Below are 144,179 nucleotides of genomic sequence, written 5' to 3'. Positions count from 1 at the left end.
CTTTTTGATGATGTTCACCAACGACTTATTGGATGGTTCAGCCAGACCATTTCCTTGCGGGTAATATGTTGTAGAATGACCCAAAGTAATCTTATACTTGCTACAAAAATCGATCATCTTCTTTGATTTGAATGCGGATGCATTATCTGTGATGATTTTACTAGGACAACCAAAACAAGATAAAATATTTGATTCTAAAATTTTTATGATTACTGTATCCGTGTCTCGTCTGGTCGGAATTGCTTCAATCCACTTGGTAAAGTAGTCAGTTGCTGTTAGGATCCATTTGTGCTACGCCAATGATGTTGGATGGATTTCCTCAATAAAATCACATCCCCGCTGCTGAAATGGTGCATTGACTTCAACCGGTTTCAGAGGAAGAGGCAGCAATTTTCTTTTCCCTTGAAAGACCTGGCATTCATGACAACTCATGATTGTTTTGTAAACATCAGAAAATAGAGTCGGCCAGTAATAGCCTGCTCTCAATACTTTGTTTACTGTTGTCTTCCAGAACAAGTGACCACCATAATCACATAATCACCCTTGTCAAAGTCACTCGTCACCTGCTGGGCTTCATCTTCAATTAAATAGTTCAGTAAAACACCTCCTGGATCCTTCCAATAAAGGGAATTATTCAAAATGCAAAATTTGGCAGCTTTAAGTTTCAGAGATCTACCTTTGTTCTTTGTCATCCCCGGAGGTGGTGAGAGGTGCTGAAGTACATACACTATATCTGAATACCATGGTGACAGAAGGAACATTTCAGACACTTGAATGAGAGAGCCTTCTTCTTCATCTTCTGACATGGCTGCGATAAGATTTATATCTAAAGCATGCAGATTTGATTCTGCCATTAACCTTGCCAGGCCTTGTCCTTTGATCAACTTTGTAGGCTTAATCTCTAGATCGTATTCCAACATTGCTACAATCCATTTTCCCTGCCTTCCTTCTGGATCGGTTTGTATCAGCACATCCTTAACCACTGCATTAGGAACATATGCTATGATGTGTGAGTGCAGAATATACACTCTGAAGTCCTTCAAAGCTTTGACAAGAGCAAGAGCCTATTTTTCAATTATGTTGTACCGCAAAGCAGCATCTCTAATGGTCCTGCTGAAAAATGCAATGGGCTTTTCCAGCTGATCTCTCTTTTGCATTAAAACTGCTGCCATGGTATGCTCAGATGCAAATGAGAATAAAATGAAATCTTGCGTATAATCGGGACTAATCAAAACCAAAGCTGTTGATAAAGCATACTTTACCAGATTAAATGACTTCATAGCATCCTCCATCCATTTTACCACACTATCCTTCTTTAACATATTAGTAATTTCTCTTAAATGCTCAGCTAGATTGGGTACAAATCTACGTAAGAAATTCATCTTACCATTAAAAGCTTGTATCTCTTTTTTGTTCCTGGGAAAATCTATCTACTGAATTGCTTCCACCCGTGAAGGATCAATGTGAATTCCTTCCTTTGAGATAATTTGACCAAGCGGCTTCCCTTCATCCATGGCAAAGAGACTTTTCTTCAGATTGAGTGATATCCCAAATTTCCTACATCTCTAAAACACGATCCTTAAATGGTGAAGATGTTCATCATCAGAGCCTGAGAACATGGTCAAATCATCTAAATATACAACTAGAAATACATCCTTTTCATTGGCAAAAGTGATGTCCATTGCACGCTGAAATGTGGCTCCAGCATTTTTCAAACCAAATGGCATTTTAGCATAATGAAAAGTTCCCCAAGGGGTGGTAAATGCAGTCTTATCTTGGTCATCTTCATGCACTATGATCTGATTATACCCTGAATATCCATCGAGTAGTGACATACGCGATGCTGCAACCACTCTTTGGAGGATATGATCCATATTTGCCAGTGGGTAGTTTTCCTTCAATGATACCTTATTAAGGTTCTGGAAACCAATACAAAATCTAACTTCCCTGGTCTTCTTGCGTACAGGAACAAGTTTTGAAATTCAATCAGAAAATATGATTGGGACAATTATTGATACCAGCTTTGTATAACCTGTTTACCTCTTTTTCAATGGAAGGAAACAACTTGGGATTGATTCCTCTCAGCTTTTGTCTGAACGACTTCTAATTTGGCTTGATGGGAATAGTGTGATAAATTATATCTTTTTCATACACCTTCAGATCTGAATAATCCCAAGCAAACACATCAGAAAATTCTGATAACAATCTAACATATTTAGACTTTACCTTGGGAGACAATGTTTTTGACAATTTCACAACCTTGGGCTTATCTGTTGTTCCAAGATTAACATCCTCAACACTTTTGTCTGTAGGCACCAAGCTTGGCTTTCTAGCCACATCATCTTGATCGAAAAGTTCTTCTAAAGGTATAAGACCCTTAGGAATAATGTTGTCTTTCAGCTGCAATATTTCCATTTGATTCACCTCAATTTCTGGTTCATCGGTATCATAGTCAACATCTATGGAAGCATCCTTATAGTTTCCCTCATTCTGCAAAAAGGTATTGATCTCCTTATCATCCCAAAACACTTGCCAATACCTTAAATTGTCCGGAACAGTAGGGCAGTGTTTGACATGGATCTCAAACTTGTTGTTGGAATTCATTGGAATCTTCAAATTACTTGCAGCAGTGGCAAGTGAATCTACAATAACATTTTGAGCACGAGGTACTGCTGTCAAAGTATAATATGGAAACATTCATAAGATATCTAAAACTGCATTTCTGTAGGCTCTCATCCGCGGGTGTTTAGCTTGATATTCTCCCTTGACTTGCTTGATTATCATCTCCAAATATCCATAGACTGATATCCTTTTTGCATTTAGCATTTTGAGAATTTTCAAACTTGCAATCAACGCTTCATACTCGGAGGAACTTTATTTGGCTGGAAAGCAGGGCTGCGAATCCAAATCCCTATGCCAACACCATCCTTACCCACAACTCCATCAAAATCCATGCTCCAAAGACCTGCCTCTTCTTCTAGATGCTGAAATTTTGTTTCCTTCTCTTTCTTACTTTGACTGATCTCTTCATTTTTCTGCTGTTCACTGTCTTTTTGCTGCTGTCGGTATGTAGACTGCTCAGAAGTACTTGCAATTTTATGTCTTTCTTGATCAAGGGTTGCTCTAAAATTTTCTGAAATCTCTGGAACATCTTCTACTTCAACTAACTAACTATCAACATCATTCAAACCACTATCTGAATATAGTACAAATGACTCTAAATCTATATGTACAACATTAATTGGATGATTAAGCGGTTTCTCCTTGCTTGTAATCATGTATTTCATTTTCTTCTCCCTGTATAGTTTTCTCAATTGGCCAAACACAGGAATGGTAGCATAGGAGAAATCTAGTTGTAAAGTCCCTTTAAGCTTTGCACCCCACGATCTGGACAAAAGCATACCAAACCATGGTGGAATGTGCACAACAACCACATCCATTAGAACATTCTTGGCCGGGATTTGGTCTAAGGATACCACCAAGTCTTTGATAAGACCAATACAACAAACCCTACGAGAGTCAAAAGAGTATAGGTCATGATATTTTTGAGTAATGTCAAGGCCCAGTTTCTCCATAATGGCTTTTGGCATCAGATTATGGGAAGCTCCGGAGTCAAACATGGCATTGTGGAGGACATACTCGAGTAGTCTAAGGTTTATATAAAATGGAGGAACTTCACTATCCTCAGACTAACCTTCTAAGGCAGGGCCAAAAATGAGATTAGGGTGATCATCTTCTACATTGACCATATCAGATAAAGGATCTATATGCAAAATTTTGGACACCTGGTGTTTATAGCTGTTGTTCTTAATAAACTAATTCAAAGGAATTAAAAATTTTAATTTAGCAATCTCATTTTCTAAACTAAAAGTGGAAACTTTATCTACCTCTTTGATTGGAAGGTCCTTCTTTTCGACTCTTTCTTTTGCTGCACTTTGCTAATTGTTCTTCTCGTTTGCAATGCTATTTGCAGATGGTCCTTTGCTGGAAGTTGGATCAGCAGGCTTTTTCCCTTTCTTCTGAATATTTGAGGAGTCATTTTTGGGTGGCACTTCTTTCCTTTTCTGAATTGGACTGACTGGAACATCTCTGTTTCTCAATGAATATTGCTTCTGGTGGGTTGTCAATGCATTCATATATCCTCGCTGATAATCATCTGACTCATCCTCGAAAACTGCCTCATTTGCTAGTATGTAGTCTTCATCCCTTTGGGCATCTGGGACCTCCGAATATTCTTCATATTCTGTGAGAAAAATGAGCAAACCATTAACAGTAAAGAAATGGTTTGCCTCAACCACCAGATCATCATCATCTTCATAGTGTTCTATGGGGCAAGGTAGGTATAGTCTTTTACACTTGAAATTGAGTGAGTTGAGAGGTCTATGGCTGGTGAGGAGCTGAGGAAGGCATGTAAATATCATGTATCCTTCTCAAACAGTAGAAAACATAGAATACTGAATGGCTTCCCAAGGCAGAGCACTATAAACAATGAATTCTACCTATCTATATTGATATCATTCAGCTAGAAGCAATGAATTAGATTGTGGCATACATAAAACATGTGAAAAACTAATAACAGAAGAAGAAACTATGCAAAAGCACCATACCACAAGTATCCCATAAAAATATCTACAACTCTTATTAATTTCCTTGCCAACTGCTTACAAATGATGTACAATATTGTTCAGAGCATCCAAGTGTATCCAACCCTTGCAAATGAGGAAGAAAATACATAATATAGACAACCAAACCACTCATCCTGACCATCAGGGGTCGAATCCATGAGAAGAGGGGCTGTTACAACCATTTCCAAACATGGACCAGGAATATAGACAGTCAAACTACTTGCCTCTATAAGCATGGAAACTGATTCATTAGCCTCAAAACCACCTCTAACTAATGAATCTACCCTCTAACACTATTTTACCATCATAATTACATACCATGTCATTAATTACATCATAAAAACAACCCTGAGGAGAGAGAAAGTGAATCCATAGTGAAAACAGGCGAAATTTTGGATTTCTGGACAAATTGGTCAAAAGCGCAGTGCCGCTTTCCACCTACTTTTGGAGGCCTTCCCCTTAACCAAATTGAGCCCAAGATAGCTCATTGGAAATTTCTTCAAGTATAGTTTCTGGAACAACATGAAGTTTTGAATTTGAAGGTGATTTTCCACGTCAAAACTTGAATCTCCTAAGACTGCTTCTGTGTGTCCAAAATGAGGCAGAAAGGTCATTTTTTGGTAGTTTTTGGACCTTTTGGTGACCCAGATTTGCTTCAAAACTTCTGAAAATTTCTAGGGTGCATGTTCTCATCCTCCTAAATCCAAATATGCAAGCCTTTTGTTCATCTGATGCTCCAGGGAAAAGCACAGTGCCAATGGCGCTACACTTCTAGGCCAGTTTCCTGTGTTGAAAATTTTAAAATTAAAAGAAAAAACAAAAAATATTCAAAACTTGACTAGATTTGGCATGGGACACCACCATTAGCTACTTTTATGGGATAGTGAGGCTTCAGCTAATATTTTCAACTTTTCTTGCTCATTTTTTCTCTTTAAAGCCTTCCTCAACCTAGCTTTAAGCTTCCTAATCCTCATGTTACAGATTTTGTTGCAGGTCATGTAATGGTAGGCCATGTGGCGAAGCATATTCTTATCCCTGTTGGCCTTCTCAATCAGCCCTTCAAGATGTATGTTGAACCTCTCAAGCCATGTTTCCCTATCATTCTCAAACTCTTGCTCAACAGGAGTAAGCCTGACATGAGCCTCTTTAGCCATTTGCCTGTTTTCTTTGACCATTTGCAGCTCCATGAGGACTTGCTTGTCACTCAATTGTTTGTTTTCGTGCTCTAAATATCTGATGATGAACTTAGCTCTCTCTAATTTATATACCAAGGATTGTATTTGAGCTTCCCTCTCTTGAATGATGATGTCCTTGACAATTTCTTCATCCTGAGCTTCCAGGTCAATGATGTCAACACCATGATGAGTAAATTGCTGCTGAGGCTCTTCATGTTCAATGAGAACAAAATCTCTTTCCTCCTCATCATCAATATCCTCTTCATGCACCTTTTCCTTTCCTTTGCCCAACTGCTCAACCTGTACTTGTTTTGTTGATGATGAAGGCAAAGCCCCTTCCACACCTTGAGGAGCAAACATTTGCCTATGGAGTGATGATGAAGGAAAGGCCCCTTCGACACCTTATGGAGCAAGCACTTGCCTAGAAGCTGCAAAAAGTCTCCTTGTGCCTCTTTGATATGTTACATAAACTGGGACCTCAACAGTTTTGGTTTCCTTGGCTTCTTCCCTTGTTTCTCCATGGCTAGAATGCCCACCTTCTTCTTGATGCACTGGTGAAGGGATCTGTGGACCTTTGAACATCTCATGAGCAATGAAGGTGTCCCATGGAATGTTAAGAAGGCTAAGCTGGTGTAAAATCATTATTTTAATCAAAGAGTATGTTGGCATTATGGCACAGGATTGGAGCTATGGCACAGGTGTTGTCCTTGATGAAAACTCTCTCTGGTGACAGATCTCAGTTCACGCTTTCAGAATGAAGAAAAAGACATATACGCAGGTTCACCTAGACAAATTCATGTACACACGTGGGTTAGACGTTACAAAGGCGCGTATGCGTATACACGCACTTTCACGCAAGGAAAAGCACGTACATGTTGGAGAACTTACATTTGGTCCGTGGTATTTAGTCCTTGGTAATTGAACCTATGGTTTTGGGCCATGGTATCTCGTCAGAAGTGTTGATCCCATGTATTGGGTCCATGGTATTGTGAAAGGCCTAAGACTATAAAAGAGGAAGGAGATCATTTGGCAAAGGATCATCTGAATTAATTGAATATCTGATAAAGGGCTAGATCTGGAATATTGGTAATTGGGTTATGGTGCAGATCTGGATCTGAATGAAGGAGGAACCTGAGCGCAAAGAGAAGGATAAGTTCTATTGATGGGTCATAATCTTGAGGCTTGAATAATAGTATCTTTGTATGATTTTGCTTCGTTATATGTGGCGCATGATTGATCTATAAATCTAGGTTAATTAATGTCTAAATATTTGAAAGAGTGAATTACCCTTTATAGATCTGTACGCAGGTTTAGTGAAGCGAAGGCGCGTATACATGTTGGTTCTGTGAGTAAAAACAACGTATACGTAGGTTGGTCCAAACACAGAAGCGTATGCACACAGGTTTCAGGTTATTGAAGTAGCGTATATCTCTTGAGATGTGTTCTAGCAGCTTCTGTTTATTATTGCAGTGTTCTGGGTTCAGAATTTGGTGTGTGGTTACTGTTACTGTGTTTTGGGTACAACTGTCAGAGAAGTGTCTACTTGATTCAGTTCTAATTGGTGAAAAAGAGATTGTTTGATGCATAAATTCTTGATGATTGATTGATGTTCATGGATCCAGTCTGAAAATTTATGAAACGTGGTCCCTGGAAGAAAGAGAAGGTTGTAGCCTTCTGTAGGTCAGCACCTACGTACTAGTATCTTGGCCAGTGCAAGAGATAAGGGGGTTGTAGCTCCCTTCGAGGAGAAGCTGGAGAACGAGAGAGGGTTGTAGCTCTCAGCAGGTTGCAGCCTGTGTACTGGTAAAGGACTGCACCAGTACATAATCATTGTAAAAAGAAGTTTCTAATTAAAAGGAAGATAGAGACGAATTGCAGCAGGTGGTTTTCACCCACATTGGGTTTCCACCTTATATCTTGTGTTCTTGTGTGTGATTGTCTTCTGCTCTGTTTTACTGTTTCTGGTTACTGTTTATTTGATTCTGATACACAGATTAATAATCAACATCTGTAAGATAAAGTAAATTATAAGTTTACATGGTATATGCGGGTTTCCTTCTACATAGTTGCGTATATACACAGTTTTCACTAACTGAAGTAGCGTATATGATCTGGATTTGAAAAAGGGAATATTTGACTTGATAATACTGATTCACCCCCCCTCTCAGTATTATTTCCAACAATTGGTATCAGAGCAGGTCCTTCTAAAGAAGCTTGATCGCTTGAAGGAAGATCCATCATCATGAGCAACTACGAGAGAGAAGCATCTATCAGGCCACCAATTTTTGATGGGACCAACTTTGTCTATTGGAAGGTAAGAGTCACAGCCTATCTACAATCTCTTGGTACAGAAGTCTGGGATATCATAGATACAGGGTATACTTTTCCATCCACAACTCCTACAGATTCGGTTGGTAAGAAGCAATATGAAACAAATGCAAAAGCTGTCAATACTCTATTAGGATGTCTATCTCAATCAGAATTCGTCAAGGTTATGTAGTATAAATCCGCAAAAGAAATATGGGACAAGATTGTTTTGAGCTATGAAGGAGATGAATAGGTAAAATGAGAAAAACTTCAAACCCTCAGAATTCAGTATGAAAATCTCCGAATGCACAATGATGAAAGTGTGGCTAACTATTTTCTTCGTGTAGATGAGATTGTTAATTGTATGAAAAATTTGGGTGAAGAAATAAAAGAGGCTGTTGTGGTTGAAAAAGTTCTAAGATTTTTGTCCCCTAAGTTTGAATCAAAATTTTCTGCAATAGAAGAAAAGGAGAATCTATGGAACCTTACCATGTCACAGCTGCACGGAATTCTAACTACTTACGAAATGAGGAAAGGAGGACCATCAAACAAGAGAGAAACTGCATTCAAGGCATCAGGCAAAGGAGATTACTATGAGTCAGGACATATGTCAGAAGAAGAGGAAGAATCAAATTTTGTCAAGAACCTTCAACGGGGTGCTGGAAGATTCAGAGGTAAGTTACCTTTCAAATTTTTTTCTTGTGGAAGAGTCGGTCACTATGCTGCCAAATTTCCTCATAAAGATAAGCTTGACAAGGGTAAGGAACCTGTTATATGGAACAAGAAACAAAATGTAAATAAGAAAAGCTATTACACTCATGAAGATAGTGATGGACTTTCAAATAGTGATGAAGACGAAAAAGGCTATAATTATAAACTTTTAATGGCTTTTGAAGATGATGATTTTGTGGATGCTATAGATGAAGATCTTTGTGAAGAGATTTCTAGACTCAAAATTTGTTTAGAAGAGAAGAATGTGATCATAGATACTCTACAATTCCAACTTGCTGAAAAGGAAAAACATCATGAAAAGTTAGAATGTGAAATTGTGGGACTGAGAAAAGAGATTGAGAAAACAAAAGCTCTTAATCTTAGATTTTTTAAAGGATCTGACACTTTAGATGAGATTATCAAAGTGCAGCGCTCTCCACTAATCAAGACAGGTCTGGGATATAATGAAGAAACAACTCAAGCGCAGAAACCATCCACCTCCAAGAGTTATCTTGATGCTGCAAGGAGAAGTGAACAAAGACCCAATGGAAATCACCAGGTAAATCAGGGAAAATTTACCTCAAGAATGAACAAAGACTACCAGGTAAATCGGGGGCAATCTACTTTAAGGACAAACAGAAGCTACAACCAGCCACAGGTAAAACCTTCTCAATTTGCCTCAAGAATGGATGTCAATAGGAACTACAATCATTTGGCTGGTAGATTTGATAATCACAGGAGTTTTTTCAATGGCCAATGTTTTTCTTGTCATAAATTTGGTCACAAAGCAGCTCAATGTGTTGCCTATAAGACAATCATGACCAGAGAAGCTCATAAACAGAGGAGTATGACTGGGATCATGAAAAGGACCTACAACAACTTCTCTGCTCTAGAAAATGAAATAGAATGTTCTATTTGTAACAATTTCAGTCATGAAGATTCTGAATGCAGGAGCAGGTTTCGGCAGACAACTCGAAAGGGGCAAGCCTCAAGTGCCAAATCATGGAGAATAAAAGAACCACAACCAGAAAGATGTGGTATAGCCTTATATGCAGAAGAGCAGGAAAATCAATGGTACATCGACAGTGGATGTTCGAAACATATGATAGGTGATAAAGAAAAACTTCAGTCATATAGTGCCTTAGAAAAGGAGAAGAAGGTCTATTTTGGAAATGACACCCCTGCTCTCAGAAAAGGTAAAGGTTCTGTTCAGTTGAAAGAAAGGGTCAAAGCTGGAAATTTCATGTATGTTGATGGCTTAAAGCATAATCTATTAAGTGTCAGTCAGATGTGTGATCAGGGCACTGAGGTAATATTTCGATCAAATGGATGTAGTGTTCGTGATCTTGATACAGGAAAAACAATGATCAAAGGCATAAGAACTCCAAATAATTTATACATATTCAAAGAAGGACAACATCAATGTTATCTAATCAAGAATGATGAACACTGGCTATGGCACAGGAGATTGGGGCATCTTAGCTTCTCACAGATAAGGAAAGCATGCAAATACCAGGAAGTTCGTGGTCTTCCAGACATCAGAATTCCAAACAATACAATATGCAAATCGCGTCAGTTTGGTAAGCAAACCAGAACTAACTTCCTTGAGAAGGAAGGATCAACCAGCAGGCCGCTTGAACTTGTCCATACTGATGTATGTGGTCCTTCTAGGAAAAGTTCCCCTCAAGGAGAAGAATACTTTATATTATTCATTGATGACTATTCCAGGATGTGTTGGATAGGACTTATGAAGCACAAAGACAAAGGCTTTGAAAAGTTCAAATCATTCAAAGCCTTGGTGGAGAACGAATCAGATCACAGAATCAAATGCCTCAGGTCTGATCGAGGAGGAGAATTTACCTCGAATGAATTTTTCAATTTTTGTGAAGAACATGGAATAAGAAGGGAATTCTCTACAGCTAGGACTCCTCAGCAAAATGGAGTAGTGGAAAGAATGAACAGAATGGTTCAACAAATGGCTCGTGAAATGCTTGATGAGTCTGGAACTCCCGCAACCTTCTCGGGTGAAGCCGCATTTTCTGCAGTTGTTATTCTCAACAAAACTAATGTCCGGGTGAATAGCACTCAAACTCCACATGAGCTCTGGTATGGTGAGACTCCTTCGGTAAAATATTTCAAAATTTTTGGAAGCAAATGCTATATCAAAAACATTGATGAGAATCTTGGCAAGTTTGAACCTAGAGCAGATGAAGGCATTCTCCTTGGTTACTCTCCTCACAACAAAGCTTATAAGTGTTACAACAAAAGACTTGGAAGAATTGTTGACAACATTGATGTAGTGGTTGATGAAGAAGGAAACATTCCTAGGCAAGTGAATTCCGAAGATTTCGAAGATGATGAGGACTCTCCTTCAACATCTAATCATACTTATGATGAAGAAGAAGCTCAAGAGGCACCAGAAGAATAGATAAGGATAGAAGATAAGACTCCATCCAGGTACGTTTAGAAGAATCATTCAGAATCTCAAATTTTGGGGCAAAAAGAGGCAGGTATACAAACAAGAAGAACAATTGCAGAAGCCTCAAGCTATTTGGCATTGCTCTCCTCCACTGAACCACAAAATGTAAAAGAAGCATGCAAAGATGAATGTTGGGTCAAGGCAATGGATGAAGAACTTGAGCAGATCAAAAAGAATAACACTTGGGAGTTGGTTCCTAGACCAAAAGATAAGAATGTCATAGGGATAAAATGGATCTTCAAAAACAAATTGAATGAAAATGGGGAAGTGATTAGAAACAAGGCCAGACTTGTTTGTAAAGGGTATGCTCAACAAGAAGGAATAGACTTTGAAGAAACTTTTGCTCCCATTGCTAGACTTGAGGCCATCAGAATGTTCCTTGCTCTCTCTAGCTTTCAGAAGTTCAAAGTATTTCAAATGAACGTGAAATCAGCCTTTCTGAATGGAGACTTAGAAGAAGAAGTGTACACTGAGCGACTAGATGGTTTCATTCTTGGGAATGATCCAAATCTTGTATGCAGACTAAAGAAGGCTCTCTATGGTCTTAAAAAGGCTCCAAGGGCTTGGTATTATTGTCTGGACAAATATCTTCATCAACAAGGTTTCTCAAAAGGATCAGCAGATAGCAATCTTTATATAAAAATTGAAAATAACAAATTGCTAATACTTGTTGTGTATGTTGATGATATCATCTTTGGCAGCAATGAAGAAGCTATGAGTCAAAGCTTTGACTTGGTGATGCAGAAAGAATTCGAAATGTCCTTGCTTGGAGAACTGACATATTTTCTTGGATTACAAATCCAACAAAATGAAGGCGGTATCTTTTTGTCTCAAACCAAGTATCTCTAGCAGATCTTGAAGAAATATGGCATTGAATATGCATAACCAGTATGTACCCCTATGGTTACAGGATGCAGCCTCAGTGCAAATGATGAATCAGCAGTAGTGCATCAACCAACCTATAGATCCATGATTGGAAATCTGCTTTATCTGACAGGTACCCGACCAGACATCATGCATGCAGTGGGAATGGTTGGAAGATTTCAGGAAAATCCAAAGGAAACTCATCTTCAGGCAGTGAAGAGAATTTTCAAGTATTTTCAAGGAACTCAAAACTATGGCTTATGGTATCCTAGAGATACAGATCTCACTCTTCATGCTTATACAGATGCAGATTGGGCTGGAAGCGTGGATGACAGAAAGAGCACAAGTGGTGGTGCATTCTTTATGGGTTCCAGATTAGTATCTTGGTTCAGCAAGAAAGAAAGTTCGATTGATTTATCTACAGCTGAAGCGGAATATGTGGCTGCTACATCTTTCTGCACTCAACTCATTTGGATGATGCAAACCTTGCAGGATTTTCAAATCACTTGTACACCACCTATCTCCATCTTATGTGATAATACAAGTGCAATCAGCATTTCAAAGAATCCTGTCATGCATTCAAAGACTAAGCACATACCGATCAAGTATCATTTTCTCCGGGAACAAGTGTTGGAGAAAAAGGTCAAATTGGAGTATGTTCCCTCTAAGGAACAAGTTGCTTATATTCTCACCAAACCACTGCCCAGGGAAACTTTTGAATACATCAGACAGAAGCTGGGAGTAGTTGATGCATCATCTTGCTGTTAAAACTTGTTTGTTTCAGAGAAAAATGGGTGTACGCGAGTTGCCTGAGGAGGATCCGCGTACATACGCCGAGACAGTTGCGTATATGGAGGCTTGATGGATATCAGTAGGGACAAGCTCTGGTTGAAGATAGTTTGATATGGGTCTGACAGAGTTTATCTTGCACAGGTTCAGGGGGAGTAGATAAACTTCTAATAATGCATTGTTGGCATTATCTTAGAAGCTTTTGGTTCAAGTTCACAGCTGTTGTTGGTTTCAGGTGGAACAAATGCAGAGGGAGAATAGAAGGAAAACATGGTTGCTGATCTGAATAGTGATTGACAGATGCTGCTGATATCAGTTATTGGTGACTTTCATAAGTCTTGCTCTAGATATTTCGTCTCTATGTCATGTATCTCTTTTATGGTGTCAAGGTCATGTAACAACCCATCTTGGTTTCCCCACTATGCTTGGGATGAATGATATAATGTACTTGGTTGTCATATGTAAATTTCTGATGTATCCCTACTTGGTTGGGCGATGGATGTATGTATAGAGTCTTTTGGTGATAGGAAGGTCTTTTATGATGTATAAGTCATGGTTCTTCTTGAAGAACATCTTTTTGCAGATCTTGCCTACAGTCAGGGGGAGCATGGTCAGCACAGCAGAGTAGAGATTTCAACATGTACTTAGGGGGAGCACAACCCTTTGCCCTTGATGTCAAAGGGGGAGAATGACTTTGAGGACCTTGGAGTTGCCATCAAGTCCAAAGGGGAAGATTGTTGGCATTATGGAACAGGTTTGGAGCTATGGCACAGGTGTTGTCCTTGATGGCAACTCTCTCTGGTGACAGATCTCAGTTCAGGCTTTTAGAATGAAGGAAAAGACATATACGCAGGTTCACCTAGACAAAGTCGCGTATACACGCAGGTTAGATGTTACAAAGGCGCGTATGCGCATACATGCACTTTCACGCAAGGAAAAGCGCGTACATGTTGGAGAAATTACTTTTGGTCCATGGTATTTAGTCCTTGGTAATTGAACCTATGGTTTTGGGCCATGGTATCTCGTCAGAAGTGTTGATCCCAAGTATTGGGTCCATGGTATTGTTTTATTATGGTTTTGGACCATGGTATTGTGAAAGGCCTAAGACTATAAAAGAGGAAGGAGATCATTTGGCAAAGGATCATCTAAATTAATTGAATATCTGATAAAGGGCTAGATCTGGAATATTGGTAATTGGGTTATGGTGCAGATCTGGATCTGAATGAAGGAGGAACCTGAGCGCAAAGAGAAGGATAAGTTCTATTGATGGGTCATAATCTTAAGGCTTGAATAATAGTATCTTTGTATGATTTTGATCTGTTATATGTGGCGCATGATTGATCTATAAATCTGGGTTAATTAATGTCTGAATATTTGAAAGAGTGAATTATCCTTTATAGATCTGTACGTAGGTTCAGTGAAGCGAAGGCGTGTATACACGCTAGTTCTGTGAGTAAAAACAACGTATACACAGATTTGTCCAAACACAAAAGCGTATGCACGCAGGTTTCAGGTTATTGAAGTAGTGTATATCTCTTGAGTTGTGTTCTAGCAGCTTCTGTTTATTATTGCAGTGTTCTGGGTTCAGAATTTGGTGTGTGGTTACTGTTACTGTGTTTTGGGTACAGCTATCAGAGAAGTGTCTACTTGATTCAGTTCTAATGGGTGAAAAGGAGATTGTTTGATGCATAAATTCTTGATGATTGATTGATGTTCATGGATCCAATCTGAAAATTTATGAAATGTGGTCCCTGGAAGAAAGAGAAGGTTGTAGCCTTCTGTAGGTCAGCACCTACGTACTAGTATCTTGGCTAGTGCAAGAGCTAAGGGGGTTGTAGCTCCCTTCGAGGAGAAGCTGGAGAATGAGAGAGGGTTGTAGCTCTCAGCAGGTTGCAGCTTGCGTACTGGTAAAGGACTGCACCAGTACAGAATCATTGTAAAAAGAAGTTTCTAATTAAAAGGAAGATAGAGACGAATTGCAGCAAGTGGTTTTCACCCACATTGGGTTTCCACCTTATATCTTGTGTTCTTGTGTGTGATTGTCTTCTCCTCTGTTTTACTGTTTCTGGTTACTGTTTATTTGATTCTGATACACAGATTAATAATCAACATCTGTAAGATAAAGTAAATTATAAGTTTGCATGGTATACGCGGGTTTCCTTCTACGTAGTTGCGTATATACACGGTTTTCACTAACTGAAGTAGCGTATATGATCTGGATTTGAAAAAGGGAATATTTGACTTGATAATACTGATTCAGCCCCCCTCTCAGTATTATTTCCAACAGAGTAATGGTATATGTTGTTCAACTCCTGGGGGTATGATTTCCTCTGTACAATATGTGCCATTTTCTCAATTTTTCTAAACATGAAGTAAGGGAGATTCAACATCTTTACTCTAGTGAAACGCATGAGGAGTCTAATATGATAGGCATACAACCGAAAGAACCTACCTTCACAAGTGAAGTACTTGATAATAATCCTCATCCAAGGCACATACCTGTTTTCCAAAAACTTAACGGGAAATAACTTCTTCACTTGATTTTTGTATTTAGCCTTGGTATAAGGCTCATAGTAATCCTCATCAAGATCATGACCCTTGTACCATTTTTCACCCACATTAGGAATTCGAGTGGCCTTTGAAATGACAGCTAATGAAACTGTGAAGGTTACTCCGGCAAGTGTCACCTCCTTGTTATGAAAATGAGTCACAAATAATCTGGCCAACTCATGGTGAAACTGTACTCTCTCCACCATCTCACAAAATTCAAAACATGCCAAGTGTTTAAAACAAGAAACTGCAAGTGGGTAGGCCTATAACTCTGTCAAACTAGTGGGCTCCTCTTTGATGATTTTTCCTCCTTTATGAGGCTTCCTTTGTTGTATGTTTCTTTCCCTGGAGCTGTCAATGAATGTCTCTTCCTCATACTCATAATCATTGTCTCTTTCCATTGATTTCCTTTGGTTTTGAACAATGTGGTTGTATATGGATAATTGTGGATAATGGTGTGGAAATAGGGTGGAGGGAGTGTGAAAATGTGTGTGTGAATAGGGTTTAGGGATGTGAGTAGGATTTAGGGAGATGAGTAGGGTTTAGGGAAATTGTATGAGGGAATGGGATTTAGGGAAAAATATATGTGGGAATGGGATTTTAGGGAGAGAGTGAGTGGAGTGTAATAGGATAGAGGGAATGAGGGTTTGATATCAATAATGAGTGACAGCAATAAGAGAGCTAGGGTTTACAACAACAATTAGGGTTTTAATTTAAAGGAGGAAAGACCAAGCAAATTCTCATGAAAGCACCCTAAAAAACAATAAAATGACAGTACTTACCTTCAAGAGGAAATCTGGAGGTGATTTGGTAAGTTTGGAGGAAGTTTGGGGCGATTTGAGGCTCTGCTGGGCAAAGTGCAGTGCCACCTTGAAATGCACTGGGAAATGCTGCTAGAAGCGCAGCGCCACCTTGAAAGTGCAGCGCCTTCCTCAGAAGCACAGCGCCGGCCAGAATCTTGAAAAAACGTAGCAACTTCAATGTATTTGCTCAATGACACTTGAAACTTGACCTTTGATCTCCTTATGGCACTTTGATCTTCAACAATAACACAATGGGATGAAAAATAGGAGGATGGCTTTATACAGCTTCACCTTTTTATTTTTGTTTATGAAAACCCACTTTTATAATGTCTGGTTGTCTTTTACAAAGCTCTGTTTTTCATGTTTGTTTCTTTTTACATGGCAAGTGGGCTGATGCTCAGAATCAGTTGACTTTGCAGTGGTAGGTACTTGGCAGCATCACAACCTTTAGGAGGAGCTTTAGAACAAATATTACATATAGAAACAATAAAATTACATCACGATGAAAAATAAAAACATAATACTCTGTTTTCACCTCAAAACAAGTTTTGAGGTGAGAACTACATTCAACTTATCAACTGATAAATTATGATTTTAACCATGATTATTGACCTCCTCATGTGCTTGCTGACCCTTATTAACATATAATCACTGAAATTTGACCATGGAGGAAACCCTAAGACCTAATGAGACCAAAACCCTATGTAATTGATGAAATGGACTGAAAATGAGCATGAATCATGACTAAAAATTATGAAAGAAGATCAACAAGTACATATCATGAGGGAAAAACTAAAGTAAACCCTACCATCAGTAGATCCATGACCTAATGGAATGACTCAGTAGTATGGGACTCCTACCATGAGATGCAAAAGAGTAAATTTTGATCACTGATGGCAGTGTGAAGACACTAACACTAACAAGGTCTAATTGGGACTTCATACCGAGGTGATCCCCTTTATACTCCAACATCCATCAACGTTTTTGACACTAGAAGGAGGGCAGCCAGTTGTATATGGTTGAAATTCCCCTCACACTAATTCATCAACCATCTATTCAAGGTAGTAACTCAAACTCCCTCTCACCTACATGCGACTATGCGATTAGTTACTCCTCACCTCCTAGTGTTGAACACGAGACTCCATATCAACACCTTCGCTATCTCCATCCCATCACTTGCCAATTTGCAAAAGTGATCAGACTGATCCCAGATAGAAAACATCTTCCACGCGTAGTGAGGAAGTGAAAGCCACTCCCACAGGAGTTGTTGTATCATCGGTGGAAGAAGAAACCCTTGCCACACTTGAAGGTCTAGGAGAAGCTATCGAAGACAGAAAGGAACCTCCGATCCTCGGCAAGGTGAACAAGACACTCTTGAGATCTTGGGATCAGACTTTGATGTAGGAGGCAGAGGGTAAGGCAGAAGAGGAGGTGGAGGTAGAGACAAACCAATAGACTCAAAGTTGGAACCATCATACTCCGAAGGAGAGGAAGAGGATGAAGAAGAAGAAGAGATGGCTGACCCAAATCATGAATGGATGACTCAGGGACCATTGGCTCTCCTGGTCATTCTGCACAAGATCCCGAGGAGAGCAGAATGAATGAACATCAAGTTCGACCCTGACAACATGGTAAAGGCAGAAGACCACTTAGACAACTTCTACCTATAGCTGTAGATCCTTGAGGTACATTATGATGACGTAGCATGTAGATTGTTCCCATGTACCTTGGTTGGTCGTGCAGCTTCTTGGTATCACAACCTTCCACCGAACTCTATACACAACTGGGTTGCATTCAAATGCATGTTCCTTGAGAAGTTCGTTGATGACAAGACCCCAGCCATGCTACTCAAAGAGTTGGGAAGCCTCAAGATGGAGGGAAAAGAGAAAGTGAAATATTTCAATTAGAGGTTTACATGTATATTGAACAAGTTCGCAGCAAACACTAAACCTCATGACTCCATCACCACTGATTACTACACGTCTGCACTGCCAACCAACATCGTGCAGTTCATCAAGCAAGCTGTGAAACCAACACTATTGGAAAATTGTGAAGAGGCTATCATTGTTGAGAAAGACCTACGTGTAGTTGGAGTCATCAAGGATGATGAATCAGTGAAGGACTCCAAGGATGTGAGCAGGAAGTCCCAAGCAACGACGAGCAAGGGTAGAGACAAGGAAGCAACTGACATTGAGACCCTCACTCGTCTTGTCAAGAGATTGTCCACTAAAACGTCCAAACTCAAACAATGTAGAACGAACACATTTGCAAGCAGTCAGCTGCCTAGGCAGAGACAGGAAAGCATCTCATCAAGCACCAGCCAGTTCGTTTCAAAAACTATGCAGAAGCCTATGTTCCAGCTCAAATAGTGCCCAGATTTGAAATTTTGTTCTTTCCACAAAGAACATCATCCTGAGAACTCTTGTTCGGGATCGAAGTGAGTCACAAATGCATTTTATATTCATACACTCGATGCAGGAAGAAATATACAGGAGAAACCAAAAGACACAGACAATGTCGAAGAGGTTGCACCTGATGAGCCATCAAGCTCTGAGCATGTGGTGAACGTGTATCAGTGCTTGCAAACGATGTCAGAGACGAACATCAAGAAGCAGCCACGAAAAAAAACTGACCATTACAATCTTAGGAGTAAAGAGGCTCCCCCCACACTTTGGGAGATGGAAGAAAAGGTCAGACTACTGATAAGGAGGACCTATCCACTGGTCAGCCCAAAGCAGAAAACAAAAAGCAAGTCTGGGAAGACAGCGGTGGATAAATGCATGTCCATGAGCAGCAAGCTGTAAAACACTTCACGAGATAACATGAACACTCATTTTACCCTGAACACCTCGGTGAGTCTACCACCCTGTTGTAGCGGCTACAACCACCCTCCAAAATTTTGCCTTAGCCTGTTTTGGAGCCTCCCTACAAACCTTCATAGCAGCTTGCCTTACTTCATCAAGTCCTCAAGTTTCAGTGCCTTTCTTGCTCAAAGGCAGCCTATCGATCACAGTTTGATATTTTCCCTTCACAAGCTGCTCTCCCAGACTTGGTCCAGCTACAGGCTAAGAAGATTCCAAGTGAAATTTGTGCATTTCTGGAGGGAAACTAGACATTCCCTCCATGAATTATGCAATTCCCTCTAATAGCCTGATGGGCTCCAGGATTACACAATCCTGCCGGCCAACCCTCCTAGTAGGATTTGTGCATTTTTTCCCATCAACAAGAAATTTAGGCCTAGATTTGCACAAAAATGGGCAGCAGTCAGCTGTTGGACCCAGAAATTGTGCAATCCCCTTGGGCAGTCAGCCTAGCTTACAGTTAGAAATGCACATTTTTCTCCAGCAGTAGAGCAGTCACTTGCATGTGTAGCTAAGTTACCGGTTCCCTCTCGAATTGAGTAAAATAGACTTGCATGCATAGGTTGGTTCTCCCAAGGCAGCATGCAAAGGCATCCCTTATTTCAAGGATCCATGTTTAGCAGTTAGAAGTTACATGCAAGGAACAATTCAGAAACCTCCCTCCAAGTTCGTGGCATGCGCATCACAACCTCAATGTTATCAAAACTCATCAACTAGACACTACAGAGCTCATCCCTCACATCAACCTTGTAGGTCCGACATACCACATCACATCTAGGAGTAGTCGGCACATTTAGTTCAACTGATTTAGGGTAAGCTCGCTTCCCATGCCTTGCGTTGCATTTCTGTCGCTTTTTTGTATTCACTTGTGTGAGTGTTGTTTTCTTGATTTATTTGAGCGCCTACTATCATTTGATATATTCTAGCTTTTCCTAGCTCTATTTCAACTTTTGTTGCTATCTCACTATTGTAGCAATCATGAAACTGTTTTGCACGGATGTTCACCCAAGTAGTGAATGGCCTCACCCACATGCATGTTGATCTGTTTGCTCAATCGTCTATTCATGTTTTGCATGACCTGTTTATCACTTCTACTATCACTTAGTGTCGCCATGCATTTCATTCGACTTACTTGCTTTGAGTTTCCTGTCGGAGAGTCGGGCCAACCTTGGCCTTGTCTGTGCCTTCACATAGGCTATATTGCGCAATATGGAGAAGGAAGGCTCACCTTCCTCTCTAGATTTGTGCATTTTGGCCCAGCACTAGCCTCCTAGACTGAATTGTGCATTTTTGAAGGTCAGTGGCTGCTTGGCTCAAAAATTTGCACAAATCTACCCTTGGGCCAGTTGTCCTTCCCAACTGAGATTGCTCATTACATAATCCTAGTAGCCAACTTCTCGACTGGACTATGCATTGCACAGTTCCAAAAGCCAGTGAGTCTCTCAATAGCCCGGACTATGCCTTGTGTAGTCTTGGTAGTGGGTCTCCCCACCTCTTGGCCGAAATTGTGCAACCTTCATGATCATTCACCCAGGGATGTTGAAAGTCAATTCTAATGTTCATTTTGGTTTTTGACTGACAGATTTCTTGCTATGAGTGTTGCCATGTCTCTAGGTATGACAGGTGTTCATCTACCTCTCAAAAGTACAGGTACAATAGTTTGCAAGAGAGCAGAAACAAAGACACCATTCAGACCACGCTTAGGGATGCAGTCTATCAAGTGTCCATTGGCTTACCTACTCACAGAGACATCAAGTTGTGCGTGGACAAGGACATCAAGCAGCATCATCACAACGAGCAACATCATGAACAATAGCTGAAGGAATCATATCGAATGGAGTGAACGCAGCAAATGAAGCGAACACAAGAGGAATGTTGTTAACAACATAGAGGCGGAGAAAAGTTGCAAGATTAAGAAAATCCACTAATAATGAAGAAACTTTGGATACTAAGGCTATGAACTGACGACGCGACATGAAGATTGCGTGAAGGCAGAATATGGAACAAAGAAGGAGTTGCATGTGCTGAAGTAGCAACTCAAGAAGAACATAAAGCTGCACAGATAGTCCAATGAGTTGCAATAGGAACATGAACAACATTGGGTGCAACATGCACTCATGAATGAAACCACACCAGTACAAGTTAAGGATCCATCCACACATAGCAAACATGGTGAGCAGTGTTGTCGAAAGCATGCAAAGGATCCAACAGCATGCATGTCATTGAGCACATGCATGCAATCCAACCCATTCAACACACTCACCAAGGCAAAGACAAGAAGCAAGTCCAACTGGGGCTGAACATGAAATTCGGCAAGTTGATGCACATGACCACCAACACACACTTGAAGATCAACACAGACACTATGCATCAGTGTTTTTCCGGTTCAACCATACCCAAGAAGACCATGTGCATGTTAACAGACGAGTTGGATGAAGGGGTTGAACCAATGCACCGGTTGCAACGGAGGCAAGAGTTCGCTTCAGCAAGATGTCACCATGAGGTGCATTCACATCATCACAGACGACCAAACTTGGCATCAGCTCACCAAATTCACCATCAGAAGCATGTCAAAGAGTTTGTCTCACCATAGTGGGCCGAGTGCCAATGATGTCTTGCAAGGCTTGCTCGAGCCGTGTTGTCTCACATGAGCACATGTGCATTGTAATGTTGAGTCATGTCAAGTGTAAGTCGAGTGTCAATAATTGGATGTAACAGTCATAGAGTAGGTGAAGAGTCATCATGGTAGTTGAATGGTCACAAAGGGGAACGTCAAGGGTCACCCCACCCTTTGCTATAAATAGTCCCTCATAACTCATTGTATAGGCTTTTGGTCAGCCAAGCTTCTACTAAGACTATCTTGAAGAAGGCTTGGACAGTATTGTAATACGCCTTGGCTTCTCCTCTGCACAGAGCTAGTACATCTCTTTGGAGGAGCAGGCGGATGTGGCTGTAACATTCTACTGATAGGGCTAGAATTTTTACATGGTGTATTGTATGATTATGACTTACACTTCTTTATATAATAAAAGCCAACACATTTTCATGCATATGTTGTTATTGTAGTTGGACTGCTTCGGTTTCCTTAATGATATATTTTGTTTAACTTACGTACTTTTGTATGAACTAATTCACATGAAATTATATGAATCTTGTTGTTAATGTGTTTCATATGTTGTTAATGTTTTCACCGTCCGTGTCGACTACTCTATCAGACACCAGATAGACCTTTCTTTGAACCTTGTTATATCAACTGTCACACTCATCTCAGATTGATCCATGAGTGTTGTTCGTGTTATCTTACCTTGTATATTGGGACTATCGCATCCGTGTCAACTGCTCTGCCGGAAGCTATGCATGTCCTTTGTGTTGTGTGTTCCTAGCCGAGTTGGGACTGATCCCTTTCAACCTATAACTCACCTTCACCTTCCTCTTCCTTTGAAGTGTGGGGACCTCTCATACTCATTCCTTGACTCACTACAACAGTCACACCCTTGCTACTGATAGAGTTATCTTACTTGCCTCTGTGAGACATCTCGGTCAAGGCATTACCTTACAACCCACTTCTGGGACTCGTACACCAAACGGTCTAAGGTATAATTAGGACTTCTTACCAGGGAGATCCACTTGACATGTTGGCGGGTCCAGTACCATCAAAATTTCGGGCACTAGAAGAAGGGCCTGATGACAAGTAGTGTCATCTCATCCAGTTTTGAACCTTTGCATATCTTTCATGGAATATTGCATTCTTCTTCCCCCAAGGTGTCTTTCGAATTGTGAAGATGTCTCCATCTTGGGGAAGCTTTTCAATCTCTTGTCCACTCACACGTATGATGGTGAAGGCAAAGTGGCCTGGCTTAAGCACTTACATAACTTCCTTTCCATGATTTATGAGGAAGATGAGTTTATTGACGAACAGGTCGGTCTGCTGCTTGCATTCACACTTTGTGAATCCCCATTTCGTTGGGTGCTAAGCGTACCGAATGACACCGTGCACTCATGTGAGCACTTATGTGATCTTATTGAAGACACGTTCCACCATTTTGATCCAGACCATCTTGACCGGAAACTGTTATAGCAATGGAGGGCTCCGCTTAAATCCGTTATTGATTTTTGGCAGTGCTTCCGTGACTTACAGTTTCAAGCTCCGAAGAGCCATATGAATTTTACTTATCTTTAGGACTGGTTCGAGTATTGCCTTAAGAAATTTTCCCATCCCAAGAGAAAGCTTGATGTCAAGCCTCGCTCAACCTTCTTCGTTGATGGAGCTGCGCAATCCCATGTGGGAGAAGGCACTATCTCAATGGACTATCTGCCTCCCTCTCATTCAATAGTTCCACCATTTCCCAATGATGGTGAGGATCATGTTCACACATTTGTTCGTCATTCACACCCTCCCAACATCACTCCACTTAATTTTCATGCAGATTTGGTTCTTAGTCCTTCAAGTGCCCATATGCATTCTTTTCTTCGACCTCCATCTTCGCACCTAGGTGTTCCTCCGGATGATGTTGTCTTGTGGTCATCCATTCCGGACTCTTCACTTGTTGTGAATGAGGAACAACCCACTGATAGAGTTGGTGTTGCACAACCAATATGTGTTGTCATTCATGAAGAGTATGAGTGGGATCTTGAACATCAACACTCGACGAAGGATGACTCCCTCCCGTTTGAGCCCCCTCCGTTCCATCCTAGCTTCTTTGGTGAACCTGCCATCCATGATTTTGTATGTGTGTCTTCATCTACGGATGCACCCATTTTTGATCACTCGCAGGACTCACTGGATGCTAGTCCATCATTCGACAACCAAGAGGATAAGTTATTCATTAAAGATCCACTTGATCCTTCATTTGTCTTTTTTAGAAACACATAGGATGAGTGCATTTTCTTTTCATCTACCCTTCTATTTGATTCATCTGATCATGAGGATGCCAAAGAATTCATTGATTTTTCTGATCATGGCAGTCGTGATTCATTTGCTTCCATTTCTTATCACGATCATGAATCTATCGTAGTTTACCTTCAAAGCCACCGGTTTATGATGATCTACTTGATGATGAAGTTGAGACACCCAAGACTGTCGAGGCACTTTAGTCCGAGTTGATGGTTATGTTAGGTCCTCGCTCTCTTGGGGTTAGTATCACTTCTGATCATGAAACTGTTCAATCACCCAAGGCTCATCATCACTCTTCTGTATGCATTGAAGATCCATCTCACACACAGATCACACTTCCTCCACTCAAAATGTACAATCCCATTGCTCATGCATTGGAGGAGTCTTACATTGAAAGAACTTGTGCACGATGCAAGTTATCTTTGTTTCTTTCATTTTCTTGCTTGTCTCAATCAAGAATGTGCTTTTGCTTCAAAGTTGCACGTAGTGTCACACAACACCATGATAAGTCCACGGACTATCCGTCATGCACATGCACTCACTTATGTCCCGTGGGCACTTTGAAACACAAAGTGTGGTTGTCTTCACTGTCATATGTTTCTTGTATGTCGGTCTGCACAACTGGGTTACTTGCAGACCAAGCCTTCACCCACATGGGTCTACCAATGCACCGATCGCTGCATTGGAAGTATCACTTCACGTGATTAGGCCTATGCACTGTTAGTGTAGGAGTAGGAGTAGTGTTTGCTTTCATTTGTTTTCTTGCATGCTTGTTTACTTTCATGCTTTGCTTGCTTGTTTGTGTGCTTTCTTGTTTGCTTACTTGTTTTTCTTTCACTTTTACTTATGCTCTTGCTTTTCTTTGTTGTTTGTTTCGTTCGTTTGTAGGTTAGTTTGCATGAAACCATGTGTGACTCATGAAACGAGATGGGTAAATTACAAGAGGGTTTGTACAGATATCGTTACTTGGTTATCTGTCATCTTGCGTCTGTATGATGAGCTTGTTACTCTTAGTCCATGATACGTCGAAGGAAAATACTACTATTTCAAGTGAACCTTGGTGTAAACACAACACTTGCACGCTAACTAGTGTCACCTTCTCTAGTCAATTGTTTTTGGGTTAACCCTTGTCAGCTCATTCAAGTAGAATAAGGTGAAGGGGAAAACATTAACATGCACGTAAAAGATATAATAAACTACTTCTCTATTGGAACAACCTCCTCTGCTCTCAATAAGTCGAGATCCCTCTTCCACCTCTGAAATGAATAAGTGCTATGCACAGTAGAAATGAAAAAAATGAAAAGTCAAAAAATTCAAAATGAAAAATGAATAAGGAGAAAGAAGAGGAAGGCTTCCTACGCAGGGAGGTGATGCAAGTAACTCCACCGGGGTACTAACTAGGCTTGCTGGTAGCGGAGCCATGCTTGTGTTCCTATGTGACTCCACCGGGGTACTGTCCAAGCCTGCTGGCAGTGGAGCAACACCAGAGATGAAACTAAGACTTTGATGACTATACTGCTTGTGCACCTATATACCCCTCAACCCTAATCAAAACAACTGTGTTGCCTTGGCTTGTAATGTGTGTCAATTAACCAAGAGTCTAGCAGATGCTACATCTTACATAAAGCTAGTGTGAAGCCAAGATGAGATAAGGACTGAATAATACTTCTGGAGGTCTTAGACTTGCTTTTCACGAACAAGGTCTACGCAGAGAGCTAGAGTTCTACCAGTGTGTCGCCAAGTGTTGTAGCGGCTACAACCACCCTCCAAAATTTTCCTTAGCCTATTTTGGAGCCTCCCTACCAACCTTCACAACAACTTTCCTTGCTTTGTCAAGTCCTAAAGCTTCAGTGTCTTTCTTGCTCAAAGGCAGCTTGTCGATCACAGTTTGATCTTTTCCCTTCAAAGGTTGCTCACCCAAACTTGGTCTAGCTGCAAGTTGAGTAGCTTCCTAGTGAAATTTGTGCTTTTATGGAGGGAAACCAGCTATTCCCTCCAATAATTGTGCAATTCCCTCTGACAGCCCGCCCGGCTCTAGGATTGCGCAATCTGCCAACCAACCCTCCCAACAGGATTTGCACAAACTTTACCATCAACAGGAAGTTTAGCCCTGGATTTGCGCAAATCTGAGCAGCAGTCAGTTTCTGGGCCCAAAAATTACGCAATCCCCTTAGGAAGTCAACCTAGATTATAGTCAGAAATGTGCATTTTTCTCCAGCAGTCGAGCAATCGCTTGCATGTGTAGCTGAGTTGACCAGTTCCCTCTGGGACTTAGCAAAACAGACTTGCATGCATAGACTACTTCTCCCAAGGTAGCATGCAAAGACATCCCTTGTTTCAGGGATCTATGTTTAGTAGTTGGAGGTTATATGAAAGGAACAATTCAGAAACTTCCCTCCAAGTGTCGCTTCCCCTAGATTTGTGGCATGCACGTCACAACCTTGATGTTATCAAAACTCATCAATCAGACACTACAAAGCTCATTCCTCACATCAACCTTGTATCTCGGACATCCCACATCACATCTAGGAGAAGCTGGCACATTCAACTCAACTGTTTTGGGGTAAGCTCGCTTCCCATGCCTTGTGTTGCATTTCTGTCACTTTTTCGTATTCGCTTGTGTGAGTGTTGTTTGCTTGATTTCTTTGAGCGCCTATTTTTGTTTGCATATATTCTAGCTTGTCCTAGCTCTCTTTCAATTTTCATTGCTATCTCACTGTTGTCGCATGCATGAATCTTTTTGCATGGATGTTCACCCAATCGGAGACGACCTCACCCACATGCATGTTGATCTGTTTTCTCAATCCTCCATTCATGTTTTGCATGCACTATTTTTCACTTCTGCTATCACTTAGTGTCATCATGCATTTCATTCAACTTACTTGCTTTGAGTTTCCCATCGGCGAGTTGGGCCAACCTTGGCCCAGTCTGTGCCTTCACCAAGGCTGCATTGTGCAATATGGAGAAGGAAGGCTCACCTTCCTCTCCATATTTGTGCATTCTATCCCAACACTAGTCTCCTGGATTGAATTGCACATTTCTGGAGGTCAGTGGCTGCTTGGCTCAAAAATTTGCATAAATTTGCCCCTCGACCAGTAGTCCTTCCCAGATGGGATTGCTCATTACAAAATCCCAGCAGCCAACTGCCCGACTGAACTTTGCATTGCACAGTTCCAGTAGTCAGTGGGTCTCTGAGCAACTTGTACTATGACTTGTGCAGTCTTGGCAGTTTGTCTCCAGACCTACCAGTTGAATTGCGCAACCTTCATGATCATTCACCCAGGTATGTTGCAAGTCAATTCTCATGTTCATTTTGGTTTTGGACTGACAGATTGCTTGCTATCAGTGTTGCCATGTCTCCAGGTATCACAAGTGTTCATCTACCTCTTAGCAGTATAGGTACAATGGTTTCCAAGAGAGTAGAGATGAAGACACTGTTCAGAGCATACTTGGGGATGCAGTCAATCAAGTGTCCATGGGCTTACCTACTCATGAAGAAATCAAGTTTTTCGTGGACAAGGACATCAAGAAGCAGCATCATGAAAAACAACTGAAGGCAGCATACCGAATGCAGAAAATGTAGCAAATGAAGTGAACGCAAGAGGAAGGTTGTTAACAACATAGAGGTGGAGCAAAGTTGCAAGATCAAGCAGATCCACTGATAATGAAAGCAACTTTGGAGACTCAGGCTATGAAGTGGCAATGTGACATGAAGATCGCGCGAAGGAAGAATATGGAACAAAGAAAGAGTTTCATGTGCTGAAGCAGCAACTCATGAAGAACATGAAGCTGCACAGACAGTCCAATGAGTTGCAGTAGGAATAGGAACAACAGTGGGCGCAACATGCACTCACGGATGAAACTGTGCCATTACAAGTTAAGGATCCATCCCAGCAGCTCACACAGAGAAAACATGGTGAGCATAGTTGTTGATAACATGCAAAGGATCCAACAGCATGTATGTCGTTGAGTGCACGTATGCAATCCAACCCATTCAACACACTCACCAAGGTGAAGACAAGAAGCAAGTCCAACTGCAGATGCACATGCACTTTGGCAAATTGATGCGCATCACCACCAATACACACTTGAAGATTAGCACGGACATTATGCATCAGTGTGTTGTCGGTTCAACCATACCCAAGAAGACCATGTGCATGTTAGTAAACGAGTTGGATGAAGGGGCCGAACCAATGCACCGGTTGCAATGGAGGCGAGAGTTTGCTTCAGCGAGATGTCACCATGAGGTGCATGCACATCATCATGGATGACCAAGCTTTTCATCAGCTCACCAGCTTCACCATCACAAGCATGTCAAAGAGTTGGCCTCACCACAGTGGATTGAGTTTCAGTGATGTCTTGCAAGGCTTGCTCGAGCCATGTTGTCTCACATGAGCACATGTGCATTTTAATATTGAGTCATGTCAAGTGTAAGTCGAGTGTCAATAGTTGGATGTAACAGTCACAGAGTAAGTGAAGAGTCATGAGGGTAGTTGAACAGTCACAAAGGGGAATGTCAAGGGTCACCCCACCCTTTCCTATAAATAGTCCCTCATAACTCATTGTATAGGCTTTTGGTCAGCCAAGCTTCTACTAAGACTATCTTGAAGAAGGCTTGGACAGTATTGTAACGCGCCTTGGCTTCTCCTCTGCACAGAGCTAGTACATCTCTTTGGAGGAGTAGGCGGATGTGGCTGTAACGTTTTACTGATAGGGCTAGAAGGTTTACATGGTGTATTATATGATTGTGACTTACACTTCTTTATATAATAAAAGCCAACACATTTTCATGCATATGTTGTTATTGTAGTTGGACTACTCCAGTTGCCTTAATGATATATGTTATTTAACTTACGTACTTGTGTATGAACTGATTCACATGAAATTATATGAATCTTGTTATTAATGTGTTTCATATGTTGTTAATGTTGTCACTATCTATGTCGACTGCTCTGCCGAACACTAGACATACCTTTCTCTGAGCCTTGTTATATCAACCTTCACACTCATCTCGAACTGATCTATGAGTGTTGTTTGTGTTACCTTACCGTGTATGTTGGGACTGTCGCATTCGTGTCGACTGCTCTGCCGGACGTTGTGCATGTCCTTTGTGTTGTGTGATCCTAGCCGAGTTGGGACTGATCCCTTTCAACCTGGAACTCACCTTCACCTTCCTCTCCCTTTTAAGTGTGGGAACCTCTCATACTCATTCCTTGACTCATTGCATCAATCACACCCTTGTTAGTGACATAGTTATCTTACTTGCCTCTGTGCAACATCGCGGTCAAGGCATTACCTTACAACCCACTGTTGGGACTCCTACACCAAACGGTATGCGGTTTAATTGGGACTTCTTACCGTGGAGATCCCCTTTACATGTTGGCACTTCCAACACCGCCAACACACCTGTAGATTACAACATTGTTGATGACATGAATAAAACTCGGGCAAACATCAGTTTGTTCAAGTTGGCTAAGATTCAGAGTCAGCGAGATATCCTGCTGGGTGCATTGGGACAAACAGTGACAGACAACGTATCCTCTACTAGCAAGGGAGAAAGGACACCTCCTAGATCACTTTCAACTATGCTCAATACACTCCGGATGGAAGAAGCAAACTCAGGTTTCCCTCCATTCCTGCTATCTTTTGAAATTTTCAACTGCAATGTTCACAACTGTTTGGTTGATTCTAGTGCGGCAACCAACATCATGCCGCTCTCCATTGCTAAAAGGATCAATGCACGATGGAGCAAGACATCCGCATGAATCATCCAACTTGATCAAACATCAGTACCAGCCATTGGTGAATTACGAGATGTGATCATTCGATTATCTCATGATGGTCGAGTCCACCAATGCATCAACATAGTGGTTGTGGACATCTCGGAAGAATATGGTCTATTACTCAATAGAGAATGGTCCAACAAGTTAGATGGATATTTTTCTACAGACTAGTCTCACATGTGGCTTCTGTATAAGGGAAAGTGAAACCAAATTTGGGTAGAATCTGAGAGGTACATGAAGCATAATGTCACTCCCATCAATGGCGAGAATGAATTGTTGGCTTTTGCAGAACTCATGTTCAACAAATGCCTCCTTGAGACAACATTGGGGTGTTATCCTGCACGGCCAGCACCAACCCCACTAGATGCACAGTTGGGACTCCTTCCTTGCCCAACTGATGGTAATGAAACTTGTACAACACATTGTACCAATAGTAGCAATAGTAGTAGCAACAGTAGTAGCAACAATACTAGCAAATCAAGTGGTCCATGTACAGATGAGTTGTGGACTATGTACTTTGATAGATCAAAGACACAGGATGGCTCAGGAGCCGAGTGTGTTCTAATCGACCCTCGCAACATGAATCATCTAGTATCATGTCACTTGGAGTTCGAGTGCATGAACAATGTAGCAGAATATGAAGCACTCATGTTGGGCTTGCAAAAAGCCATCAGCCTCAACATGGTCATGCTCAAAGTGGTAGGTGATTCAGAGATAGTGGTATGGCATGTATGTAACACCATTCATTATTTATCACCGCATCTCAAAAGTTACCAAAAAGAGGTATGGTGACTAATCTCAAACTTCCAAGCATTTAATATCATTGTTGTACCATTTACGCGTAATGGAGCTGCCAATGCATTGGAAAATGCAGCCTCGAGAATGTCACCAATTAGGGATAGATTTAATATTGAAATTTTGTACAAACCATCTATCCCGGACAACATAAATAAATTATGCATGTTTAATGATGATCAACAAATACTACATTTCATGGCCAACACTGACGTCTTCAAAGATGTAGCGATAGACAATGATGAGCACAAGCGCTCTCTGCAAGAAGAAGATGGTAACATGAAGGCCACATTATCACAAAAGGTGTGGCATCATTCCAAAAGCTATATGACTTGCAAGAATGGTTCCAGGGGGCAAGGAACAACAAGACCCACAATTCCACCATGAGGCACAAACTGATAAACTTGGGAATAGAACAGGATCCGAAGTTTGTCAATCTTGGTACATTTTGTACATAGCAAGAGCGACAAGCCTTTATCCACTTGTTCAAATAGTACCAAGATGTGTTCATGTGGATGTATGATCACCTGAAAACTTATGACACGTCGATCATCCAACATATCATCCCAATTAAAGAAGGAGTCAAGCCATATCAACAGGAGTTGAGGAAAGTACATCCATCGCTTGAACCCCTCATACAGAAAGAGCTTACTAAGTTGTTGGTTGCACGGATCATATACAAATTTCGACATTCCACATGGGTCTCCAACCTTGTTCCTGTACGAAAGAAGTCCGGGGAAATTCGCTTGTGTGTCGATTTCCAGAACATAAACCGTGCCTCAGACAAAGACAACTACCCCATGCCGTCTATGGACCATATTTTGCAAACAGTATCTAGGCTGCAGATGTTCTCTCCCCTTGATGGTTTCTCAGGATATAATCAGGTTCTGGTAGTAGAACCTGACAAACTCAAAACTACTTTCCATACCAAGTGGGGTACATTCTCTTATAGACAAATGTTGTTTGGGCTTGTAAACGCAGGCGCAACATTTTAGCATGCTATGGACATTACATTTCGAGGACTCATTAGACAAAGCATGGTGGTATACCTCGATGATGTGACTTTGTTCTTAAGAAGACAAGAATACCACATACACCATCTTAAGAAAAAATTTGAGCGATGCCAGAGATATGGGATTTCCTTGAATCCCAAAAAGAGTGTATTCACCATGTCAGAGGGGAACCTCCTCAGACACATTGTTGCGAAGAGTGGGATCAAGGTGGATCCAGACTAAGTCCAAGCCATCACACAGATTCCTCACCCAGTCCACAAGAAAGCCATGCAATCCTTCTTGGGCAAGATAAACTTCCTTCGGAAGTTCATCTCAGATTATGCACAGATAGTTAAGCCCATGCAGGACATGATCAAGAAAGATGTAGTGTACAACTGGGGTAAGAAAGAAAAGTATGCATTCACCCAGATCAAGCAGGCCATTGCAGAAGCACCTACACTCTACAACCCATATTTCAAGAAATATTTCTTGCTATACACCTTCACTTCCAATAACTCACTAGCTGTAGTACTCACTTAGAAAGACCAAGCTAATGATGAACGTCCCATCTCTTTCATGAGTGCAAGCATGCAGTGACCAGAGCTCAACTACACCACCATTGACAAGCAAGCTTATGCAGTTTACAAGGTGGTGAAACACTTTAGGCCCTACTTGCTAAAGAACCACTACATAGTCTTCGTCCCCCACCTAGCAGTCCGCACATTGCTAGTACAACAAGAGTTGGGAGAACGATGTGCGAACTAGATGACAGGCTTGCAAGAATATGATCTTGAAATCAAGCCAGTGCAAATGATCAAAGGACATGGGCTCTACAGACTTGCAGCTGAAGCAGTGCATGCTCCAGAGAATGAAGAAGAGCATGCCGGTTGGGAGTAGGAGATTGAGATGTATGACATAAGGTGAGAAACACCCACAGAAGACGGAACCTCTTGGTACGCAGATGTATGCCAGTACCTTGAGCATGACACCATACCCTCTCACTTTTATATCAGACAGAAGAGGGAATTATGCCTAAAAACCTTAGCATATCAGTCGGTGCACGAAGTGCTTTACAGAAAGCACAGTAATGGATTTTTGCTCAGGTGCTTGGAGGCACATGAATCAGAGAAGGTACTTCAAGATTTTCATGATGGACCCGCCTGGGGTCACTGTGGAAAATACCACTACACACAAGGTTATGTGAGCCATTTTTACTAGCCCACATTATTCAAGGATGCACATGCCTATGCCCACAAGTGCTCGGTCTGTTAGCGATGCACCAGAAAAACACGAAGATCATCAGCCCCACTGCACCCTGTTGCAGTGACTGAACCATTCCAACAGTGGGGCCTAGCCATCGTTGGGGAAATTTTCCCTCATTCATCAAAACAACAATGCTATATCCTAACAACAACTGACTACTTTACGCGGTGGATAGAAGCAATTCCGCTCAAACAAGTGAACGACCAGGAGGTCATCAGCTTCCTCCAGCTTAATATCATCTCATGCTTCGGCGTTCCAGTATCACTTATTTTTTATAATGAAACTTATTTTTTTTCTTTGAAACTCTATGACTTTGCATTACAGAGTGGTATTGTGCTAAAGCATTCATTGAATTACTACCCACAAGGAAACAGTCTAGTAGAGTCCACGAATAAAAACCTCATCTATATAATCAAGAAGACTGTTTCCTTTGAGCAATGGAACTGGCATACTGCCTTGACGAATGCACTATGGGCTGACCGTGTAACACCTAATCCCTCTCTGAATACCTCACCGTACTTCCTAGTTTATGGTAAAGAAGCCATCCTCCCGCCAAATATCTACTTGCCTGCACTTCAACTTTCCCAGGAATCCTAAGGCAAGCCTTGCCAACTAGTTCAACGTAGGATGGATTCTCTCCATAAGCTTCAGGAAGAAAGGATGAAAGAAAAAGAAAAATTCACACTCCACCAAAACCATATCAAGAGATGGTTTGATAAGAAGTCTGCAGGGAAAGCTAGCTTCGATGTGGGTGACTTAGTTCTGAAATGGGATAAGCCCCATGAAGATAAAGGCAAACATATGAAGTTCTAGACCCTATGGATTGGCCCATACATAGTCCATGAGAAGCTTAGCCCACACACGTATTGTTTGTGACCATTTGACGGGAGGATTCACAACATTCCTATCAATGGCCAAGATCTCAAGCATTATTTTTAGTAGGTCGGGTCGCGCCCGTGCCATGTACATAGTCTGCTTGCTGCTTGTTATTTTCATCTTGTTTGCTTTACTTATTGTCTTTTCTTTTCCTTGTTTGATTCTTCTTACTATTTTTGTTCACGTTTGTTTTGTTTGCTTGATATATTACTATTTTTGTTTCCGGAAATAAGTGCTGCCAACTACTACGTTATGGCTTTTGAATAGAGTATGTGGCTGAAATTTGAGGAAACTCGTGACATTACAACACTTGGCCAGTCTTGTGTCCACCTTCTCTGTGCTTGGTTGTAACCTTCAACATGAAGTCCTGACAAAAAATACAAACCATCTGCAAGGGAAGTTTCGGTCCAACCATGAACCTGTGTCCACACTGGGAAGCAACATGCCTGTACTCAGCCTTCTGCTTTGTGTGTTCAAGCTCATCCAACTAGTAGAAACGAGGAAGGGGAAAATATAAATGAGAAAACCTATGTCAGAGGTCTTACATGCTTCTCTGAGGGAACAACCTCTTCTGCTCTCAATAAGTCGGGATCCCTCTTCTGCCCCAAAAATAAATAATTGCCTATGCACAGTCCTCAAGAAAAATACAAACGTGAAAGAAGAGAAAGACTTCCTGTGCAGAGAGGTGAAGCATGCAACTCCATAGAGGTATTGACCAGGCTCAATGGCAAGGGAGAAATGTGTGTGTTCTTTCATGACTCTATTGGGGTACTGTCCAGGCCTGCTGGTAGCGGAGCAACACCAGAGATGAAAACTTATACTCTGAAAATATTCAACTCGCGAGTTAAACTACCCTTTTGGGATTCGAAACACTAAGATCTAAGTTGAAATTTTGATTATGTTTGACTAAGTTGGCAAAGGTGAAACATGTATGTCCATGGGGTAAGTGGGGAAACTGAAGCAACCCACATAGTGATTCAATACTCCCCGAAAGAACAAGGCCCTGTGCTAGCAATGAACCGAAATAGAGAATCTAGATTTCTACCAGTGTGTCGCCAAGTGTTGTAGCGGCTACAACCACACTCCAAAATTTTGGCCTGCACAATTTTGGAGCCTCGCTTGAGATTTTCACTTGATGACTGCACACACTCGGGTTCACTCCGTGAGCTTGTGTGAGTCTTTGCATCCAGCTTTGCTTGTTCATTTCATTCAAGTTTCTGCATTCTGGTGTCTAAGTCATGCTTGTGACCATGTTCTGGTTATGATCAAAATCTTCACTTCGTATGTGCTTGTTGTGTTCACTATGAAATCATCTGTCACACTCACACACGAAGTCACATTCACTATCACAAAAGCATCATCTCGATAAATGAAAAGTCAATCACGAGTGTCGTGCTTGTCACTTGCACCGTCGGTCAGTCATGTTGAACATGTGTGTTTGGATGGTTTGGGTCGTTTCGTCGTCGAGTCATGTGAATGTGTGTATGTATGATCAACTATGTATCTTTTGATTGTTCACACACTTAGTCATTTTTACTGAAGATCTAACGACCAAACTCCCCTCTGACAGCCGGACCATCACCCTGCCATCGACTCGATCAAATTTCAACTAGAACAATGCAGAATCACCAAGCTAGTTTTTTCATGCTGCGTTGCCCGCAAGCAATTCAATCAATTCTCATGTTGGCCATCGAGACAGCTGGACCTGGCAGTCACCCCCAGACTGACTCCACTCAAAAATTGCACAGAGGCCACTAACCTTACTCGCTCAGCTGACTGAGGAAATTGCGTAGACAGGCTGGACAAAAACAAAGTGCCTGTCCCTGTCTCCCTCATAAAATTGTGCATTTTTCCCAGTCAGTCATCCCGACAGTCGATTGACTATTCATCTCAGAAATTGCGCAGTGTTCGTGAGTAGGATTTCTGCTGCCCATTAGTCATCTCAGCTCAGAAATTGCACAAATATGATCAGTAGGATGGCCTCCCAGCCCTAGTGCAGTTTCCCTTGCCAGCAACCCCTAGCAGCAGACTGCTAGTTCCCTCCAGGAATTGAGCAGTTTTTGCTGCCAGTGACTCCAACAACCAACTAGCAGTTCCCTATGGGAATTGCACAGTTTTGGCTTCTAGTGACCGTAGCAACCAACTGTCAGTTCCCTTTTGAAATTACATAGTTTTGGCTGCTAGTCTCCCAGGAAGTTCCCCCAAAAAACTATGCAATCCGTTCCTGCTGACCCTCCTCACAGCCCGGCCTGTTCCTCCAAAAAATTGTGTAATTTTGGCCTTCCAACCCCTGCTTCCTGCTCATTCCAGAAACTCAGCAGATCCTGCCTACCTTGCCTTCCTGTAGCCCAAACTGTCCCTCCCAAAATTTGCGATTTTGTTTCCCATCCACGCCAAACCTCCCAGACAATCACTGTTGACTCAAATTTCTCATCTCCATCACTCAGTGACTCTTGCACAATTTTCATCAGCAGTGCCCCAAGCCATGCAAGCAAGGAACAACATGCTAAAGCTTCATCAAGCCAATCAAGGACCATTGAAGACTCTGTGAACTTCGCCATGTTGAGATGAAGTTGTGATACACCATGAAGACACCCATCACCCAACAGCACTGAAGCTCGACATGCACTTCAACAATAATACGAATGTACCAGCACTGTCATGTCGAGTCATGTCATGAGTCATGTCGCCCACATCTCTACTATGGGCTATGTTGTCAATTAATGTGATGTAACATGGAAGTCCAAGAGACCCACTTGTTGAACAAAGAATCATGTAAGTCAAAAAGTCCTGGAAGTCAAACGATCATGAGGGTAGTCGAACAACCATAAGGGTTAGTTCCACCCTTGGCTATGAATACCCCCTCATTTGTACATGCAAGGTGATTTTTTCACCTCAGCTCCTCCCACATAGCCAAGAGAGTCTGTAATATTTTATTTGAGGAGTAAGTAGTGGCTCCAACTCCCCGCACTCGGGGTTAGTGACGTATGGTGTAACGATGTGTCTTGGAACTTTTTCTTAATTCATAAGCCTGCTAACAGGCCAACATTTTTTCACACATGTATTGTATCTGTAGTAAGACTAATCTTTAACACTTGTAATGCATGTTGCTTTAACCTGTCTACATCTCAACTATTTCACTTGTTGTAATGCATAATATATTAATGGAAATGTGTTGTATATGTTGCTAATGTTGTCTCTCCCTTGTAGACTACTCTCCCAGAAATCAGACAAACCTTTTACATGAAACTTGTTGTAACAACTGTTGCACTTGTTCAGACTAATCCATTGAGTGTTGTACATCTTATCTTACCTTGTATGTTGTGATTGTCGGATCCGTGTGGACTGCTCCTCCAGAAGCTTTGCGTGTCCTATTGTGTTGTGTGTTCCTAGTTGAGTTGGGACTGCATCCCATCCAACTTGGGACTCGCTTTCACTCTCTCTCCCTTTACAGTGAAAGAACCATTGACACGAGTATAGTGGCACTCACCATGCATGTGAACCTCACTTCTCGAAGGAAAAGCATACCACTCTCCTGTACTAACAAGCAAGAGTTGAGGCAAATCCTTAAGACAATGGCAACCAAGCCATCATATCGGATGGGACTCCCACACCAAATGGTGTGAGGTCTAGTTGGGACTTCATACCGCGGTGATCCCTTGAATGTTGGCAGGTCTAGCACTGTCAAAAAACCCCCTAGCTCTTGTACTGGCCGATATTTTTACCAGTACGTAGGCGCTGACCTACATAAGGTTACTTCATTCACTCGTTCTCCAGTTGCTACTGGAAGGGAGCTGCAACCCCTAGATCTAATCACCATCCACTACTAGCAGGAAGCTTCGACTTCCTCACTGAAGGCTCCAACCCTCAGTATCCTCCAGGGACCACGTTTCATAAATTTTCAGACTAGATACTCCTGGTACACAACAACACAATATGAATGCCATGTTTCATCAAATTTTCATACTAGACCCATCAATAACATTGAAGATCAAAATCAATCACCACTGCAATACATCCAAAAAATACATCTGCATCAACCAATCACTAAAACCCAATCATTAATTAACAATGTAAACTTTGAAACGGGAACTCTGGCCAAAAAACCCGAAAGAACATAAAAAACAGTGCTAAAAATGAAAAGTGTGTATACTGGAACAATGATTTTATTTTTTAGGGGTGAATTTTGAACATGTTTTAAAAATGGCAGTGACTACGAAATTTTCATGCAAAATATAGCTTCAAAACGAAAGTGATGATACTGGAACAATGATTTTTTTTTTTTTTTTTTTCAGGTCAATTTTCAAACTTTTAAAAAAATGCTAGTAAAACCAAATTTTTATGTGCCAAGCAAAGTTATTTATGAGGAAAAAAAACACATTAATGTTTCTGGTAGAATATCATTTTTCTTTCCTAAGTATAAATTCAACATGTTTTCAACCATAACATGCTAGATACAAAAGAAATTGAGATTTTTTCAACTATAAAATTAAAATACCATGGCATTATGAACAAATTACATCACTAAATGAATTCAAAAGTCATTATTTGTATATTGAATAAAACATACATTATATCTCTAATTTAATATTGCATTGTAGATATTTTAAACAATAAAAATTATCATAATTAAGACATATAATCCAACAACATAAAAATGCCTCATAACTTCTCATTTAACACCATATGGAAATCATTAATTTTATTTCAAGATACGATGCATACAATAGTTATATAAAATCTCTTAAACAATTATTCAAAATCACTCATATTTTCTTGCACACCATCAGAATTCACATCTTCAGATGAGTGACTGGATGCTGACAAAGATGTTCCATATTCTTTTCTTTCATCAACTAGTGCCCCATCTGAGTCCACATGCATGCCCAACATTTCAGGTTTGAAAATTCTTCTAGATCTACGACTAGTTTTAGCAGACTCCCATCTCAACACTATTCCTTCTGGTAACAACCTTTTCAGAATCTCTATCGTCTTGAAGCAAAGTGTTCCCCTCTTTGTTAAATTGAAGTCATGAACAAGTATGTCAACATCCTCCAATTTTAATATGTCTGTGTGGCGGCGATTTATATTTGTACCCTTTCTTTTTCTCTTTCCGCCATTTTTTTTGTCAGCTACCATCTTTGGCTTATACACACCATTGAATGGGTGTGTATTTGTGGCATACCAATGTACTTCAACACTTGTAACATACTCATTTTCTGTACAGACCTTTATAACTTTAGCAACCCAAAATGGATAGCCATTGGGATCTCCATCTGCTAGCACTGCAATCATGCAACCCTCCTTAATATCCTGTACTGAACCCCTGTAAAGGTCTTCCATCGCTTCACGTTGTGCACGAGATCTTTTGGAACCAATATACATCTCCGTTTCCTCTGCCTGTGAAGAATTAATAATACCTTGAGATTGTTGCTGTTCAACAATGTTTATTTCCTCATGTTCATTCGACACATTTAATGGCCAAATAAATAGATTTTTTAAAGGTATATATTCGTTTGTTGTTGTTGAAATGATATCACTTTGACTATTGAAAAATGACTCCCACCAAACTGAATCAACAATGTCAAAGTACTCATATGTATATCTAATACAGTTTTTTATTTCTTCCAAGCAATCAGAATAATTTATATCTCTATTTTATCTGTGTGCATTTTGAACTTCACCAACTGATTGTAATAACAATATCTTTGATGCAAATATTGGATGATCTGGAATGAACTTCAAAAATTGCAAACCTGATGATGGTGCCCATTCTGCAGTAGTTGAATACTTCTTGCCCCATATTAGTGTTTTCCCATCAATTTTTTTGATATGAAATTGATGTTGGAAGCTAATGTCATTAAGTTGTTCAATGCATTTCCCCTCACTATATGATCCCAGAATAAACCTTCGCATGTCAACAGTTTCTTCCAACACATCAAAAGTAGGCTCTGGAATGTATGATTTCTTAGTACATTCAATTAGTGATGGCAAGCTCCCAACTTCCTTCTTCCTCAATGTGACTGAAAAATGACTGAACATCTGATCAATATGGTCATGAGTGTGCCCAACAAGAAGGAAACCAACCTTTACCTTTTGAAAAATTCTCAATTCAACAAGCATGTTTAGATATCCAAAAACAACCTGATTTTCATTTTCATGGCAAGTGTTGTCCAATTGTAGATACAAAACTTCAGGAAGATTACCAGACCAATGAGAAATCACATCATGAATTATGGTTATGGTCAGATTTGCATCATTATGAATATTTGGAGCCGTGAAGTACACCCTTGGCAACATTTTCCCATTGAAGACCATACAATCGACCAAGTGAAACTGAATAAAATTTTCCTCCTGTAAATTTTTGGGTGTGCGAACAAAATGTAGTAAAAGTGTTTTCTTCTAGTCCATACCATCAATTATCAAACCCAAATATTTATTCGGATTATCATAACACTTCTTTCGATGCTTGTATAACTTCTTCCTTTCATTTGTTTGTTGTTTGCGATGCTCCTGAAGTTCTTTGACAATTAAATCTACACAACATAAAAGAAATTCATTAAGAAATATGTTTTCATAGTTTATGACTATACAACTTTAAAAGTTAAGGTTATGAATGCTTACCTCTTTCTGACCCTTCTCATTTGTCCCTTTTTGATTTAAGAGAAGCACATGTACCGCAAATCCCCATCCTTGTCTTCTTAGGAATACGGACATTGTTGAATTCTTTCTTCCATACCTTCAAAAAATATTGATATGTAATAAACCGGCCATGTCCCTCAACACCTTCTGCATATTATTTGTATAAGTTGTAGATTTCTCATTTTGAAATTATCTGGAATATGTATTGTCTCTCTATTTGGCATACACTCTCCATGCTTTGAAAAGAAATCTTTCATCCATGACACTGCAGTGTTTGATAATGGCCCAAACTGTCTTTTATGACGTACTTCTGAATAAAATGTGGGATCCTTTTCCAAATTTTCTTGAATTCTCGGGAGAGGAAAATTCCCAATCGAATGAAACATTTTGAAAGCTTTTCTAAAGATAAATAAAGTCCTAATATGATAATCATAACCTGGCAATGTAGATTGCATGCACCGAACTAAATATGAATTTTACATGCTTTTATTCGTTGACAAATATCTCTTCCTGCTTTCTAATGCAAATTTTAAATCCATATGTTTCAAGAAATATTTTTGGCAACATTCACTTGAAATGAGAGCGTTGATAGAACTTCTTCTTGTCTCATATTCTGCTCTACCCCTCGTATAACTAGAACGGCTTGCATTGATACAAAAAGGTCTGCTCCTACTCCTCAATACAATATTTCTTGGCAACATCTCCATCATTGGATCATCATTTGTATAAGGATTTTCATCATCATTAAGAGGAATGTTATCCACAGTATGATCAGCTCTGCTTTTCAAATATTGAACTGGAGGATATTCTTCATCGTCCCCTTCTTCAGTGCTACTGTCATAGTCCTTAGAATTCAGACTGAATGGAAAATTTGACACGATGTTTAATGGATATTCTTCCTCATGTGCATTGTTAGTGCTACTCTCATAGTCCATAGAATTAGGACTACGTCGAAAATGTGACTGTTTACTTATTGAAGATGATACATCCTGTGCTTTGTCACTACTACCTTTATACTCATTAGAATTAGGACTAAGTGCATTATCCCGTCCTTCATCACTACTACTCTCATAGTCCTTAGAATTAGGACTAAGAGGACACTGTGACACTCCATTCTTTTGAAATTCATCATCACGTTCTTCATGACTGTTGCTCTCATAGTCCTTAGAATTAGGACTAAGTGGACACCATGACACTCCAATCTTTTGAAATTCATCATCTCGCTCTTCATCACGACAGCTCTCATAGTCCTTAGAATTAGGACTAACTGGACACCGTGACACTCCATACTTTTGAAATTCATCATCATGCTCTTCATCACTACTGCTCTCATAGTCCTTAGAATTAGGACTAAGTGGACACTTTGACACTTCATTCTTTTGAAATTTGTTATCACGCTCTTCATCACTGCTACTCTCATAGTCCTTAGAATTAGGACTAAGTGGACACCGTGACACTCCATTCTTTTGAAATTCGCCATCATGCTCTTCAAAACTGTTGCTCTCATAGTCCTCAGAATTAGGACTAAGTGGACACTGTGATACTCCATTCTTTTAAACTTCACCATCATGCTCTTCATCACTGTTTCTCTCATAGTCCTTAGAATTAGGACTAAGTGGACACCATGACAATCCATTCTTTTGAAATTTGTCATCAAGCTCATCATCACTGCTGCTTTCATAGTCCTTAGAATTATGACTAAGTGGAATCTGTGACTCTTTATTTATTTGAAATTCTCCATCCCCTCTTTCATCAGTGCTGCTCTCATAGTCCTTAGAATCAGGACTAAGTGGAAGAATTGACTTTCTATTCATAGTGGAAGAATTCCCACTATATTCATCAATATGAATAGAGTTGTTACGCGATGAAGATGTTGATGGTGTATAAATCGAAACTTCACTATCAGAACAATCCATCCCTTTCAAATAGAAGATGTTGAATGATACAAATGGAGAGTCTCCTAAAGATATTATATAGTTTAGAGAATGAAATTTTCCTTCCAAAACGTTTTGCGAAAATATTTCCCTCCAAAAATTTTCACGAAAATATTTCCCTCCAAAAAGTTTGTTAGATTTATTTACCTTCATTATTCTATTCTACAATTTATTGAAAAATGTACACTAAATCTTTTTATGAAATGAATCATTAAAATTAAAATTGTAAACTACAACTTCTACATTAATTATTTTAATAGTTAAAGTATATAATATTTACTAAACAATTGAATATTTTTATTTTTATTTTTATAATATATTCTAAAACAAATTAATCCCACATTCAACCCGTTGTAAAACAATTCTACAATATTTACTTTATAATATTTTAAAACAAATTATCCCACATTAATCGTATGGTAAAACATCTCCGTAATTTCACTTATATACTAAATTTCATTATCACTATTACTCACATCACATCTAGGTTTTCTGAAGTTCGTTGAAAGACTTGTGAATTTGTGGAGTAGCTACATTGCTATCAACAACATATTCAATGAATAATTATCGCAATTGAAAGGTAAGTTAATTTTTTTTCCTTGAAATTTTTTATATTAAATTAGTTTAAAGAAGAAGATTTTTTTTTTTTTTTTTTTGTTAAATTAATAATTTTTCTGAGCCAAAATAACGATTACGTCTGTCGTGAGCATGGTGGGCTTGAACAAACTCAATTGCCCAACAACTGTGGGCGAGTCACCGTGGTGTTGCGAGGTGGGCGGGGTGTGAGGGCGCAGGTGGGGTGGTAGGGGGTGTGGGGGTGGGTGGGGCTGCGACAGCCACCCCGGTGGCTTGCCCACCCATCGCGAGGGTTGTGCGATTTTGAGAATCGCCCAACCCCCACGGCGGACATGCTAGCCGCTGGGGTGGGCGTCGCAACCCCACCCGTCCCCATAGCCCCTACTCGACCCCCCCCCCCGCCCCCACAATCGCCCAACCCCCGCGGTAAGTGGGTGGGCCGCCAGGGTGGGCGTCACAGCCCCACCCGTCCCCACACCCCCTTACCCCCCCCCCCCCCCCCCCCACACAATCGCCCAACCCCCGCGGCGGGCGGGCAGGCCATCGGGGTGGGCGTCGCAGCGCCACCCGTCCCCACACCTCGTACACCACCGCCCCCCTTCCCCCCCCACACCCTCACCCCCTCCACCCACACCCCGCGCCCTTGCCCCCCTACTGCCTCCCCCACATTCTGCCCCCTCAACGCCACCCTCATCCCCTACCACCAGCCCCCAGAGCCCTCACCCCAACATTCCCACATGACCCCCGAACCCCCCCATCCCCACTCTAACCTGCCCCCCTTCCACCCCCACACGCCCACGCCACCCCTCCCCCCTCACAACCACCTGCCTCTCCCCCCTCACCCACGCCCACTCGCCGCCCCCACCCACCCATCCGACCCTGCCCACCCTTCCCCCCGCCCTCCATGGCCTCCTCCCCGCCCACGGCCTCCACCTCTCTGCCCACGCTTCCACCCGCCCTCCCCACCTGCCCCCTCACCCGCACGCCTACCCCCTTACCCACCCTCCCCACCCATGCCCGCCCCCTCACTCGCATGCCCTATCCACCCCCTCACCCGCCCCCTCACATGCCCTCGCCGCCCATGCCCTCCCCCTCGCCTGCACGCCCTCCCCACCCCATCACATGCCCTCCCCTTCCACGCTCGCCCCTGCCCAGCCCCACTCCACACTTGCTTCCCACACCCGCCCCCTCACCCGCCCTCCCTGCCCACGCCCGCCCCCTCACCCACCCTCCCTGCCCATGGCCTCCCTGTCCACCTGCCCACACTTCCACCGGCCCACGCCCGCCCCCTCACCCGCACGCCCTCCGCGCCCACGCCCGTCCTCCCCGCCGACGCGCACCCCCTCACCCACCTTCACCCACCCTCCTTTCCCACGCCCGCCTCCTCACCCGCCCGCCCTCACACCTCGCACGCCCCACCCGCCCTCGCCCACCTTGCGCGCCCCACCCACCTCTGCCACCCTGCACACCCTACCCGCCCCACCCAGCCCATGCCCTGCCCTCCCCACTTGCCCTTGCCCACACCAACCCAACCCCCTCACCTGCCCCCTCACCCGCCCTCTCGGCAGGCGCCACCCCGGCAGCGCGCCTACCCGCCCACCTGGTGGCTGGGCGATTCCGGGGTGGCGCTGGCCCAGGCCGCGACACCCCGGTGGCCTGCCCACCCGCCCGCCTGGTGGGTGGACGATTCCCATCCGCCCGCCCGACCTCCCTATCCCCGCCTGCCCACCTACCCAACCCTTCCCCGACCTCCCCCACCTCACCCTGCCTCCCCCTCTCCACCCGCCTCCCCCTCCCCGCCCTCCTTGCCCGCCTACCCACCCCACCTGCCCGGCCTCGCTCTCCCTGCCCGCCCACGCCCGCTCCCCCCACCTTCCCTCACTCGCCCGCCCGCCCACGCCCGCGCGGCTTGCCCTGTCTGCCCACCCTCACCCGCCCTCGCCCGCCCGACCCACCCTCACCCGATCCACCCACCTGCCCACCCTCACCGGACCCACTCCGCCCACCCACATGCCCTCACCCGGCCCACCCCACCCACCCACCTTCCCTCGCCGGCCCGACCCGCCGCACCCTCACCCGCTCGACCCGCCCCCACCCCCTCACCCACCCAGCCCACCCTCCCGCCCACCCACCCATGCGTCCTCGCCCGCCCAACTCGCCTCGCCCTCGGCCACTCACCCACGCCCGCCCGCCCTCACCCGGCCCGCCCCGCCCACCCATCCACCCTCGCCTGCCCGACGCGCCCCGCCGTCGCCCACCCACCCACGCCTGCTTGCCCACCTCGTTCTCACCCACCTGCGCCCGCCCTCGCCCGCCCAACCCACCCATCCTCCCCCCCCTTCCCTTGCCCGCCCCACCCGCCCCGCCCTCGCCCACCCTCGCCCGGCTTGCCTCGCTCACCACCCTCGCCTGGCCCACCTTGCCTTTGCCACCCCTGCCCTCGCCCACCTCGCCCGGCCTTGCCCGCCCACCTCGCCCGACCTGACCCACCCTCGCCCACCCATCCATGCCCGCCCGCCCTCACCCGGCCCGCCTCGCCCACCCACCCGCCCTCACCTGTCCTCACCCGCTCGCCCACCCACCCGTGCCCACCTGGCCCACCCATCCCCACCCAGGCCGCCCTCACCCGCCCCACCCTCGCCCACCCTCGCCCGCCCCAGCCCGTCCACCTGCTCCACTCGCCCAGCCCGCCCCACCCGCCCTCACCCCGCCTGTACTCCCCCCCCCCCCTCCACACACTCGCTCCCACCCACCCCCACACACCGCCTGCTCGCCCACACCCGCGCACCCCGACTGCCGACACCCGCTCGACCCGCCCTCTCGCCCTCACCCACCTGGCCCGCCCTCTCACCCTCACCCACCCGGCCCACCCGCCCACCCCCGCCGATCCCGCCCGCCCTCACCCGTCTGGCTACCCACCCTGCCTCGCCGTCCCTCACCCGACCTCGCACCCTCCCACCCACCCGCCCGGCACCGACCTGCCCGCCCGTCCGTCAGGGGCGGCTAGGCAATTCTGATTATACAAATAAAAAATTTATGATATATTTTTGTTGTTAATTTAAATTAATATGCTTTTGTTATTTACTGACTTATGTGCTTCTATTTTTTAGGAAAATGGCATCAAAGAAGATTTCTGTGAATATTTTTGGACCATAGACTCTTAAAGGTGCATCTTCAAGAAACATTGGTGAATGAACTCCACCTGAACTCATGGCTACAAATCTTTCAAGTGCCTCAAGTGATAAGAAGATGATTTCAGACTGGAAGAATTCAAAAGAGGTGAAATTTCCATCAAGAATCTGGTATGTGAAAGAAAGAGAAAGCAAAAATGTGAATATATATCTATATATTGATATACCAAATGATAATGGAATTTTTGAGGTGATGGGAAGAGTCATAGATATGTGTTCGGTACCAGACACTGAAGTTGTTTACATACTTACAAAAGCTCTCAAGTCACATGAAAGGATTAAATACCGACTATCATATTCATTGTATGACACGAGAGAGGTATCTACAAAGTTGTGTAAACAAATCGTAAGTGAGATGAGACAAAACATCGTAAGTATTGTTATTTATATTTGTATTTTGCGTTCTTGAAAGTGTCTCGCTATATTTTTTTAACTTCGTTTTTATTGACATGTGATATTTTGTTTGGCAGAATTTTGTTGAAATTTGTTCAATTAGGTTGGGAGGCATTCATTTCATAGAGCATGATATCATGAAAGTTGTCAACAGTTTTTACTCAGTGTCAGAAGAAGATATGGAAAACAAGCAAAATGTAGTAATTGATGATGTTAAAAAACTACATCCAAAGAATAAAAAAAAAAGGCCTCTGGTGGATAAATCTAGCAAGGGTAAACAAGTTACTTTTGAGGACGATGAAGTTGAAACTGACAGTGAAGGATATGTTGCCATTACTGAAGATGACATTAGAACTAAGAAGAGTCGTAAAAGACCAAAAGTAACAATGCCCAAGAATAAATTTGTTGAGAATGTTATGACGAAGAAAAGTAAAGTTGAAGATTTTGAAGTAGTGATTACCAGCAGTCAAGAACCTAGTGAAACTTCAAAAGAAGGCAGAGAAATCATTACACCAGGAGCTGATTTAGAGGATGGCATTATCAAAACAAAACAAAATTCCATTCGACAGAATTTGACAAAGAGAAACTTAATTGATGGTGGTTGTACATTTCAGCTTAATGTCAGAAAAACCTATAAGGCAAGTGAAGGATAATGTCAATATCAAGTCAGAAAGCCACATCATCTGCATGTTCACAACTTGAAGAAATTGATGAGGTACAATCCATATGCTCATGTGTTTGGTTATGTGCTTCTTGTTGATCCACTTCAAGTTCCCAACAAAGAAGCATTTGATAAGTCAAAATGTTTTGAATATAATTATTATGTGCTTGGGGGGAACCATTCTGTAGAAGCTTAAAGACAATTGATGGAGGAATATCCTAATAACCCATGTTTTGAAACAATGAAATGTATCATTTATACTGGTTTATTAGATACAGAAGCAAAGTTAGTGGCATGGGATCATAATTCAGATAATGAATATAGGATGTCTATGACTTTCATCCAAAGGGTTAGATTTATTCATAGTGAATTTCAAGAAAAATGTGGTGGGGATAGGATAAATGTTACCGTAGATTTCTGAAAGGAATGTTGTATGGAAATAGGCTATCAAATTGAAGAGAAAACCAATTCAAAAGGTGGAAAAGGCAAAAAAAATAGTGATTTATTCAGAGGGGTTGATAACATTTTCCAATTGGCATTTAGAACTGGAGATGTTTGGAAGTTGATTGATGAGAGTTTTAGCATGTGGGAAGACATTGGCATTAAAAACCAGAGGGTCAAAAAGTCTAAGCCATGGATATGTAGCAACAATAAATCAACTGTTGAAATGAAGCAACTTCCAGACGATATGACTATCACACCTTCGAGGGCGATGCAAGGAGTGAAAGATGAAAAAATTGTGAAAACAATATTATTTCGTGTGAGGTCAGGGTAATTATCATTGGAAGAAATGTCTGAAGAATTTCAAAAGTAAGTTTGTTGAATTATTTTTATTTATTTCTAGATTATAATTATCTTTTAAATAAAACATGTTGTTCTTGGTAGTATTTGTTATACATATCATTATATTAACTTTTTGTTACTTTATCTATGCAGTCATAAAGTTTACATGACAACTCAAGAACAAATGGTTAGATTGTTGAATGAAGATAGTTGGGATGATGTTGTACGCAACTATCCAGATTCAAGTTCTACATCAACATTAAAAGCGTTTTATCTTGCATTTAAAAATGTATCTTGATTTATACATTCATTTTTATTCATCTGTGTACTATTTTTAATTTATAACTTACACATATATTTGTTTATTTTATAAAAGATGAGGAAGGATGATAATGGAGCACCAGATAGTTTCAAAACCTTTATTGAAAAAATAAAGATCGAAAGACTGATGAAGCAAAATATTAAGAATGTTGAACTTGATCCAACTCTTAATCATTTCATTTGGAATGGGCTAGACACTATTCAATATCAAGTAATACGAGGCGACTGTGAAGACATTGCTAAACTCATACCTAAAAGGGATTATGCCCTAGTTATTGCAGATATTCCCCATGGTTTCAATATTCCAAAAATGGACTATGATAGTGACCCTTATACTTATCAAGCTCTTAGTAAAGTGGTTGCAGGATTTTGGAAGTTACGTCATCACCATTATGGAGATTTGTGACATTTCATTTAGACACACAATTGGCAATGATATTGTCAAGCTTCAAAGGGAAAACAAATTCAAGGATGCAACTTACATGGTAAGACGTTTAAAACGTATATTTGATTAATGTTGAAAAATTCATTTATGTACAAGTTAATTGAACTTTTACTTTTTCATGTTACAGGCAAAAGTCAAATCTTCTTAACAATGAAGATCAACAATTTATAAATGATTGTCAGTTCGTTCATATTGATAGTTGGGCAAAAGATGATAGCCATATGTCTATGATTTTTAATCAGGTAGACAGAAAGAGTCATAGCCAAATACTGACTTATGATGTTGTTGTGAGAAAATTAACATATGAAGACAAAGAAGCAAAAGGAGAGATAATTAACATTTATCAAAAACCACAATTATTGATTAACTATCTTATAAACATATGTTCAAATGAAGGAGATTGGGTTTTGGGTTTATTTTCTGGCTCAGGTAAGTTTTATTATATGGAATTGAATTTCAATATGTCATTGTACTAATTTACTTCATTATTTCTTTTGTGCTTGATAATTAGGTACAACACTAGCATGATGCCTTCAAAAAGAAAGAAATTGCATTGCAATTGAAAAAGATCCATTACAGTGCAATTTCATTCAGCAAAAAATTAATGCTCTTCAATTTCTTCCAGATGCAATGCAAGAAATTGGGTTGAAGAAAGGGGACTTTAGTGAATCACGTGTGGAAAAAAAGGCAAAGGAATCCCAACCACCATTACATGGAATGTTTGGAAAGACATACATTGGGAGATTCGCAGACATCAAAGATCCATTAGAAGAGGAAAATGAGCAAAAGGAAGCAGAAAATATTGTGGAAGAAGACAATGATGAAACTCTAGAGGACGAAGAGTTTGGATTACGTAACATTGTTGATTAAATTTAAGTTATGCTTCGAAATCAAGCTTTGCAATGTTTTGACTTTGACATTTTATGAGAAGAATAAACACTCAATTAAGGTTGTTATGCGTTCAATATTTGTAATATGTGATTTTCGCATTGATTTTTAAGTTAATCATTATTTAAAAAAAAATTGATTATTATTAATTTTTTGACATGAAATTCATAAAAAAAAACTATTATTTAACAATTTTTAGTTAAAATTTTCGTATAAAAATTATGATTTTGACATGTCAATTCTAGCAAAAAATTATCAAAACGTGTAGATTTTTAGTTATATTTATGTTAAAAATGGTTATTTTTATGTCCATTGTTAAAAAATATTTTTTTTTAGAAACAATTATTTCATGTGGATTGAAAAATTAGTTAAGGATGTATAAATATGTAGAATATCGAAAATTCAAAATATCGACCTTCTAATTTAAAAATGCAAAACAATAAAAACCTCACTACAAAAAAATTAAAATTAAAATAAAAAACAAGAAAATATGAAGAAAATGACCACTTCAAAAATTATCAAATTTACAAAATAATTATTTACATTTCATACATTAGAAAATTTAAAGTAAAAAAATAGGTCTTTTAAAAAAAGGTCTAATGCAGAATACCCAATTTTTAAAATCAGCATGAAAATCACTACCATTCTAAAATATAATGTACATAAAAAAAATTAAAGTACCAAAAACTATGCTCTAAAAAAAACATGTGTGTTCTGCATCACCCCTTTTCAAAATTAGGTCACTTTTTGCTATCTCTACAAAACGGGTAACAGTATCAGTTCCCGTTACAAAAGTTTACATTGTTAATATTTGATATAACTGAAACCGAATCATCAACCTTTGAATCAACCACATCTAAATCAATCAATCACTGAAAACTCAATCAACCGACACTTAATAAAAAATTCAACCAATACATTGGAACAGATAGATCACTATAACTAGTACACAGGTTTGAACCCAGAACACTGCATCAACAACCAGAACCAACTACAACCTCAAAAATCATATGTTAGAATGCATATGCTACTTCAATGAAGCCAACCTGCATGTATACGCTACTTCCTTTAGCCCAACCTGCATATACCTCTAAAGATATTGGATCATAAACCTCTGAACCACAAATTGTCCTAATCAGTGACATTCTGAAGATCTACTGTCAAATTACATAGTTCTAAATAGATAGCAAAAAAGATCAAACTTATCACTTAATCAATCAATCAATTAGACTCAATCTCCTTATACATGTAGTTCTACTTTCATATCTAATGAAGACATCATTGACAGACAACAGTAAAATAGCAGTTCTGATCAGATAGACCAGTCATCTCTTAACATCAAGCTTTTCTTTTGTATATACTACTTGGAAGAACCGAACCAGCGTGTATACGTACTGTCACCAAGGCGAACCAACATATATATTTGCAAATACTTACTTATAACTTCACAGCTATTCCAGACTTCAGACATACCCATATCATAACATATAAAGGATAAAACATGCGTTAACATTCAGATCTAGCCTATCCATTATCAAATCACATAATGATAATTTATTATGATCTTGATCCATCATTAGATCTCATCCATCATCAAGCACTCAGGTGCGTACTTAGTCCAGATCAAGAAAAACATCAGAAACCCATAACATGCATAATTTATTTTTATCTAACACTTCATAAGATATTCATTACTTGTGCACTTAGCCCTTTGATCTTCTCCTCCTTATATAGTTTTATCCTTTCTCAGTACCTCAGACCAAAACAATACTTAGAACCTGTGGTTTTCTTGGACGGGATCAAATAACAGTTACTCCGCTCAATATTGTGGGCTAATACCATGGTATTTACCCTTGGTATTCTTTAATCTTGAATTTCCTTGATTTTCCAACCCATACGCACTTTTTCTCTTGTGAAAGTGTGTGCATACGTATATGCTCTTTTTGTACAGTGAAACCGCTTGTATATGCCCTTTTTGTACAGTGAACCTGCGTATACAACTTAACATACCTGAAAACATTCTTTTTCCTCAATTTCTTGATTCTGATCTGTCATCCTTTGTCCTATAATCCTATTCTTCTGTGCCATTACTTTGTTACCTCTGAATAGACTTGTTATAATGTGATTTGTTAGTGTACATCACTTCTAAACTTGTTCCTTTGAATTGCCCTGCATTTTGTCACATCTGTAAACACAACTGCCATGCATTCTGTCACATCCTGTTTATACTTTTATCAATTAGTTCATTCATCAAATATCAAGGACAACACACACTAACAATCTCCCTATATCAAACCTTTGACCATTATTCTCTTCCATCATTCTGTCACCTCTGACCTGTAGATTCATCTCTATTCCATCATTCTGCTATCACAAAACCTAACCCTGACAAGCCGCTGATTAGGTAGACCTTGAGTAACTGTTTCAAACCAACTTTTGGCTGAGGCTTAACCTCCTCAACTTGAGAGGGCTCTCTCACTAGGTTAAAGATTTTGATAATGGATTAGATGGCTAACTCTATGAAACAAATGAAGAAGTGTAAATGGTTGAAACATAGTCAATAAACATCCATTGGGCTTATGGAGTCAGAAAATGCTTAGTATGACAACAACATCAGCTAAACATGGAGGTCAGGGCATCAGAAGTTCAATGTATCAGTTAACACATAGAAACATGTAGGAAACATAGTCTACAAATGCATGAAGGAAGTTAGAGCATTTCCAATGAGTTCTAAGTATCATACATTCATGCTAGTGCAAATAAGGAAGTGAGGAAAAACACAAAACAAGCCACCATTGAACTCTTTCTGAATCCTGAGAAGTAAAGCCAAAGTCTATATTCATAAAAACATAATCTTCTACAATGACACAATATGACTGTTTTCTCTAAAAAATTCCAACTCCTGGTGCATTACAACTCTTGTCATATATAGAGTTTCCTTACAAGCTTGAATTCCTTCCTCCAGTAAGAGGGGAATTTGAATTTATCTAGACCTGACACCTATTGAACTTTAAACAAACTATTAATTACAACTGACTGTAAACTAATAGTCTTAGAGACCTAATTTGACTAGGAGTGTAACTCCTTATCTATGCTGGCAACAACCTTAGCTATGAAAAAAAACTCATTCTTTGACATCTATCCCTCTTCATTTTTGGCTTGAGTGATGAATTTAAACTTCATGCTGGCCTTTGATTGCTTGTCCTTTAACTATCCCCGGATAATAGGAAAATTGCCCCTCTTTTTTCTACTTTTGTCTCCAAAGTGGTTCCTCGAATTCTGCTAACCATCTTATCCTTTTAATAACATATGATGCCTTAAATTAGACCAAAGGTCTTACTCATATACTCGTGCTAAGACAAAACCCTTTAGATGTTGTTTGAAGCATGACAACCATCTGAGCTACGAAATCACTGTTGTTTTCATAGCACAGAGTTTGGAGTTATTAGATGCTTCTCATTCTTTGAATTTTCCTTTGCCTAGTATTCAAACTTCTAAGGTGGCCCTTTTGTATCTTTTGCAGCAACATTCTTTCATAATGGTTCCCCCCTTTCATTTCAAAATTGATTCAAAAAACAAAACTGGCAGCTTTAGCAGTTTCGTAGCACGCTACGAAACTGCTGTGCATTATATGTCATTTTTAGCAGTTTCGTAGCACACTATGAAACTCCTGTGTGATTCAAGAACATAGTTTTTGTCATTTTTTGGGATTTTTTGATGGCTTATCCACATGCTATGAGCCAGATAATCTGACATTGTCTATCCAAAATAACCTTCAATCTTCAAAAAGTAAACTTCACATCAAAATTGTCCCAAAATTGCTTCACTTACTGTCTGCTTCATTTATGTTGAGGTTGTTCTTCTAGTTCATTCAATTGAATATTCAAATCTTCGATCTGTCTTTTCATCATTTGGATTCCAGTTCTCAATTTTTCATTGACCCTTCTGATATATCTTGCCTCTTTTATTGCAGGGACCATCCAAGTGAAATATTGAGCATGACAGCTAATTACTTCAGGTATTGAAACCGTTTTATCTTCCCACAGAGCCTCCATTATGTTGAAATTGGCTTCCTTAACTGCATGTTTCCTTGCTTTTTTTCTAAGTTTGGCAATCTCAATATTGGCAAGCTTCAATTTCTTTTTTACCTCTTCAAAACCACATTCCTCCTGCTGAGTGATAACTGCCTTACCTTTGTCATCTTTGTGCAGTTGTGATGATGTTTCTGATGGAACCACAGGTTCTTCATGTAATTCTGCTACCTCCCCTGTCTCACTTGCTTCTGGCTGTGCCTCTTGTATCCTTCTTGAATGCCTTGTCACAGGTCTTCTCGGCTTGAACACAAACTCTGAGACCTGGTCATCAAATTGAAGCTTTTTGGAAGATTTAACTCTTTTGGTTTTGTTCTTGCTGGCTTCAAGTAGCTCTGTTTGGACAGGAGGAGTGTCTTCTATGTCGATGGCCTGGAGGAGATAGTTAAAACTTCCCTTTGAAGCTGGGCTTTCATCAGAAATCACAGTCTTCCCCTTTTCCTTGGCTAATTGACTTCTTGTTACTCTTCTTTGGATAGTTTTATCAACAGACTGCTCTTGTACCACCTCATTGATCTGAACCTTCTTCCTCTGTGACTGTTGAGGGGTGTCTTGAACTGCTAGTGGTGTCATAGGCTCCTTCACCTACTTTTTGGCTTTCAATTTCACAAATCTTCTTGATCTTGTTTCCTCCTGATGACTTACTGCTGGTGCAGAAATCTCCTTAGCCTTAGGGCTAAGTCCTATTTTAGTTTTAAAGCTTGTCATAAACAAGAAAGCAGACCATTCTCTTCCAATCTTCTGAAGCTCATGTAAAACAATCAACTTGATCAACCCATGATGGAATAAGGAGGTTTCACAAGCTTCTTTCTTCAATTGAACCTTATCATACATTTTTCCTAAGCTACGAAACAGATAAAAAGGTAAATCAAGAGATATCTTTCCAGTGAAATGTAAGAGGAGCTTAAAATGGTAAGAGTACACCTTATGGTATCTCCCCTCACAGGTAAAATATCTTTGGATGCATGTTAGCAGGTTGGCATATGAATCCTTTACATAGCTTCTGGGCACTGATTTGGTTAAGTCTGAGCCTAAGAATTCTGGCTTCAAAAATTTTTGGCAGGGTTCCATTTCGAATTTAAAGTTCTTGAACCATTTTTCCTAACCTCTTGGTATCTCGGTGACTGCAAATATGACCTTAGGATAAATTGGAATTTCTAGCACTCCAACTCTTGAATTCAAACCAACGAAATTGAGAGCAAAATCTTTGGTTACTTGAACATGACCACCTTGAAGTTTTTCGCAGAATCTCCAATAGCCCACCTATTTGAATGCATGTTCAACCTCTCTGCTTCTCATGAGCACATCTAAACCTTCAAGCTCAGCTCTAAGACACCGACTTGATCTGTGATTTTTCCTTTCTTCAGACATGTCTATGAAATCCCTGCAAGAAGACTTGAAGATAAACCTACACTGTATTGGTTTGAACACTGCCTCGCTTGAATTTGAAACTGAGAACTGCCTCGCTTGAGCTTTCAAAAAGTTCTGATGAGTGCCATCCTTAAGCTTGCCAATTATCTTCTTATGCATGAAAGGAACATGGGAAAAACCATGACTAACTCACCTCACCTTACTTTTTTGGAAATTTGAAAGAATGCATATAAGACATCTAATGAATCTAATGATGGGAATGAATGGCTACATGTGATAGGCATGGTTCAAGGACTGACATATGGTGATGAAACATTAATGGATTTTGATGGAAAAGATAGTTATACAAGATCTGGCATGAATCCCCCAATTCGTAGCACAGCCAGTGAAAATTTTGGATTTTGCACTACGAAATCTCCTAGTTACGAATCCCTGTTTTCATAGCGCACATAGTGTATTTTTATGAGTTTGCGCTACGAAAACTCCTAGTTGATTTCGTAGCACATGCCAACTTTAAAATAGTCTTAACACATGACACCTATGAACCAATGTGGGACTAATGATAGTTAAAACAAGATTGTTGACCTTATTTAACAATGGGAACAAGACTCTATCCTATGTTTTAGACTCCCTAAACAAAACAATAGAAATGACTTAACCAAGACTGAATTACAACTTTTAAACCATACAAGTTTTCCATTTTTTCTTTTTATAGTGATAACACATTCTATCACCTCTAATGTGTCTTGTAGATTCATCTAGTTGCCATATACTTGTTCTGCTACAAGTGGTTTTCCATCAAGTACAACACATGCATCATAATGCCAACATTATTCTGCACTGACTAGTTAGTTTAATGGTTGATCACTGAAGTGTGATTGACTACACACCTCACTATTGGACCTTCCACTAGTTCTCTAGTAGTTAGAACTAGTTTAACTCACAATAATTGAAGTTAAATGAAACACATTGCCCGAAATTAGCAATCAATCATACTGAACTGAACTCAAGTGTCTCCAACTCGAATAAATGAGTTAAATGAGTGAAAAGTTCCATGTCACCTCAGTTAACTACCTCCAAGTATTCTGCTGAAATTGAAATTCAAATTTTAATCTAGTTTGACCAAGGCAAAGTCAAAACTAGATTTTCTTGCTGCATTTTCAACTCTCCCTCTCAGCAAGAAATGGATTAGCTGATACCCCAATCCTGCCTCTATGGAACTCAAATTTGCCTCTTGACAAAGCCTTTGTCAAAATATATGCATCTTGTTCCTTTGTAGAAATGTATTCTAACAACATAATATGCCTTTGCACACAATCTCGTAGATGATGATACCGAACGTCGATATGATTGGATTGAACATGAAATACAAGATTCTTGGAGAGTTTGATACAACTCTGATTATCACAATAAATAACAGTAGGATCCATCATCTGACCAAACAACCTAACAAGAATCTTTCTCATCCAGATCACCTCACATGTTGCTTGACTTGCACCCATGTACTCTGCTTCTGCTAAGCTGAGTGCCACAGATATCTGCTTCCTGCTATACCATGAAATCATTGTTGACCCAACACTGAAAATTCCTCCTGATGTGCTCTTCATGTCTGATGGACTCCCCAGCCAATATAATTATGTGAAGCTTTGTAGCTTCACTCGCTTTTTTCGTTTGTACTAAAGACCAAACTGAGTAGTGCCTCTGAGGCCTTTCAACACATGTTTTTCTTCCTTCCAATACGATTTGGTCGGCTTAACCATTGCTTGACTAAGTTGGTTAACTGCATCACACATGTTTGGTCATGTGTTCACCAAATACATAAGTGAACTCAAAAGCTACCTATAAATGGTATCCTCAACTTCCTAACATGAAGTGGCATCCTCTTTCCTCCACCTGCCTGATAGTAACGTATCCATGGGTTGTCTACTCTCCATGTACTAATTATCTCGTTGGCATACTTTCCTTGAGAGAAAAATAGTTCCCCATCTCCTTGCCATACTTCCAAACTAAGGAAATAATGCATGAGTCCCATGTCCTTCATCTCTAATTCTCTTGCAGGATTCTCTTTGCAAGAACTAATCAAATTTTCATCACCGGTTAAAATTAAATCATCGACATATAATACTTATAATCAATAATTTACCTTCAACAACAATATGATAAAGGTTTGCATCCACTTCACTTTTGGTGAAGCCCAACCCAGTGAGATAGTTGTTGATCCTGGTATACCAAGCACGGGGTCCTTGTTTCAATCCATACAATGCCCATTTGAGTCTGCACATGCGACTCTTTGTCAAAGGTCTAAGAACCTTCAGGTTATTCAATGTACACCTCCTCCTCAATAACTCTATTGAGGAATGTTACACGTCATTTTGTTGCATTAGGAAACTAACCATCAAAATTTGATCTCCCACCATCCATCCAAGTGTCAAGAAACACTTCCTTGCAATTCAACAACTTATATACCTTGAATAAAGTGGAATTTCTAGATCTCATGGTACAAAACCCTTCTTTTGAGCATTTGCGTAGTTTTTCTGAACAAAAACCGCACATGTGCAGTTTCTTCCACTATAAACTACGCAAAATTGCTCTCTGTTTCTGAACAAAATCTAAGTAGATCAATCAATAAAAAGTAAAAATAAAAAGTGAGATCTAGAAGCATTGTTGGGTGTATCATTCCCAACAAAAAGCATCGAACTCATGTTTATTCGATCCTAACCTCATTTTTTATGGAACTAATTCCCATTCTTCAAGGATCCCTGATCCCTCTTTTAGTGGATCTCATCCTTGGACTAAGGATGTCAAACTGCTTCCTTTTGGCCTATTAATCAAGCCATAGGTGGGGGAATTCATGGAGGTTGCTAAGAGTAATTTTATGCTGGAGTACTCAGGTTGGAGAGTTTTATCATTATTGGAGAGGATTGAGATCAATGGGAGGAGCTTCCCAACATCAAGGCACATGTTTTTAGCTCCTTTATGTTTCTGAAATTAATACAAACAAGCATTTCTTCTCACCTCATTGTTTAATGGATTAATTGATGAATTTCATGGATGGTTCATGTTATTATATTTTTCCATTGGAATGATGTTATTTATATTTTTCAATCAGAATGATGTTTGTTACTAGTCTCCTTGATCACTAGTTTGAATTATTGAATCATTTATGATGCATATGCCATTGATCCTTTGTTGTTTCCATGTGTGCAGTTTTAGATTCAAGCATGGAGGAGTTGCACTGAAGCACAAAGGAGGATCTTCATCAAGCATGTCGTAACAAGGTATGAATTTCCATTTCTCACTTTGTTAGCTTATGATTCAAGAAACGATCGATTCATGGAAGGAATTATCTTGATTGTTTGTTTGTTTCTATTTTCCTTTTAGGATATAGGGAGATCGCTCTTGTCAGCAAGAGGGATTAATCCACCTAACAAATTGCTGACTCCATTAGGGAACGTCCTGTTCTCTTCCATCTCCTTGTTTTTTATTCTCAAACCTTTTTGATAGCTTTATCTGAGTCTTGACAAGTTAATGATCTTTCATATTTTGTGATTTGTATGGATACTTTTTTTTTTTTTCTATAAGTTTCTTGGCCTGCGTGATTTCTGTTTAGAAACAGAGTGTAGATCTGTGCCAATTACCTTTAGCAACAGTGTGCATGTGCACTGTACTATACTGTCTACCGCGCATACTCTGAGAATTTTTGAAAAAATATATTTTCTCACACTAAAATCTTTTTTTGTTTTTTAAGGTTTCATTACATTTGTCTATGCCTCCAGTCAGTCTTTGTGTGTTTGATTGGATGTTGTGAAGGAGTTTTCTTGAGATTTTTTCATTTTCAAGGATTGAAATGTAGGGTTTCTCAACAATTTGTTATGAAACCAGCTCACAAAAAGATAGAAAAGATAGATAAACACCTTATAAATAAGCCTCTTCGAGGGGGAAACCTCCTTTACATTACACAAATGAACAATTCTTGGATGATACAAATGACAAGGCCTCCTTTCTATATATAGGAGTCTAAGGGGTCATAATATAATTAGAGTTGACATAACAATAATAATGTAAGGACACAATAATAACAATGGTGGGCTTCTATAGGGCAAAATAATGACAATATGGGGACTACATGGGCACGAAAATATAATAAGGGGGTTGTACTAATAACAATAAGGGGTTAAACTAGTAGTATAGGGACCTAACAAGCTCCTCTTCTTCAAAAAGTATTGTCCTCAACGCTTAAGTAGTTCTTGATGCTTTTGTATAAAATTCTTGTCCTCCCATGTGGAATCTTCAGTGGGTAAGTTCTTCCACTTGATGAGATGCTATGAAATTGATTGATTTCGTAGCTGTCAGGTTCTTGTTTCAGTGAATGCTCCAGGCTCCAATATGATTTTTCCTTCGTCGTCAAGTTTTGGCAATATTGTTTGAACTGGGATCTTCTGCAACTTTTGAATGAGTGGCCACACTTATTCGTCCTTCTTCCATTCATCCCTTGCTTCATTTATCCAATCTGGTTAAATAATAGAAATAGCACAAAACAATGCTTCCACATCCTCATCCTTTCTTGAGACTACATCTGCAACAACATTTTTGTTCCATTTTTTGTAGATGATTTCAAAGTGATAACCCAACATATTTGTGACCCATTTTTTCTATTCTTCTAAAAATAATCTTTGTTCTAAAAAGTATTTAAGACTATCATGATCCATTTTTACCTTGAAGTGTCTTCCCATTAGGTAAGGTCGCCATTTATTAAGTGCATGTAGTATTTCCAACATTTCCTTCTCATAAATAGCTTGCTTGAGATGTAACCATAAAAATGCCCAATATACTACATCAAAAATTCTTTCACTGTGATGTTGATATGCCCGTTCTTTCATCCGATTCTGCATCAAAGTGGCGTTATCCTTTAAAAGTTGCAAAGCTTGTTGTTGATGCTCGATGTGATCTTTCACTGCTTGAATCTTTCTCTTCTTGATATGTCCTTGTATGTTGAGAGTTTGAGGAGTCATAATTTCTTCCAATGCATTACAAGATATGGTTCGATTCATTTCTTGATGCTCGATGTGATCTTTCACTTCTTGAACATTTTTCTTCTTGATATGTCCTTCTATCTTGATAGTTTGAGGAGTGGTAATTCTAGCCAATGCCTTACAACATATGGTCAGATTCATTTCTTCTTTCTCTATGTGATCTTTCACTTCTTGGACCTTTTTCTTCTTGATATGTCCTTCTATCTTGTGAGTTTGATGGGTGGTAATTCTTGTCAATCCTTTACAAGATATGGTCGGATTCATTTCTTCTTTCTCTTGGGTTAGTTCTTAGTGTGTATCCTCTTCTTTTGATGTTTATTTATCCTTTTCTTCCTCCTCTTCATAATCTATGTACAATAATTTCTTCTCAACACACTTATGACCTTTAGTGTATTTGCTATCACAACTCTAACAAAACCCTTTTTCTATTTTTTCTTCCAATTGTTGTCGTGTAAACCTTGTAGGTTGTGGAAGGCTAGGAGAAAAAACACTTCCATAATTATAGTCATAAGTGGTGTGTTAGGTCCCTATATGTTGAAAATAGCAACAAGAAATGCTAAATATAGAAGTGCTAAAAATAGCACTGCTATAAATAGCATTTCGGGATACATTCCAATTTTAGTTAGTCCCTGAACTAAAATTGAGAATTAAAATTTGAATTTGATTTTAGCAGCCGTTTGTAAAATAATTAATTAATTCATCTTGAGTTTATTAGTTGGAGAAATCAAACATGAAGTCTATGTGAAGACATGCAACAGTTTCCCCTTTGATTGAGGAAGTTATCCCTTGATTAAGGAGATCAGGATGAGTTGTACTTTGAGTTGTAATTAGTTAGCCTAGTTAACTGAGTTAAGTCTAGTTAGATTAGTTCCAACAGTTTTTGGAACTGTTTGTGAGTTCAGTTAGTTAATGCATGCATGCATGTAACTACTACACTTCAGATAACTGAATATTCTCTCATAAATGACTCATGCATGCCAGTTCAGTTAGATACCCAGTTATGATCAGATGATAGGATAGTTTACTATTAGTTGCAAGAATATTCCATTGAGGATATCTCTTGCATGTAGAAGGAATTCATTCCTTGGAGATTATGCAGTTACTTCTGAGTTTGGTGAGTTGTGTGAGAGGTCAATTCACACAGGTGGCAGCCAGAGGACCTAGGAGAAATTGCGCAAGGAAATAGGAGGCGTGGAGGAATGAGGGAAGGCATATGTTGTGTCTATTCAGTCTATGAGTTGCGTTGAGGGATTGTACTGAGAGATGGATAGCTTGTGAGCTAAAGCTTTGTGTAATCCAGACATATTTCCACTTATATGATAATATAGAGATCAAGATTTTTAGCTGAGTCTTTCCCTAGATTATTCTTCTATGTTCATGTGTGATTGATTTCTCATTCTCTGTTATATGTGTTCTATTTTATCTTGCTCAAAATCGATTAAGCTTCCGCAAGTTTGTTTGTACAAGTAGATAAAGTATTTTGCTTTAGTATATTGCATTATCTCATGATCTATAGTGGTAAATTCTACATGGTATCAGAGCAAAGGTGATCAAAGCAAAGAACAGTATACAAAGAAGGGAGAAGTTAGAAGTTTGAAGTTCCCGATTATAGAAATTGAATTCTTATTACATCTAAAATTTCACCAATGGCATTCAATGGTTTGAGGCTCGAGTATGCCCTCGATGGCAGTTCGAATTATATAGCCTGGAAGGATCGCACGGAAGCAGTATTAGAGGAAAATAGTTTGAAGGACTTCATTGATCAAGAAGTCCATGTCTAGTCAATTTAACATCTTAAATTGCTCTACATAAATTATCAATCCGGGTATCGTAAACTGATGAAGTGTGGTGCACCATATGTGCTTAGTTAACCTTTTTCTTACTTCGTTGTTTTATAGATTTTATTTTGTTTTGGGGTTTTGTTTTTGTTGGTTTCCTAAAGTGTCTAATGCAAATGGAAATCCTATTCTAAGGTCTTAAGAATACTTTTAAAGGACAAGTATGGATAGAGATTTCAAGACAAGGCCTATGTCCCTAATGGTAACTTCCAAAACTTAGCACTTCAAAAGATCTTAAAACATGTTATTGATGGAATTAGTACTTAAACAAAAGTGTAAATATGCAGCTACTTCAATCAAAATAGAATGCAACAACCAATCAATGAGCTAGTGACTATGAAACCCAGTATCCTTGCTGCTGTATAAAAAGAAAACTGAACTTAAAGCAATTCAAAAACTGTAAGCAAAGTAAACTAAATCATATTACATCAACCCATATTTTGACCCCTCACCTTTCGACTCGCTCTGGCTATAGGAGGCAATCATAAACAAATTGAGTAATCTGATATCTAAATTGCATAAAATGAAACTAAGATCAAACTACGCATTCATACTTCAATCCCTCACCATTCGACTCGCTCTGGCTATAGGAGGTAACCGAAAATGACATGAGTAATCTAATCACTAACTTGCAAAAAAGTAAACTAAATCATATTACATCAAATAATATTCTGATTCCTCACTATTTGAGTCGCCTGGCTATTGGAAGGTAATCATAAACAAATGGAGTAATATGATATCTAAATTGCATGAAACGAAATTGCATAAAATGAAACTAAATCATACTACATCAAATAATATTCTGATTCCTCACTATTTGAGTCGCTTGGCTATAGGAAGGTAATCATAAACAAATGGAGTAATATGATATCTAAATTTGCATGAAAGTAAATGAGCAAAACAAAACTGAAAAAAATAACAATGCTGGAATTAGAACTCAGAAAATAAATCAGCAGAAGGACAAGATGATTCCATCATGTCATTAGTCATTAAAAAGCTATGTGCATTACTAATATACAATAAATCGGTTGAACACACTTGCATGAATTAAAATTGCATGAACGAAAAATCTAATCTATCAAACTTGAAAGCAATCAAATGACATAATGAAATGAAAGAAAAATTTACAAAATGAAATCTACTCTACCTTACATTCTAATATGCTCCATGACATCTACTTCACATCTCCTTCCATGTTGAGAACATCAAAGCTTTATTCAAATTCTTCAAAATTACAAAGTACAACAATGTTCTCCAAAGCTTTCAAAAGCCATCAAGGAAGAACTACAAACTCCAAGCTAAAGAACTCACAAGCTAAAAGACTTAAGAACTCCAAACTCTAAGCTAACAAATGAAGGAGAAAGATCTCCTATTTATACAAAAAGATGGTCCATCTCATTAATGAGAGTCCATGAATATATCCCTCTACCTCTAGAGTCCTAATCAAAATAGGAACTGATAAGACACATGTCTTCTTAGAGTTATAATACAATTAGGATATGTGACACATATCCTCATGATCCCATGATTCTTTCCACTCAAATTCGAATTTGGCCTTAGAGTGCCACATAAGGGTCTTCTAGAAGCCTCCTTTCAACCTACACATGTCAACAATCTCAACCCATTTGCTAGATATAAGCATATGCACATTATTTTCTAATTTTTAACCACAAATTCACTTAGAAGGCTTAGAATTAATAAAGATTGGAAAAACATAAATGTGGTCCAATGATAATGAAAGTGGGATGAATGTGGTGACATAGTAGTGAAATGCAGCTGAAATGGAGGTGATATAATGGACATAATAGTGAAAGTGTAATGGAAATGAATGACATTTTCAAGACTCAACAGTCCCCAAGCCAACAGCTTCTAATGCCCAAGAATTGGTGGAACGGAAGAAATGTGTGGCTAGAGCAAGGAGGATTCTTCTGAAGGGAGTTCGAGACCACATAGTATCAAGTCTCCATGGGAAGGAGACACTGTTTTCAATGTGGAAAACATTGAAGGATCTATATCAGAAGAGCAGTGATCAGAGGAAGCTGGCGCTGAAAGACAAGCTTTGGAAAATCAAGTGTGAAAAGGGTGACACGATCTCTACATATCTAAACAAGCTCACCACCTGTAGGGATGAGCTTGGAAGTGTAGGGATCATGACAACCAATGATTACATGGTGAGTCTTGCTCTCCTCGGTCTTCCTAAGAGTTGGCATAGCTACCAAGACTCGGTAAATGGAAGAGAGAAACTGCCAGATTGGGAACGACTTTGGTCGGATCTGATGCAGGAGGAGATAAGAAGAAGCACCAGAGATGGATCTTCATCAAAGGAAGATGATGAAGAAAATATAACCTTACTGGGTAAGGTGAGGAAAGGGAAAGGGAAGGTGTCCCATTCCAAATCCAGTTCTTCCCATGGTGGGAAGAAGATTGACAAATTGAAAGTGAGATTCTTTCATTGTCATGAGGTGGGCCATTATGCTATGAATTGTCCACAAAATAAATCCAAGAAGGGATCCTCGAAGGGATCATATGGTGAGCCACTGGCCTGACAGTTCGAATTGGATTTCACCCTCATCGCATGTATGGTTTCATCGATGGTGGGGTGTTTTTGGTACCTGGACAATGGAGCTTCACTCCACATGATCGGCGATAAGAATCTTTTTAGTGCCTTGGAGGAGAAGGACCTCCAGATGTGCATTGAGATAAGCAATGATGGAAAGTACTGTGTTTCAGGTGAAGGCACAGTTGTGTTTCAAAGGGAGCATGGAGCTCCTCTCACCCTAACTGATGTAAACTATGTGCCTGGTTTGAAGAAGAATCTTGTGTCTGTCACTCTGCTGGAAGACAAAGGCTATGATGTAGTCTTTAGTAAAGGAAAGGCATTCCTGAGGCATATCGACACTGGATAGACCAAGAGGATTGGGATTCGAGTTAATAATATCTACAAGCTGGAGGTAGACAACTATGCTGCATTGAGTTCCAAAGCAGAGTTAGAGCAGAGCCAAGATATTGGCGAGCTATGGCATAAAAGATTGGGCCACTTGCACCATGGAGCCTTGAAGATCATGCAACAGATTTATACCATACTTCCCAAGGGAAAACTAGAGCAAATGGATAGATGCAAAGGTTGTACCTTGGGTAAGTATGTGAAATATTCCTTTCAGGATCGAGACAATATAGCTAGAGCAATCTTGGAGCGAGTTCATACAGATGTGTGTGGACCATTCTCTACAACGTCCACCGCTAAACAAAGGTACTATGCTATTTTTATTGATGATTTTTCTCATAGATGTTGGATCTAATTTATGCAGAAGAAGGATCAAACCTTCTCAAGGTTTTGCAAGTTCAAAGCCTTGGCACAGAAAGAATCTGGAAAAAAAATAAAGGCCTTGCGAAGCGACAATGGTGGAGAGTATGTCTCGCAACATTTTAAGGACTTCTGCATAGTAGAAGGAATTAAACGGGAGTTGACGACACCCCACAACCCACAGAAGAATGGGGTGACCAAAAGGAAGAATAGATCGATTGTGGGAGCAGCTCAAGCAATGTTGCATGACCAAAGCCTACCACTTCATTTGTGGGCTAAGGCACGCAATACAATAATATACTTGCAGAACAGAAGCCCGCATTGTATACTGGGAATGAAGACACCAATTGAGGCTTTTTTTGGGAAGAGACTAGATGTGAGTCACTTCAAGATATTTGGATCATCGGTTTATTGCCATGTGACCAAAGATGCCCAGAAGAAGCTAGATCCAACAGCTAAGTTGGGGATACTTGTGCGGTACACTGATACACCCCAAAACTATCGAGTGTTCTTGCCTACTAGTCAGAGGACAATGGTACGCAGAGATATGAAGTTAGACAAGCAGAAAGCCATGCGAGTATCACTTGAGAGGGAGCTCAAGTTGCATGCAAAGGAGGAACTTTTAGTTCCTAAGGAGGAGGAGCCTCAAACTGATGTGAAGTAGCCGCATGCAGAGGAGGAACTTTTAGTTCCTAAGGACGAGGAGCCTCAGACTGATGTGGAGAAATCGCATGCAAAGGATCCAAGAGTGGAGACATCCAATCATGCTGAGTCTTCCAGAGATGGGCGGAAACGTTCAAGGGAAGCTGACAGGTTGATGCTGGATGCGAGAGAGAATGTGGGACAACGATCTTCTCAGCGCAGACAGAGGAGGTCACCCGAGTGGTACATGGTTGGGGAGTGTGTAGAGACCGAACTTTCTTCTTTCGAGGAACCAGTGCAACAGCCAGTCTGGGTTGATGCTATGGTGGAGGAGTACGACTCCATCATTCAGAACTATGTTTGGGATGTTTTCCCAAGACCTAAGGACAAGTCAGTGGTGTGTTCCCGATGGCTTTACAAGGTAAAGAAAACAGCTGATGGCAGTGTTGAGAAACATAAGGCAAGGTTTGTTTCTCGTGGTTTCTCACAGGTCGAGGGGATCGACTACGATGAGATTTTTGCTCCTGTAGCAAGGTACTCATCTATCAGATCGATGTTGGCACTATCAGCTTAGATGGGTTAGAAGATCCATCAGATGGATGTGAAGACTGTGTTCCTCAATGGGAAGATTGAGGAAGAGGTGTACATTGAGCAGCTGGAAGGTTTTGAGACCTTCGATCATGAGTCGCATGTGTGCCGACTCAAGAGGGCTTTGTACGGGCTGAAGCAAGCACCTCGTGCTTGGTACACCAGGATCGACAGCTATTTCACCAGGTTGGGCTTCACCAAGAGTGAAGCAGATGCGAACCTTTACCACATCATGGTAGAAGGTAAGCCATTGATCATTGTTCTTTATGTTGATGATCTGATATTAACAGGTGATGATTAGTTGATCAAGTCTTGCAAGGAGGACCTTGCAAGAGAGTTCGAGATGAAAGACATGGGTTTTATGCACTACTTTCTAGGCATGGAAGTGTGGCAAAAGGATGGGGAAGTGTTTGTGTCTCAAGGAAAGTATGCGAATGAGAAACTTAGGCGATTCCACACGGAGAAGTGCAAGCCCATGCAGACTCCTCTCGCTGGTAACTAGAGGAAGGAGGATGCTACTTCAGGTGAGGTAGTAGCTGCTACTGTTTATCGGCAGCTTGTGGGTTCATTGATGTATCTAGTGAACACACAACCAGATTTGTTCTTTACGGTGAACCAGCTGAGTCAAGCTATGGTTCAGCCTACCAAGATGTTTTGGAAGGTAGAGAATCATGTGCTCAGATACCTCAGAAGCACATCCCAGTATGAATTGTGGTACAGACGGACAGACGTAGTGAAGCTTCAGGGCTTCACAGATGCAGATTGGGCAAGGAGTCCATCAAACCGGAAGAGCACTTCAGGAGGAATTTTCAATCTTGGTTTAGCTGCAGCTTCTTGGTATAGTAGGAAATAGAGGTCAGTTGCACTTAGCTCAGCAGAGGTTGAATACATGGCTGCCAGTCAGGCAGCATGTGAGGCCATTTGGATATAGAAAATTCTAGTTGGATTGTTTGGTCAGAGGATGGATCCAACTATGATATATTGCGATAATTAGAGTTGTATCAAATTCTCTGAGAATCTAGTATTTCATGATAGTTCCAAGCACTTGATATTCGGTATCATCATCTTCGAGACTGTGTGGTGAAGAGGATCATGTTGTTGCTGTATGTTTCGACCGAGGAACAGGATGTAGATATTTTGACTAAGGCATTGTTAAAATGCTTGTTCAAGTTCCACAGAGACAGGATTGGGGTGGCTGATTATCCCTTTCTTGTTGAGAGGGAGTGTTGAAAATAGCAACAATAAATGCTAAATATAGAAGTGATAAAAATAGCACTACTATAAATAGAATTTCGGGATACATTCCAATTTTAGTTAGTCCCTGAACCAAAATTGAGAATTAAAATTTGAATTTGATTTTAGCAGTTGTTTGTAAAATAATTAATTAATTCATCTTGAGTTAATTAGTTGGAGAAAATCAAACATGAAGTCTATGTGAAGACATGCAATAGTTTCCCCTTTGATTGAGGAAGTTATCCCTTTATTAAGGAGATTAGGATGAGTTGTACTTTGAGTTGTAATTAGTTATCTCAGTTACCTAAGTTAAGTCTAGTTACATTAGTTCCAACAGTTTGTGGAACTAATTGTGAGTTTAGTTAGTTAATGCATGCATGCATGTAACTGCTACACTTCAGATAACTAAATATTCTCTCATAAATAACTCATGTATGTCAGCTTAGTCAGAGACCCAGTTGAGATCAGATGATGGGACAGTGTACTACCAGTTGCAAGAATATTCCATTGAGGATATCTCTTGCATGCAGAAGGAATTCATTCCTTGGAGATTGCGCAATTACCTCTGAGTTTGGTGAGTTGTGTGAGAGGTCAATTCACACAGGTGGCAACCAGAGGACCCAAGAGAAACCGCGCAAGGAAATAGGAGGCTTGGAGGACGAAGGGAAGGCATATGTTGTGTCTATTCAGTCTATGAGATGCATTGAGGGATTATACTGAGAGATGGATAGCTTGTGAGCTAAAGCTTTGTGTAATTTGGACATATTTCCACTTATATGATTTTACAGAGATCGGGGTTTTTAGCTGAGGCTTTCCCCAGAGTATTCTTCTGTGTTCATGTGTGATTGATTTTTCATTCTCTGTTATATGTGTTCTATTTTATCTTGCTCAAAATCAATTAAGCTTCTACAAGTTTGTTTGTAGAAGTACATCAAGTATTTTTCTTTAGTATATTGCATTATCTGGTGAGCTACAGTGGGAAATTCTACACTATACTACTAGTGTAACCCCTTATTGTTATTAGTACAACCCCCTTATTATATTGTTGTGCCTATGTAGTCCCCATAGTGTTATTATTGTGCCCCATAGAAGCCCACTATTGTTATTATTGTGCCTTTACATTATTATTGTTATGTCGGCTCTGACTATATTATGACCCCTTAGACTCCTATATATAGAAAGGAGGTCTTGTCATTTGTATCATCCAAGAATTGTTCATTTGTGTAATGTAAGGGAGGTTACACCATTGAAGAGGCTATATTCTAAGGTGTTTATCTCTCTTTTCTATCTTTTTGTGACTTGGTTTCATAACATTTGGTATCAGAGTTTTGGATTCTACAGTTTCGCTGCTCCAAATAGGTCATCATGGAATTTTCGCTATAAATTTTTTTCTGCGACATTTCAGAAGCGAAAAAAAAAAAACCCATTTGAGATGAAATCACTCTAAACCTTGGGTCTAAATTTAAGATCTTGTAGCGCTATATTTTCGGAGATATGATATGAGGAAGTTACGGTTTTGCAAGCTCCATAATTTCATCTAAGAAAGGTCATTGTGGAGTTTTCACTATAATGGTTTCGATACAAAGTTTCTAAAGCTAAAACAAAAACCCATTTGAGAAGAAATTGGTCTGAACCTCGGGCCCGAATTTCAGATCTTGGATTGCTATATTTTTGGATATATGATCTGAGGAAGTTAGGGTTTTTGTAGACTCCTGAATTACATCCTAAACAGGCGATCGTGGGAAAATCGTAATAACTTTCTCTCTGAGCATCAAATTGAAATTGCATAAGAAGTTACAGAAAGAGGATGGACAATATTTTGTTTGGGTATAAGTTTTAGAACCTAAGGTTGAAACAGTGACACATGGCACATCATACAAGTTCACTCTACTGAACTAGTCTATAATTAGGTCATCGCGAGAGATTGGGAATAAATCTTTCTTCGGGAATCCAATTGCGATAAAACTTGTGGATTTAGAAAGAGGATTTAGAGGGCTATTACAGGACGAAGGTTTAGAGCTTAAAGATCTGAAATTACCAAGTTACATTCGTTTCAAGATTGAGCTCCTAAAATCAAGAAAAAGCGAGATGAGGAAGTTCGATGGAAAGGATCTAGTAATTGGGTACTACAGATGGAGAAATATTTTGTTCTACATGGTGTACCACTGTTACAAAAGGTACGTATCGCATCTAATTATTTAGAACCGAATCAATTTTTATGGTATAAAGGGCTTTGTTCTCGTAAACCACTTGTCACGTGGTCAATTTTCATAGAGGAAATGATAGCACATTATGAGGATACCAAGAAAAACACCTTCTTTAGCCAATTGATAAATCTCAAACAAAATGTTTCAATGGAAGAGCACATTGAGGACTTTCAAAAATTGAATATAAGGATAAATGATATTCTAGAGAAGAAAAAGATAAATAATTTTATCTATGCCATGGAAGCTAATATCAATGGTATGAAAGCATATTGGAAGAGAGGCATGGAAGATTTGAAGAAAGACATGGAAGGTTTGAAGGAAGGTGGGACAAAGCTGCTACAACAAAGGCCTCTTAATGATTAAAAGGATCAAGAAACATCAAAAGAAGAGGATATACATCGGGAACCAACCCTAGAGAAAGAACAAATGAATCCAACCAAATCTTGTATTGCAATGGCAGGAATTACCACTCCTCAAACTCTCGGGAGAGAAGATGTATCAAGATGAAGAAGGTTCAAGCAGTGAAATATGAGGAAGAAAAGTATCAAGAAACATCAAAAGGAAAGGATACTCATCAGGAACTAGCCCTAGAGAAAGAAGAAATGAATCCGGCCATATCTTGTAATGCATTGGTCAGAATTACCACTCAAACTATAAAGATAGAAGGACATATCAAGAAGAAAAAGGTGATAGTGTTGATTGATTCGGGTAGTACCCATAGTTCTATTCATTGTAAGATAGTCAAGGAATTGAATTGCTTCCTATATCCAGCACCAGAGTGCCATGTGATGGTTGTAAGTGGAGGAACCATAAATTTCTATGGAAAGTTCCATAATGTCGAGCTATCCATGGGAGAATATGTATTGAATAGCCCAATGCTTTCCATTCCAATGGGTGGTACTGATGTTGTACTAGGAGTCCAATGGCTACAATCCTTGGGTACAATAGCTTTTAATTTTCAAGAACTTTTCATAAAATTTTCTTCGGAAGGAAAGGAAGTTGAATTAAGGGGTATCACAGGGAAACCAGGAAAGATAATCAGCTCTAACAGAATGAAAAAGCTTCTAAAGAAAGAACAACGAAGCGTAATTGCACAATTATGTTCACTGATGGTTCCCACATCGAAATCATCTATTTCTCCATATCTCCAAAAAGCCTTGGACAATCATTCCAAGGTATTTGAGACTCCCAAAGGTCTCCCACGTATTCGTGATCATGATCATGCTATTCATTTGATTTGAGGAAGCGTTACTCCAAACATCAGGCCTTATAGATATCCATATTACCAAAGGAGTGAAATTGAACATATGGTTGCAGAAATGGTAGAGGTTGGTATAATTATCCAACCAAATTTGATAAACAAAGCAATAGATGAATGGAAGAATGGCGAAGCAGGGTGGGAACTCATTCAAAAGTTGAAAAAGATCCCAGCTCCAACAATATTTCCATAACTTGACAAGGAAGGAAAAATCATATTAGAACTCGAAGCATTCACATAACCAAGAAGTCGACAACTACGAAATCGATAAATTTCAGAGTATCTCATCAAGTGGAAGAACTTACCCGCTAAGGATTCCACATGGAAGGATGAGAATTTTATACAAAAGCATCAAGAAGTACTCAAGCATTGAGGACAACACTTGTTGAAGGAGAGGGGCATGTTAGGTCCCTATACTACTAGTGTAACCCATTATTGTTATTAGTACAACCCCCTTATTATATTGTTGTGCCCATGTAGTCCACATATTGTTATTATTGTGCCCCATAGAAGCCCACTATTGTTATAATTGTACCCTTACATTACTATTGTTATGTCGACTCTGATTATGTTATGAACCCTTAGACTCCTATATCTAGAAAGGAGGTCTTGTCATTTGTATCATCCAAGAATTGTTCATTTGTGTAACGTAAAGGAGGTCTCCCCCTTGAAGAGGTTGAATTCTAAGGAGTTTATCTCTCTTTTTTATCTTTTTGTGAGCTGGTTTCATAGCATGGTGGGATTCCTTGTTTCCATAATTTCGCCTTCAATTTTTCTTGTGAACCTGAATGCCTTCTCCAGTGAATCAAGTTCCCAAAGACAAACCTCATGTTGAATTTTATCCTTTAAAGCCCCTATGAAGACATCAATCATTTGCTTCTATGGAATATCATTTACCCTTATATTCAATTTCTGAAAGTCCTCAATGTGCTCAGCCATCGAACCCTTTTGTTCGAGATTTATCAATTGGCTAAAGAAGGTGTCACTCTTTGTATCCTCATAATGTGCTATCATTTCTTCCATGAAAATTTACCAAGTGACAAGTTCTTTACGAGAACAAATGCCTTTATACCATAAAAATTGATTTGGCTATAAATATAAAGATGCAATATGTACCTTTTGTAACAGTTGAACCTCATGTAGATCAAAATATTGCTCCACCTGTAGTATCCAATTTACCGTATCCTTGCCATCAAACTTCCTCATATTGCCTTTTCTTTATTTTAGGAACTTCATTTTTAAACGACTGTAACTCAGTAATTTCAGATCCCAAGTTCTAAAATTGTCTCCTACAGTAGCCCTTGGAGTCCTCTTTCTAACCCCACAAGCCTGATCAGAATTTGATTCTCCATGAAAGAGTTATGCCCAATCTCCTAAGATTATCTGATTATATAATGTTTCAGTAGAGTGAAAATGTACGACATGCCATGTGTCACTGTTTCGACCTTCGGATCCAAAAAATATACACAGAAAACTACAATCTGTCTTATTTCTGTAACTACTTATGAAATTTCAATTTGTTGCTCAGAGAGAAAGTTATGACGATTTTCCCAATGTCACCTATTTAGAATGTAATTCGGGAGTCTGCCAAAACCCTAACTTCCTCAGATTATATCTCCACAAATATAGCAAGAAAATATATGAGATTCGTACCTGAGCTTCAGAATGCTTTCACCTCAAATGGGTTTTAATTTCAGAGTCTCAACATTTGTTGAAAAAATATTATAGCGAAAATTCCACGATGACCTGTTTGAGATGAAATTCTGGAGCTTGCAAAAACCCTAACTTCCTCGGATCATATCTCTGAAAGTATAGTGAGACAATATCTGAAATTTGGACCGTAGGTTCAGACCAATCGCTTCTCAAATGGGTTTTGTTTTTAGCATATGAAACGTTGTAGAGAAAAAGTTATAGCAAAAATTCCACTATGACCTATTTGGAGAAGCGAAACCCTAGAATCCAAAGCTCTGATACCAAATGTTATGAAACCAGCTCACAAAAAGATAGAAAATATAGGTAAATGCCTTAGAAATAAGCCTCTTCGAGGGGGAAACCTCCTTTACATTACACAAATGAACAATTCTTGGATGATACAAATGACAAGACCTCCTTTCTATATATAAAAGTCCAAGGGGTCATAATATAATCATAGCCGACAAAACAATAATAATGTAAGGGAACAATAATAACAATAATGGGCTTCTATGGGGCACAATAATAACAATATGGGACTACATGGGCACAACAATATAATAAGGGGGTTGTACTAATAACAATAAGGGGTTACACTAGCAGTATAGGGACCTAACATAATTAATGTTTTGATGAGATGTGCTTCTTGTGCTGCATTGAAAATATGAGCCATTTTTATTCCAGTACTGGGGTTTAATCAGAATTACACTTTGAGTGCTGATTTCATAACATTCTTTCAAGCATTTTCATTTTAAGGATTTCATTGGGTGTTTTGAATTTGAATTCCTTTGGTCATTGCTCAAGGATTTGTCTCAGTCTCTTAACAATTTTTGCATGTTTTTGCTTTCATTTTTGCAAAAACAATTCCCCTCAGTCGTTGGGGGGGGATGAAACGTATATGAATGTTAATTGCCTTTGAGTGTCTCTAATTTTTATCTTTGTAATTTTCACCCTTTTTCCTTTACTTACACTTTATTGGTTCTTTAGTTGGATTAGTGAAGGGAAATAGTCTTGTTGTTCTTTCGCTGATTTGGAGTCATCTCGAGTTTGTTTTGAAGAATTCCCTTGAATAGATTACATTTGCATGGTTAGAATTCTCATTTCATGAAAGAAAATTATGCATAGATTACATTTGCATAGTGTTCATGAGAATTATGCATATATTACATTTGCATATTTTCTAGGAAAATTGTGCATAGATTACATTGTGTGGTTTGCAACTTAGAGATTTGAATTACATTGAAAAAATAAAAGTGGTATATTTTGGAGTTAATATTTTAAAGAAGAACCTCTTTACTTACTCTAGCTAGAATTCATCGAAATGAAGAGATTACAAATTTTGTATTTGATGCATTAGAGTTTTGAGTCAAGTCATAATACCATCAGTTTCACGTCCATTTACCCTTTAAGTATATAACAGCTTAATAACAAAAAGTTAATAAAATTCATCTAGAGTTTTTATTATTTTTAGGGCTCTTTCCACCTATAGTAGATTAAGTTGTAGGGATTTGGAATACGGAAGGAAGTAAACTTTCCAAATCTACAGACAAACAATAGAATCTTGAGTTAGGGAGAGAAATCCAGTTATTTCAATTTTGCTCTAGGAATCTCTTCTTATACATAAGTAAAGCACGAGATCATGTCGAATCTGGTGAAGTGATCGTACCCACTTCATTAGCCAAGATATATTGATTTTCACATATTACAATGGTACCGAAAGGTACTTGGGGTCACTTGAATGTAAACCTCCAATTAATCATGTGGAGGAGCCTTCAAGGGGATTGATCTTGTTACTCTACCCTTGCGTGTATGTTCGATATAAGACTCTCCCCCAAGTAAAAGTGTTGTAGTTGGTAAACATAGTTACCATAATCCTAGGGCTCTACCTAAGGTGATGACAGAGGGAAGGTCTTGTTGTACTTGGAATAGACATTGACTAGACTCACTTGGACTTTTTGGATGGTAATCTTTACTCGAGATGGCCTAAGTGATGTTACTTGCACGAGACTATTTCATTAAGCAGATTGTCATTGTAACTTGTTCCAAATGCTCATATCTATAAAAAAAATCACTTTGATCTTTGCGATGTTGGATTTGATCACCAACTAGTAATTATTGATATCTATGAAAGGTGACTTTGTATGGTTTGAATCCCTAGATTTTTTAGCATGTGTTACCTTGCTTGTTTTTATTTTTTACAAGACCTTAGGTGTGGATTGTGATTTTTTAATTCTTAATATTAGAAAATATACTTATTTGGATTGAATCTAATGGAAATAATGCCAGAAACTACCGCTAAAGACCTCCCTTTTAACGAGAATCCTAATCCTTTTCCTGATTTTGCAAATGTTAGTCCTCCTTATATGGCTACGTTGTCACTTTCGAGATTCATGATAGGTTTACCTGTATGATTGTTCTCAACTTCTTTAATTCCAAATACTCCAATTTTACCAGCTCAACCGAGTTCACCATCTCAACATCACCAACCTACTGTTGACCCGTTACCTCCTTCATCCAACATGTCCTCCTCCATTTCTTCTTCTTTGATTGGTAAAAGCCTTGATGCTAGTAACCAAATGACTAAGAAGAAGAAGAAAGGGAAGAAGAAGAAGAAGAATCAAGATAAGAAATAAGTGAACCAACCAACCATGGTTGTAAGTATTAGTAATGTTGAGGCAACTTGTACATTACATCGTACGCCAAAATACCCTTACAAGCTTTGTAAGGGTGACCACTTCCTTATCAATTATCCTAGTATTCCTAAGGTTTTGGAAGTATGGTCAAATAATTCTCATCAACTTATTGTTGATCCATCAACCAATGATTCTCAGATTCCAGGGAGAAAGATTAAGGTTGACTTTCCTTGTATTTTATGCAAAGGGACTCATCATAGTCACCTTTGCCCTCACATGGATGAAGCCTTGGAATTGTTGGAAAAACTTATTGTTTCATAGAAATAACTTCCAACTAATTACCATGAACTTTCTCCCCATATACCATCAGTTGACGAAGTGATTGATCTAAATCCAAGTACAACCAATCCCACTCTTCCAATGGAGGGTGAAACATGTATCACTCAAGTTCATGGACTATTTTTTGATCAAGTGGTCGAATTGATTCCATCTTCAGTTGATCCCACTCTCCCTTTAAAGAGTCAACTTCATAACGCTTAGGTTATTAATGTTATCTCATATTCTTCTACACATGGGGTCATTTCATCTATTTCTTTTGAACCCCACCCAAGTAATAAGGTTATTTCTTTTGTTTGGAGTAGACTGACAGAACCTCACCTTCCCTATTCCACCCCTTTCCAAATCATTGTGAAGGCTTATGGTATGTGCGTCGCATAAATGTAGATGAATGTGCTTCTATTAGTATTTTATCCTCAACTGCTTGGTAAGCTTTTGGATCCCCTCAGCTTGTGCTTGTTACTTAGAATCTTTTATCTTTTAACAAAACCGTTAGTGAACCTTTAGGGATCCCTCCTAAGTTACCTATTGCCTTGGAAGATAAGATTGTTTGTATCGATCTTATAGTATTCGATGGTCTATTAGATTTCAATTTTCTCCTTGGGTGAGACTATGTCTATGCCATGAAAGTTGTCATATCGACACTCTTTCACGTGATGTCCTTCCCTCACAATGGAAACATTGTGATAGTTGATCATCTTTCATACGTTGATCTTGCTTCGACTACCAGTCATACGACACCCCTAAATGTTCCCTATATGGAAGTGGTACCTACCCCATCACAGGTTAATTATGTGGCAATCTGTCCCATGTTTTTAGTTACTGATGCAAGAGAGCCTCTCACTCTCTGGTCGACTTCTTTTGGCTTAGATCCAATAGTTAAAATGGTCAAAACATCAATGGGGGAATCTGAATATGATTTTCGTATCCCTATTGATCTGCTTGACATGTGTTCCTTCCAGAGAACTATTCTTCTATCTGATGAAGTCCTTTTGGAAGCCATGGTCAAGGGAGTCCCTTTTCATGTGTTTCTTCCATATGGAAGCCATGAACAAGACTCTTATGATGATGGTTCTTTTACTGTGTAAACCTCATTATAAAATGAAACAGGTCATATGAGGATGGTTCTCTTACTATGTCAACCTCATTAAAAAATGAAATAGCTCTCATGAGGATAGTTATTTTGTTGGGTTGTGTTATATTCTTTCCATGACTAGCCCATGTAGTTAACCGGGGGGTTAGAAGGGGGTCAGAGCCCCCCCTTCGTTGCGACGATTGCATAGTGGGGGGGGGATCACAGGGGGTTTGAGGGGTGCAGGTAACCCCCCTCTATGGGGTCCGGGGCAATGCCCTAGAAAATTTTGTTTTTGGACCCTATATTAGGTTGGGCGGACCTACCTATGGTTTTGTGCATGATTTTTCACACATGGTTTTGGACGCGATGGTTTTCGGTCCATGGTTTTGGACGCAATGATTTTCAGTCCATGGTTTTGGACGCGATGCTTTTCAGTCCATGGTATTGGATGATTCGTCATGTATAAATATGTATTGTAGCATTGAAAGGAGCATAATGAAAAATCAAGTTGGTAGTCCCGGTTTTGGGATCCAGGGGAAAATCTCTGTGTATATGTGTTTTATGTGTTATGCTCTCGCATTGTTTATTTTCTGTGTTTTAGAATTCGTATGCAGGTAATTTCTTTATGGGGTTAAACCCCACATTTGGTATCGGAGTTGTTTTGGATTCAAGGGGACACCTTTGTTGCTGAGGGGTTTCACTCAGGCCTGTGGTAGACCCTGTTCAATGGGAGATCTGCGGGATCGATTCTGGTGGTGAAAGAAGATGGCGAGCAGTGGAAAGATAGAGATCAAGAAATTTAATGGTCAGAGTTTTGAGTTATGGAAACTCAAGATGGATTATCTATTGGTGGATAAAGATCAGTGGATCGCGGTAGATCCAGGTACTAAACCAACGGGAGTGTCCGATGAAGAATGGAAGAAGTTGCATCAGAAGGCAAAGAGCACAATATGATTGTGTGTCCTAGATTTAGTATTGTTGAATGTATCAGGGGAAGCTACAATGAATGCTTTGTGGGACAAGTTAGGGACTTTTTACCAATCTAAGTCTCTCGTGAATAAAATGTTCCTACGGAAAAATTTGTATAAACTAAGGATGAAAGATGGAGACTCGGTGACAGAACATATGAAAGCATTTAATACTGTGGTAAGTCAGTTATTATCTGTTGATATTAAGATAAGTGCATTCGTGGGATAGTCTGTTTATTGCAATAGGTAGCAATGCAATTGCCTTGTAGTTTGATGAAATAGTCTCATCCTTGCTGATGGAGGAGATGAGATGGAAAAATATGGAGAGCTAGAATGGTGATGCCTTGTATTTACAAGGACGGTCCTAGAACAGAAACAAAAATAAGTCATTAAGTGGGAGATCTAAATCTAGAGGTAGATCTAAATCTCCAGGAAAACCTGTAAAGGTAGTGTGCTGGAAATGTGGAAAGGAAGGGCACTACAAAAGGGACTTATATCTACAGCTCCTAACAAAGGAAAGGGATCTGATGATGCTCCTTCTGCAGAGCAAAAACCACCTCAGATGAAGGTGGGGATGTGTACTTGGCTTCTTCAAGTACACATGTAGATCATGAGGCATGGTTTATTGACTCAGGTGCATCATTTCACTTCACTGCCCATAGAGAGTGGTTCTGCGATTATGAGAAATATGATGGTGGTGATGTCTTCTTGGGGGATGATAGGAAGGCTAGAATCGTTCGTCGCAGAAAAGTAAAGTTGAAGTTGCAAGGTGGAAGGGTTAGAACACTTCTGGGTGTTCTGCATATTCCTACATTGGCAAGAAATCTGATTTCTGTAAGCAAGCTGGATGATGCAGGTGTAAAAACAGTGTTCGAGAAGGATACCTGCAAAATGGTTTGGGGAGCACTGGTATTGATGCATGTAGTTCGGATTGGAACTCTGTACAAGTTGTAAGGTAGCACTGTTGTTGATGGGTGCAACAGTTTTGTGGTTCCTGAAAGTGGAGCAGAAAATCTAGTGGTCTCTGGAGAGAAGGCCATGTTGTGGCATCAAAGGCTTGGACATATTGGAGAGAAGGGCCTTCAAATACTTCATGGTAAAGGTATGGTAGAAGGTATGAGTAATAGGTCTCTGTATTTTGATTTTTGTGAAAATTGTGTATATGGGAAGCAAAATCGGGTGAGTTTCCCCTCTGGTGGTAAGAGGGTGAAATAGATATTAGAGCTTATGCACAATGATGTGTTTGGACCTGTGAAGGTTCCATCACAGGGTAAGTCTATGTACTATGTATCATTTATAGATGACTTCTCAAGGAATACATGGATATGTTTCCTTAAGAAGAAATCTGAAGTCTTTGACAGGTTTAAAGAATTTAAGGCTCTAGTGGAAAACCAGATAGAGGAGAAGATAAAGGTGCTGAGGTCAGATAACAGTGGAGAGTTTTGCAGTAAGGAATTTGAAGAATTCTGTAAGAAGTGTGGTATAGCACGGTAGAAGACTATTCGATATAAACCTCAGCAAAATGGAGTTGCAGAAAGAATTAACAGACGTTGATGGAAAGGGTAAGAAGCATGCTTAGTGGTGCTGGGTTAGGACAAGAATTCTGGGCAGAGGCAGTGGAGATTGCATGTTACCTGGTCAACAGATCACCTTCATCAACATTGGAGGATAAGACTCCACAAGAGGTATGGACTAGTAAGAGACCCTCTCTTTCAGATTTGAGGGTATTTGGATGTGATGCATATGTACGTGTTCGAAAGGAGAAATGAACCAAGTTGGATAGTAAATCTGAAAAGTGCATCTTTATTAGGTATAAGGATTGTTTAAAGGGTTATAAGCTTTGGAACCCAGTAACAAGGAAGTTTGTGTATAGCTGAGATGTGGTGTTCAGAGAGGTAAAAGATGTTATTAAACATGAAGTCCAACCAAAGAAACCTGAGAAGATAGAGTTTGAGCTTAAGGAGGAAGAATCAGACTCTACAACAAAGGAGGAATCAGAAGATGAAGAGCCACAAAATCCAGGTGTGATAAGGTCAGTTCGAGAAAGAAGGCAGCCGGAAAGGTATAGTCCATCTTCTTTCTGTTCAAATTTTGCTTTAACTATTACTAAAGATGATCCTAGAACTGTGAAGGAAGCAATAGATTTAGAGGATGGCAAACTCTAGAAAGAGGCCATGGTTGATGAAATGGCATCTTTGCACAAAAATGAGGCTTAGTATCTGGTGGAGTTGTCGGCTGGAAGGAAACCCATTAGCAGCAAATGGGTGTTCAAGAAGAAGACAAATGCAGAAGGAAAGGTGGAGAAATACAAAGCTCGGTTCATAGCAAAAGGTTATTCCCAGGTGCCGGGAATTGATTTTGGTGATATTTTTTCTCTTGTTGCCAAGGTAACTTCTATTAGATTACTTTTATCTGTTGTTGCTGCTTTTGATTTTGGGGTAGAATAGATGGATGTGAAGAAAAAATTTCTTCACAGGGATTTGGAAGAGGAGATCTACATGAAGAAACCTGAAGGCTTTGCGGTGAAGGGTAAGAAAGAACTGGTATGCAAGTTAAAGAAGTCTTTGTATGGATTAAAACAATCACCAAGGATGTGGTATCAGAAATTTGATACATTTATACAGGGACTTGGCATCACCAGAAGCAAAGCAGATCACTGTGTGTATTTTAAATTAATTGGTGACCCTGTTATTTATCTGGTCTTGTATGTAGTTGATATGTTTCTGGTTGGAAATGACACATAAATTATCTAGGATTTGAGGACCCAATTGTCCTCCAAATTCGACATGAAAGATCTTGGTGCTGCAAACTATATTTTGGGCATGGAAATTAAAAGAGATCGGGCAAAGAGGAAGCTCTGGTTAAACTAGAGGAAGTATGTTGAGAAAATATTGCAGGGGTTTAATATGCAGGATAGTACACGGGTGAAGATTCCTATTCCTGTAGGTGTAAAGTTATCTACTGAACAGTGTCCCAAGACACAACAAGAGGAAGAGGACATGTCTCGTGTTCCATATGCAAGTGTAGTTAGTAGCTTGATCTATGCAATGGTCTGTACTAGACCAAACATTGCACATGCAGTGGGAGTATTAAGAAGGTTTATGTCAAAACCAGGGAAGGAGCACTAGACAGTAGTGAAGCAGGTTTTCAGGTATTTGTGTGGCATTAGTGATTATGGTTTGTGCTACCAAGGAAGACCAGGATTGGACAGAGTGTTGGATATTCGTGCCTTTGTTGATGCAGGTTGGCCTAGAGATCTGGATTAGAGAAGATCTATAAGTGGGTATGTGTTTAACCTATTTGGAGGTGAAGTCAGTTGGATGAGTAAGAAACAATCTGTAGTGGCACTATCAACTACAAAGGCTGAATCCATGGAAACTACTCATGCAAGCAAGGAAGCAGTTTGGTTGTAGAGATTGTGTTCAAGTATGGGTTTAGTACAGGGAGCTATAAGGATAAAATGTGATAGCCAAAGTGCCATTTTCTTGGCAAAGAACCTGTTGAAGCCCCGAAAATTGGGTCTACAACAAGGGGGATACCCACCCGGTCGAGACCTTGGTTAGCAGCTCCTTTTCTGTTTGGTATAGTTGGTCCAACTGGGGATATGGGACCAGTTTCCCAATTTATGTGTGTGTGTGTGATGGACTGATATTTCTCTTTCTAACAGTTTCTAAATGGAATACTTCTACTCTAATTCTAATCTAATAATATAAAAATGTATTCTAATAAGCAGAAATATCTAAGTCTACACTAACCCAGGGTGTAACATTTCTTTTATGCGATCTAAAATGATTTCAAATAACAACTGGTAATAAAGATCATTCAACTATTATGAGAAAAGAATTCAATAAGGATGAATCACTTCGTATAAAAAGTTAGACGAAACAGTTGTGAGAAACATATCACATAATAAGCTACTCATACATCAAGCATAAATAAATAGCTATCACCGTACAAAAGTGCCAAATGATAACTTAGGCATTCATCATCAATATATAAATAACTGAACATGAAAATCACTTTAACACAAGGGCGGAAATAGTTAAGAGATAGAAATACCATTTATAACTAGTCCTACTCATGAGCTTCAAGCGATAACGATTTATCTCTTCTTGATCCAACATCCACTAAGAGTACAAAAGTGCAACATCAGTAACAGATATCAAATGCAAACATCAGTAAATCTTGTTCCATTCATTCATCAAAACCTCCTCAGAGGGTACAAAAGTGCGTGTTCCGGGGATGATTTTTTGACAAATTTCAGGACCCTTCTCTAAATGCATGAGAAGGGTTTAAATACTACTAACTAAATATAAAAATAAATTATTACAAAAACGTAGGATGCGGTTTAAATGACCGTCCTTATTTCAGGAAAATAGAACAAAATTAAAACTAAAATTAAATCTAAAATTAAAACTACTTCTGTATCTGGTCCTTGAAATCGCACACATGTAGCATCTGTTTGAGAAGAGTCGGCTAGCTGACTTCCGATTTTAGCTGAGCTGAGAAAACAGAATCGACAAGAGCTGGTGCCATCGTTTCGACCAAATTAATGATACACTTAAGAGTCATCCACTGGCTATGTGGCTTTACCAAGTATGCCCGGTAATAATCCCAGTTCAACTTGGTTAACCCTTGGATTGCTTGTGTCTTTTCTTGGGCCTTCTGCTTCCAATCTATTTGTAATTGCTGTACGTTAGGTAAATATCCTGGAGTGGTTTCTGCGATCAAATTTTCCCTGTGAAAAATTTTCATTTACACAATCAATAATATTGTTTGCTGTCGTGGCTTGCAGGCAACTGAGCAATGAGAAGCTTTCCTTTTCGAGAAATTTTTTTCAGTGATGTGCGATTAGCGCTAATCGCGCATCGGAAACTGCCTCCGTTTCTTTATCTAGGTTTCCATGATGCATTTTTCGCCTTTTATGTGGTATAAAGTTCAAATTTTGCAAAAATAATGATCTCGTAAGCTGTTGACCCTGAGTCTTAAACTGTCTGTTTCTGATATCCACGCTCTCCGGTATCCACTTAGCCATATCCGTGTATGGGAGAATTTTGGGTCTTGCTGCTATCCAGTGTAAGAATGAGCAGGCTAGCTCTGTGATGGATGCCTCAAAGAACTATTTGAGCCCACAGTAGCAACAACTTCCATTACTCTAGGATTCTCCTCTTCAAGCAGATTATACATGCCTTCCCACGTAGCAATTCCTGCGTCTCTGTTACAGGCTGTGTCTATATACAAGGGTGCCATTTATTTTTCTTCAGAGCTCAGAGCTTTGCTTTTCTTTCCCATTTTATCCTGCGTATTGCTTTGTATCATTCTCTGTTCTCCGTTCTTGCAATTCACAAGTGCAGTGAAAATAATGACAAGGAAGGGTGATGGGAAAGTTTTAAATGCCGAAGACACATCAAACATACCACCTTACGTGAGATGATTTTTCGATAAGCACGAACCATATTCCATTAATAACTGGAAACTAACTCATTTATTAGCATTAAAGTGCATAACCGGGTGTCATTTTATGGAAAATACTTTTCTTGAATAACGAGCCCGAAAGATCTGTAATGAAGCGATTTTGCGATTTTCTTTTCAATATCGCAGATCGCAATATCACGAAATCACAACGTCGCAGAATCGTAACATCGCAGAGTTGATTGCTCGTAACATCGCATTATCATATTGTCATTGTATCGTGAAATCACAATATCGCAATATCACAGATCGCAGGAACGTGATATATGGCAATCTTTGTTATTCTGTTTTCTGCGAAATGCGATTTGCGATCGGCGTCATCGCATATCGGCAAATTAAAGTGTTTCAATGTAAGTTGTGCTTGATGTATGCAATGCGATATTTTATTATTATCGCATATCGCGATCTCGCAATGTTGGAATTTGGTTTGTAAGGTGTTACCCTGTCATCTTTTTGCAATGCGATATTTCCTAAGGAAAGATTTTGTTTTACGTTATCATAAAACTTAGATTTTTAGATTTTTCAAGGGGGTCTTCCTAAGCTTATGATGGTAAGTTTTATTTGAAAATGAAATTTAAGCACTACTTTGATTTTTTAAATTTTTAACTAAGGGTCCCCACTTATTTAGTATTTAGGAATAACACTAAATAAGAAGGGGGGTTGTTGCTGGTCACAACAATTGGCGATTCACTTGGAAGAACCAGTTATCTCTGCTGCTCTTTTGAATTTTCAAAACTTCCAAAGTAGAAAAATTTCCAGAAAATTAAACTTTACTATAGAAAGACTAAGTACATTATGCTTTTGCCTATCAATGATATTTTGTTTCTTCTTTTTCCCAACTTTGATTATTTACTTCCTAAAGCCAGTCCTTGTATCTAAATCAGTCATTACTTGGTTTATAAAGATAAAAGAAAAGTCTCCTCTGTAAATTAGTTTTAAATATGCTCTTTTGTCGTAGGTAGAGCCTCTGCTTCCAGCAAGCGTTTATAGCTTCGACAAGGTTACCTATTATCCAGCAATGATCCTGTATCCTACTTAGAGAAATTTACAACTTTTCAAAGAAAAATCCATTTCCACACCTTTTGCTTTCATTTTCTTTTTATTTTTAAAGAGCAATGTCTTGGTTTGGTAGCCAATTCATGACACAGTCATTCACTGATTTATAACTTTGCTGAACAAGCTGGCTCGTGATGAGACCCCTTGTCTTTTGATTTTAACAATCTTGAGTCATTGCCCTGTTGTGGTATGCAGTATTTGGCAAAGTCAGCAAGTTATAACATCTATGATCATGATAAGTCGGCTCATGATGAGACCTATTACTCTTTAAGTTAAAGTGTATCTTTGGTTCATTCTCTGAATATTGTAGTTTCCTAGGTGGGGAGGAAGTCATTGTTTCCTTAAGATAGCTCTGGACGACAATGATAGAGTTTTTTGGAAAGAGCCTTTCTACAGAGAATCTTCATTTTTTTATTGAAACCTTTCATTGACTGAAATAAAACAATTTCTAACTAAAAGTGTTTTTTGTCAAAGTTTATACAGTTGAAACTAATATCATTCCTAAGCGTATAGTCTTTAACTGTATCTCTCAATAGTAATGATTAATTTTTCAGAAAGAATTCTATTTATACAAGTGAAAAACAAAACCTAGAAGAGAATTTGTGTCTTTTTCGTGAATCTCAAATGTAACCATATACAACCAGTTTTATTATGGAAAGAAAAACAACTACTGTACAAGAATAGAAGAATGATCTTCTATGGAAAATGTTTCTTAAGAATCTGACCATTAATAGGTAAATAATCTCTTCTCCCTGTTAAATCTTGTAACATGAAGGTAGACAGACCTATGACTTCTATGATTTGAAAAGGACCAAGCCACATTCTTTGAAATTTTGTATGTTTTCCCTTTTCTTCATGAGCCTTGTCCCATTTTAGAACTAGATCTCCCATCTGAAAATCTTTTCTGGATATCATATTGGAATCAAAAGAGGCTTTCACCAATGCTTGATGATGAGCGTGAGTAATCTTAGCCCATTCTCGTTGTTCTTCTAGCTTAATTAATTCCAGCTGCCTTAGTTGTAGGGAAGAAGTTGGTGCTTCATCAATATATTGAACCAAGGCTAAAGAGGGAATTGCCAGATGTTTTGGAAGAACTACTTCTTTCCCATAAAATAAATTAAAGGGAGAAGTGTCGATAGAGGCTTTCTGCGTTATTCGATCTTCCCATAAAGCATATATTAAAGACTTATGCAAATTTTTATGATTTTGGTCAATGGTTCACTTAATGATTCTGATTAAGTTCTTATTTGTAGATTCAGCTAACCCATTCCCTTGTGGGTAATAATTGGCCGAGTATTTAAGCTTGAAACCCCTTTTGAGTGCAAATTCAGTCATTGCATTACCAGAAAAATATGATGCATTATCAAACATTAAAGTGGAAGTCAATCCAAACCTGGTTATTATGAACTGATCTATGAATTCCGATGAGCCCCAATTTTGGTACAATCTGGGCTCATTTTGGCCTATTCTACTTGCTCAAACCATTCATTCTTTACTGTTTATGCATGCATTTCTTAGTTTATTCATGTTGTTTGTAGGAAGAAGGGTAGGCACTTTATCTACGTGACTAATGCATCATGACTCCAGGTTTTGGCATTAAAAGGGAGCAAGAGACAACGAAAAAGGAGATAAGGAGACAACGAGGTGGCACTGCTAGTTTAGGAGAGGATGTCCACGGTCTTGGGACATTCCTCGTGATTCCCACCAAGAACTCCGAGCTCCAATCCATCTCCCCTCCGAGCTCAAGAAGTGGCCAGCTGTCCTACAGGAACAACAGTTCTAAACTGTTCTACAGGAACAACACTTATGACTGTCCTACAGGATCCGCAGTTAAACTCGAAGTTGGACAGCCGAGCTCCTAAAATCAAGGATACTTGTTGGATCATCGTTTTTGTATAAGTATGGAGGCCTTAGCCTTAGATAGGTTGTTGAAACTCTCGTATTGCTATTGTAATTTTGGAGCACAGTTCAGTTTTCGTTCCTTTTTGTAAGCCAATTTGGCATGATATCAGATTATGAATAAAGAGGACAATTTGTGATCTAGTTCTGAGTTTCTTAAGGAGACTATAGCTCTCAGGTTAGGGCCCAACCTGAGAGCCATAGATCCCCTCTGTTGTAGTGTTGTTTCTATTTCATTTCTAGCACTTTGAGTTTTCGTTTGCACATGCAATTCGAATTACAGTTTGTTAATTTGTTTTTCTTCATGAGTAGGATAGGATTTGCTTATGGTGAGTTTGTTTACAGTTGTTTAGTGTAGCAGAGGATAGATAGAGTCTATTGGAGCTCCAACAAAAAGGCTGTTAAGGCACACTGCCATCTTTCTTGAAGATTGGGGTGCAGCCCAAAGCTAGCCACCAAAAACACCCATTTCTTTACTTGATGATTGCTGCAATACATTCACGGTTACGTTAGATGCTTCCTTGTCATCCACTCATGCACCACACTCCCCTACCACAGCTTCATGCACATTCTCCTTCGCGTTTTGGACTGCTGATCATTGAATTTACAAGCACAGGTAGTTAGGTTGATGCATTTTCGGTTTAATAACAGTCATAAGCATTTGCTACAATTCCACTTCTCTCTCTCATTCCATTACTTCATTCTCCATCTCGATCACGCATGCACACACATCTTCGACCCCTACTCCGCTCTGTTATCTCCCAAAGTCTTCCATTCCTCACATAACTTCATTTCCTAGCTTTTCGTTGACCTAGCCTTCTATCTTCCAACCCACTCCCTACACTCATTTCTCATCTCATTCCTCCACTTCTAGAGCCATCACTAGCCTCATTCCCACCTTGCACATCTCCCTCCACCATTCCATTACTCCTCCATCACTTCAACCACTCACGGTAGGTCATCCTGTAGCCAGTTGTAGACATCCTGTAGAAAACAGAGTATCCTGTAGAATCCTCCACAGCCATCCTGTAGGAGGCCACTCTCTCGGTTGCTGAGCATCTGAATGCGAGGAACCTCTGTGGATGGATGCCAAGGATCCTTAGGGACCTCTCCTAGCCTTCCCAACCTGCCCCACGCTTTCCTTCCTTCTCCATCCCATCTGCACAACCAAACCCTAATTAGCACACAATTACAATCATTCCACACACTTAAAGGAAAAATACAAAAACATGTCTGTTATGATGCACACAGCTTAGATCCATGCATTTTCACTTATTAGAGGTAACAGCAGCATTGGTAGAAGTTTCCTTCACGTTCTTTGCATTATAGAGGATAGACTAGTTAAATTAGGGTTTCCTAGGTTTACATGCTTTGATTTGCTTTCAGTTCATTTTTGTCAAGTAGATTAGTCTCCTTTGAGCTAGCTTTCGTCCATCATTGATAAAGCTTCTTCTGTGAGCCTATAGAAGTTGGCTTGAGCCCTAGCGGACTTGTGCCAGCTGACCAAGTGACAGCTGCGACAAGAGCTAGTACTTGTGCATACAGCACCGTCGCTTCCAAGTTTGTACGAACTACCGGGTTGATAAAATGAGAGACAGGAAGCCCCAGGAGTTGTAGCATTATTGCTACAATACTGGAGCTCACCATCTTTTTGGCGCCGTTGCCGGGGAAGCGTCAGAGTATTAGTAATTGTTGCTTTTTTTCTACTTTCGCACTCTTACTTCTGCTCAGTAGTTTATTTCATTTCCATTCTGCAAAAGTAGTTTAGCATTTCCTGCTTTCATAGCTTAGCATTTCCTGCTTTCATAGCTTAGCATTTCCTGCTTTCATAGCTTAGTATTTCCTGCTTTCATAGCTTAGTATTTCCCGCTTTCATAGCTTAGCATTTCCTGCTTTCATAGATTAGACTTTCAATTCTGCAAGCATAGATTAGAATTTCAATTTTGCAAGATAGTCAATTGTAGATCAATCTTTTTCGTTTTTGCAGGTACATAGAAAAAAAAAAACAAAAGCAATAAAAAAAAAAGAGAAGTCTTTTCCATTTCATGCCTCGTAGGAACCGAGATAGATCAGGAAAATTCCTACCTAACACCCCCACCACATCACTTAGTCACCCTTCACTCTTTGGTGGCGACAGTGATCCAGAGGAAACTATAGGTGAACATCCCGAGACATACCAAAATCCTATAGAAGAAGAAGAGTTAGAGACCACTCCACCTAAAGCTATGGCTGACAATAGAGAAGATGAGAGAATAGAAGGAGCTTTCCCCATCCGAGAGACCAATGGTGAGATGAAAATGAAAAACATTAGCCCTTCTGCTTTGCCTCACTTCCATGGAATGACCACTGAGGATCCTGATACCTTCCTATTTGAGTTTGATGTCCTCTGTAGAACCTATGACTATACCGAAGATGAACAAAAGCTAAAACTTTTCCCTTCCACTCTCAAGGATGCAGCATTACGCTGGTTCATGGGTTTGCCTAGGAATAGTATCACTACATGGGCTCAGATGCAGCAAGCCTTCAACACCAAGTACCGGGATTATTGTAGGTCCAAGGAAACAAAAGGGGAAATCTTTCGGATGACCATGGGAAACGATGAGTCTTTAGAAGATTATGAGGAAAGGTTCCAACTTAGTTACAAGCGGGCCAGGTGCACACTTGACCCTGAATCCCTTAAGTTGGTTCTGCTCCGAGGAGTACCTGAAGATCTCTTAGATACCCTTCACATGTTAGCTGGGGGGGACATTTACCAACTGCCTTATGAGGACATCAAAACTGTGTTTAGAAATCATTCTAGGGCAGCTAGGAAATGAGGTAGAGGAAATCTCCTCTCCACTGGTGTCCCTTTCTCCAAACATGAGTTTACAAACCAATTAGAAGATCTTAAGAGTGAGGTGAGACAGACCATTGCCATGCAGCTGGACACATTCAGGATCCAGCAAAAGAAAGAGGAAGCTGAGAGAGCCCTGGCTGTCTTCTGCCCTAGGTGCACAAGAAGACATCCTAAGAACGAATGCCCATTGCATTCGGTTGAAGTGTGTTTTGTTTGTGAGGAGGACCATCCTACCAATCAGTGTCCCACCTTACCTGGGTTTAAAGCCATGTACCAAGGGACTGAAGCCCCCACTTAACCTCTCTACTTCATCAACCAAAGGAGGCCACAAGGATCTAGACCCTATCAGCAGGGAATGCAAGGGGCACCACAAGCCTATTACAACCCCAACCAATCGATTCCTATGCCTTCCTGGGGTCCCCCTGCTCATCCTTCTTGGTCCATGCCTCCTCCATGGTCTTACCCACCTCAGTATCCTACTCAACCCACTACTCACTCATATCACTCACATGCCCAGTCACAGCCTCAGTGGAGTGCACCTCAGTCGGGGTGGAGGCCCCAGTACAACAATCCTCCCGCCATTCTGCCTCCACCTCCAGTTCAGCCACAACCATTACCTCCTGCTCCTCCTAGGCAACCTCAAATGCCTGCTCAACCGAACCCGAACCCCAACAATAGACAGGCTCAGCAGGTATATACTGGGGAGACCTCATGACCTACCTATGTTGTGGAGATCCAGGAGATCAATCTTAGATCCGGAAAGAATCTTCCAGATCGCCAACCTCCTCCCCCAGAGGAAGAGGAAGACCATCAGGAAAGTGAACCAAAGCCTATTCCACCCTTTCCTGAGAGACTTACAGCCACCACACAACCCAACCCGGAAGAAGATGAGCTTCTGGGAGAGCTCAAGCAGTTGTGTGTGAAGATACCCCTTCTCCAGGCCATCAAGGATGTGCCAATCTATAACAAGCTGGTTAAGGAGAAGTGTTTCAAGCATCCAGGCAGACGGAAGAAAGATGCTTCGACTATCAATGTCATAGGACAACTGTCTGACCTTATGCTAGGACAAGTCATCTGCCCAAAATACTTAGATCCTGGAAGTCCTGTAGTAGATGTCCACATCAATGGCACCATCATACCCCACACCCTGATTGATCTAGGGGCTGCCATTAATGTAATGACCAGGGATACCATGCTCAAGCTCAATCTTCAAGGTTCCTTGAGGAAGACCTCGACAGTACTGCAATTAGCAGATCGCTCCACTGTGACTCCCGAAGGAATGGTGGAGGATGTCTTGGTCTCTATTGACTCTTGGGAGTATCCTGCAGACTTCCTGGTTCTGAAACCAAAGGCAAAGCTTACTGGATATCCCCTCATTTTGGGAAGGCCTTGGTTAGCCACTGCAGATGCTTATATCAGTTGTCGTGCCGGAAATATGACCATCAAAAATGGTCCTATGTCCAAGCAACTTGTCCTATACCCTCCTGCCCAACCCTCTTTGGAGCATGACTTACCACTCTGGTTGGAAGAAGGAGAAGAAGACGAGGTGTATTCAGCACCTCTGTGTACCATAGAAACCAATAGAAGAAATCCCCCAACCGAGGATGATTTGATCGAGGACTTGATCCAAAACCCACCTACCAGTGCACTACCTTTAGAAAAATTGGTGGAGGATGCCCAGGCTAGCACCTTAGTGGATCTTTGTACGACCAACCCTGTCACTCCCAGAGTTAAGAATGTGGAGTTCGGCCCTGAGAGAGCATTGAAAATCAGCTCCTCCCTATCTCCTTCTCAGGAAAAGGAGCTGTGCAACCTGTTGGCCAGCCACCTAGATGCTTTTGCTTGGAGCTATAAGGAGATGAAAGGAGTCCATCCCTCGGTCTGTACTCATCATATATACATCAAAGAGGACTGTAAACCGGTTAGGCAACCTCAGAGGAGAATGAATCCAGCCCTTAAAGACATTGTCAAGGAAGAATTGCAAAAACTGTTAGATGCCGGATTCATCTACCCCATCTCAGATAGTGAATGGGTGTCCCCTCTAGTGTTGGTTCCCAAGAAGAATGGGAAGTGGAGGATCTGTGTAGATTACCAGGAGCTGAACAAAGCTACCAAGAAAGACCATTTCCCTCTACCTTTCATAGATCAAGTGTTGGATGGACTGGCAGGAAAGAAGTTCTTCTCTTTCCTGGATGGGTTTAGCGGGTACAATCAAATCCAAATCAGCCCAGAAGACCAAGATAAGACCACCTTCACTTGCCCTTGGGGTACCTTTGCTTACCGAGTCCTCCCCTTTGGGCTATGCAATGCTCCTGCTACTTTCCAGAGAGCTGTCCTAAGCATCTTCTTGGAGCTGGTCCATGATGCAGTGGAAATCTATATGGATGACTTTACTCCTTATGGGGCCAACTTCCAGGAAGCATTGTCCAATCTGGGGAAAGTCCTAACCAAATGCATTGAGATGAACCCGTCCCTCAGTCCCGAAAAATGTGAATTCCTGATGACTGAAGGGACCGTGCTAGGCCATACCATCTCTAGCCAAGGATTACAGGTGGATCCTAACAAAATTGCTCTAATCAAGAAGGTTCCACCTCCAAAAAAGGTAAGAGATGTTAGGAGTTTTTTTGGATTAGCCGGATACTACAGGAGATTCATTAAGGACTTCAGTAAGCTCACCTCACCATTGTTTGGCTTATTGGCAAAAGATGTGGAGTTTAAGTGGACTGACGATTGTCAGAAGAGTTTGAATGAGTTAAAGGACAAGTTGGTGTCAGCACCAATCTTGAGAGGTCCAAACTGGGCCCTACCTTTCCACATCCACACTGATGCCTCGAACAGAGCCATAGGTGCAGCTTTAGGACAAGTTGAGGAAAAACTTCCATATGCCATTTACTTTGTCAGCAAAAACTTGTCCAAAGCAGAGCTGAATTACACTGTAACCGAGAAAGAGTTCTTAGCTATAGTCCATGCACTAAACAAGTTCCGTCATTACATTACCGGGTATCAAACATTTGTACATACTGACCATGCTGCTATTAGATATTTGATGAATAAACCAGATGTGAATGCTCGTATTATTAGATGGTTACTTTTATTGCAGCAGTTTGATCTAACCATTGTTGATAAACTAGGTAGAGAGAATGTTGTTGCTGACTTTTTATCTAGATTGGATTTGTCTGCAGGTGAAGAAGGGACGGTGGATGACCAGATGCCTGATGAGCATCTGTTTGCTATCTCAGTACTCTCTCCATGGTTTGCTGATATAGCAAACTATCTTGTTTCAGCTCAGTTCCCTCCGCACCTCTCTTCAAAAGAGAAGAGCAAAGTCATCAGAAAAAGCGCCTCATTCACTTGGATCGGGGGCAACCTGTTCAAGCTTGGCCCTGATTAGATCTTAAGGCGTTGTGTAAGGGAAGAGGAAGTCTTTTACATCCTCCTCACCTGTCATGATGGGCCTTGTGGAGGACATTTTGCAGCAAAGAGAACTGCCTTCAAGATCCTGCAGGCAGGCTACTATTGGCCCACACTTCATCAAGATGTCAGAAGATATGTCAGCCAGTGTGACCAATGCCAAAGAATGGGGAAACCAACCCAAAGGGATGAGATGCCTCTCCAACCTCAAGTGACTCTTGAGCCATTTGAGAAGTGGGGCATGGACTTTGTGGGTCCAATCAATCCCTCTTCGAGGCAGAGGTCCTACATCATTGTGTGTACTGACTACTTGACCAAGTGGGCAGAGACTAAAGCAATCAAAGCAACAACAGAAGAGAAGGTGGTCGAGTTCTTAAGAGAGAACATCTTCTACAAGTTTGGCTACCCAAGAGAGCTGGTGACCGATCAAGGGAGCCAGTTCACATCCAACTTGGTTGAAGATCTACTAGCTCATCACAAGATCAAGCATAGGACTTCCACCCCCTATCATCCTCAAGCAAATGGGCAGGTGGAAGTCACCAATAGAGCATTAGAAGGGATCTTGACCAAAGTGGTGAGCAGCAGCAGAAAGGACTGGGCAGATCGCCTGGTTGAGGCCACATGGGCCTACAACACCACTTGGAAGACCACCACCGGCTTCACACCTTATGAGCTGGTCTATGGGAAGAAAGCTTTGCTGTCCATTGAGTTTGAGTATAACACTTTGAGGATGGCAGCTCAGCTGGACCTAGATCTCAACCATGCATAGCAAGAAAGGTTATTGCAGCATGCAGGCCCTCCTTCACTCGGAAGTGGTTCAACTTCAGAGGAAGGTGTGGCATGACCAACATCTCCATGACAAGAAATTTCAGCCAGGAGATTGGGCCTTGTTGTATGACTCCAGATTCAAAGATTTCAAGGGGAAGTTGAGAACCAGATGGCTGGGACCATATGTAGTGGAACAGTGCAATGACAATGGATCGGTCCTCATTCGAACCATTGATGAGGAAGCCATTCCCATGCTTGTCAATGGGCACCGATTGAAGATCTACAGAAGACCTCTCTCAAGACAAGAGTTTATCAGCACTATGGAGAAATCTGTTTTGGTCATAAAGAAGGGTTCTGCCTCCACTTTGGGCATACCTTGAAGAGAAAAGAAAAAAAAGAAAAAAAAGAAAAAAAAAAAAAAAAAACGACAAAGAATAAAGATCCTTGGGTGAAAACCTCTCTGAGGCGCTCAAGGTAGGCAGTAGGGGTGAAAACCTCACCGAGGCGCTCCTATTGTCTTTCAAAAAAAAAAAAAAAAAAAAAAAAAAGAAAAGTCTGAAAAAGATCCCTGAGTGAAAACCTCTTTGAGGCGCTCAGGGCAGGTAGCAAGGGTGAAAACCTCTTTGGGGCGCCCCTGCTATCTTTAAAAAAAAAAGAGAAAAAGAAAAAAGAAAAAAACAATAAGCACAATAAAAGTTTTGCATGCAGATGTTCTATGGAGGAGAAGAAGCCTCTCCACTCCAAGCCAGGGGCCTTTACCATACTATCAAAGGATGTCATCAACACCTCCTCCAAGAATAACAATGTTTTTCAAGGTATGTGCAATTTTTATCATGATTTGGATCTTCTACAGGAAGATACAGTTTTCTACAGGAACAGACAGTCTTCCTACAGGAAGACGCGGATCTTCTACAGGAAAGTGAAAAACTTCTACAGGAAGCTCTGTGTTCTACAGGAAACTTCCTGTAGAAGGTTGCGATGGCCGAAATGTGTTTCAAATGAAGATCTAGCGACTGAGGAGTGGATTGAATGCATGCATGCCACTGATGGCACCCCTGAACATCGCCATTATCTTCCTCCACCATCCTCATCGCCATGCAACCAAGATCCCTGCAACAGCACAACAAAGTAATCAGTTCTCGTGAAAAAGCATCTGTCAAAGAAAAAACGAGCACCGAGAGCCATACCACATCCACGCTATGCCTCAGAAGCGCTGGGATCGTGAAAGAGAAGCTAGAACCGCCAGCATGCGGTATGCACCCAAGGAGAAGGGATTGTGACAAGACCCTCGCGGGGATCCTGTAACAGTCCAACCTGCTCGAGTGAAGACCGTCCACAGCACCGCCATCTGAGATGAAACACGGGCGCATGAACGCAAAACCATTCACTCCATCGCCAGCATCCTGTAACCACGAGTCTACGGGACTGTGCAGCCACATGCAGCAGGTAGATCCATCGCTCAAAAACTGGAAATCATGTGCAGCCGCGCGCAGGTAAGTGTTCTAATCCTTCTCTCCAGCAAACTGCATGATTATTACTTCGATTTGTTTTGCATGGCATAAAGGTGAATGGTTGAGCGGCCATAAGGCCAGTTGACTGGCCACATCGGCTAGTGAAGAGATAGTCAGATGATGAGATGGCAGCCACGGCAAAAGAAACACGCAGCACGCACGTGAAGATCAGTCCCGTCAACCGTGAAACGAAGTTTAATCGAAAAGGGCGGCGGCAGATCTGTGGGAATGAATGTGGCAGCAAGCGAATGTGCAGGAGGATGATGAGTGACGTCACCCAACAGTCCGGCAGGGACAGCTCACCCCCGCGCCACGAGCTGCGCTGATTCAAAATCTAATCGGCTCGATTAAGCGTGTATATCCATCAACTCCACTTCAGAACTTGAGTAACTCTTCTGATCGCCTCTATATGTTGATACGCCAAGCTCTCGGCTACCTGAACGCTGGTAAAGCACCTCTCGACCGCTGTCCAACTATAGCTCCCCCCGAAGTCTGCGCACTGCTCCTACAGGAACAGTTTCTACAGGAACGCACTCCTACAGGAAGCAGTATCTACAGGAAAGCAGTCTCTACAGGAAGGTGAAGGCTTCACGTAAAAAAAAAGGTGGCGGAAAAGAGGCAACCCTGAAACTCCTTCCGCAATTGGTTTTCAAAGGTGGCAAGGTCATTATTCACCGTCTGGTCATAAAAGATATTGGATTGCTGTGCCTATACTATCGCTTCTACAGGATAGAGGTATAATTAGACTGTGGATTTGGGAATTCATTGCATGCTCTGTCTGTAAGACCGAATTTCCTTTGTATCCACCACCTTGGGTCAAAACCACTGTGTTCATCATGCCTGGTGGGTTTATTCGGCGAGAGCCCACTGATTCAACCACCTTGAGGAGAAATCAGGCAGTGGTAGAACTCTTTACACAAGCACAGTGGATGTCTTTTTGTGATAAGTTGCAGGGGTACATTGAGGAAGTGGCCGAGGAATTCTTGCAGGCCCTGAGGCCAAAATCCAAGGTGCTGGTCACAGTCAATTTCAGAGGCCTAAGCCTCAAGATAACCCCGCAGTCCATCAGTAGAATCACTGAGCTTCCTATGGGTCTCTCGTGGGATAAAGAAGAACGAAAACAGAGCCAGCAAGCGAAGAAGGAATTCTTTCCACCTGAGGAAGAATTCTCTGAAGATAAGAATGGAGTACGAAGGAATAGTTTGACACCACCTTGGAACGAGGTCAGCTTGCAGATTATGAAATATATTACATGTGAGGGGCGCTATAGCATCGTCTACGGGTACCATTTCCGATTGCTGAACGAATTAAGGCACCAAAGTGAGCTTCCTGTAGAAAAGAAATTAAGCATTCCTTATTTCCTGTTGCAATCTTTAATGGAATGTGCTACGAAGCTGAAGGGTGGCGTCCCAGATCAAGTGGCACACCATGGGCTGATCAAGTTGCTTGTAGAGGATGCACTGCACTCCTACAAAGTTCCCCTCTCCTGGGAGTCGTTTAGAAATCTAACACGAGATGGGGATATCAAAATGCTAGTCGAAGATAGTGGCTCCTCCAGTAGTGAAGACAAAAAGGCAGTGGCCAAAGAAAAGAAGAAACCAGGTGAGAAGACCCCTGCCACGGTGCAGAGGAAGGAACAAAAGAGGAAGCAAGAAGAAAAGGAAGACGAAGAGGAGGGTGACACACCTGTTTTGTCAGCAAGAGAACAGAGGATGAAGAGCAGAATGGACAAAGCTGAGGTGGTCCCTGTCAGCCCTTGCACCTCGTCAGCTCCTGCAGTCAAAGCCAAAAGCAAAATCCATGCAGCCAAGCAAGAAAAGGTGGTGACAGTTGTATCTACAGGAAAGCAGACGAAGGCTCCTACAGGAGGCTCAAAAACAGAGAAGGGATCTTCTACAAGAGACCCTCAGAGCGTAAAGAGAGAGTCTTCTACAGGAGGGCCGAAAGTGGACAAAGTAGGGTCTTCTACAGGAAGCCCGAAAATCACTAAGGAACAGATTTCTACAGGAAGTCTGAAAACGGAGACAAAGGCTTCTACAGGAAGCCCAAAAATTCAAGAAAAGGCTTCTACAGGAAGCCCAAAACCGCTAAAGGAAAAGGCTTCTACAGGAAGCCCAAAGGTGCTGAAGGAAAAGGCTTCTACAGGAAGCCCGAAATTGCAGAAACCGGCTTCTACAGGAAGCCCGAAAGAAAAAGGAAAAGCTCCTGCAGGAAGCCCAGACGTGCTAAAAGAAAAGACTCCTACGGGAAGCCCAAGAGCTAAGGAAGATGCTCCTACAGGGAGCCCGAAACCAAAGGAGGGGGGACCCTCTACAAGGAGCTCTGAGAGAGCAAAACGCGAGAAAAAGAAGGCTAGCATCCTCGAAAAGGAGGCAGCAGCGGCACTGGCTGCCCTCAGCACACCGGCAAAACCAAAAGAAAAGAGAGAGAGGGAGATCCCTCTACCTTCCAAAGCCAGAAGAAGTCAGAGAATGAAAACAAACAAGTCGCAGCCTCCACCCAGCAACCAACCCACTTCAGGAGACATCCATACTTCACCCAGTACAAGAACTCCCTCTAAAACCCAGGCCACCCCTGAGAAGGGTAGCCCAAAAGTCACTTCCTGGACGCAAAACATAGGCCAGTCGCCTTCTGAAGCCCAGCTCAAGGAAATGAAAAAGGGGGAAGAAGCACCACCCTCGTCTCCACCCGAGGCAGAGAAAACAGAGGCCCCAAAAGTAGAGAAGAAGGAGCAGGTTCCGGGCCCCAGCTCTCGGCCAAAGAAAAGGAGCCGGGGCAAAATTGCTCAAGGATGAGCAAATGGTTGAGCTGGGGGGTGATGATGAGCCCCAATTTTGGTACAATCTGGGATCATTTTGGCCTATTCTACTTGCTCAAACCATTCATTCTTTACTTTTTATGCATGCATTTCTTAGTTTATTCATGTTGTTTGTAGGAAGAAGGGTAGGAACTTTATCTACGTGACTAATGCATCATGACTCCAGGTTTTGGCATTAAAAGGGAGCAAGAGACAACGAAAAAGGAGATAAGGAGACAACGAGGTGGCACTGCTGGTTTAGGAGAGGATGTCCACGGTCTTGGGACATTCCTCGTGATTCCCACCAAGAACTCCGAGCTCCAATCCATCTCCCCTCCGAGCTCAAGAAGCAGCCAGCTGTCCTACAGGAACAACAGTTCTAAACTGTTCTACAGGAACAACACTTATGACTGTCCTACAGGATCCGCAGTTAAACTCGAAGTTGGACAGCCGAGCTCCTAAAATCAAGGATACTTGTTGGATCATCGTTTTTGTATAAGTATGGAGGCCTTAGCCTTAGATAGGTTGTTGAAACTCTCGTATTGCTATTGTAATTTTGGAGCACAGTTCAGTTTTCGTTCCTTTTTGTAAGCCAATTTGGCATGATATCAGATTATGAATAAAGAGGACAGTTTGTGATCTAGTTTTGAGTTTCTTAAGGAGACTATAGCTCTCAGGTTAGGGCCCAACCTGAGAGCCATAGATCCCCTCTGTTGTAGTGTTGTTTCCATTTCATTTCCAGCACTTTGAGTTTTCGTTTGCACATGCAATTCGAATTACAGTTTGTTAATTTGTTTTTCTTCATGAGTAGGATAGGATTTGCTTATGGTGAATTTGTTTCCACTTGTTTAGTGTAGCAGAGGATAGATATAATCGATTGGAGCTCCAACAAAAAGGCTGTTAAGGCTCACTGCCATCTTTCTTGAAGATTGGGGTGCAGCCCAAAGCTAGCCACCAAAAACACACATTTCTTTACTTGATGATTGCTGCAATACATTCACGGTTACGTTAGATGCTTCCTTGTCATCCACTCATGCACCACACTCCCCTACCACAGCTTCATGCACATTCTCCTTCGCGTTTTGGACTGCTGATCATTGAATTTACAAGCACAGGTAGTTAGGTTGATGCATTTTCGGTTTAATAACAGTCATAAGCATTTGCTACAATTCCACTTCTCTCTCTCATTCCATTACTTCATTCTCCATCTCGATCACGCATGCACACAAATCTTCGACCCCTACTCCGTTCTGTTATCTCCCAAAGTCTTCCATTCCTCACATAACTTCATTTTCTAGCTTTTCGTTGACCTAGCCTTCTATCTTCCAACCCACTCCCTACACTCATTTCTCATCTCATTCCTCCACTTCTAGAGCCATCACCAACCTCATTCCCACCTTGCACATCTCCCTCCACCATTCCATTACTCCTCCATCACTTCAACCACTCACGGTAGGTCATCCTGTAGCCAGTTGTAGACATCCTGTAGAAAACAGAGTATCCTGTAGAATCCTCCACAGCCATCCTGTAGGAGGCCACTCTCTCAGTTGCTGAGCATCTGAATGCGAGGAACCTCTATGGATGGATGCTAAGGATCCTTAGGGACCTCTCCTAGCCTTCCCAACCTGCCCCATGCTTTCCTTCCTTCTCCATCCCATCTGCACAACCAAACCCTAATTAGCACACAATTACAATCATTCCACACACTTAAAGGAAAAATACAAAAACATGTCTGTTATGATGCACATAGCTTAGATCCATGCATTTTCACTTATTAGAGGTAACAGCAGCATTGGTAGAAGTTTCCTTCACGTTCTTTGCATTATAGAGGATAGACTAGTTAAATTAGGGTTTCCTAGGTTTACATGCTTTGATTTGCTTTCAGTTCATTTTTGTCAAGTAGATTAGTCTCCTTTGAGCTAGCTTTCGTCCATCATTGATAAAGCTTCTTCTGTGAGCCTATAGAAGTTGGCTTGAGCCCTAGCGGACTTGTGCCAGCTGACCAAGTGACAGCTGCGACAAGAGCTAGTACTTGTGCATACAGCACCGTCGCTTCCAAGTTTGTACGAACTACCGGGTTGATAAAATGAGAGACAGGAAGCCCCAGGAGTTGTAGCATTATTGCTACAATACTGGAGCTCACCAAATTCAATGATATTTTCAGCGTTAGCCGTCTTGAGTGGAACTGCTTCTACCCATTTAGTAAAGTAATCTGTTGTTGTAAGGATGTATCTATGCTGTTTATAAGAGTGAGGAATGATCTCACCTATTACGTCCAATCCCCACTGATCGAAAGGTTGTTCAATGGTAACTGGTTGCAGTGGCAAGATGGTTTCTTTTGTCTCCCAGCCGCGGTTTGACATACTTGACATTTCCTTACGTAGTTATGTGTGTCTTTGAATAATGTGGGCCAGTAATAGCTAGCGTGTAAAATTTTGTGAGCAGTAGCGTCTCCAGCATAGTGTCCACTTGCTGGCCTGTCGTGGAGTTCTTGCAAGACTTTTTCAGCTTCAGCTTTCTCAAGACATCTAAGGAGAACATAATCATAATTTATTCTAAAAAGAACGTCATTCACGAGTTGATATTGTTTGGATTTTAACCTTAGGGCTCTTTTCTTGGTATGATCGAGGTTTGGAGGAGCATATCCATTCTTTAGATAGTAAATAATATCAGCGTATAATGACTCAACATCATTTAGGCTTACTTCGTACACTTGTACCGCTGCAGATGGATTTTCGAACATTAGCGATGCTCCTGCCAGCATTTTGCAAAAGCCTTGACCTTTTACAATACTTGCTGGTTTGATTTCTACATCATATTCCTGTAAGGTAGTAACCCAATTGGCCCTTTTCTCACCCACATCCTTCTATACTAGAAGATTTCTTACCACTGGAAATGGTACTATGATTTTGGTATGTGTTTTGAGTAAAAAAGGTCTGAAATATTTAATTGCTTTAAAAACAATATAAGCTTGTTTTTCCACATCTGAATAATTCAACTCAGCTCCTTGTAAATTGGAACTAAAAAAAGAAATTGGGGCTTCCGCTTTTTCTTGATTTGCTTGAGTGAGTATCACAACATATGACTTATCTGAGGCAAATGTATACAAAATAAAAGGATCGGAAAAATTTGGAGTTGCTAAAGATGGAGCATTGATAATTGCTTATTTGATTAGATTGAATGCCTCATGTTCATCTTGGCCCCATTTAAATTTTGTGTTCTTTTTAATCATGGCTTGTAAAGGAGATATGATTCTTGAAAAATCTGGAACAAATCTCTTTACAAAGTTAATCTGGCCAAGGAAAGATTGCATGGATTTCTTTTTGTGAGGTAGGGGTACTACGGAAATTTCCTTGATTCTGTCAGGATCAATGTGAATTCTAGATTTTGACACTATGAATCCTAGAAGTTTTCCTTGACTTAATGCGAAAAAAGATTTTTTCAGGTTAAGCGAAATCCCATACCTTAAACAACGTTGGAAGATTTGTTTTAAATCTCTGAGATGGTTGTTTCATTTCTTCGAATAAACAGTTATATCATCCAAACAGATTACCATTGATTTATTAACTAACCCCTTGAATGCAATGTCCATGGCTCTCTGAAATGTGGCACCAGCATTAATCAAACCAAATGGCATCTTTTGATATGCGTATGTGCCCCATTTAGTTCTGAATGTAGCTTTTAATTGATCATCGGGATGTACCAACACTTGATTGTATCCTGAGAATCCATCCAAGAATGACATTAATTCTGAGCCCGCAACTGCCTGCAGTATTTGTTCCATGGGGGGCAAAGGAAAATTATCCTTCTGGCAGGCCTTGTTAAGGTTTCGAAAGTCAATGCAGATTCTAATATCTGCATTTTTCTTTCTAACAGGTACGATATTGGAGAACCATTTAGAATGTCTAACGGGAAAGATTATTTTGGCTTTCAATAACTTATTGAGTTCAGTTTTGATCTGATTTTCTAAATTTGGATGGATTTTTCTCAACTTTTGTTGGACAGGTTTTTCATTATCGATCATTGGGATAGTATGTTGGATGATGGAGGTGTCGTATGTTTTGAGTTCATCGTAATTCCAAGCAAAGACACTTTTGTATTGTTTCAAGAGACGGATATACGCTAATTTTTCTTCAGGGGCTAGGCCAAGGCCTAGGTTGATATTTTGCGGTTTGGCATCAGTTCCTAGATTTACTAATTCATAATTCAAAGTTGAACTTTGAAGTTTTGAATTGGTAGAACTTTTGAATCGATCTTTCAAATCATAGAGGTCTTCTAATTTGACTACTGATTTAGGTATAGCATTGTTAGTACTATCCTGTTGCAATTGTTGGTCATGTTGGTCTTCGTCAATTATTTGATTGGTGTAGGATCCTTCAGATGTGAGAAAACTCACGATATCAGGATCGTCATTGAAAATACTCCAATTGGTAATGTTATCAGGAATAGATGGTGTAAAAATTAACTCAATTGAAAATCAGTCAAGGCTAAAATCTTCAGAAGGAATGAGCTTGGAAGTTACGTTAGCTAGGAGGTCTGTGCTACCATTCTGGAGTCTGGGAATTGATGAAATATTAAATGCTATAAAGTGTTCAGTCAAATCTTGAACTAAAGATTGGTAATTCTTTAAATGACCTGATAAACAGTGTATAGTATTACATACATGTCTGATTACAATTCAGAATCTCCGAAAACTTGCAAGTATTTGATGTCTAATCTGATTGCTTTGTATAACCCTTGGACTAGAGCCTCATATTCTGTGGTATTGTTGGTGCACTCAAATTCGAGTTTGCAAGTTAGCATGGTTTTATCTCCCTTTGGGCTTACTAACACGCATCCTGCTCCTACTCCTTTGTTAGACTTAGAACCATCAAAAAATAATTTCCAAAACAAAGATTTATTTACAGGACTATCTATAAAATTTTTGCATTTAGAACTATCTGTTTGAGAAAAAATTTCTACTTGAGATAAAACAGAATGTTCTAAGTAAGGTGAAGTATGAGCATTAAAATTTCCTAGGAAAGAATCTACTGAATAGTTTCCTATGATGTTAGAATTATATGCTACTGGTTCATTTTATCCCTCGAGTTCTATTACTATGTATTTTTGATTTCGTTCGCGCTCAACTTTTATCTGATTTGGTTTACCATTATAAGGAAGCCACATGTGAGACCAGTCAGTTGCAAAGTATCCGTGAATTTTTTCTGACCAATCTCTGCTAAGAATTAAGCCATAAAATTCAGGAATATCAGCAACTAAAATGTCAATAACTTGGCATACCTTTGGGTTGGATGACAGCCTTATGCTCACCTGATTTAACTCGCCAATCACTTTGACTAGCGATCGATCTAGCTGAACTATGCGTACAACGGATTTCTGTGGTTGAACGTTCAATTTTGCACATATTGATCTTGGTAAAATATTTTATGAAGCTCCAGAATCCACTAAGCAATTATGCACGTTTTTATTGAAAATTTCATAAGTAAGGAGAAATGGGGGAGTATGCGATCTTGATCTTCCTCCAATTAATGCGATATCGTTTGGATCAACTTTATTCATCATATTAGTTGGAGGTCTTCCCATATCATGGGAAGCTTGAGAGATTACAGCAGCTAGTAAAGGTGCAACTGGTACAACATGTAATTCTTTCAAAAGTACTTTTTGCTGGTGTTTTAACTTGCTCAATTCAAAAAGAGTAATATTGGCCATAGTCTTTTTCATGTCTTCTATGATATTATACTCCAATTCATCCGAGACAATTATCGATTTAGATGGAGCTGATGTTTCTGTTTGGACTGGGCTGGTTTGAGTCGCTTTAGGTGATGTTTTCTTGGCTGCGACTTTATCCTTAGTCATCGAGCTTGCGCTCTTTGGCTTAGGTGTAGGTTGAGGAGGATCAAGTTGATTTCTGCTATGAGTACTAACCCGGAATGCCTCTTGATCCTCTTCATCTGGGAGGATGAAATTACACATACCTTGTAACTCTACAACTTCTTCTTCATCGGTATGTTCTTCAGTAGCTTTTTCCTCTTCTTCTTCTTCTGATTTAGCATTTGTAATGGCGTTAGGGGGCTTGGAATTGATTGAAGGATTTCTTTTAAAAGGCCTGTATGGCTTTTTAGAAGAATTTTCTGCCACTTGTTTCTTAATGTCGACCATCTCGTTAGACATGGTATTCAAAACTTTTTGTAATCCTTCTAAATCGAATGGATCTTTCGATTGTTTTTTCTTGGGATCTTCTTTGAAAGAAACCTTCTTAGATTTTCGTTCCTCTATCGCGTTTTTCTTTTCTAGGGCCATAATACATTTCTCTACTGCTATTGCTTCTTTCATATTTTCAACTAAAGTTGTTTTGTTAGCCCTATCAACAAAGATTGCTAAGTTTGATGGTAAAGCAGTAATGTACCATTCACTTCGCACTTCTTCACTAGGCTGAGAAGCAGTAGGAATTTTGTTTAAGATTTTATTGAAATGTAAATTGAAATCTTTGATAGGTTCTCTTGACTCGGCCCTAAGGTTAGACAAGTCATTGATCAGTGTCGCTATAGACCTGTCATCACCAAACTTGGTCAGGAATTGTTCTTGGAAGATGTTCCAACTAGTAATAGATCTAGATGGTAATGAGAAATACCATGATCTGGTTGTTCCTTGCAGAGTATAAGGAAAAAGTCAAACAATAGCATCTTCGTTAACAACTCCATTGAGATTTATGGATAGCATAAAGTTATTTATATTTTCTTCCGCTAGCATGCCTGCCTTAGGATTAAACTTAGGCAGCCATTTTTCAGGATGGGCCTGTAACTGACTCAAAGGTGTAGGCATTAAGACTACCCCTGCGTTATTCCATGGAGATTGATCCATTGCTGAACTACTAATAGAGGAAAGTGCAGAAGATGATCCCTGTGGTTGAGAAGATGAGGATATTACGACTCCAGATGGTTTAGAGGGAGTTGTCGAAGCTCCAATAGGTTGATGGACAATGATCTGAAGAGGAGGAGTGGATGGTTGACTTCGCGGTGAAGAGGTTGAGATGGATGCCGATGATGAAAGAGTCTTGCTATTGGATCCTTTAGGAGACTTCCTTGCTCTCTTCCTAGTAGGTAGAGGTAATTCGGTTGGCTGAACACCAAACTTTTCGCTTTTTAACCTGGTAAGAGGATGAGCAGGGTTATATTGTGAAGTCACGTTGCCTTGAGATTTATCATATTTTTGAGGAGATAAAGAAAATCGCTGAAGTTTGTGAATCAAAGATTCAACTTCAGGAGGTTCAATAGTAGATTTTTCTGAAATGTCGGGGTTTGTAGCAGCGGCTGTTTCTCCAGCGACTTCTGACTCTGGATTTAAAGATTCTAAATGCAATGGAGAAGTCGGGGGAGATGATGAGGGCGATTTACTCTCAGAATGATATTTAGATTTAGATTTACTTGCCATTAACAGTTTGTGGCCCTCCTTCTAGCGCCAAATATGTTGAAGCCCCAAAAATTGGGTCTACAACAAGGGGGATACGCACCCGGTCCAGACCTTGGTTAGCAACTCCTTTTCCGTTTGGTATAGTGGGTCCGACTGGGGATATGGGACCAGTTTCCCAATTTATGTGTGTGTGTGTGTGATGGACTAATATTTCTCTTTCTAACAGTTTCTAAATGGAATACTTCTACTCCAATTCTAATCTAATAATATAAAAATGTATTCTAATAAGCAGGAATATCTAAGTCTACACTAACCCGGGGTGTAACCTTTCTTTTATGCGATCTAAAATGATTTCAAATAACAACTGGTAATAAAGATCATTCAACTGTTATGAGAAAAGAATTCAATAAGGATGAACCACTTCGTATAAAAAGTTAGACGAAACAGTTGTGAGAAACATATCGCATAATAAGCTACTCATACATCAAGCATAAATAAATAACTATCACCGTACGAAGGTGCCAAATGATAACTCAGGCATTCATACATCAATATATAAATAACTGAACATGAAAATAACTTTAACACAAGGGCAGAAATAGTTAAGAGATAGAAATACCATTTATAACTAGTCCTACTCATGAGCTTCAAGCGATAACAATTTATCTCTTCTTGATCCAACATCGACTAAGAGTACAAAAGTGCAACATCAGTAGCAGATATAAATGCAAACATCAATAAATCATGTTCCATTCATTCATCAAAACCTCCTCAGAGGGTACAGAAGTGCATGTTCTGGGGATAAGTTTTTGACAAATTTCAGGACCCTTCTTTAAATGCATGAGAAGGGTTTAAATACTACTAACTAAATCTAAAAATAAATTATTACAAAAATGTAGGATGTGGTTTAAATGACCGTCCTTATTTCAGGAAAATAGAACAAAATTAAAACTAAAATTGAATCTAAAATTAAAACTACTTCTGTATCTGGTCCTTGAAATCGCACGCATGTAGCATCTGTTTGAGAAGAGTCGGTTGGCCGACTTTCGATTTTAGCTGAGTTGAGAAAACATAATCGACAAGAGCTGGTGCCATCTTTTCGGCCAAATTGATGATACACTTAAGAGTCATCCACTGGCTATGTGGCTTTACCAAGTATGCCCAGTAATCATCCCAGTTCAACTTGGTTAACCCTTGGATTGCTTGTGTCTTTTCTTGGGCCTTCTGCTTCCAATCTGTTTGTAATTGTTGTACGTTAGGTAAATATCCTAGAGTGGTTTCTGCGATCAAATTTGCCTTGTGCAGATTTTCATTTACACAATCAATAATATTGTTTGCTGCCGTGGCTTGCGGGTGACTGAGCAATGAGAAGCTTTCCTTTTCGAGAAATTTTTTTCAGCGATGTGCTATTAGCGCTAGGCGCTAATCGCGCATCGGAAACTACCTCCGTTTCTTTATCTACGTTTCCATGATGCGTTTTTCACCTTTTAGGTGGTATAAAGTTCAAATTTTGCGAAAATAATGATTCTCTAAGCTCTTGACCCTGAGTCTTAAACTGTCTGTTTCTGATATCCACGTTGTCCACTATCCACTTAGCCATATCCGTGTATGGGAGAATTTTGGGTCTTGCTACTATCCGGTGTTTGAATGAGGAGGCTAGCTCTATGATGGATGCCTCAGAAGAACTATTTGAACCCGCAGTAGCAGCAACTTCCATTACTCTGGGATTCTCCTCTTCAAGCAGATTATACATGCCTTCCCACGTAGCAATCCCCGCGTCTCTGTTATAGGTCGTGTATGTATACAAGGATGCCATTTCTTTTTCTTCAGAGCTTGGAGCTTTGCTTTTCTTTCCCATTTTATCCTGCGTATTTCTTTGTATCGTTCTCTGTTCTCCGTTCTTGCAATTCACAAGTGAAGTGAAAATAATGACAAGGAAGGGTGATGGGAAAGTTTTAAATGCCAAAGACACATCAAATATATTGCCTTATGTGAGATGATTTTTCGATAAGCACGAACCATATTCCATTAATAACTGGCAACTAACTCATTTATTAGCATTAAAGCGCATAACTAGGTGTCATTTTATGGAAAATACTTTTCTTGAATAACGAGCCCGAAAGATCTGCGATGAAGCGATTTTGCAATTTGCTTTGCAATATCGCAGATTGAAATATCGCGAAATCACAACGTTGCAGAATCGTAACATCGCAGAGTTGATTGCTCGTAACATCGCATTATCATATTTTCGTTGTATCGCAAAATCACAATATCGCAATATCGCAGATCGTAGGAACGTGATATATGGAAATCTTTGTTATTATGTTTTCTGCGAAATATAATTTGCGATCGGCGTCATCGCATATCGGCAAATTAAAGTGTTTTGATGTAAGTTGTGCTTGATGTATGTGATGCGATATTTTATTATTATCGCATATCGCGATCTCGCAATGTTGGAATTTGGTTTGTAAGGTGGTACCCTGTCATCTTTTTGCGATGTGATATTTCCTAAGGAAAGATTTTGTTTTACCTTATCATAAAACTTAGATTTTTAGATTTTTCAAGGGGGTCTTCCTAAGCTTATGATGGTAAGTTTTATTTGAAAAGGAAATTTAAGCACTACTTTGATTTTTTAAATTTTTAACTAAGGGTCCCCACTTATTTAGTATTTAGGAATAACACTAAATAAGAAGGGGGGTTGTTGCTGGTCACAACAGAACCCTGCATATCATTCAAAGACAAAGCACGTTGATGTTCAGTATCGCTTTGTGCGGGATATGATAGAAGAAAAAAAGATGTTGCTAGTAAAGGTGGACACTTTGAAGAATATTGTAGATGCATTGACAAAATTTGTGAGCTCTGAGAAATTCTCTTAGTGTAGAGAAACAATGGGTGTTGCTGGGCTGGATAAATGACTAAGCTCTCTTATGGCCCCCTGTAGAAAGAAAACAACAAGTGGGAGAATGTTGGGTTGTGTTATATTCTTTCCACAACTAGCCCACGTAGTTAACGGGGGGGTTAGAAGGGGGGCGAAGCCCCCCCTTCATTGCCCCGATTGCGTAGCAGGGGGGGGGGGGGGTCACAGGGGGTTTGAGGGGTGCAGGTAACCCCCCTCTATGGGATTACCTATGGTTTTGTGCATGATGTTTCGCACGTGGTTTTGGACACGATGGTTTTTAGTCCATGGTTTTGGATGTGATGGTTTTCGGTCCATGGTATTGGATGCCTCAGCATGTATAAATATATATTGTAACATTGAAAGGAAAATAATAAAAAATCAAGCTGGTAGTCTCGGTTTTGGGATCCAGGGGAAAATGTTTGTGTATATGTATTTTATGTGTTATGCTCTTGCATTGTTTATTTTCTGTGTTTTAGAATTTGTATGCCGGTAATTCCTTTACGGGGTTAAAACCTACATATTTTACCATGTCAACCTCATTAAAAAAGGAAATAAGTGCATGGGAATAGTTCTTTTACTGTGTCAACCTCGTTAAAAAATGAAATAGGTTCCATGAGGATGGTTCTTTTCCTATATCAACTTCATTAAAAAATTAAATAACTCTCACGAGGATAGTTATTTTACTATGTCAACCTCGTTAAAAAATGAAACAAATCCTTATGAGGATGGTTCTTTTACTGTGTCAACCTCGTTAAAAAATGAAACAAGTGCATGAGGATAGTTCTTTTACTATTTCAACCTCATTAAAAAATGAAACAACTTTCCATGAGCATAGTTCTTTTCCTGTGTTAAGCTTGTTAACAAATGAAACAAATCCTCCCCTATTTTAGTTGATTCTTTAACTAGATCTCATAAATGATAAGTCAATTCTTTCTAATCTTGTTAACAAGCCTTCATTTCATCCTCCTATTAGTAACCAGTAGTCTACTTAGGTGCATTAAATGAAGTTTGTGGGACATTTTCCTTGTAGTAATTATGATGGGGGCATGAAAATTCACTTTCAAGCACAATTTTCTCTATTTCAAGCTTGTGTAAAAATGAAACCACTCTCAAGCATAGTTTTTCTTTGTTTCAAGATTGTATGAAAAAGAAACCTACATCGAGTCTATTTCAGTTATTATTTTCAAGGCTCGTTAAAATCATGAAAATTTCAAGCTTCTTTTTCTATCTTTTCATGCTCATAAAACGTACATGAAAATGTCGAGTTCTTCCTGTCTTTTCCTACTCGTTAATTAAATTGAAATTCAGTAAGATGAGTATATTTTTACCACTCTTTTGAACTCGTTAAAACTTACGAAAAAATGAAACCATGGAATCCTCTTTTAAGCCCTTTTAACACTCCTTAAAAATGAAAATATTGTCAAGTACTTGATTATTCGAACTCGTAAAAGTAAATGAACAACCATCTACTCAGTATAAGTTTACTCCTTTTATGGAATGAGCCAGGAGTGTTTACGAAAAAGGTATACATTGATCAAACATGCTCAATATATTTCTGTCTTTTATTATTTTATCATTTTTCGAACCTGAGGGACTAAGCTTACGGAAAATAACCCGATGGAGTTTACTTATGTTTTTCTTCTAACTCCCTAAAGTTGAAAAACACCTCGAGCTTTAATTTCTCAGGGCTCATTAAAATTTTAGGGTAAAAGAACTGAATCAGTTTCCTTTTCGTGTCTTTTAAAACTCTTAAAATAAAATGACATCGAGTTACTCCTTTAATGGACTCGTAAAAACTAAACAATATAGGACTCATTAAACATAACGAGACCTAACCATTCCTTCTTAGGGTTCGTTAAAAATATTTTGATGGACTCATATGAAGGATGAGCTTATAAGACAAGCATATGTTATCCTCCTCAAGCTTGTAAAAAATAAAGAGGTACTTTCCAGTAATGGTGGGGGGAAATTGAGAAGAAAAGTTCGTTTCTTGTATTTTAGGCAATATGTCGCTCTTGAACATGAGACTCCCTCAGATATCTGTTCAAGTTGGGGAATGCATTTCTCTCACAGTTAATCGAACCTTATTGAAAGTCTTCAGTTGGTTTTGGGTATTATCGTTGAGTCAAATGTTGCCAAGTCATTTTTTCATGTTGCAAATATGTTCAAGAGAAGTCTAAACCTCAGTTCAAATTACCTTGCAATTTGTAGCCTTCAATTGCATCGGCCATCCTTGAGTCAGTCATTGCAAACTATTTTCAAAACTTGACATTGTGTTTCGTGTCATAGGATTTCCTAGGATGGGTCACTTCCTATTGACTTCAACTCATTATCTAGGAAGTTGATCTAGAAACCTTTAGTGCCTTGAGGCCTGCATGTCTTAATGGTAGGTTTCTTACCTTCAACAATAGGTTCTCATCATTGGCCTTCGATGGAATGATTCTATGAGTGTTCGACTTTAGATTGCCTATTCACACTTCATAGACTATACTGGGAGTACCATGAGATCCATTTTCATTATTGGCGGTTTCTCTCACACTTGTTAACAGTTCATATAATTGACTGGTAATCAAATGGTTTCTGCCATGTTTGACTTCAAGACATTTACTCAGATGGTTAGAATCGTACAATGGACCGAGAGATGGAGATCAAGACCCCGGATCTAATTTCATCCATCCAGGTTGCGAGGAGTCTCATATTCATGATTATGCAAAGATTTTTATGTTTGATGGTTGCATCCATCCTATATCTACTTTGACATGATGTATTTTCGTATCGTGCTTTAATAATTTTATGTTCTGAGTATCGGAATTCCTACCTCAACAACGATTATTATATTGCATTGTAATCCTTGATTGATTGTTGTAGGTTTCCAACCATGATCTCTGATCCAATCCTTCATATGATAAAGTACTTCATTCCTCAAACTTTTCTGACATTGCAATTTAGGGGGAAATCTATTACACGTCATTTTGTCACATTAGGAAATTGATCATCAAAATTGGATATCTCACCATCCATCCAAGTGTCATGAAACACTTCCTTGCAAGTCAACAACTTATATACCTTGAATAAAGTGGAATTACTAGATCTCATGGTAGAAAACCCTTCTTTTGAGCATTTGTGTAGTTTTTCTGAACAAAAATCACACATGTGTAGTTTCTCCCACTATAAACTACGCATAACTTTGCTCTGTTTCTAAACAAAAACTACGCAGGTCAATCAATAAATAGTAAAAATAAAAAGTTACATCTAGAAGCATTGTTGGGAGAATAATTCCCAACAAAAAGCCTCGAACTCATGTTTATTCGAGCCTAGCCTCATTTTTTATGGAACTAATTCCCATTCTTCAAGGAGCCCTCATCCCCCTTTTAGTGGATCTCATCCTTGGACTAAGGATCTCAAACTACTTCCTTTTGGCATATTAATCAAGCCATAGGTGGGCGAATTCAGGGAGGATGCTAGGGGTAAGTTCAAGCTGGAGTAGTCAGGTTGGAAAGATTATCATTCTTGGAGAGAATTGAGATCAACGGGAGAAGCTTCACAACAACAAGGCACAGGTTTTGTAGCCCCTTTATGTTTATGAAATTAAGAAAAACAAGCATTTCTTCTCACTTCATTGTTTAATTGATTAATTGATGAATTTCATGTGTGGTTCATGTTATTAATATTTTGCCATTGCAATGATGTTATTTATATTTTTCCATTTGAATGATGTTTGTTACTAGTCTCCTTGATCAATAGTTTGAATTATTGAATCATTTATTCTACATATGCCTTTGATCCTTTGTTGTTTCCATGTGTGCAAGTCTAGGTTCAAGCACAGAGGAGTTTCATTGAAGCACAAAGGGGGATCTTCATCAATCATGTCGTAATAAGGTATGAATTTCCACTTCTCACCTTGTTAGCTTATGATTCAAGAAATGATAGATTCAGGGAAGGAGTTAACTTGATTGTTTTTTTGTTTCTAGTTTCCTTTTAGGATCTAGGGAGATCACTCTTGTCAGCAAGAGGGATTTATCCGCTTAACAGTCCCATGTCCCTCATCCCTAATTCTCTTCCAAGATTCTCTTTGAAAGAACTGATTAAATTTTCATCACCAGTTAAAATTAAATCATTGACATATAATACTATAATCAATCATTTACCTTCAAGAACAATATGATAAAGTTTTGCATCTACTTCACTTTTGGTGAACCACAACCCAACCCAATGAGATAGTTATTGATCCTGGTGTACCAAGCACAAGGTCCTTGGTTCAATCCATGCAATGCTTACTTGAGTTTGAACACATGCAACTCTTTGTCAAAGGTCTCAAAACCTTCTGGTTCTTCAATGTACACCTCCTCCTCAATAACTCCATTGAGGAATGTTATCTTCACATCCATCTCATGGATCTTCCATCCCATCTATGCTACAGGTGCCAGAATTGATATGATAGAAGAGTACCTTGATACTAGAGCAAAGGTCTCCTCATAGTAAATTTCCTCCACCTGAGAGAACCCCTTGGCCACAAATCAGCCCCTGTGTTTCTTGATGCTTCCATTTGCTGCTTTCTTTACCTTATAGATCCATCTCGAACCCACCACTGATTTCTCCTCTGGTCTTGGGACCACTTCCCAAACATTTTTTCTGATAATGGAATCATATTCCTCTACCATAGCATCAACCCATACTGGTTTCTCTATAGCTTCCTCGAATGAGGATAGCTTAGTCTCTACAAGCTCACTCATCATAGCCATGTAGCCAGTGTACTCATCTGGTGACCTCGTCTTCCTGCACTGTGATGTGGGTGCTCCCACAGTATCTCTAGCATCATGCATCAGCCTCTCAAATTCTAGGGTTCATTTTATTCCTTCTCTGGATGTTTTTTCTTGAGTGGATTTCTCCACTCTCTGCTCCTCTACCCGTGGCTGCTCCACAACTTTGTGAGGTGCTTCGTTTGGAGCTAAAAAATCATGATCTAAATGTAAATGAAGCCCTATCAAGAGAAAACATCATTTCCTTCTCCTCATAAAACTTCACATCCCTATGAACTACTGTCATCCTGAGGGATGGAAAGTACACACGATATTTGTGAGGTGTTTCTACGTACCCCACAAATATGCCCAACTTTGCTATTGGTTGTAGCTTTTTCCTTGATTCCTTGGAAACATGATAGTAAACTAATGATAGAAAGATATTGAAGTTTGAGACATATGGTTTCTTCCCTAAAAAGGATTCTTCTAGTGTACTCATGCCAAGAATCCGATGAGGACTCTTATTTTGAAAACAAACCATTGTGTTGCATGCTTCAGCTCACAAATACAGTGGTAGGCTATGGTCATGCAATATCACCCTTGTTGCTCCCACAATACTTTTATTCTTCCTCTCACCCACCCCATTATGTTGTGGGTTGTGGGGTGTTTTCAACTCCCATAAAATGCCTTCCTTTGCAAAGAAATTTTTAAACTCATTCGACGCATACTCACCACAATTTGTTGGCATTATGATACAGGTGTTGTCCTTGATGGAAACTCACTCAGATGACAGATCACAGTACAACAGGTTAACAACACAGAGTTACAGATCAGACTACACAGAATGAATAAAGAGAGGTATATGCAAGTTCACCATTGATTATCGATGTTGCCACACTACCCTCATTCATCACTGCACACTTTACTTGCATCTACCACTGGTTAGTTCACCTGCATACTCAACCCAGGCAAAGTCCTCTCTATCTGCATCTCTCCCATCACTGAGACTCTCCATGCACTTCAAAGCTCACAGAGATTGACAACACTCCAACATGGATTTTTTGTACTGCAGGCATGGACATTCAGTGGACCATTGTCCTTGTTTCGTTGTATCAGAGATATTTGACAGTCGACCTTCATTCCTAAGACCAAACATATGCTCAACATTTACTCACATAGCTCATTACTCTATATGCCCTTCAGTACCTTGTACCATGCTTTATCAGAGGAAATAATTCATAGTGCTATATTGTGGTGCAACACCAATAAATTATTGATTGTAGACCTCCAATTATGTCAAGCCCCTTTTGTTTTCAACCCTCATCAAATGCCCACTTATATGACTAGATGTTGTGACCAGAAGCTTAGCCTTAAGGCGCTAAGCCCTATAACATTGTGTCAGGGGAATTTTCTCCTTTGTATTGTGCTTTATCGGAGCTTTTCCTTTATCGAAACTTTATTGACAAACAAATAACGAATTCTGATTGTCCTTGGCCCTTTTTGTTCTAGCCCCTTTTCGCATTTCACTTCACAAGACCAAGGGCAGTGACCAAGTGCCATGACCCGAGGCGCTAAGTCTTTCAGCATTGTGCTGGGAGCCTTTTTCCTTTGTTAAGCACTATGCAGTTGGTTTTTTGTTTATTCCACAATAAAGCACTTAACAATATCAGAGCCTTCTTATCGGGGATTTCGAATTGTTTCCTATATGCCAACAACAACAAAATGTCGATCACTGATGTGATGTCATCATCACCACATGGTGTCTCCTGAGTGGTGACACATGTAACCAGGATATGGCCCATTAGGCCACCTCAAAAAACCAAAACTTCCTACCACATGTCCCTCTGTACCATCATGTCATGTTGATGTTAGTAGCCACGTGTCCCTTATTGGAACCAATAAGATCCTAGCACTTATCCACATCGAAGGTCATCTAAGACTGCCATTTGTCCTTATCGGACCCAACTGGATGCCTCCATGTGTCTTTCCTGGAGGAGAGAGAAAGAGGACTCACATAACCTGTTTTTTCAGCGAATTCCTTTGTAAATTCCTTTTTGGCCTTCCCGATGATTTAACAAAGAATGCACCGTCCCAGCTTATTTAACTCAATCAACGATCGCTAATCGACTTTTTCCCAATGCTGGTCACCTATGAAACTATCGAACGCTGATCACTGATATGGCCTTTTCCTCTGACATGCGGGATCGCAAGATTTTAATCGACAAATTTCCTTAGATATTGCGCCGCACCTTGAATCCTCCAATTGTTGATATGTTGGGGCCTCCATCATGTGATATCACTAATCGCTGATCGAAGATTTTCATTTGTTGTGTGCTGCTCCTTAGAACCTTTGAAATTTGACTTGTGAATCCTATGATGCTTAGATCTCCGATTTACAGGGGCTCCGATATTCGAGACCTCCAATCTCTGATCTTCCTCCCTGCTTAAGGCTTTAATCACCCTGAACTTCAACAGGCCATAACCTTGAACCACAAGCCCATTTTTTGACTTCTGCATACCATCGGAAAGCTCTTCTAGAGAAATTTCAAATGTAAGGAGTTTGATTATCCATTGAGCCCATATGTTACCTTAAAATATGGCTCCAAACTCACTTCCAATATTCTGCTCCTAAAATCTCTGGAAAACTAGGAATCACACCCTCAATGTGTCCTTAGCATGAGGCCTGCAGCTCCTATGGACTTCCATCCTAGGCCATTAATGTAATAATAATTTTATATATTCTCTTATAAGCTTGCTACTGCGATTATTCTCTACGTGAAGCTTGCAACTACCAAGAGATTCCTCCTAAACCAGCATTACCAAAATCTGCTGCAGCAAGCAACCAAACTTGTCTCGTTAACGTCAATGCCAACACTCCTACCAATTATTAGGAAATCCAAATGACCAACATAATTCCTAAGGATGATTGTTGATATCAATGGCAACACACTTTCATATGACTTCTCAAGGCCATTGGCCATGAACACAATGCCAACTGTCCAAAAATTTCCCCCTTTAGCATTAAAGAAAACACACCATCCTTTTCTCCAAGTGATGGCCAAACCTCAAGCTACTTCCACACATCTCATGGCATGAGACACTAATGACCTTCTTGGCATCACAAATTCTACACAACTCTTCTCCCCCTTTGACATCAATGGCAAGGGGCTACAAGCTTCCTTTCTCTCCCCATGCTCTCACCGATTGTGAGGATTAGAGTCTAATGGTTGAGACGTGCATCATGCCTCGTAGACCTCTCTTCCAAGGTTGTTGCTGCTACTGCTCCATAAACTGGGAAAATGTGATATGATCCCTTTGAACATATAATACCTCTGATGTTTCCTTCTAGTGTTGGAAAACTTATGGCTATTGGTTGAGCACTTTGTCCACTAATGCATTTTTTGTATAAAAAATATTGATACCCATTAAATTGTGCATGGTATTGTTGTTGCTACAAATACCAAGTTATAATGATGTGTTTTTGGCTAGCCCTTCTTCGTTGTTGTTGCTGCTTCCGAGACTTTTCTCACTTTACTTGAGCATCTCCACTTCTCCCCTTGAGATCATTTCATACTATGGGGACTACTTCACATCTCATACCAATTGCATCAAAAGAAATGATACAAGTGGAACATTGTACCAGGAAAACTATGTTATTTCCTATCTAAAAAAGAAATGTCCACTTGCACACATGGTTACTAAACCTGAGCCCATCACAACCAATTGGCATAGCTATACCAATAGAGGGTTAAGGGACATGAAAAAGAATACACCAATTGTGTTCCATGAACACAAGACTGCTAATCATAATCAAAATTACAACTTAAATGAAATAAGTGTATTTCACCAAATATGCAAACATTTTATTTGCTCAACAATCTTCCTTTTTGAGGTTTTCCATTGTTGCCTGCTACTTCTTATCAAAGCAGCTCCCTATTGTACTATGTAACAACCCCCCCATTTATATGGAGTAAGAGATAATATTTGACATATAAATGGGGACCCTTTTAAATTTTTAGCCTTTGAAAATAAATGCTAACTCTACAAATTTCCTTAAAACCTTTATAATATAGCCCATACTTAGAACTTTTATCGCAAATCGCGTTTCACAGTTTTCCATGTGACAATTTTAAACATCCTAAAGAAAATCCCGAAATGCTATATGCAATAAAGCTCCTGCTGCAATTTTCCGATCAAAACACTTTAAGATCATGCAATTACACTTCGCAAGTCGCAAATTAATAAAGCATGCCATTGTGTCACCCCTTAAAAATTTTCGAAATGCGATATTGCGATTTTCACAATCGCATTTCGCATTATCTTCGAGCAACGTTATATGTCAAAGTTTGAAAACTGTGATTCAACAAATAATGCATGAAGCATGGTAATTTAATGAGTTTTGATGAAATATTAAGTGGTTTGACAGAGTAATTAATGTTTAGTAGCTCAAGGAGAGAAATTGATGTTTTCAAGTTATGGCTAGTTAACACAGAAATCACATTCAAAATCTTCCCACAATTCAAAGTCATTTCAAAGAGATCTCATCCTTAATTTCCCTCTATTGTGTGCGTTGATATATTTCTTTCGTTTCAGGCAAGCTTCAAAAGAGATGTCATTATGAAAGGTAATGCAAAAGCAGAAGCAACAAAGCATTTCAAAGTCTGAGGTTTCAGAAATGTCGCCCGTATTTGCTAATACAATTTGCAGTGCTGATGGAGGAGCAACGACATGGGAAGTCATCTAAAATAGACTTGAAGATGAGAGGCCTAAAATTACTGTCACCAAGGCAACAACGGACTCAATAAAACCCCCCGAAGTTCAATTCAAATATGTTGCTTTCTCCTTTCTTCACAGAATAGGAGCAAGAGCCAAGATACTCCCATACACTGATATGATTAAATGGGTGGTGGAAAATCTCAGTATTGAAGACAGACAATTCAGGAACTCAAAGATGAAGCTAATGGGATCATTCAAAGATGAATATTTGAAACAAATGTATCATCTTCCTGACCCTCATGACATATATGACAAATCATTCCTGGCCAAGTTCGCAAAGCAGAATGAAGAACCATTCAAAATGATTTAGGGCTGGAGAGTCCTAGAGAACAAGTTCAAATATGATAAGATGGGTATGTACCCCATAGCTTCTTTGGCAAATACCCATAACTATGCAGCTTCTATGTTATGTAGATTATATTGATTGCCTAATAACACCAAGTTGTCTATAGAATGGGTCCCTTTAATTAACGCTTGTGTCAATTCCCATATAATGAGTTGGGCCACTATCCTATCTGATAACCTAGCTACTACTATTTTCGAATATCACCAAAAGAGATCCACCTCCATAGAGAACCTTCCTCCATTTTATTATAGTGCCTATATCATGGATGTCATCTGTTTCTGTACTAAGTTTCCAATCATGGGTTGGAAATGGACTTTGCAAGAACCCTACCCCATCCATCTCAGTCACAAACAGATGTGGGAATCCCATTTTATTCCCCATTTTTACAAAATATGCCATGGTGTAAGTTTACCATTACATCAACTGATTTTTGACAAGAAGGCCCCATATTTTCTAAATAAGCCGCTATAGACCTTCTCGTAGTAGGTAAGTATTTTGCTAAACAATGGTTCACATATATCAAATTCTATGGTAGTACAACAGACCCACATGTACTCCCTTTGTATGTCTTTGACAATCTCTTAGCTAGAGAAATAGCTCACCAAATTGTTGGGAAGGGCTTGACCAAGACCTTGAAAGATAGAAAAAAATCATTATGGCCACCCTTTCCTATCCGATGTGGTTCCTTTTCGTTGGCAAATTTCAACCATGCAAATAAAGAGTTACTAAACTTAGAGAGCCTCAGGCTCCATACTCTACCAAAAAGGAAATTCGACCTAGAAAAAGTAGCACAAACTGTTACTACAGCACTAAAGCTCAAACCCTATGTCCATGAAGCTTAGGAATTCAAATATCTTTTACAATCAGTTGAAACATTCGAACAAGAATTCAATTGGGCAAAGTGAATTTGAATCCTGATGACTTTGAAACGTTTCAAGAATTTAGAAATCAGAGGCTCGAAACAATCCCATTGCATTTGTTAAGAGCTGATGAAAAGCCTATGCCCAATGTAACTATTAATAATGAAGGGCCAAATTCTCGTATAGAATCTCAGGTGAACATAGCCCAGGATACGGGGAACACACCAGAGACAGAGACTACAACAGAATCCAGCAGAAGGTCAGCCGAAAAACAGATTGTAAGTGACCTAACTAAGGATATCGGTCCCGAAGGAAAAAGCAGCAATTTGGAGCAGGAATGGGACCAATTTAATAAAAAGCTCCAAGATACTCCCAAGACAACAGATATCCGAGAAACCACAGAATATCATACTCCACAGCAAACTCAGAAAATTTTAAAGTCAGAGCCAATCAATGAGCAAGGGACAAGTTCGTAGAATACATAAATCATCCCTACATTTCCGACATCTGAAATTATTTTAAAGGTTACAGAGATAACCCATTTAGATGTATTTTACAACCCACTACATAAGGATGTAGTAAGAAGGGAGAGGAAAAGAAAGAGAGTAGAAACACCTAAAATCCCACCAGGGAATGAGCCAATGGATATAGTCTTGAGGGATATTCCTTCAAACCCGGCTAAAAATTTAACCAGGCTATCGTAATTTACAGGGGAATATGCTACTCCAACCATGGATAAAGCCACAGAGGTATCTATTTTTTTAAGGGAAATGGAAGAAAGGATAGCACAACTCGAGCAACAAATGGAGATAGAGAAAGCAAATGTGAACAAGTAGGCCACTGAACAAATAGTCCAATTGCAACAGAGCATGGAAGTACTAAAGATAAGCCAAAAAGCAGACATTTTTGCAAAGAACATGCAAATCCAAGAGTTGCAAGAGACCATGGAAAAATATGAATATGTCCCTACTGTTGATGAATTCATCAAAGAGGCATTGGAGTTAAAATCCATTCTGACAAAACAACGAGATCTATTCTACCAGAGAATGTCCCATATCACCCCTCATCTGATTACTAGTGACCAATTAATAGATAAGGCAATTGATGAGAGAACCAAATTTAATGATTTAAATATTAATATCTCTCACTACAATGAATGGCAAGAATCTGAAGAAGGAAGAAGCATTAATCTGCCAGAAATTGAAGAAACACACAAAGATATATTTTTCACAGATTGGGATGCGCGGATCAAGCAAGCAGAATTGGCAGTAGCAAGAGCAGCAGGAGTGGCTAAAAATATAGTAAAAGCAGTCAATCACACTTTGCACACCACCGACTTGATAAAAGAAGGTAATCCAAAGTCACTTCTAGATTTGAACGAGTTGGATAAAAGCTAGAAGGCAAAGGCGAAAATCCAAAGGGAGGTGATCACGAAATTATCAAAGACTAATTGGGAGGCATATTGGAAATTACTTGTCAAACCTCACAGTCAAATTATGACGTTGAATTGTTCACTCAATTCAACACAAAAGATGTTTCCACCTCTCACAGATGCCATATTTGCAGGACATGTTATGACACAATTCGGGTCACCTCCTCAAGTGAAACCAATGGCCGATATATGCAACCTAAAGGAAAAGCTGGCAGACAGTAATACATCTTTATAACCTCTAGTCATCAAATCACTTTTATTTTTAGAGTTATTTTCTAGTTAAGAGGAAGGTTGTTTGAAACCTCCTCAAGATATTTTGTATAATCTATTTTTGAACTTTAGTTAGATAGTATTTATACCCTTCTCATGCATTTAGAGAAGGGTCCATAATTTTATCAAAAACATTTGCAAAGTTGATATCAATTGAATGACTTCTATTGAACAAATCGGTGACACTAAATGGAGTTGGCAGCATTGACCCACAACTGTTGTGTAAGTTTTTGAATGCCTTGATGAAACTATGGAACATGGTCATTACTTTTGAATATCAAACTACTTTCCTTTGATGATGCACTATTGTATGCTTGGAGAATAATTTGATTTGAAGAAAGGAGCTGAACTATGTTATTAGTCAAATGAGCAGAACCTCACACATATGGTATTTTTATCTTGTATGATTAGTTCTGTTTTGTTTAATTAGTGATAACATTTCCTTTTCATGAATTATATATGTTCTTTCTATTATTTGTTAATTGCACTTGTGTATGATCCTAGCTGAAAGTATTTATTTTCATATATGTTCATTAAATATATGCGATATAGTTTATAAATTTCTTTGACTAACTATTTAGTCAAAGAAAGTATCTTTACATGTTATCATCTCTCTTTAATACGTGAATGATCTTTATTATCACATGCCAAACATATATCTTTTTAGATCACATATCACACATAATACCCCAGGTTTATATTAGATTAAGTTAGCTAGAGATTTGCATGCTAGAATAGGTCATTTAGTTATCATTATTATTGTTACAATCACTTGAAAACCACCCATTCTCATTTTCAAACCTACTCTGGGAAACTGGTCCCATCATCCCCAGTCGAAGCCACCACATCAAACGGAAAATGAGTTGTCTTTAAGGTCCAGACTGTGTGGTTATCCCGCAAGTTGGAGTAGCAAAATTCTGAGGCTTCAACATTTTGGCGCTAGAAGGAGGTCCATCCAACTATGAATGACATATAAACCTAAATATCAATTGAAAAATGTTTATAAGAGTCAAAACCCCTCCACAACTTCTACCTCTTCTAGATCTTGTTCAAAATCTCCGGATCAGAAATCTGAAGTTGTAGAAACATCTCCCTCGTCTCCTGAAGTATTAAGACAACCACACTCTTCAGATTACACTCATGAGTCTCCCGAAGTTCACTCCTTAATACAGAAATTGGAACAGATATCCATTTCTATGAAGAAACCTGAAAATCCTGAAGCTTCTGAAGAAAGTGTCACTTCCCTATTACGAGATACTAGTGTATTAACTCGACTACAAAGTGAAAAGCTTTGAGTAACCAAATATCAGCGAGATAACATCACCTTTCCCTCCATTTACTTCCCCATTCACTTCTACTCAATCTGCCTCTTCTCAATAATCCATTTTTTTGACTCAGACAATTAACGCTGCTACTAGTAGTACTAGTCCAGTAGTAAGTTCTTCACCATCACCATCTACTTCTAAATGTGCTTCCTCATCTTCACAACCTTCAACACAAGTTATGGCCAACCAACTTGCTCAACCTTGGGCAAACCCTGGTGCTGTACTGGTTGCTAATCCAAATTCTCTCCAAGCAAACCTAGAAAAATGGTTACCCAAGTATAATCCTAATGATGGTCTTCCTGTTGAAGAACATATAAATAATTTTATGTTAGCCATGAATCTTAATGGAGTTTCACATGAAGATGTTGCTATAAGATTGTTTCCTTATACTTTGAAGGGATCTACAGGGTCCTGGTATTTTTTCCTTCCAGCAGGCTCAATAAGAAACTAGGACACTTTTGAAGAAATATTTCTCGAAAAAATTGGCGATGATAGAACCGTGGCATCTTTAATCAATGATATTTCCAACCTAAAAGAAAGTTCAGATGAAAGGATCAAAGACTTAAACTCTAGGTTTAACAAGTTGCTAAACAAAATCCCAGCTGCCTAGATGTGAAAATTGAATGGTACATATCCTTCCTTCCCTCTAATATCACATTTTTTGTAGATAGAGACAATAAGGTTACCCTCGTAGAAAACATAAAAGAAGTGTTGTATGTAGAAAGAAGAATTATTGCCTTAGAAAAGAGGTCACAGATAGAAGAAAGGAAATAAAATAAAGTGACATTCAAGGAAGATTAAAAAAAGAAAGCTCCAAAGGACCCTTTCGACCTTGAAGGCTTTCAAAAGGTGTGAAAAACCATGTCAAATGAAATGGTCGAAATTAAGAAACAAGTTGCAGAGTCATCTGCTCCTAAGAAATCTCTTCACCCATTCAAGAGAAATCCTTCTTCTACATCCCAACCACCAAATACTATTTCAAATGTTGAATCTGATCAAGAACGAGAAGAGGACTCAACAACTGAAGAAGAAGTTGAGTTAAATGGGATGTCCGACTTCATTCTTCCAACTAAAGAGGAAGCACAAGCTATGCCAGTAACTGCAAGAAGTAAAAACTCTACTGATATGGTTACAACAAATCAGAAATAGAAAATAGCGACTCCTGTAAAGGAGAAGACAATAAGTAAGAAATCTAAGACTACTCAAATTGGTTGTATTCCATTAGATCCTCCAAATGCTCCCAAACTTTAGTAATCTCGGATATAGTGGAATATAATATAGTCAAAGATATGAAAAAGAAGAGAGCAAATATTTCATTGCATGAATTGACTAAGCTCAATCGGCAATAGAAAATATTACTTAGAGAATTAAAAGCCGTTCCTCTAGCTCCTTTATCATCCACTGTAGTTACTCAAACTGCAAAAGATATGGGAAAACCTCCTTCATCTTCAATCAAAGTAAATCCCACAGACCTAGTTTCGATAGGTGATAGATCTATTTCTCATACTCCTCCATTTCTTCTTACTTATGATATTTTCAATAGAAATGTCCATAATTTCCTTGTTGATTCAGGGGCCTCCTCAAACATCATGCCAAGAACTGTGTGCACCAAATTGAATATTACACCTCAAAAATCTGTTGTACACATAGTTCAATTGGACATGACCAAAGTAGAAGTACTTGGAGAAATGATATCAGTTTCAATCAGGCTTTCCTCTAATCCAAAAGTTTCACAAATAATTGATATTTTAGTATCTGATATCCCTAAATTTTATTGTTTAATTATGAGTAGGGAATGGTCCGAAAAAACTTTGCAACTGATTGGTCTCACATGTGGTTACCATACAATGGTAAGCTGCACCAAATCAGAGTAGACCGTGAGAAGTTCATGAAATACACAGTCATTGATCTTGAGGGAAGCAATGAACCTGTAGCTTTCACCAATAATATCATTGGAAATTACTCAGGTGAGTCATTCTTGGGATCTTTTAATGCACAAAGATCTCACTTTCCGGATAATGTTGTAGTGTCTCAGATAGAAAAATTTTCGCAAACAGAGGCTTCCAAGTGTATAGATGTAGTTGATAAACTTGTAAATAATTTATTATTCTGGACTCTTTATTTTGATGGTTCCAATTTTGAAAATGGCGCAGGTGGTGGATGTATCTTAATCAGGCTGCAATGAGAGAAAACCATGATATATCTTAATCAGCTTGCAATGAGAGAAAACCATGATATCTGATATAATGCACTGCGAAAACCCCAATACTTAATTGAAAATAGTGAAAGGAACTCTACGGTTCATGAGGCACAATACTTGCTAAGGTTTTGCAAATGAGGTAGCAAGTTAAATGGGCTTGATTGTGGGGAAAACTCTATAGTTAACCGATGACCTCCTAGGAAGCTCTGGTTATTGACATTAAATTTACTTTTTAAAACTTATAAACTCAAAATATATCCTTTTCTAGAAGGCCAGATTTTTTCACTTCTCTCGTGCCAGATTTTTTTTTCCGCTTCTCTCGTGTCACGAACACCAACACCAATGGATGCCCACTCCTTCTCCATCCTCAACGTCACTTACATGGCTTCTTCATTACAACCGCTGTGTATATATAGACAAGAACACACACAGCTCACGTGCTTTAGAAAACTCACTGGTCGGAAAAGGAGGATGGACCTTTAATTTGTTTTCCTTCTCTCGTGCCGTGAAGACCAACAGATGCGGTGGGGGTAACGCGACATAGGTGTGAATAGATACCACACAAATCATTCAGTGGAGTTGTTGTTCAACGATATCATCACACTCATTCTCCATCCTCAACGTGACTTCTACGCACGCGGCTCTTCCTTTATCTATAAAGGTGCGTAAGAAGAATTAAAAATATATATAGTTGGCCAAAAATAATATAATTATTTTTATTTTAAATTAATTATTTTAATATAAACAAAATTATATAATTTCAAAACATGTTTGAATAATAAATGATTGGTTTTTTATTTGTTTAATGTAAAATTTATATTTTAAAAAATTAATACAAAAATATGAAATCAAATCACTAATATTTAAATTTATATCACTACCGTTGAAATATATATATTCCACTAGGGTTTAATTCTCGTTTGGTGATTACTTTAAAATTTTAAAACAACTCCTTTCTTAATTTTTTATAATATAAATGGATATAACAATTTTCACATAAATTTGAAGTTTAATATATCATTAAGCATCCAGCAAAGGATATTTTATTTGGCTTTTAAAATCTTATAAACTTCTCATATATCCTTTTCTTTTACGTTGTAGGAAGAGTCATGACCGCTGCATTTTTCCCTCTGGTGCGCGGTTACTTGCAGAAAGGCCACCGATACTGCTGCATTTTTTCTCCTCTCGTGCCCCTTTCATTTTCTGGTACACCTCTACTCATAAAGAATCTCATTTTTTTTCTTTCTCCGGTGCCACGAAGACCAACGACCGCCGTGAGGATAACGCTAAATGTGAGTGAAGTGATACCACACAAATTATTTTCAAAGGCGTGTTCAACACTTTCTTTCGATGCCTACTCCTCCTCCATCTTCAACGTGACCACCGTGTGTATACAGGTTGTTAAGAGAGATTTGAGTGGCCACCGTCAGGCTGTAGCTCTACGAGTGAATTGATACCACACACATAATTTTCAATCCACGCACTCAGCAATTTCTTTTCATTTCTGGCCACACCAATCGTTCCGCATCTTCACCGTGACTTACACGGATCCTCCATTATCAGAACCGCCACCGTGAGGCTAACGCTCTTAACACGGATTCTCCGCATCTTCACCGTGACTTAAATATAAATACAATTATTTAATCTTATCTTGCTAAAAAGACCAATGGCCACCGTGAGGCTAACGCTCTAAGAGTGAATTGATACCACACAGATAATTTTCAACAATTTCTTTTCATTTCTGGCCACACCAATCGTTCCGCGTCTTCACCGTGACTTACACAGATTCTCCATTATCAGAACCGCCGTGTGTATATATAGAGATGCGTGTACAACACACAACTCACGGGTTGTGAGAGAGATTTTGTTGTAGAGAGAGAAATGGATCTTCTGTTTGTGATATCATTGTTAGTGCTGCTCTGCATCATGGCTGCCCCTCTGCCTGCAGCAACGCATCGGGAAGACGCTGCTTCTTATAAGCACATGGCCGCTGGATTCCCGTGGCTTCCGGTGGGTCATTCTGATTCTGAACGCATGGTGGAGGAACGTGAATTCAATTTATCTTCAACGGACGCCCACGATAAAAGCGACCTCTATGCCCTCTTGTCGTTCAGAAATGCCGTGACAGAGGATCCATTTGGCCTACTGTCCAACTGGACGGCGGAAAACTCCGACAACATGTGCTCCTGGTTCGGTATTTGCTGCAAACCACGAACCAAAACGGTGGCCGCCATTGACCTCTTTGGTGGATCATTGGAAGGTACAGTTTCATCCTTTGTTGGCAACCTCTCATTAATGCGCACATTCAATATTTCTGGTAATGCTTTCACTGGAGGAATTCCGGCCGAGTTTGGCAAGCTCCATAATCTGCGCACCGTGGATCTTTCTTTTAATTATTTCACTGGAGGAATTCCGGCCGAGTTTGGCAAGCTCCATAATCTGCGCACCGTGGATCTTTCTGATAATGATCTCACTGGAGGAATTCCGGCCGAGTTTGGCAAGCTCCATAATCTGGGCACCGTGGATCTTTGTTTTAATCATTTCACTGAAGGAATTCCGGCCGAGTTTGGCAAGCTCCATAATCTGCGCACCGTGGATCTTTCTGGTAATCATTTCACTGGAGGAATTCCGGCCGAGTTTGGCAAGCTCCATAATCTGCGCACCGTGGATCTTTCTTTTATTGATTTCACTGGAGGAATTCCGGCCGAGTTTGGCAAGCTCCATAATCTGCGCACGGTGGATCTTTCTCGTAATTATTTCACTGGAGGAATTCCGGCCGAGTTTGGCCACCTTAAAGCACTACAAACACTGGACCTCAGATACAATAAGCTCCGTGGTCGTATTCCAATGGAATTGGGCCTGTTACAGAAACTGAAGTACCTGGACCTTGGTCGCAATATGTTCAGTGGTCCTATTCCAGTCGAGTTGGGCATGCTACAGAAGCTACAGTTCTTGGATCTAGAAGGCAACTACTTCTCAGGCGGAATTCCATGTGAATTGGGTAATTTGACACAACTTTCAGATTTATACATTTCTGGTCGTAGTATTTCCGGTTCTATTCCCTCTGAAATATTTAGACTTCCTCTCTCCACTCTGTCTCTTAGCTTTAACCTCACAGGGAGGATACCTAATTCCATTGCCAATTTGACCAAATTAACTACCTTAAAGCTTTCTGAATGTGGGCTCACTCACATATGTTACGGCATTACCAATTTGACCCAGTTGACGTACTTGAATCTCTCTCGTAACCAACTCACTACCTTAACGGAAGGTATTTCCAATTTATCTAAGTTGACGGTTTTAGATATTTCCGATAACAAACTTAGCCATAACATACCTGAAGGCATTTTCAATTTGAATCATTTGACCCTACTAGATCTATCTCAAAATAAATTCACAGGTCCCATTTCTAAAAGTATTGCCCGTTTAAAGAAGCTTGATTATTTAGATTTTTCAAACAACCTCTTCAAAGGGACAATTCCAAGAGCTATAGGAGAACTCCATTCCTTGAATTTGTTATATTTAAGTTCAAACAATTTTATTGGGAAAATTCCTAATAATATTAACAATTTAGTTTCACTTATGATATTAGATTTATCAGAAAACAATTTGGAGGGACCTATTCCTACCATGTGCACTTATAATTCAACTTTTTTATATATTTTCTCCGCTCATTCTAACAATTTCTCTGGGACTCTAACATCATCTTTTGCTAATTGCACCAAGCTTGTAATATTGGATTTAAGGAAGTGTCGATTTACAGGTGAGCTTCCTTCCACCCTTGCAAATCTAGGTAAATTAGGAGTTTTAAGCATTAGTTATAATAATCTTTATGGTAGTATTCCTCAATGGATCACAAATCTCCCCAACTTGTTTTTGTTGGATTTATCCAACAATAATTTTAATGGAAGAATACCATATCATCTTGAAAGGCTCCAAGGATTTACTGTAAATATTGTAAATAAATATGATTGGAGTCACTATCCAATTATCATGGAGGAATACATAAAAGGGATTAAGTATAATGTGTCATATGTGTGGAGTACAAACATTATACTTGATTTGTCTAAGAATAATCTTACCGGAGAAATCCCGGTAAGCATAGGCAACATGAGAAGCTTGAGGTTACTAAATTTCTCTGGGAACCAATTGGAAGGAAACATACCTACATCTTTTAGTGAGATATCTACTTTGGAGCAGTTGGACTTGTCCAAAAATAATTTGAGTGGAGTCATTCCTCAAGAACTCTCTCAATTATCAATGTTGGCTTTTCTAGATGTTTCATCTAATAACCTTTGTGGGCCAATTCCAAGAGGGACACAATTTTACACCTTTAATGAGTCTTCATTTGAAAAGAATAAGTGCTTATATGGATATCCTCTACCAAGATGGAATCATAACTATACAAAAACACCTGGTGGAGACAATGGCAGTCAAAGTAACATGAAAAGAGAATGGCTCAGCTATGTAAATGAAAAAATGTCTTTGATAGCATTAGCCATAGGAATGGGGATAGGATTTGGAGGAGTTATTGCTATGTTCATTGTTTGGGATAAAGCAAGGTATTGGGTTGTGGGTTTGCCTTCCACCAGCACAAGAAGACCCTCTTATGGCTTGTATCGATTCCCTACATAGCTCAATCAAACTTGTCCCTATACATCACTATCTTAATATATGTAATGCCACTTAATGATATGGTTTGAATGTTCTTTATCAATATACCTTGTTGTTTCAGTAAGTGTCCATGTATTATTACTTGACATAATGTTGTTTGAATATGGATAAAATTACCTACTTTTGTGGAAGAATGTAAGATAGAGTTCACATAATTTCTTTCAATTGTTGTTAATTATTAATATATAAACAAAGTGAGATTGAAATGGACAATAATTTTAAGCTTATGATATATATTGTTTTAAAGTTATTGTTCATTATTGAAAAACTAAAGTAGATGGATCTACATTCATTTAGATGGATCTACATTAATTTTTTATTAATAACTTACTATTTTTTTTAAATGTCAAAGCTTTTTCGTACAATCATTTTATAATAAAATAACAAAATTAATTGATAATGAAAACTATGGATGCTTAGTATATATAATAATTAATAAATCTCTAAATTTTAATAAATTCTCCATATTTATTAAGTGTGCTAAGAGATAAAATATGCTATATTTAATTGTTCAATATTGTTGAAAATGTTGATTAAATTGCATATAAATAATAGGAAAGAAAATTTAAAAACATACTAGTTTTATATGACTAAATTCAAATTATATAATTATATGATTAAATTCTTAAATTTAGATTAATATTGATGGTGTTATAAAAATATGAATATTTTAATATCCAGTTAAATATTTAAAATAAAACATAATTATTAATATCATTAATTATTTTATTAATAAGATTTTATATATGATTTAAAAAAAATGAAATTTATTATCATTAATTATAAATGTTAATTTTGATTTCTTATATTAATTAAACACACAAAATTGTTAATTTAAAATTTTAATTAAATAAAACTTTGATTAACAAAGGATATATGTCTATGTTTTAACTCATTGAGTGCAATGCATATGGGATTTTATGAATGTTTTAGTTGACTTTAAATACATTATTATTTAATAAGTAACAGAGTATGACATTTTGATATAATATTTTTATTTTATTTAATCTAATCAATGAGTTTACTTGGGAAATTCAACGTAAGAATATGTAATTTTAAATTTTAATTTATAAAATTTAAAAAATAAAGTTTTTATTTATTTCTAAATAAAGTTTTATAAAATCATAAAAAATAAACATGTTCTACATACAAATACAAAATGTTCCAACTATCATTCGACCCATTATTTCAACTTTTTCCGAACATTTTGTATTTACATATAAACAAAATATTAAAAGAGACATACTTTTATGGTTTAAAGAAATATGATACGAAGAGAACATTGTCCTTTCAAATTTTTTATAAGTTACTGTAAAGAAGTTGGAAAAAATAAAAAATATTAATAAAGTTAAAAAGGTACGAGACAATTTTAAAAAAATGTTCTATTTAATTTATTGAAGGTTTCATATATAGATATATATATATATATATATATATATATATATATATATATATATATATATATATATATATATATATATATATTCAATAATTTTATAAAATTCAGTGTAAAAATAATAGTATTTATAAGATATTATTTATCATATTAAATTGATTTTAGGATTATTATGATTAGTTACATTTTAGTCAAGTGGTATAAATTTATTTTGGAAAAAAATATTAGCCTTCAGCTTAAAGCCAAGATAAAAAGGCTAAAGGGAAAGTTGGGTTTAAGAGATATCACTCAACTCTGGATCATCTGGTTACTCTTAAGGGAATGCCAAATAATAAAATTGATCTCTTATGTTGCTTTGTTGACTTTAGAATTTTTTTTAACATTGCTCCTAGGGAAACACTATGGAAGAGGCTAGAAGAGATAATGGTTCCTATTGAGTTGATGGTTGTGTCAAACCCCATAATTGTTGTACTTAATGCACCTTTTTTATTCATATGATGCCTTTGTTTTACCCGTTTATGAACTCTTTCTACATTCTTTTAATGCAATAGCAAAGATTTGTGCTTAGGTTGTATTTTATATAAGAATACCTTCGTTATATGCATTTCTAGGATTAATGCTCATTAAAATGTTGTTAATGTAGATTGTCTTGTTCTTGCATCACATAGGGATCCTGCACCAAGTATATGTGGAGCACTTCATCATTCAAGCTTGCCACGAAGGAAAATGCTAGCTGGTAGTACAAACATGCATTTGGAATAATCTTGGATCCTTTTTGACAGTCAAAGGTAGACTTATCTTTCATTGACATGTTCCTACACTAAAGAGCAACATTCCTGCACTAGAGAGCAACTAATTTGGGGCTTTCATACATCAGCACATTTTCGAGAAAACATAGAAAAGGTTTTTGTTCAAAATGTTGTTTGAACACCTCCACATTAGTCAAAATGCACCCAGGTTGTACATATGGATTTTTGGGTAATACTTAATGCTTCAAACCCCAAATTCGCAGCAGCTTTCAAATGACCAACTTACTCCTATATTTGCATGCAAATGAAGGAGAATATGAAAATTATGAAACATGCCTTTTTATCCCAGTATAGGAAATTGAGTAACACATGGACAATTTTCCAAAATTCACCACTGTTTGGGAGATCCAAAGGGGTCTTTGAGGCAGATTTGTAGAAAATCATGTAAATCCCGGATTTGCAAAAGTAGCCAAACAATAAACTTCGGGCATGATTTCCCAAGCAATGGAACTGATTCAAAAAATTCCAGGAGAGGTTGTTGTTGAAAACATGAAAAATTAGATTTCCTCCAAACCATTTTCTAAATTTCACATTGGTATAAGATATATATAAGGATCTTTGAGGTAGTTTTATAAAAATTGATATTTTTTTCTAGAATTCCAAAAAATGCCCCTATTTGCAAAAAAATAGAAATTACGTATCAGATTTGCATCTCCTTAATCAGATAATTGTTGCAATAGACCTCCTTTGGATGGGAAGTTGTTATGATCCCCTCTCATTCAGTTTGTGCTTGGTTTGGCTTGTTCAAAGCTTGTCATGTAATTGTAAATTATATAAAAGCCAAATCATGGCTTTGTAGGGAGGACAATAAGCCATTCTTTGTACTCTCATGCTACTAAGATGAGTGTTGGGGGTCTTCCCCTTCCTCAGATCAATTTGGAACTGGACTATGGAGCTCTAAATGTATAAGGACTGAGATTTCCATTAATAACAAGCATCAATGCCAGGTTTATGCACCTATTTTGTCTATTTCCTGTAATGTTAATATTTCTCTCATAGACTAAGTGTTTTCATTAAAGGAAAACGAGATGGTTGTTTAGGGCCCAGCCAACCCAACTTGTTCTACCATGGTTATTATATTGTGTTTTAATTACAGGAAGTGAGTGGTGTGAAGGTTGCTTCTTAATGGTGAGTGTGTAGGATTGATAACGCTCTTGTGTTTATTTTTCTTTCACTGAGTGATATCATATCTGAGGGCTTGCATGTGTTGAGTATGTTTTTATTTCTATTAAAGCATTTTTTGTATACTTTCTTAAAACACAAGAATATGTCTTTTCTCTGAGAAGATTCCTCTTGAATATTTTTTGGAATAATGGTTAGAGTTTGCAGGGTCTAATCATTTAGGTTTTGTTTAAAGATCTATTTATTTACAACAAGCATACTCTAATCAAAGCATATACACTGTAATTATGTAGTCGTGTTAATCCTCCTATGTAAATCATTAAGTTTGAATCGTAATCTTTGCTTTGATAAATATATGTAAACTGAAGTTTAAGTACAAGAATTATTTGCTATCACTTTTCAGATTTAGGACTGTTAGATGGGCCGTTTATTTAATGATTGAATTTGTCTATACACAGGATATATTCAACACAGTGATAAATGTTTAGAGAGGATATACTTAAAGAATATTTTAAGTGGTGATATTTTATTCAAAATTCAAGAGTTTACTATTTTCACTAAGATTAATGAAATTTCCCTTTGACTTTCGCAATTAATAATCTTCAATTTTAATTTGCATTTGATTTAGGATTTCTTTTGTTATCGCTTGAGTTGAAGTTTTCCTTTCTACGCTTGTCAATTTCATGCATGACAACATAATGTTTTGATTTATAGATTAAGGGATGCAAGATTGTGGAGTGTAAATCTATTCTGGTACAGGAACAAAGTCATACCAGTACAGGAACATAGTTGTTCTGAGTACGAGAATAGGATTGTGTTATGTCTTTCAACATTGTGTCGGGAGCCTTTTTCCTTTGTTAAGCACTGTGCAATTGGTTTTGTGTTTATTCCATAATAAAGTGCTTAACATTATCATAGCCTTGTTATTGGGGATTTCCACTTGTTTCCTATATGCCAGCAACAACAAACCATCGATCGTCGATGTGACATCATCATCTCCACATGGAATCTCCTAAGTGGTGACACATGTCACCAAGTTATAGAACATTAAGCCACCTCAAAAGACCAAAACTGCCTGCCACATGTCCCTCCATACCATCATGTCATGTTGATGTTAGCAGACACGTGTCCCTTATCGAGACTAATCAAATTCTGCCACTTGTCCACATGGAGCTCATATGAGACTGTCATCTGTCCTTATCGTACCGAATCGGATGCCTGCATCTGTCTTTCCTGGAGGAGAGATAAAGAGGCCTCAGCTACCTTATTTTTTCAGCAATTTCCTTTGTAAATTCCTTTTTGGCCTTCCCAACAATTTAACAAAGAATGCATTGTCCTGCCTTATTCAACTCAATCATAATTTGCTGATCAGTTGTTTCCTAATGTTGGTCACCTATGAAATTGTCGAATGTTGATCAATGATATGGACTTGTTCTCTGACATGCGGGATCGCAAGTCGCTAATCGGCGAATTGCCTTAGCTGTTGTGCCGCACCTTGAATCCTCCAACTGCTGATATGTCGAGACCTCCGTCATGTGATATCGCTAATCGTTGATCGAAGATTTGCATTCATTGTGTGATGCTCCTTAGAACCACTGAAATATGACTTGTGAGTCCTATGATGCTTCGATCTTCGATTTGCAGGGGTTCCAATAGTTGGGACCTCCAATCTCTGATCTTCCTCCGTGCTTAATGCTTTAATCACACTCAACTTTAGCAGGCCATAACTTTTGAACCACAAGCCCATTTCTGGACTTCCGCATACTGTTGGAAAGATCTTCTAGAGAAATTTTGAATGGAAGGAGCATGATTAGCCATTTATCCCATATGTTACCTAAAAATAAGTCTCCAAACTCACTTCCAATATTCTTCTCCTAAAATCTTTGGAAAACTAGGAATCACACCCACAATGTGTCCTTAGACATGACACCTGTAGCTCCTATGGACTTCTATCCTAGGCCATCACTATAATAATCATTTGATATCTTCTCTAATAAGCTTCCTACTATGATTATTCTCTACATGTAGCCTGCAATTACCAAGAGATTCCTCCTGAACCATCACTACGAGCATCTGCTACAACAAGCAACCAAGCTTGTTTGGTTGACATCAATGCCAACACTCCTACCAACTGTTAGGAAAGCCAAATGCCCAACACAACTCCTTAGGATGATTATTGACATCAATTCCAACACACTTGCAGATGCCTTCTCAAGGCCACTGGCCATGCACACAATGCCAATTGTCCAAAAATCTCCCCCTTTGGCATTGATGGCAACACACCATCCTTTTCTCCAAGTGATGGCCAAACCTCAAGCTTCTTCCACACATCTCATGGCATGAGACACCAATTACCTTCTTGGCATCACAAATTATACACAACTTTTCTCCCCCTTTGACATCAATGGAAAGGGGCTACAAGCTGCCTTTCTCTCCCCATGCTCTCACTGATTGTGAGGACTAGAGTCTGGTTGTTGAGATGTGCATCCTGGATCGCAAACCTCTCTTCCAAGGTTGTGCTGCTACTGGTCTGTACATTGGTAAAATGTGATATGCTCCCCTTGAACATATACTGCCTCTGATTTTTCCTTCCAGTGTTCGACAAATTATGGCTACTGGTTGAGCACTTTGTCTACTAAGGAGTCTTTTGTATCGAAAATATTGATACCCATTAAATTGTGCATGGTACTGTTGTTGCTGCAAATACCAAGTTATAATGATGTTTTTTGGCTAGCCCTTATTCGTTGTTGTTGTTGATTCCGAGATTGTGATCACTTTACTTGAGCATCTCCACTTCTCCCCTTCAAATCATTTTCATACTATGGGGACTGCTTCACATCTCGTATCAATTGCATAAAAAAAAATGATACAAGTGTAACACTGTACGGGGAAAACTTTGTTATTTCCTATCTAAAAAATAAATGTCCACTTGCACACATGGTTACTCAACATGAGCCCATCACAACCAATTGACATAGCTATACCAATTGAGGGTTAAGGGACAAGAAAAATTATACACCAATTGTGTTTCATGAACACAAGACTGCTAATCATAATCAAAGTTACAACTTAAATGAAATAAGAGTATTTCACCAAATATGAAAACCTTTTATTTGCTTAGAAATATTCCTTTTTGAGGTTGTCCATTGTTGCCTGCTACTTCTTATCAAATAAGCTCCCACTGAGCCAATGTTCCTTGATATCCTGCAAAGCTATCTCACCTTTGCTTGGGGACTGATCCTGTGGACCTGACAAGACCGTGAACTTCTTGTCATTCCACACTTCCATTGCAACCCTTATTCTTCCCACAACGAAAGATATTTTTTTGTACTCCTTATGTTTGCTTCACTCCACCATCATCAATTAGATGTGCCGTACTGTTCATCTTCTTGGCCTCCTGCATCTGACTTACTCAGCCTCCCTTGAGGCCATTCTCTTCCTTCACTGCAGAGAACCAAATGATCTACTCCCCCTGAGAAGATCGTCCCCTTTATTTCTCTATAAATTTAAAGGTCGAGACTTGACAAAAGCATTCCCATCTTGCTTCTTCTCTATCCCGGTTTGGGTCTTCCCTTAGCTGCACATGGATAGAGGAAAATTTTCGTTCATCTCCTCTTTCTACACCCAAACCCTCTTCAAGACTTTCTTCATTTTAGAGGGGTCTAACAAAAAATTGGGAGGACCATTCTTCTGATTTGTTCCTCTTTTCATCTTGCTCTTTTGACGCAAATCACTAAAGACAAGTCTATATTTTTTCGCTTGATTCTCTCTCCTTGTCTTCAAAACCTAAGCTGCTACATTTTCATGCATATGCTGAGAATCATTTCATTTCTTCTCATTCTGCAACCATCTCTCTTGAGCCCAAATTTTCCACAATCGTAGCATTTGATTTGGTCTAAGAATGGGGCGAAGGAGTTACTCCTTTTGACAACTCTTTTGTCAAAACTCCTCTCATGGCCAAATTTCCATCTTCTAGCATTATTGTGCATCCTTGGGTTTCTTCTACCCAACACATCTTGTTTCCTTGGGTGCCATCTCCAATCTATGGCTTTATGTCCAAACTTATTGCAAGAAAAACAAAAACCATGAAAAGGATTTTGATGACAAAAGTTACATTGTCTATGAAGGTTCTCTTGATGAGGAGGAGAGGTCCTATGTTGGTTCTTCTCATGCCTTTTATGGTAGCAACCATTGCTATCATGCACTCTTCCTTGTGGCTTCATTGCCCTCTTCTCTTACAGTCTTTTCTTCTGTTACTGCTACTGCAATCCAACAGCCTTTCTATTGTTGTTGTTGGAACCCTCGAGCTTTTGATATTGAGACAGCTCTTTGTTTGACATCTCTAAGTCATGTCTCAATGAGACTACCTCAGTTTGTAGTCTTTAACAGCAAGCATCCTTTATACTCAACAGTCAGTCAGTCAGATAGCATGCCTTGGATGCTATTACATTCATTAAATCTGATAAATGGCTAACAAAAGACAATAACATAAAATTAAAAAAACTGAATAATTTGCGCATTGGTTGTCCAGATCATAACTCGTACTCTCATAGAACTCATCTCCCTAATCCTGAAAACACTCTACCTATTCCCCTTCGCACTAACATCACACAGCCTCTCATAAACAATAACATGTTCATTCCTCCTCTCATTACATATGCATGGAAGAAGTCAAACTAGTTAGAAAAGAAGACCACTATCTTAAAAGGAAAATCAAAGAAGCAATTGAAATAGAAAAAAGGAAGAACAACTTGAACCGAGATGATGGATTAAAACTAAGCAACACCTGGAAACCCTTACTTGAAATCTTAAAGAATCAATAATTAACTCGTATCCCTTTTAATAATTTTAATAACTCCTCTCTCATTAAAAAATTAATAAAATATAAAAATCAAAACAACAAAGAAACATTCCTCCTTATTAAAAAGAAAAATTTAATTATAGGGAATTAATTAAACAAAATAATTAAATAAACAAATTAATTAATGAATCAAACAAATTAAGTAATTATTTAAACAAATTAATTAATTAGGGAATTAATTAAACAAATTAATTAATTAATTAAATTTAATAATTAATTAAACAATTTATTAACCAATTAAACAAATTAATTAATTAAACAAATTAATTAATAAATTAAACAAATTAATTAACTAACTAAACAAATTAATAATTAATAATTATATTGGTTATTTAAACAAATTAATTAATTAATTAAACACATTAATTATTTAATAAACATATTAATAATTAATAAATTAAACAAATTAATTAATTAACTAAACAAATTAATAATTAATAATTAATTGGTTATTTAAACAAATTAATAAATTAATTAAACAAATTAAATAATCAATCAATCAATTAAATAATTAAACAAATTAATTATTTAACTAAACATATTAATAATTAATAAACTAATTAATTAATTAAAAATATATAATAATAATAAATAAATAAATAAATCTCAATATTAACAAACTAAATGGATAATGGCCGACCTAATTTCTTAGATCACTTCTTTCATAACATATATATATATATATATATATATATATATATATATATATATATATATATATATATATATATATATATATATATATATATATATCTATATATATAACCTAAAATATAGCTCATTGATACATCATTAATATCTTCAGAATATCTATTGATGCCTGATGATGGACTCACTTAGTAGACCGAAATGTTGGGTTCACAAAACTCTATAACAGGTCATTCCTCCTCTATCAAAAAACTCTTCTTACCTGCATGGATTCATTATTTAATAGCATCTTCTTGTTGAGCAATTAGTTCCACTATTGTTTTTCTCAACTTCTCATTCTCAAGCTCATAAACTTCCAGTTGCTCCTCTTGCTTGAGATTTTCCTCTGATAGGTTCTTGATCTCTTTTAAATCATATTCCAACTTCTTTATAGAAAATGTCCTTTCATTTAGATCCTTCTCTTCTCTATGAGAGGTGATAGTTGAGTTATCACAGAGACCTAAGCCCATCTCTGTGTCGATGGAGTCTTCCACAGGTCTAAGGATTATTCCTTCTTCATATGAGGATCCCTTATTTTCTATTTTTACTAGAATGAGTCTATCTTCATTACAGCTACTAGATGCATGGTTGTCTCTATCTTCAAGTGCTTCACATGAACATCTAGATAATAACGACCCACTTCTTTACATTTATCACAAGGAAATATCATACCTTTTGCACAACATGGTCTCTCTTCTGAGACTTATTCATCACCACCAGGAGTGTGATGGGTAGCAAATTCTCCAAGTTGTGATTCATTGCTTGAGAAATAGTGCTCCTCAAACTCTTCTTGAGCCACATGGCTATCTCCACTAGACAGACAATGCATTCTCTTCAACACTTCCTTTTCTGACTCACAATGCCTTACTTCATCATCGTCTGACTTAGCTAGCCCTTTCAAGATGACCTCCATGGAATTCTCGTTCTTTTCTTCATTTAATATGGATAACCATATATCACCATCCAAGGACATCAAGTTGGATTCCATTCTAACCTTCCATATTTCATACCAAAGCTCATGGCTTGATCTATCTAAGACATGGTAAATTTTAGGGGCGAATTTTAGCCTAAGGACGAAATTTAAGGGGTTTTCCATTTTAGAGGGGTGAAATTTTTATAAAACACCCATTTCATATATTTAGCCCAACTTTTATTTTAAAAATAATTATTTTTTTCATTTTAGCCCAAAAAAAAGGGTCGATAAACTATGAAAAGATTTATTTGACCCGATTCACCTGGTTTGGGAGGTTATATTCCATTATAATCGCTCGATTTTCTGCTTTGCAATGTTAAATTGGTTTGCAATCGCCCATTTTTTGGTTTGGGAGGTGGTTTGGGAGGTTGTATTTGGTCCCAATAAATAAAAATAAAAATAAAGTGGAGGTATGGTAAATAAATGAAACCTATTTTTATACTTACTCCCAAGATATGGTAAGTAAATAAAAATATAAATAAACTAGAGGTATGGTAAATAAATAAAACCTGTTTTTATATTTAGTCCATAACCCTCTTTCTATTTAAGAAGGCTCAAAAGAGAGGTTTTATTTAAGTGAATCCTATGGGCCAAATACCATATTTATAAAATAGGTATGGTAAATTAATAAAACTATTTTTTTATATTTACTCCATAAGTACCTTATATTTATGAACACCCAAGGGTGTAAATAAATAAAAATATAAATAAAGTGAAGGTATGGTAAATAAATAAAACCTCTTTTTATACTTACTCCAAATGTATGGTAAATAAATAAAAATATAAATAACTAGAGGTATGGTAAATAAATAAAACATCTTTTTATATTTAGTCCATAACCATCTTTCTATTTAAGAAGACTCAAAAAAGAGGTTCTATTTAAGTGAATCCTATGGGCCAAATATCATATTTATAAAAGGTATGGTAAATTAATAAAAATATAAATAAATGAGAGGTATGGTAAATAATTAAAACTTTTTTTATATTTACTCCATAATATTTAGGAACACTCAAAACATGCGTTATATTTAGGTGAAGCCTATGGGCCAAATACCATGGGCCAAATTATTATTAATACCATGCAAAAAAATTATTAACCCTAATATTAGTATTAATAAAAATAAAGATGGCACATGGTATTGACCCATGGTATTCACGTGGAATGTAGCCTATTTAAAGGGGGGAATTAAACCTGCATAGATCGATCTTTACTATGGATCTACTAAGCACTGAGAGGGATCAAATATCGTGATATGCAAACTAGCATAGAGTGAGAAAATATTTGATCCCCCTCAGGGCTTGGTAGATCAAGAGTAAAAATGGATCTTGTAATTTGATGTCACTTAAACATTTTAACTTGGTTAAAATAGAAAAATAAAATAAAAATAAAAATCAATTATTAATTTTATTAATTTTATAAATTTTATAAATTACTAATAATAGTTTTTAAGCTCCAGGTTTATGATAACCATGGTATTCATGTGAGCATAGACTATTTAAAGGAGAAATTCTATCATCTTAGGTCCATCTTAATTCTGAGTCTACCAAGTGCTGAGAGGGATAAATAGATTTCATCCCTCTAAGAGTGGTAGATGTGGAGTTAAGATGGATATAGGTTGGTTTTTATGATAATGAAGATATTAAATAGACTTAGGAAATTGTATTGTAAAAAACATCTTAAGGTGAATGGTTAAAGCTACATTTAGTCACTTCACAAAATTTAGTAAAAAATACTATTATCTCCATTAATATTGGTTTTTCTGATTTAACAAAAAAAAAAAAAATCAAAATAGTGAAATCTTATCACTCTTTCCACATCACCCTCACAGAAGAGAGATAGTCACTGCCCAAATTTCCCACCATTTTTCAAACGTTCTCGATATGATATCTTCATGAAAAATTTAAGGTACTAATGTTGGATAGTTGTTTGAGAGATAGTCACTGCCCAAATTTCCCACCATTTTTCAAACGTTCTCAATATGATATCTTCATGAAAAATTTAAGGTACTAATGTTGGATAGTTGTTTGAAAAATATGTTGATTTGTACAGCCTTTCATCTTCTATGTTATTCTTAGTTTGTCATAATGATCCGTAGGGGTTGGGCCACTGCACCATATTGTCCTAAAAGACAGAGATTGTGCACCAAAAAGGAAATTAGTCCACACGTTACAACATTGTTAAAAAAATGCAAGACGTATGAAGGTAGTGACTTATGCTAATAAGAAATTTAGATTGGGAGAGATGTAATTAAATTTTATTATTTAATTGAAGATTTCCAATTAAAATAATAATAAGTCTACATTTAAATATTTATATATTGGTCACTTCTTTCCATTAGATCCCCTTCAAGCCTTTGGGATACCTACTACTTTCTTATATTATATAGTTTGGGCTTGCTACTTGTTGCCGTGTTGGGGTAAAAATACTTGATGTGTTTTTTTTTATCTCGTAGTTGGAGTCTATGGAATAAGAAATAAATTTGATAGCTTGACAAAAGTGGTAGAGAAAATATTAATCTCTCCTACCTTGACAAAAATGGTGGTCAATATCAACACCTACAAGAACTTTGTTGTGGAATATTATCAAAACTAATAGAAGGATATGAAAGAGTGTACAGTAAGAACCTTGACAAACACAGCCACTAAAACATGCAACATTGTTTGTAGGAAGAGAAAATTATGTTTCTTTTTTCCAAACATGTATGTTAGTATATTACAGTTTAATGAATATGTTTTCCTATTATCATATATGGTTTCATACTTTAACAAAACATTCGCCGAGACTTCACAATGTTTTATTATTCAGTGAAAGATTTGCCAAGATCTTACAATATTTTATAATTCAGTGAAAGATGCGCCCTAACTTTACAAGATAATATAATCTGGTGAGAGATCAGACAAAAACATTATATATACATATTATATTATTGATAAAATCGCCTCCCATTTTTCCTATGTATCATGGGGACTCACCCATTTATTATAGATATAAATATAGGGTGGTTCTTAAAATTTTCCCTGTCTAAGAATGGAATTTCTTCTGTTGCTAGTCAAACATCACTAACCATTGTTTCCCTTTGATCTACCTTCTAGCGATTAAGCTATTTCTGAAGGAACTTGGCTCTGATACCAATTGTTGGAAAGAAATGTTAATACTAAGAGGGGGTGAATCAATATTATGGCTAATTTTAACTTCTTTATGGAAATTTACTTTTCCTTTTTAACTTGACATCCATCCATATTTCAGCAACAATATATAATGTGGGAGCAACATTAACTCAACACACAAGCATACAAACCATAAGAATCATACACATCAGACACAGGTTTTTCATATGGAAATCCTTTTGGAAAAAAACCACAAATGTTGTCATTGTTATTCATGTAAATAAGAGCTCCTACTCTATTACATCAATCTTTTTTGTGAGCACCCACTCACAGGAAGCACCAACTCCCTTTGATTGTTTGGTAGCACCAACTAGTAGGAATCAAAAACTCTCTCTGTATGTAGACACCTATCCAGCTTACCAGAAGAACCATGTGAGGCACCAACCTCATGGGTTTGTTGCAAGTACCAAATTGTAGCTCCTTGGATGTAAGAAAGTCCCAACATGTAAGAGGCAGTAACCCCCAAGCCTTCTCAAGCTCCACTAAAGATGGAAGCACCAACTTCTTGTATTGCAGGCACCAACCCACATTCAAATAAGAACTAGTTGTTCTCTGTAGTTTGGTAGCAACTCTGCCTGATAACATATTTTGTTCTCAGCTCACTCTGCTACACTTTTTAGCTCTTTGCAACAATCTTCAATAGCCCTCTGATTTTCTTAACATCAATAGTCACTCAGCTCTTGGCCTCTCTATTATCCACAACACAATTTTCTCTCGGCCTTGCTTCACACAACACAGACTCAACTCCTTTTTCTCACAGCAACTCATAGGCTCCTTTGGCCTTTCACCCAACACACAGGAAACTCACAAACTTTCATACACAACACAAGCTACTCTTTCCTTTCACACACAACTCGCTTCTCTCTGGGTCTCTTTTTCTTATGCTTAGGCACACTCAACCTTTACACACAGAATTGGCTCTCACATTAATGCACTCACACGGATCACTTTTCTCTAAGGATCTCACTTAACAATGCTTCATTCCCCTACTTTTCTCATCAGAGCACTTGAGTTTTGTTCCTCTTCCATTCACACAATTGATGTTGTCACCCTATCAATGTTGCCACAGTGTCGATGTTGCCACACTATTGATGCCGCCACACTGTCCTCATTCATCACTTTGCACTATGCTTAGGCATGGCCTCTCCATGTTGTTGTTGCACCTCCCACTAGATAGTCCACTTGCATACTCAACGTAAGCATAATCCTCTCTTTCTGCATCTCTCCCATCACTGAGACTCTACATGCACTTCAACGCCCATAGAGTTTGATAGCACTCTAGCATGGCTTCTCTGTACTTCAAGAATGGACATTCTGTGGACCATTTTCCTTGTTACCTTGTATAAGAGATATTTGACAATTGACCTTCATTCCTGAGATCAAAAATTTTCTCAACATTTACTCACATAGCTCACTGCTCTATATGCCCTTCAGTACTCTGTACTGTGCTTTATCAAAGGAAATAATTCATAGTGCTACATCATGGTGCAACACCAAGAAACTACTGATTGCCAACCTCTGATTATGTCAAGCCCCCTTTTTTTTAGACCTCATCGAATATCCACTTATAGGACCAGGTGTTATGGCTGAAAGCTTAGCCTTAAGGCACTAAGCCGTTTAGCATTTTACCGAGGGAATTTTATCCTTTATATTGCACTTTATTGAAGCTTTTCCTATATCAGAACTTTCTTCGCAAACAAACAACAAATTCTGATTGTCTTTGTACTTTTTTGTTTTGGCCCCTTTTCGCATTTCACTTCATAGGACTGAGGGCAATGACCGAGTGCCATGACCTGAGGTGCTAAGTGTTTCATCATTGGGCCAGGAGCCTATTTCCTCTGTTAAGAAATACTCCATGGTTTTCTATTTATTCCAGAATCAATCACTTAACGCTATCGAAGGCTTCTTATCGGGGATTTCCACTTGTTTCTTATATGCCAGCAACAACAAAGCGCCGATCGCCGATTGTCGTTGTGACGTCATCATTGCCACATGGCATCTCTTGAGTGGTGACACGTTTCACCAGGATATGGCCCATTAGACCACCTCAAAACACCAAAAAGGACTGCCACATGTCCCTCCTTACTATCACGTCATGCTGATGTCAGCATCCATGTGTCCCTCCTTACTATCACATCATGCTGACATCAGCAGCCACATGTCCCTTATTAGAACCAATCAGATCATGCCACTTTCCTACATCAGAGCTCATCTGAGATTGTCATATGTCCTTATCGCACCCAACTAGATGCCTCCACGTGTCCTGCCTAGGGGAGAGAGAAAGAGACCTTGCATACCTTATTTTTTTAGCGAATTCCTTTGTAAATTCCTTTTTGGCCTTCCAAACGATTTAAAAAAGAATACATTTTCCTGACTTATTTAACTCAATCAATGTTTGTTGATTGGAGGTTTCCTAATGCTTTTCACCTACGAAACTGTCAAACTTCGATTGCCAATATGGACTTGTCGTCCAAAATGCACGATCATAAGTCGCTAATTGTGAATTTCCTAAACCGAGTACTCATAATCATTCTTCGGAGAGTTCATGTCATGTGTGTAGAAGCAATGGTGGACTTACTAGGAAATTCCCAATTATAATGCTATTAGGTGAT

Source organism: Pinus tabuliformis, chromosome 2_2 (genome assembly GCF_031772625.1).
Source record: "Pinus tabuliformis cultivar Carrire ecotype Pingquan chromosome 2_2, CPIR1, whole genome shotgun sequence".
Classification (NCBI taxonomy): Eukaryota; Viridiplantae; Streptophyta; class Pinopsida; order Pinales; family Pinaceae; genus Pinus; species Pinus tabuliformis.
The sequence above is the reverse complement of the archived record's forward strand: the minus strand, read 5'-3'. Positions refer to the sequence as shown.